At 38.8% G+C, this 144,179-nt stretch overlaps 4 protein-coding genes across 4 annotated transcripts in view; 2 read left to right on the top strand and 2 right to left on the bottom strand.

The window, feature by feature from the left end:
* Positions 1-30,409: 30,409 nt before the first annotated feature.
* LOC100616959 (antigen WC1.1-like) lies at positions 30,410-42,914 on the bottom strand. The gene is made up of 8 exons (XM_056814705.1): positions 42,851-42,914; positions 41,577-41,888; positions 38,973-39,014; positions 38,565-38,879; positions 37,141-37,296; positions 35,788-35,883; positions 32,096-32,248; positions 30,410-30,589 (listed from the first exon to the last, which is right to left on the bottom strand). The coding sequence occupies exons 1-8, from the start codon at positions 42,912-42,914 to the stop codon at positions 30,465-30,467; spliced, it is 1,263 nt and encodes a 420-aa protein (XP_056670683.1). The 3' UTR covers positions 30,410-30,464.
* A 2,774-nt stretch (positions 42,915-45,688) lies between these two features.
* LOC100025932 (deleted in malignant brain tumors 1 protein-like) lies at positions 45,689-121,398 on the bottom strand. The gene is made up of 5 exons (XM_007483638.2): positions 119,621-121,398; positions 118,130-118,411; positions 117,519-117,608; positions 58,028-58,345; positions 45,689-46,008 (listed from the first exon to the last, which is right to left on the bottom strand). The coding sequence occupies exons 1-5, from the start codon at positions 119,886-119,888 to the stop codon at positions 45,689-45,691; spliced, it is 1,278 nt and encodes a 425-aa protein (XP_007483700.2). The 5' UTR covers positions 119,889-121,398.
* A 3,399-nt stretch (positions 121,399-124,797) lies between these two features.
* LOC100025909 (DLA class II histocompatibility antigen, DR-1 beta chain-like) lies at positions 124,798-131,681 on the top strand. The gene is made up of 3 exons (XM_007483639.2): positions 124,798-124,888; positions 127,998-128,264; positions 131,389-131,681. Exons 1-3 carry the CDS (start codon positions 124,798-124,800, stop codon positions 131,679-131,681), a joined length of 651 nt encoding a protein of 216 aa, XP_007483701.2.
* Positions 131,682-137,460: 5,779 nt separating this feature from the next.
* LOC103104482 (butyrophilin subfamily 1 member A1-like) overlaps positions 137,461-144,179 on the top strand; it is a 25,546-nt gene continuing 18,827 nt past the window's right edge. Inside the window, exon 1 of the mRNA XM_016430976.2 lies at positions 137,461-137,692. The gene's annotated coding sequence lies outside the window, so the exon portion shown is untranslated. The remainder of the gene's footprint in view (positions 137,693-144,179) is intronic.

The raw sequence follows: 144,179 nt of genomic DNA, 5'->3' as shown, positions 1-144,179 counted from the left end.
TCATAGCTGCTCTCTTTGTGGTGGCCAAAAATTGGAAAACGAGGGGATGCCCTTCAATTGGGGAATGGCTGAACAAACTGTGGTATATGTTGGTGATGGAATACTATTGTGCTAAAAGGAATAATAAAGTGGAGGAATTCCATGGAGACTGGAACGACCTCCAGGAAGTGATGCAGTGCGAGAGGAGCAGAACCAGGAGAACATTTTACACAGAGACTAATACACTGTCGTATAATCGAACGTAATGGGGTTCTCCATTAGTAGCGGTGTAATGTCCCTGAACAATCTGCAGGGATCTAGGAGAAAAAACACTATTCATAAGCAGAGGACAGACTGTGAGAGTAGAAACACTGAGGAAAAGCAACTGCCCAACTACAGCGGTTGAGGGGAAATGACAGAGGAGAGACTCTAAATGAACACTCTAATGCAAATACTAACAACATGACAATGGGTTCGAATCAAGAACACATGTGATACCCAGTGGAATCACGCTTCAGCTATGGTGGGGTGGGGGGAAGGAAAAGAAAATGATCTTTGTCTTTAATGAATAATGCTTGGAAATGATCAAATAAAATATTATTTTTTTAAAAAAAGAATCTCCTTATTGATGGAGATTGAGGAAGAAAGATCTTGCTAATGTTTGAGATAAAACTAAGCCAATCCTTCCCCAAGAAAGTCAGCTATTTCTACCTTTGAGAGGACAGAAATGGCTGAAGGTGCTTCCTTTTTACTTTTCTTTCTCCAAGAAAGGCATTAGGCTACAATTATATCCACCCACCACACTTAAATATTTCTAGTCTGTGGGTACAATGTTTTGAGATTCTAAGTTAAAAAGACATCACACCTTTTTTCCTCACTTAAGGAGAAAAATAGTGAGTTTAATATTGTTAGCTGGGCTCAGTGCCATCAAAAGCTGTTTACACAGAAGATTGTGAATAGGGAAAAGGGAATAAACACATTTATCTAAGCATAAAAGGAAACAGAAGTTAGAGATAAAATATTGATTAAAATATATCAAAGAATATACAAGAGTAAATGAGCACTTCAACTAAGAGCTAGATAAGATTTCAGCTAAAACAAGAAGAAACTGAACTGTCTCATCCCAAAGGGAGAAAATCTATTCTCAGCAGGCTCTAGGGGTGCAAGTGCTATGAAGCAAAGGAAGCAGAGATTCTGACTCTTCTCCACATGCCTAAAGCTCTACAGAGGTTCCCATGTATTCAGTCTATACTTCCAGTTCTTTTCAATCTCTTCCACTATCTTCTGAAAGAACCTCCTTTGGTAGAGAGATCAACTTATGGCCCAATTTGCATTATAACCAAAGTCTTTTGATTTAAATTTAAAATACATTTCCTATGCTGTAGACCTGTATAAATGGGCACAGTTTGTTGGATACTTTAAGAGAGGACCTTGAAGGAGGAGGTTAAAAGAGAAGGTATAGAATACTTAATTGTCTTAAACTGACATCTCAGGAACACCAATCTCAGCTTCATCATACTCAGCTTCTCCAGGGATCATGGGTAGGTCATCCCCAACTCTGGAATCATCTGATCTCCTAAAGAAAATAGGAATCTGACCGAGAATCAATAAAATAGAGCTAAATTTGTAGCTGTGATTCAGGAAAGGAACAGAGTCTTTGGGGATGGTACAGGTGGGTGAAAAGAATAGCTGCCACCATAAAGACCTTTTATCGGTTCATTCCCTGGTCCTCTCATTCTTCTGAGCAGGAAGAATTCTCTTAGCAAGGCAAAGCAAGGAAGCTTTCTATTGTGGGAGAAAGGGAAGGTTGCCTTGAGCTTATTTTTTCACTGGGTAATATTATCGAGCCTCACTATGTCTTTGTGGGTTAAATGTCATTATTTAAGCTGCTCTGAGGGGCAGGAAGTGGAAATATTAACCCAAACACAAATACATTTCTGAACAAATTACTTCCACTACCTTTTCTATCCAGGGAATAGGGTAAAAAGATTTATTTCAAAGCAAAAAAAAAAAAGAGTCTTTCAACAAAATCTTTTATCACTTGTGATCTCTGTTTTTATCTGCTTTCTCCTGGACTCTGCACACACATGTGGAAGATCATGACACAAAACTTCTGGGAGAAATGTTTTATACCAACCACTATTTCTAAAAGCTGATTGAGTCTGGCTAACCAATGGATAACAATTCTGAGTCATTAGGGAAGTTCAAGGGCACTGGAGAAGGCTAGTGAGCTATGTAATAATGTTAGTCAGTCAAATAGCACTTATTGAGTGATTGTTAAGTGACAGGTGACCCCCAGGCCTTCAGAAGCCCCTAAAACTCTGAGAGGACAAGTAACTATCTGCCTCCTAAGACCTTCCAATGTGAATAAGAGCTGAGAGAAGAGCTCCAGATTACGTGCTACACAAGAAAGTGTTTAGATTTGTTTAATATAACTTGCACACAGCCAGAATTCATGGTAAGGTTGAATAGAACATTCTTTATTTAAACAAAACTTTCCAATTGCTTGAGCACATGAAACCATATCAGACTTTAAACATTCAAAAAACTCAACAAAAATTCCTATTCTTATTGAGAGACAACTGAATATGAGTCTACTCACACTCTCAGGAGGCTGAAAGCTTAAAATATTGGTGTAGCTTGATTCCTCAGGGCAAAAAATACTGTGCCAGGAACAATAACAACAAAATTCTGAGAAGAGCTGACTTGAAAGGAGTCTGTGGAGAATAAGGTCTGGAGTCAGGAGAACCTGGGTTCAAATCTGGTCTCCTACACTTTCTAGCTGTGTGATCCTAAGCAAGTCACTTAATCCCAATTGCCTAGCCCTTGCTAATGTTTTGCCATAGAGTCAATATATAGTATCAATTCTAAGGTAGAAGACCAAGGTTTTAAAAAAGAGAAAGAAAGATTTCCGTTGGAGGGATCCAGCAATTTGTTCTTGGGTTTGATTTAATTCATTTTTTCAATAAGTATGATGGATTTTTATCAATGATGAAAGAAACAGAATGTTTGTGAAACATGCAAATGAGAGAAGAGCATTAAAAACAGATGATATATAAAGTGGAAGTGTCTTGAGGGGCTACAATATTGGGCTGAATGTTTTTTTTTTAAGTTAAAACTTTTGATTAATCCATGTAGGAAAACTCTGGAAATGCCATTTATTGTTCAACATAGACAACTCATTTATATCTTATTATATTTTATTTATATATTTTTATTTTATTTTGATATTATTTTATATTATATTATTTTTATTATTATATTATATTTTTTATATATTAACTGGGACACTAAAATATTGTCCACTAGCACATATCCACTATGTGTCAGAGTCAGGACTTGAATATAGTCCACAGCACAACTGGAGTAGAATGTTTACTCTTGGCACCAAATAGTAGAAAGGACTTTGATAAAGTAAAGGTGGACTGCCATAACGATAAAGAATCTTAAATTCATTCCATATGGAGATTCATTAAAGTAACCCTGGAAAAGAGAAGACATAGTAGGGAATATGGTAGCTCACCTCAATCTTTTGGAAATCTGTTGTATGAAGAAGGAATTATTCTAGTTGGTCCAAGAAAAGCAGATGTAGGAACAATGGATAGAAATTGTGACTATCAGGGCTCAGTGGATTGAGAATCAAGCCTAGAGACAGAAAGTCCTGTCTTCAAATCTGGCATCATATTTCCTAGCTGTGTGACCCTGGACAAGTTATTTGAATCTGTCTAGCCCTTACCACTCAAAAAAATACACATTATTGATTCTAAGATGGAAGGTAAGGGTTTAAAAAAAAACAGGAATTGGGGACTTCCGGTCAAGATGGCGGCTTAGAGAAAGCTAAAGTTCAGATCTCCGGAAACCCTTCCCTACCGAACACAAACTATATGCTCCTAAGGCATCTAAATGCAAAACAAACAACAGCATAGACCCCGGGAATCCTCCTCTGGAACTGGACCTGGATCAAAAGGTATGGCCCCCCCAAAAGCCAGAACACTAGATCACTCAGACCTAAAGGGTAGGCAGAAGGAAGGTACCAGGACCCATCCCCCCAACCCAGAGAGCTGAGTCCGAGGCAGCAGAGGGAACCTCAGAACCTCAGGACTGGCTATCCTGAAGGCCACTTCCTGAAAACAACCTGCCCCAGTCGAGGGGGCACCCAGACAGCAGGGAAACAGAGAGAGACGGGGAAGCCTGTAACCCCCTGACCAGATCCTTCCATCTGAGTCTCACCAAAGGTCCCTGCTTCAGGGCATACTCAGTCTGAGGTTAATCCTATCACCAGCCCTCAGAGCTCCAGGAAGCCACACACACACACACACACACACCCTCAGAGAGCAGGGTCATCTGAAACAACAGTAACCCTCAGGGCTGGCAAAAGGGCCTCGGAGCTGAAAGTCGCTTCCTGAAAACAACCTGACCCAGTCGAGGGGGCACCCAGACAGCAGGGAAACAGAAAGAGACAGGGGAACCTGCAGCCCCCTGGCTGGATCCTTCCATCCGAGTCTCAAGGTCCCTGCCTTAAAGCATACTCAGTTCAACCCAGAGAAAGTTAATCTTATCAGGAGCCCTCCGAGCTCCAGGAAGCAGCGGGCCCTCCCCCCTCAAGTGCTGGCTCTTCTGGCCAGCTAAGGCACAGAAACAAACACCCCGAGGAAAGGGCCGAGCCAGGCTCAGTGAGTGGAAGTAAGGCAACAGAGAAGCATCGGGAGGGAACTGAGGAGGGCAGTAACAGGGAAACACCAACAATTCCTGGCTTCCCCAGGAAGACAGAACAACAACTGCATAGAATAGACAATCTGCCTAGGGCTAAAACCTCTGAACACCAGACAGAGATAAGAAAAGCTAGTCCTCCCCACTCAGATAGAGATGGCAAACTCCACAGAAGCACAAAAGCCCCCAAATTCCCAGAAAAAAACAAGAAGAAGGGGGCGACTTTGGACACATTTTATGGAGCAAAAATACAAAATACAGAGGAGATAGGAGAGGAAACACAAGGAAATGCTCCAAAACCTTCCAAAGGAAATGGAAACTCTCCACAAGCCCATGAAGAATTTGAATCGGAAAGGATCAAAAAGATGGAAGCCTTCTGGGAGGAAAAGTGGGAAATAATGCAAAAGAAATTCACGCATCTACAAAACTAGTTTGACCAAACTGAAAAGGAAAAACAGGCTTTAAAGGTCAGAATTAGGCAACTCGAAGGCAACAAGCAGGTAAAAGAGCAAGAATCAATAAAGCAAAGCCAAAAGATCAAGAAATTAGAAGAGAACATAAAATATCTCACTGACAAGGTGACAGACTTTGAAAATAGAGGAAGAAAAGATAATTTAAGAATAATTGGACTTCCAGAAAAGCCAGAAATAAACAGCAACACATCATAATAGAAGATATAATCAAAGAAAATTGCCCAGAGATTCTAGAACAAGGGGGCAAATGTTCACTATTTGGGAAATGACAGGACTCAGTATAAACACAGATGCATAGATGGGAGGATCCTGGTCAACTAGACCTGTTAAGTCTATCTGCATTGATCATGCATCAGGCTCCCATCAATAGAAACCTCGACCAAGGTAAGTGATGAAGTCTCAGGATCCATAGAAGATTTGATGGGTAAAGGATAACGTGGATTGGAGGAACCCTTCATACTAAACATTAAAAACTTATAAAAGCAGGTTGGTCCTGGTCCTTTGGAGATCCAGAAACAGCTATTCCCTGCCTAGAGACTAGGTTTTAGTTCTTAGTCCATTAGGAAGAAAATTACTGCTTAACAGTGATGCCACACAGGGTTCATTCTTGAGTTCATAAGGGCTTATCAGAAGACTTTTCTTGTTCATCAATTTTATCTCCTGTCAGGAAGACCTGCTCATAGGTTTAAAAAAATCAATAGCATAAAGATACGTTGAAAAGGGTGTAACTAAATGACAGTTTATATGAAGAAAATTTGGGACTTTTCAGTGATGGTAATTTGAGTCATGAGTATGATGTGGCAGTCAAATTACTAATCCCAGGCTGGGTTAAGAGCAAAGTTAAATATTATTAATAGAAACTAATGACAGAAAAACTATTACAAAGGAGGAAACAATACCACTGTATGTTGACATGGTAATATTACATTTTGCAATATTACATTCACTCTTAAGTGATTATATTAAGGCATTACATTCACTCTCAAGTGCATAGGAAGGGTAAAGGTATGGACACCAAGCAATCTTGCTAACTAATTCGTTGTGTGTATATGTATGTGTGGAAGGAAGAGGTATTTGCCTCTTATTTTTGTATTTTTAATTAAATATTTTACTTAAATTTAATAAATATTTTAATTAAAAATTTTGCTTTAAATCTATGTACCATTTGATCTGATCTGGATCAGAGATCCACTGGAATAGGATTGCAGAATGAGTGATTTAATTAAATCTGACTCAAAAAGCATAGCAATGGAGAAAACAGTGAGAACCCCTGAGTTGTGTGCCAATGGGACAGGTTTCGTATAGATTGAGTTGTACAATGTTCAAATTTCATTTCATATCTGCTAAAATATTCATATGGTCTCTTTGGCCATAGTGTTCTCAGTGCTGTATCTGCTTTCTCAATCTTTTTTTTTTCCTGATGCTGTTCCTTTTCCTGTTTTCTTAGCTTCTTTCATCTTTGTGGTTACCGCTGTTATTTATTTTAATTAATTTTTTTTTTTTGGTTTTCTCTATGAGATGCTACAGCTCCAGAGCTTTCTCCTTTTCCTTATCTTCCCCTCCAACCTGGCATCACTCCTCTTCTTCACCAATTGGTTCTGTAGCCCTTCCAGAACTTACATACCATTCCTTCATTTCTTTCATCTGTTTCAACCACTGAAGACTCATCCTCTGATTTTACTAGAATGCATTTCCACCTACCATCTACCTCTTAAAATCCCTGCTTTCCTTCAAATTTTAGTTCAAGCTCCACCTCCTACATGAGGGCTCTCCTGAAACCCCCAGCTAGTGTCTCCTCTTCTCCAAAACTGCCTTGCATTTATTTTCTATGCACATTATATATATATACTAATATGTCCATGCTGTGTTCTCTGATAAAATACTCATTAAAAGCAGTTTAAATTATTTAAATTACTCATTTTCAAGAGCTTAATTTTATATTTGATTCTCCATCATCTAGCATAATGCTTAGCACGTATAGATGCTCCATAAAAGCTTGCTGATTGAATTTATTCAAAGACGGACAAGACATATAATATATAGATAGACTGAGACACACCTCAGGTTCTCTCTATATAGAGAACTAATTATTTCTTTAAAGAGAGATACTTGCTTTGTCCTTTATAGGGTTATTTTTTTTTCTGTTAGTAAACACTTTCCCAAATATTTGTGTAGAGCTGAGGCAACCATCAAATGGGACCACAGGAGCTGAAACATTCACCCCTCTTTGTTCTATACCCAGCTATGAAACTGGACTTCATTCAGTCCCGAGATTTTTGGTCTCTGGTGAGAGAAGCTCCCTTTTTTTCACATTCTTCAGTTCATTAATGGCCTCACTAGTTTGACTGAGGTGGGAAGAAGAATAATTTCACCTTTAATAAATGAGAATATGAATTATAAGTCTATGTTCTTCCAAAGGGGGAGGAGGGATAAAAGAAATGTTCAGTGTACTCTGGGACAGGTAATTTATGCCTACACCCAAAGAAAAGATAAACATAAACAATTATATTTTGCAGTACCAGAAATAACAAGATTTAGTAGTTTTACTTATAACTATTGTTATAATGGCTAGGAAACAAATATTTAAGCTTCATTAGAATATAAACAAGTTTTCAGGACCACCAATCAGTCATTTTATATTTTACTTTCATTTAGTACTCTTTGATCAAATACCAAGCCTGCACCAATCTTCTTTTGGGTGGCCATGAATTCTGATGTCGGATTTTTCTTTGCCAGTAACCCACTCCTGCAGGTCTAGATATGCCCATTATTGGACACACACACACACACACACACACACACACACACACACACACACACACTGCTAAGTTCAATAAAGAACAAACCTAAGGGGGAGGCAGACCAGGCTCAGGCAGTATCTCAATAGGTGCCTCTAAAATTCTCCCCTGCCATATTAAAGAAATATGACTGGGAAAGCTGAAACATCCTCCTTGTCCTTCTCCAGATTTTCGGGAGGATTTTTCCTGTGCAATGCAGATTTTGTCATCTCAAGAGATCCAGGTGGGGGAGGGGCGGCCACAGCAGAGCATTGTTCCAACAGCCTGGGTGGTGGGGGAGGGGAGTGGCATTCCTTAACAGTGATGACATGAGTAGGAGAAGAAATTTCTGAGCTTGTAAATTAGTCTTTTGTTTAGTTAAATCCCTGGAGCTGTGGGCCGCTCCTGTCTGTTTCTGCTTTCAGCCTTTGCTGAAGCCCTGGAATAGTGTTTTAAAGTCTGTATCTTTGTAACTGGAGTTTGCCAGGCCTCCTTTTCTCTAGAACCAGAAGTTAGGATAGATAGAACAACCGAACACATACTTATAAACACCCATGAATTAAACATTGTTTTACTGATTCGGTGGCCTTCCTTCTTATGTCTCATCAGGTCCCACTCTTCTTTTGAGACCTTATTTCCACTATTCTCAATTACCGACCTTCATAGTCTGAGATAGCAGGGTTGAGATGACACAATTTGTCCCATCCCTAACCGAAATCTTCCAAAAGGGAAACACTTTCCGGGCTTCAGTCCTTCTTCCTTTATCTTCCCCCAACTCTCCGGAGCGCTCCCTGTAAACGTCTGTGTTAGAAAGGAAGGGTAAGAATCCAAGTTGGGCGTCAGATGTGACAAGAGACTGGCCAGCAGCCCTCACACAAGAGGAAAGAGAGATAGAAGTTTATCTCTGGGGGAGCCAGGATCTGAAGCTGGAGGGATGGCAAGAGAGAACCAGACACCAAATACACAAATCAAGCCCACAGACTTTAGCTCCGGTCTTCCACTTCATAGATACACGAGACAGTGAGAGGACCACAACACAACATCATGGGCCACGGAAATAAGCTTAGAGACAAGCCACAGTCCTTAAACCTGTGCTGTTAGCACAGACTGTTACGGCTTAATGATAGAGATTAGAGAAATAGAGGTGCTGAGCATGACCAGAGGCCAGCTCCAAGAGAGAAAAAGAGATAGTAGCAAGGAAGAGGGATGATTCGTAAAAGCTGGGCAAAGTCTGTGAGCTCGTCTTTTATTGATTTCCACATGCAAAGATACATAGTACATATTAATTAAAGACATAGCAGATTATCATTGGTAGAAAGGTAAATTGTCATAAGATGAGGGCGGACCCTTCTTCAGCCTGGGGAGAACAAAGAAGCCTGATTTCACGCCCAAACTAGTTGGGATCAAAGATCATTGCCTCACTGGCCATACACAGGACAGAGAATGCGCTCTCCTCAGGCCAACTTTATAGCTTAATTATCTCTCTTGAGTAAACACAGCTGTGGGCTGCTACAGATTAATTGTCCCAAATCCTATCTCAACTCTCATTAGCCTGTATATCACTTCAGAGGTTCTAACTGGTTTTGAATCCCAGTTCAGAGATTTTCAATGACCCCATCCTAGGTCAAAGAGTCACATTGAACCCCATCACAGATTGGATAGATTCTCTGATCCCCATCTCAAATCACAGAGCGTCAGTGACACACATTCCATATCAGAGAAACTTACTGACTCCTCTTCCATCTCTGAGACATTTAGTGACTCACATTCCAGACCACAGACTCTCACTGACCTTCATCTTCATCTCATCTCAATTGTCCCCATCTCACTTTGTAGATTACCATTGAACCCCATCTCAAATCAGAAATTCTCAAGGGTCTGTCTCCATACAGAAATTCTCCCTGAGCTCTATCTCAAACCAAAGGTTTATTTCCACCCACATCAGTTCAGATCCTACCTCTGACCCCTGCACCAGAGTAGATGCTCTCTGCCCCCTATCCTAAGCCAGAGACTCTTTATTATCCTCATCTCCCCTCAGAGATTCTAATAACCCCCTCCCAGCAGAGACTCACTGATTATTGCTTTGAGGCAAAGAAGGAGAAAGGTTTTATTCACATCACAAATTTCTACTGTCCTAGAGTATCTCAAGAAATAGTCTAGGCAGGGAGGGACAGAGATCATAGCTGAGTCACAGACACTATTTTATTTTTGTCACTCTCTAGCAGACCAGCTTCCCAAATCTTTCCCTACCACGGCTTCCAGTCTCTCCTGGTCTCTAGGGTACAGATGATGGATCTGAGTGAATAAATCAATGGGCCAACCTATCACCATAGATATAGGTATATGTGAAACAGAGAAGAGAGAGAAGGAGGAAAGAGGCAAAAAGACAGAGGCAGGGACAAAGACAGAGAGAGAGAGAGAGAGAGAGAGAGAGAGAGAGAGAGAGAGAGAGAGAGAGAGAGAGAGAGAATCAGTATCCACGTACCAAGTGACTTTACAACAATCTATCAATTGTGGCTATAGTTGTTTTAGTTGTTGGGAATAATTAAGTACTGCCTGTCAGTGGCATCAGCAGAAGGTATGGAGGAAAACTGTAATCATGCTTCTCTTTAGGCCCCTTAACAGAAGTTCAAAGGAGAGTGAGCCTGCAGGGAGTCACAGAAAAATCTAAAGTGGCAGCTACAAGTATTTCACCCACAGTTATTTATATTGAGAATGTCCATCTGAATTGAATATATAGCTTAGATTTCTTTTAAGTCTCCTCTAAATTGTACAGGTATGCAGCACTACATGAGGATTACTTGTCTTTACTTATTTCTAGAGATTGTAGGAGGCAGTTCAGGGAATTAGAATTACCTCTCTGTAGCCAGTTAAACCACAGAGGAACTTGCAAGGACAGTGACACAACTAGAGAGAAATTGGGATGTGTTATCAAGCTTCTAGAACTCTAAGCAGTGCTCATTCAAATACAGAAAACAATGCTGGGTTGCCTGGAGAAAGGAGGGTGCTGGATTTTGAGTCAGTGTCTAGCACCATGCTGGTGATAGATTTCAGATATGAAAGGAACAGAAGGTATTCCTGATACCTGAGTGAATTTTTAAGTGAGGCCAGAGGTTAGCAGAGCTTGAATGGCATGAGAGAGTTGTCAGAGTCGGGACAAACTTCTCTGGCACTGAATTCCAGCTATAAAACAGAACTGTGCTCCTTTCATGATTGAGATGCCCTGATGGACTTTCCTCTTTCATAGTGTCCCAGAGTCCATGGTAGAAGAAAGGTCTATCAGTGTCACCTGCTGGGAGAAGCAGAGATGTGCAAGTGAAGCCTTAAGGAAGCTTATAGCATACAGAAGTTAGTCAACTAAGAGGAGGAAAAAAACTATAAGCATGAGTGCCTAAAGTTCTTTGGGTCTCTGAGTACAGGCATATCAGTAACATTGGTGATTATTTTCTATCAGTTCTGATTTCAACTTGTATTAGATGGAAAATAAAGCTCTTTTGGTTAAATATGATTTTCCTATGATGTGGTACTTATGGCAGAGTTCATATCCCAGTGCCTGAGGGACAGTCAGTGGTGGTGATGGGGGAAGAAGTTGGAAAGAACCCTCAGATCTCAGGATGTAAGACCAGGGAGCAGCCAAGACACCGAGATACCATGAGAACACTACTTAGAGAGGCTGCTGCAGGGGGAAGGAACAGAATGGCACTGGAATAGAAAGAAACTCATTTGAAATGTAGGAAGTTCTGTGGATCCCATCTCCTTGAATAAAAAATAGCTAGTAACTCCCCCCATGCTTCCCCCCATGGTTGCCCCACAAATGGCTTTCATGTAAAATATCCATGGTTGTTAAATAATCATTCCCCTGGAGATCTGTCCCATGCCCCTATGGAACAGGCAACAAATCCCAGATCTTCTAACTCTTGGGTAGAGAACAGAGAAGTAATAGGTAAGGAACATGGTAGGAGTCATTCCCCTCAACTAAAGACACCCAGGGTCAAAACCCTGATCGCCTTGTCCTAGTTACACCATATAATGAGATTCACAGAAGTTCTGGATAGGGACAAGCCAAATGAAAATTCACTAAATTGTATTTAGATGCTTCATTTTATATGAGAATTTCTGACCTGAGAGAATAGTTTTTTTATCACTTACTTTACAAAAGTCTGTCCTGCATGGAAGAAGAGAAAAGTGACCAAAAATCAGAGCAAAAATAGAGGAAAAAAGATCTGATGTCCAGGATCACTATGACTGGATTTTGTGATTGGAAAACAGATGAGTGGGAAATTTTTTTAAAAGATGGTATCAAGAGTATGCTATTTACCAGCTGTGTGACCCTGGGCAAGTCACTTGACCCCCATTGCCTAGCCCTTACTACTCTTCTGCCTTGGAACCAACACACAGTATTGAATCCAAGACAGGAGGTAAGGGTTATTTTTTTTAAAAGAGTATGCTATTTAACAATCACCTTTCTGAGAACCCAGAACATATTTTTAAGTTTAATCTACATTATTTAGAGTTTCTCCATAATTTTCTTAGGTCTAGACAATAAAGACAAAAATTAATCAAATCCTAATTTAGAATGTTTGCCAATGTCCAAGCTACAAATGTTCAAAAAGAAAATTTAACAGTCAGATCTAAAACAATCAGATTAAAAAAGCAGATGATCTGAGCCAATTCTAACTATCGGATAGGGTGGATTAGGATGCAAGGATTTGTCAATTGTCAATAAGATAGGTAAAGCAGAGAGGCAGAAACCCAGAAAAAAGTTGGGAAACTTTGTCATGAGGTATGCTAGAATTCATACTGCACTAACTATGGCTAAGATCAATGAATCAATCAATAAGAATTTAAGTATCTACTCTGTGCCAAGCACTGTGTTGGGTTCTGGGGATACATAGATGAAGAAGGAAAAAAAACCCTCTTCTTCCAGGAGCATCCAGAATAAAGGAAAATAACAAATACAAACAAATATGCAGTGGTTAAATTGAAGGGATTTAGGGAGGGAGGGCACTAGTAGAGGTGGGACAGAGAATTACCAAAGGCTTCAGATAGAAAGTGGTACTTAAGTAGAGACTTGAAGAAAGAAGAGGATTTTACAAGGCAGAGGAGAAGAGGGAATGCATCTCAGGCATAAAAGAAAGCCAATGCAAAGGTGTGGAAAAAGGAGATGGAATATAATAGGAAAGACAAAGAAAAGGCCAGTGTGTTTAGCTCACAGTGTAGGAGAGGGGGAATCATGTATAAAGAAGATGGGAAGATAAATTGATGCCAGACTGCTGTGTTCAGCTCCTACCAAGGAACGTATAACCCCTAAGTGGCTATGGCAGGTGAGAATTTTGTTCACAAAGTAAAATGGAAAAGTCTACACACACACACACACACACACACACACACACAAACACACAAACTCTTTTTAGGATTATGATGGGGATTGAAGTCTGGGGTTCAAATCTCCATTTTTACAAGTAGAGACAATTTAAGAATCATTGATCTACCAGAAGACCATAACAAAAGAAAAAGCCTGGACATCATACTACGGGAAATCATTCAAGAAAACTGCCCCGATATTCTAGAAAAAGAGGGAAAAGTGGAGATTGAAAGAATCCACAGATCACCTCCTGTACTCAATCCCCAACTGACAACACCCAGGAATGTTATAGCCAAATTCAAGAACTATCAGACCAAAGAAAAGATATCATAAGCTGCCAAGAAGAAGTCATTCAGATACCATGGAACCCCAGTGAGGATAACACAGGATCTGGCTGCATCCACACTGAAGGATCGAAAGGCATGGAATATGATATTCCAGAAAGCAAGGGAACTAGGTCTACAACCAAGAATTAACTACCCAGCAAAATTGACTATATTCTTACAGGGAAAAGTGTGGTCATTCAACAAAATAGAAGACTTCGAAGAATTTTAAAGAAAAGACCAGACCTGAACAGAAAATTTGATTCCCAAACACAGAACTCAAGAAAATCATCAAAAGGTAATTAAAAAAGAGGGGAAAAACAAAACAAAACAAAACAACAACCAACACCCCCCCTTTTTAAAGAGACTCAATAAGTTAAAGTGTTATATTTCCCTATAAGAAAAGAGATCATTGTTAACTCTTAAAAATTGTTATTATCTTCACCATGATCAAGTAGGATTTATACCAGAGAGGCAGAGCTGGTTCAATACTAGGAAAACCATCCACATAATTGACCACATCAACAAGCAAACCAACAAAAATCACATGATTATTTCAATAGACGCAGAAAAAGCCTTTGATAAAATACAACACCCATTCCTATTAAAAACACTAGAAAGCATAGGCATAGAAGGGTGGTTCCTAAAAATAATAAACAGTATATATCTAAAACCATCAACTAATATCATCTGCAATGGGGATAAATGAGATTCATTCCCATTAAGATCAGGGGTGAAACAAGAATGCCCATTATCACCCCTATTATTTGACATTGTACTAGAAACACTAGCAGTAGCAATTAGAGAAGAAAAAGAAATTGAAGGCATTAAAACTGGCAATGAGGAGACCAAGTTATCACTCTTTTCAGATGACATGATGGTCAACAACTTTAGTAAAGTTGGAGAATACAAAATAAACCCACATAAGTCATCAGCATTTCTATAAATCTCCAACACAGCTCAGCAGCAAGAACTAGAAAGAGAAATCCCATTTAAATTACCTTAGACAAAATAAAATACTTAGGAATCTATCTCCCGAGACAAACACAGGAACTTTATGAACAGAACTACAAAACACTCTCCACACAGCTAAAACTAGACTTGAACAATTGGAAAAACATTAACTGCTCATGGGTAGGATGAGCCAATATAATAAAAATGACCATCTTACCCAAACTCATCTCTCTATTTAGTGCCATACCCATGGAACTTCCAAAAAATTTTTTTTACTGATCTAGAAAAAAACATAACAAAGTTCATTTGGAAGAACAAAGTATCAAGGATATCCAGGGAAATAATGAAAAAAAAATACAAAGGAAGGGGGCCTGGCAGTCCCAGATATCAAACTATATTACAAAGCAGCAGTCATCAAAACAATTTGGTACTGGCTAAGAGATAGAAAGGAGGATCAGTGGAATAGACTGGGGGTAAGTGACCTCAGCAAGACAGTATATGACAAACCCAAAGATCCCAGCTTTTGGGACAAAAATCCACTATTTCATAAAAACTGCTGGGAAATTGGAGGACAGTGTGGGAAAGATTAGGTTTAGATCAACACCTTACACCCTACACCAAGATAAATTCAAAATGGGTGAATGACTTGAACATAAAGAAGGAAACTATAAGAAAATCAGGCTAACACAGAATAGTATATATGTCAGACCTTTGAGAAGGGAGAGGCTTTAAAACCAAGCAAGACTTAGAAAGAGTCACAAAATGCAAAATAAATAATCTGGAATACATCAAATTAAAAAGCTTTTGTACAAACAAAACCAATGTAACTAAAATCAGAAGGAAAGCAACAAATTGGGAAGCAATCTTCATAAAAACCTCTGACAAAGGTTTAATTACTCAAATTTACAAAGAGCTACATCAATTGTACAAAAATCAAGCCATTCTTCAATTGATAAATGGGCAAGGGACATGAACAGGCAGTTCTCAGCCAAAGAAATAAAAACTATTAATAAGCACATGAAAAAGTGTTCTATATCTCTTATAATCAGAGAGATGCAAATCAAAACAACTCTGAGGTATCACCTCACACCTAGCAGATTGGCTAAGGACAGCTATGGAAAGTAATGAATGCTGGAGGGGATGTGGCAAAGTAGGGACATTAATTCATTGCTGGTGGAATTGTGAACTGATCCATCCATTCTGGAGGTCAATTTGGAACTATGCCCAAAGAGCAATAGAAGACTGTCTGCCCTTTGATCCAGCTATAGCACTGCTGGGTTTGTACCCCAAAGAGATAATAAGGAAAAAGACTTGTACAAGAATATTCATAGGTGCGCTCTTTGTGGTGGCCAAAAATTGGAAAGCGAGGGGATGCCCTTCAATTGGGGAATGGCTGAACAAATTGTGGTATATGTTGTTGATGGAATACTATTGTGCTCAAAGGAATAATAAAGTAGAGGAATTCCATGGAGACTGGAACAACGTCCAAGAAGTGATGCAGAGCGAAAGGAGCAGAACCAGGAAAACATTATACACAGAGACTGATACACTGTGGTACAATCGAAGGTAATGGACTTCTCCATTAGTGTCAATGCAATGTCCCTGAACAATCTGCAGGGATCTTAAAAAAAAAAAAAACTATCCACAATCAGAGGATAAACTATGGGAGTAAAAACACCGAGGAAAAGCAACTGCTTGACTACAGGGGGAAAGGGGATACAAATGAGGAGAGACTCCAAATGAACACTCTAGTGCAAATACCAACAACATGGAAATGGGTTCGAACCAAGAACACATGTGAAACCCAGTGGAATTTTGTGCCGGCTATGGGAGAAGTGGTGGGAAGGGTCAGGGGGAGGAAAAGATAATGATCATTGTTTCCAATGAATAATGTTTGTAAACAACCAAATAAAATAATGTTTAAAAAGTAAAAATAAAAATAAAAATAAAAAATAAAAACACTAGAAATTATAGTAATAGAAGGGCCTTTCCTAAAAATAATAAGCAGTATATATCTAAAACCATCAGCAAACCTCATCTGCAATGGGGATAAACTAGAAGCCTTCTGAATAAGATCAGGAGTAAAGCAAGGATGCCCATTATCACCTCTATTATTTAACATTGTACTAGAAACACTAGCAGTACCAATTAGAGAAGAAGAAAAAGAAATTGAAGGTATTAAAATTGGCAATGAGGAGACCAAGCTATCACTCTTTGTGGATGATATGATGGTCTACTTAAAGAATCCCAGAGATTGAACCAAAAAGCTAGTTGAAATAATTAACAACTTTAGCAAAGTTGCAGGATACAAAATAAACCAGCATAAGTCATCAGCATTTATATATATATATATATATATATATATATATATATATATATATATATATATATATATATATCCCCCAACCCATTTCAGCAGCAAGAATTAGAAAGAGAAATTCCATTTAAAATCACCCTAGACAATACAAAATTCTTAGGAATCTATCTCCAGAGACAAACACAGGAACTATATGAACACAATTACAAAACACTCTCCACACAATTAAAACTAGATCTAAACAATTGGAAAAACTTTGATTGCTTATGGGTGGGATGAGCTAACATAATAAAAATGACAATCCTACCCAAATTAGTATACTTATTTAGTGCCATGCCCATTGAACTACCAAAAAACTTTTTTACTGATTTAGAAAAAAACATAAATTTCATTTGGAAGAATAAAAGATCAAGGATGTTCAAGGAAATCATGAATAAAATGCAAAGGAAGAAAGACTTGCAGTCCCAGATCTCAAACTATACTATAAAGCAGTAGTCATCAAAACAATTTGATACTGGCTAAGAGACAGAAAGGAGGATCAATAGAATAGACTTGGGATAAATGACCTCAGCAAGACAGTCTATGATAAGCCCAAAGATTCCAATTTTGGGGAACAAAACCCACTATTTGATTAAAAAAAAACTGCTGGAAGAATTGCAAGACAGTATGGGAGAGATTAGGTTTGGATCAACATCTCATACCATACACCAAGATAAACTCAGAATGGGTGAATGACCTGAATATAAAGAAGGAAACTATAAGCAAATTAGGCGAACACAGAATCTTATACTTGTCAGATATATGGGAAAGGAAAGACTTTAAAACCAAGCAAGAGCTAGAAAAAAATCACAAAATATAAAATCAATAATTTTGATTACATCAAATTAAAAAGGTTTTGTACAAACAAAACTAATGCATCCAAAATTAGAAGGGAAACAACAAATTGGGAAATGATCTTTATCACAAAAACCTCTGACAAAGGTCTAATTACTCAAATTTATAAAGAACTAAACCAATTGTACAAAAAATCAAGCCATTCTACAATTGATAAATGGGCTAGGGACATGAATAGGCACTTTTCAGTTAAAGAAATCAAAACTATTAATAAGCACATGAAAAAGTGTTCTAAATCTCTTATAATCAGAGAAATGCAAATCAAAACAACTCTAAGGTATCACCTCACACCTAGCAGACTGGTTAACATGACAGCAAAGGAAATTAATGAATGCTGGAGGGGATGTGGCAAAGTTTGGACATTAATGCATTGCTGGTAAAGTTGTGAACTGATCCAACCATTCTGGAGGGCAATTTGGAACTATGCACAAAGGGCGATAAAAGAATGTTTACCCTTTGATCCAGCCATAGCACTGCTGGGTCTGTACCCCAAAGAGATAATGGACAAAAAGACTTGTACAAAAATATTCATAGCTGTGCTCTTTGTGGTGGCCAAAAATTGGAAAACGAGGGGATGCCCTTCAATTGGGGAATGGCTGAACAAATTGTGGTATATGTTGGTGATGGAATACTATTTTGCTAAAAGGAATAATAAAGTGGAGGAATTCCATGGGGACTGGAACATCCTCCAGGAATTGATGCAGAGTGAGAGGAGCAGAACCAGGAAAACATTGTACACAGAGACTGATACACTGTGGTACAACCAAATGTAATGGACTTCTCCATTAGTGCCAATGCAGTGACCCTGAACAACTTGGAAGAATCTACAAGAAAAACCACTATCCACATTCAGAGGAAACACCGGGAGTAGAAACACCAAAGAAAAACAACTATTTGAATACATGAATCGAAGGGATATGGTTGGGGAAGTAGACTCTAAATGAACATCCTAGTGCAAACATCAACATTATGGAAATAGGTTCTGATCAAGGACATAAGTAATACCCAATGAAATTGAGCATTGACTGCGGGAAGGGTGGGTGGAGGGGAGGGAGAGAAATAATGTGATTATTGTAAGGAAGGGATAATCTTCTAAATTGACTAAATAAACTAATCCGAATGGGAAAAATAAATAAATAAATAAATAAATTGATTAATGAATCAATAAATGAATGAAAAAGGAGATAGAGAAAGAGTGTGAACTTGGTTAAAGATGACAAATCAAAGGCAGACAATAGTGATGTGAGGATCTATGTGTCCTGTATGAAAAATGTCAAGAATCAACTGATGAAAGTCACTGATGTCCTAGTATATTATTTCCTCTAAAAATAAATAAACCAAGGTCAAAATAAAATAAAATGAGGAAGACTCATGAAATGTGAAGAATTAGGATTCCAGCTGCATCTACTACATTAACAAAAATCACTTGGGCAAATCACTTTCTTTTCTGGACCTCAGTTTCTCTATCTGTAAAATGAAGGAGTTGTAGTAGATTATTTTGTGATTAGTAATCTGAAAAAGAACTGGGAGCCTTAGAGGACTAAAAACCTAATATGAGTCACCAATATGATATAGTATCCCCTTATGGTAACATGAACTTGGAATGACTTAAGAAAAGTTTAATGACCAGGACTATGTATATGATTATGATATTGCTTTCTGCCCTGGCTAGCTGATAGCTGGTGATATTTGATGATGGCTAGTATGGTGTTTAGTATTGCATTCACAGATCTGGGTCCTCTCATCTGTAAGGAAAAACTTCTTAATCATTGAAGCTATGCAAATGTATAATAATAAACTTTGGGAGTTAATGAGCACCCTTCCACTATCTCAGGCAAAGGTTGAATAACCACTTTGGGGTATGTTGTAATGGAGATTCTTACAAAGTTACAGGTTGGAACTGATAGCCTCTGTGGTCCCTTCTAGCTCTCTGATTCTGCCATCTTGTAGTCTCCAAGATTCTGTTCAGCTCTTATATTTGTAGAAGGGATCAGTACTAACCTGGAGAATATACAGGTAATTTTTTTTCTGGCATCATCTCTGCATCTTCTGACTCCACTGCTACTTTCAAATCTGGACTTCACTGAACAATCTTTTCTCTTCCCCTGAGTCAAAGGAAACCAGACTATTGCTTCAAGTCCCACTAAGTCTCCTGGCAGAGTTTAGTCCAGAATATTGACTGAATTCTCTGCCTTGACCCAGTCCCAGCACAAGAAAACTTTGGACCAAATGTAGCAAAATACAGTCATCAGCACTTTTCTTGCTTTACTTTTTCCTGCAGAATTCATTTACTTTTGAAAGTAGGATTTATGTACTTGGTACAAAATAACTCTTCGGGTCCACACTGGGTCTTCAATGTTACACTCTTACAGAGAGAGAGTTGCCTTCTGTGTGTCCAATTTTCTCCCCTGCACTTGTCTCTCATGGTATACTTCAGAGAGGGGAAGGGAGGAAACACATTTGTAGATTTGGGGATTTGGGGTGGGTTTTTTGGTTGTGTTTTTGAAGGAAATTAAAAGCAATTGTTTTTCTCTCGCTTCAGTGTTCTCACTTCCCTTGTTTATCCCATCATTGATTTGATTTTGGGTCTGGTTCTTACAAAAGTCACTTCTGGGGAAATTCAAGAAGATACCTTGCAAAAAAGTTGGAAACTCTCCATATCATGGCAGTGGAAAGGCAGTGTGGAGCAACAAAGTAAGTATCACTGGACATGGAGTCAGGAGGTTGGAGCCTTGGCTTCAACATTTTACTAGCCATATTCCTTTGGTGACTATGACTCACCCAAGGCTCTGAGACTCATTTTCTTCATCTATAAAAATGGAATAATAGCACCTGCCCTTGTCACCTCTCAAAAGGTTATTGTGAAGGATCAATGTCAACAAAATTAATTAAATATTAAATACCTATCGGGTTCTTAATGGGGATCTAGGTCATGAATTAGAGCACTGAGCTTGGAATCAGGAAAACTCATTCAAGAGTTCAAATTTGGACTCAGATACTTACTAGCTGTGAGATTCTGGTCTTTGCTTAACTCTGTTTGCCTCAAATTCACCAGTAAACCAAGCTGGAGAAAGAAATAGTAAACCACTCTAGTGCCTTTGCCAAGAAAACCCTAAAATGGGGTCCTAAAGAGTTGGACATGACTGAAATGACTGTACAACAATTACAACAAAATGTACTTAATAGCGAACTCAGCTAAAATAAAAGTATTATGGCCATCTTGTACCTTAGAATCTAGTAGAGAATGTGGCTTATCTACTGAGTCTATCCCTACTGCTACTCAAAGAATCTTGGCTTTGAGATCAAAATTATGCAGCCAATGAGCTTGTAGTTCCCTTAAATTTTCTCCCTCCCAGCCCAATAGTTATTGAAACAGTTGACGTCACACAGTATTCAAAAACAACACTTGAACATTTCAATAGAGATGATCTCATGGATGACACAGATCACAACCTGTCCATTCTTGCCAATACTGTGTAATTCTTATATATATATATATATATATATATATATATATATATATATATATATATATATATATATCCTTGGCAGGAAATAGCCAGGAAAGGATTCTGCCTCCTGGAGTTAAGGGTGTCATTTTTTCTTAACAGATTCCAGTAGAGCAACCAGACTGCCTTTGTCCCTAGCTCTTACTACTTAACAAATGCATCTTCCTTTTCACTCATATTTCTTCAATTGCATCCTTTATAATAGGTGTCAAACATAGGACCACAGGGTCCTGAATACTTCAGATTCCAGGGATTCAGATCAAAATATAATTGGGAAATATTTAATGAAATAAATTGCGATACAATTTCAATAATGTTGATTTGTAGATTTTTTAGGTCAATATGCAGCATACACAGATGCTTATGGATAGAGTAATGGCCTCCTTTGCATTTGAGATTGATAATACTATTTTACAACATTTACCAATTACTCTTTGTACAGTTTGGGTGGAATATAGTCTGTGGGGATCTCCCATAGGAAAAATGAGCAAACAACAAAAAACAGCATCTAACTAAAGAATTTTTTATGGAAACAAAGAACAAGGTATAGACACAGAAGGGACAGTGAAAGCAAAGGAAACACACACAAAGTTCAAAAGAAAAATATGAATTGGGCACAAATTCTGAAAGAATACAGTTTGTTATGGGAGAGTAATGTAAAATAAAGTTGAAGACTTGTTTTGGATTGTAATTGATAAAAGACGTAATGTCTGGTTGAGGAATTTTGTCATTTTTTCTGGGGACAATGGGAAGCTATAGAAGTTTTGTGAGGATGTAAGTGACATTGTGAGACCTATAGCTTTGGAAGAGAATTTGGCATATATGTAACAATGAATTCGAGAGAGGAAACATTAGAATTTGATTGATCTCTATAATCCAGGGGAAAGATAAATTCTCTCAGTGGAACGAGGTCAGTCTTTGAACAGACCCTATCAGGCCCAGTAGCTTGTTGCTTGAAACAGTAACACACATTTCCCCAAGATTAGTCCACACACATCAGCTAGGCTGTGGATAGAGTGCTAGATCTAGAATCAGAAAGACTCATCTTCCTGAATTCAAATCTGGTCTCAGACATTTACAAGCTATATGGTTGTTATTATTACAATTCAACCATTTCAATTATTTCTGATTCTTTATGACCCCATTTGGGGTTCTTTTGACAAAGATACTAGAGTGGCTTGTCTTTTCCTTCTTCAGCTCATTTTACATATGAAGAAACTATGTCACCCTGAGCAAGTAATATAACCCTGTTTGCCTTAGTTTCCTCATCTGTAAAATGAGCTAGAGAGGGAAGTGACAAACTACTCTAGTATCTTCCTCAAGAAAAACCCAAATGAGTCATGAAGAATCAGACACAACTGAAATAATTGAACAACAATAATGCTTGAATATAGCATTGATGTCTTTGAGCCTGGATATAGTTATATGTCATTTACCTCAAATATTTACTTTGTTGTTCTAGAAAGGAAGTCTTACCCAGTGTTCCCAGCAGTCTCCATTCCACACTAAAAGGGCTTTTAACTCTCTTCTTTAGAGCCCAGGAGTGGGATCTTCTCCTTAGTGTGGAACATCTAGGAATAAGCAGCTGGGAAGTTACTGAGGACATCCTTGTTACCAGGACATCCTGGAAGACTCAACACCATTGATGTCATATCAAAACATCTGTAGAGAAGTTAGCAGAGAGCTAAAAACCCTACTTCAGAAATGAGGAAGAATCAGAGGAGTGAAAGAACAGCAAGATGCATGTCCCTAACCCAATCAAAAGGACCTAACATCCTATTTGTTAGATTTAAAGTACCAGGCTGGCATTTCTAGGTCTGTTGTGATGGAACACTGACTGAGAGAGGAACCAATAAGCTTTAGAGATAAGCTATGTAATCTGTCTCCAGGCAGCAACTTCTTGTGGAAATCCTTTTAGGACATTTCTTTACAGAAGAAACAAACTTATTAGAGCCAATTACCATCTCCTAAATAACAAACGAGCATTTGTCCTTTCTTTGTCTAATATATCCAGTCTTTCTCTCTCTTCTGCCATCAAAAAGTTATTTTTGTAGAATGTGAGATCACTGAGGGCAGAGAGTATTTTACTTTCCTACCTATATTCCCAGAGCTTTTGAACATTGTAAGCACTTAGTTAGGGGCTGCTAGGTGGCATGGTGGAGAGAGTACCAGGCCTGGAGTCAGGAAGACTAATTTTCTCTCATTCAAATCTGACCTTAGACACTATCAGTAGGACCCTGGACAAGTTACCTAACCCTGTTTGCCACAGTTTCCTCCTTTACAAAATGACCTGGAGAAAGAAATGGCAAATCAAGCCAGTATTTCTGCCAAGAAAACCCCAAATGGAGTCATGAAGAGCCAGGCACAACTAAAGAACAACTGAGCAAGCATTTAGTAAATGCTTCATTTGACCATTCAAAAAGAAAACACATCTCATAAGATTAAGATGTATATGTTCTTAGTACTTTCATCTTAAAGGTGTTTTGCATAGTTACTAATTTGATCCTCACAGCACTACTCTGTAGACTAGTGAAATTCAACATTTTCCATATAGGGAAATGAAAGGCTATGAAAAAAAGCTACATTTTCTATATGAAGAAACCAAAAGATTAAGATACTTGTCCAAGGACACAGTTATAGAAATGGCTACCAAAAGAACTTAAACCCAAGTTCTTTTTCTATTAAACCATGTAGCTTCCCTATTCCCATCAATCTATCCCTTGACCTTGCTGATCTATTCTAATTACTTCTAAATCCATACTGAACTTCTCAAGTCAGTGGTGTACATGACTGTTTCCATTTCTTGATCTTATTCCTTCATTAATTGGTGGCAGTCTGCCTCCTAATAATGCCAAACCACTGAAATGCTTCTTCCCAATAGCCTCTTCATTGCATCTGGCCTTTTCTTCACTGATTTTTGCTCCTTATCCTCAGACCTCTTTAGAGAACTTTACTCTTTCAACAATACTACTCTATCAAACGTCTCCTTTATTTTTTACCCTATATTCATATGCTTCCTAATTTAGTTCCTTTCTGTCTCACCAAACTTTTTGTCTGCTTTCCTAATTCCTCTTTCTCCTCAACCTAGGATCAAAGACATTCCATCATCTTGGATTTTAGCTTTTCTCTTTCTACAATCAATCATTTGAAAATTGCTTATTATTTAATCACCTCTTTGTGATGAATTTCCAATACCAGATGTCTATCTTTAATTTCTCACCCAAACCCTCAGTCCACATGTCTGATCATCCGTAAGATATGTGCACTTGGATAGGCTTTGGCACTTTATAATGAACTTGACTGTGATGTCCACCATCATTTAATGAGTTTGGACTTCAAAATGTTTTCTCTATCAAAATTGGTTAGTTTTTCCTAAGAATTGTGCCTGTAGCAACTGTAGGAAGTTCCAAATGAAAAAGTAGCACTTCTCTTCCTCACTGCTCTGTAGTGTTTTCCTTCTGATTTAAACCATGTACAGCAAGGATATATGTAAAGCCCTTGTTATCTACATATGTAAAGTTCCTGTGACTATTTTTGAGCATTTAGGGAAAGGTTGTAAGTATGCTTTATAATAATATATGACAAAGTCGAGGGGATTTTCTTCGCAAAGATACTGGAGTGGTTTGCCATTTCCTTCTCCAGTGTGTCTCCAGTTTACATATGAGGAACTGAAGCAAATTGTTTGTAGTCACTGCCTTTCATCCTCAAAGAGGACCGAAATGACATCTTGTCTTTCAACACAAGCATAAATTTGTTCTAAGAGAGACAGAGTTGCACAAACTCATCAGCCTCACTCACTTTTCCAGAGTCATCAGAGTACAGTGGCAAGACAAAAAGTCAAGATGATGAGAGTTAGCTTGGGTTTCAGTGGGTGGCGTTGGCTTCTCAGATGTCTAACCAAGCTCCAACTGCTTCTCTGCTTCCACGGCTTTCATGACCATTGGAACAAATTGTTCCCATCTGTCCCATCCTTCCAAGGGTAGTCTTTGCATGCCAAAGGTAGACGCACTTCTCACTCACCAGCAGGTTCAAGGCTGTAGGTTACCCTCAACCTAGTTTAGCTCACCTGCCAAGGTGGTTCTTCTTCTTCTGGGAGCCATAGCTGAGAGCTAGATGTCAGGCAGCCAACCAAGGTGAATAAACATCCCTGAAAAGGTCTCAGCAAGTCCTCATGCCAGAGGTGCTAGTCCTCTCTGAATAAGGGTTAAGAGGCTTACCAAGAGTCACATAGCTAAGTTCCATTTCCTGGTGTTGGATTTGAACTCAGACCTTCCTGACTCCAGGCTTGGTACTCTCTCCATTTTACCACCTAGTTGCCTTTAGAAGTTATTTCACTAATAATAGGAGGAGATACATCCAGGAAAATCCTAAGGGATCAGGGCACACATATCCCCAGGGACAACTCACACCTTCCATTCTGCACTGCTGCCAAAGACCTCCCTTACTGTGACTGGGTGCAGCTCTTCCTACAATGATATTATCGGGTGAATTGCTTTCTCCTTCGAGCTGGGGTCTCTTGGTATTATTTCTCTGTGCCACACTGCTCTCTGCTGCCATCTTGCCAAAGTTTGATTGCTATGAAATTTTAGTCATCTACTGCCATCTATTGTTCTGGGTTTTAGGAACAATATAGCTCCTCAATTGCCTGGAAAACATTTAAGCTCTTTCTGCAGCCTCCTAGCACATGCAACAACATGTACCTAACCAGCCAGGAAAAGCTAGAAGTTCTGAAGGCTCCCTTGCTTATCCTTTCAACTCTTTGTCCTCTGATATGTTTACTTAAACTCTTACCTCAGTAAGTCTAAAACTACTTAAAAATCGCATTCCCTGATCTCTGGTCATGATCCCCTTTTAAATCATTCCAGGAAATTCATTTAGACAAACTATCAAGATGTTTAATGGAACTGGGATTTGGATATTGTTGTCAACTCCCCAAGCAATAATTCTGTTGCCATGAATATCACAGCACAAATCTGAAAAGACTTTAGTGGAGTTCTGTTCTAAGGACCGGAGATAAAAATATGAAAAAAAAAATATGGGTGGGCATTGTGGAAAAGTCAAAGAAGTTCAGAATTAGTGCATGGGATGGGAAATGAAGATATTTCCACCCTCTGCCCACCCAAGGCTCTGCCTTCCAATCAAGACAGAAATTACTGATAGGTATGAATACCAAAGCTGTTTGCATCTTACAAGATGATGAAATTTCCCATTAATAAGGCTCCTGGGTAAGTGGGGAAGAAGTCCAAAATGAGGACTGATGGGTGGGAAATTAGGGGGTATCCCTGATCATCTATGGATCTGGATCTGTATATAAAGAGCCAATAGACATCTGGGCAAAGAGTGACTTCACTATTTCCTGGGGTTTATGCTGCCATTCATAGTAAATTATTAGGCTGTTTCTTTCCAATCAGAAACTCACTTGAGCCAAGACTTAGAAGAGGCATTCTGGGTGACCTAAATCAAGTCAAATGCCAGACATGTGACCATGGAAAATGATCTGTAATTGATATTTTCAACAATAAGTCATATCTCAATCCATTGTTTGTTGGTCAGATTTTTTTCAGCACTATAATGTCTTTTCTTTTTTAATCCTTACCTTACCTTAATTAATACTGTATATTGATTCCAAGACAGAAGAGCAGTAACGAACAGGCAATAGGGGTTAAGTGATTGCCCAGGATCACATAGCTAGGAAGTATTGAAAGTCAAATTTGAACCCAGGACCTCCCATCCCAAGACCTGGCTCTCTATCCACTGAACCACCTAGCTGTCCCCTGTATTGTCTTTTGACAATTTGGTTTCTCATATGTTTTGATCTTTCGCTCTTCCCTCAAAAATTAATCTTTCTTTAAAAGGTGATGTAAAAGAGAGGAATGGGGAGGATGGATGACTGATGAAGACCAATAGTTAAGGGCAGCTGTAAATTTACTGTGAGATTTTGAATAGGAGATATCATCACACACATTCTCATATATACATACAAATTCATATATATACATACATGCTTCAAGGAGGATATTGGTTCACAGGAAGTAAGGCTCAGTACTATGATGAGGAAGGGAACATCTTGGCTCAAATTTGAGAAGGTAGAGGTGGCACAATGATTAGAGTACTGACCTGAAGTCAGGAAGACCTGAGTTCAAATGTGACCTCAAACACATGACACTCAGACACACTAGTTGGGTGACCCTGGGCAAATTACTTAACCCTGTTTGCCTCAGTTTCCTCATCTGTAAAATAAGCAGGAGAAGGTGACCAACCTTCCTAGTTGCCAATCTTTGCCAAGAATACCCCCCCTGGTCATACTTTCTTCTCTCAGGATGGCCATCCTCTGCTGGTCCCATGACAGAGATTCTTTATCTACCATCTCCCCAATTCACCCTAACTGTGTGAACTGCCTTCTCTCATGCTACATATGTAATTTGTTGTTCATTTTTGTTTTTTTCCTATCATTTCAAATATATTCATTGACCACACTCATTCTCAAACTTGTTCCTCCACAGGAGGAAACAATGGGAAGTAGACTTTTCCCATTACTACTATGCTTAATTGTGGAAAAGTGAATCTCAGGTTATGAAGAAAAATTTTATTGCTATTTTCTTGTGATGCCATTTAATTAAAATAAGTGAATTATTGCCTACCCATAATCCCCTAATTTCTGCTTTTACAGCTAGCCCTTTAAAAAACATCCTTAGAATAGAGTCAAGAATGGTAGTTTACTCTCATATCTTCCATTCTACATAAGTGTAATTTGGCCAAGTCCGTTCTCCTTTCTTTCTTTAGATTTCTTATCTATATAATGAGGATATTGATCTAGATGATTTTCGTGGTCCATTCCAGCACTACTTTAATACTCTGTGATCTCTAATTGATCACTGAAAGAAGTGAATTGTATCACTTATAAAGTTGGTAAGTTGTAAATTCAGATTTTTCTGTCTGGGTCAGGTTGACAGGCCAAGATGGCGGGCCTCAGACCTGGATCTCTGAATAACACATTCTGACTTACATAGTTATATAACAAAAGGGTTTAATATGATAAATTAAAATAAGGAAAGGGAAAGGGCAGGAGGACCAAAGGAATTCTCTAATGCTCTATTTCTCCACTCTCCAATGCTAACAGACTCACACCACTATGGCTTCTTTTCCCTGATGCTATCTACTGTCTATCCCCCCAAATCCCCAAATCTAGCTTTCCTAACTATGGCCACTCCCAAAACAGTCTTTGGTAAAGTAAGTATAGTTCAGGTTTGCTGGTGACCTAATGGTGGAGCCACCCAAAGGCCCTACAGCCAAGAGACCATAGGTTTCCTTGAACACTGACAGAATGTTGTTTTCTTCAAGTTGGCTCTTCTCACTGGAATCCAGATGTATCTTAAACTGCAGAACAGTAATAAAAGAGGTAGAAGCAGATGGAAGTATAGATCTGGAAGCTGGAAAACTGGTCAGAGGGCCTTAACTGTCAGGTCAAAAAACTATTCTCAGGAAAGTCAGTTATCTCTCACAGGAAGTGCTCCCTCCGAGTTCCAAAGCAAAAGGAACCCAGCTCCTCACTTGAGGCTTCAACTCCTTTCTTTATTTTGTCCTGGCATTCCTTTGAAATCCTTTTTCCTTGAGTTCCATCCATGAGCCACTTGCTTTGCAACTTGAATCTTTTACAACTTACTCTTCTTATTTCTCTATTTTAATATCCCAACATATTCACTCAACTTGGAAAGAAAACGCATATAATTTCTATTTAGGTGATTGAAAGTATGAGGTTCTAATGTTCTCCAGGTTCAGTACTATTATCTAACTTTTCACAAAGGAACATTCTATCCAATCTTTGACTGTGGACAAGAATCATGTCTTTTGTTGAGCATACAATATGTGCTAGTTGAACATATAGCACATATGAATGGAACAAGTAAGGAAGCAGTCATCAAAGAATAGTGAATAAAGCCCAAGAAGGAAATTGGGACAGGGAGAATAAAGGGGGAAGAAAGACTGGCTGCGGGAAATATCAACTTCATGGTTGGATTTAGGTCACAGGTAGCTGGGTCATGACACGACAATGAATCAAAGTCTTAGACTGTGATGTAACCATTTGTGGATTGATCTCTGAATCTTCAAGTGAGGCTCTTGTGGGAGATAGTAGAAGGGATCAAAAAGAATGAGTTTCCAAGTTAATAGCTGTTGTAGTGAAAATTTCACCTTTTAAGATTGTTATAATATTGAACTATGGCCACCAAGGAATTTACTTATGAAATTCCTAAAATGAAACACTCAAGTCAGAATGGAGTTTATGGAGGTTTAATCCCAATGGGAGTAGGGAAAAGGAGAGGGAGAGAAGGAGAGAGGAGAAAAAGGAAAGGGTTTACTCAACCTCTGACCAAGGCAGAGGGAGTTTAGGCTCAAAGGGCCAAGGTGGAAAGGAATCAGTCCTTGACTCACGTAACCGATCTTTAGGGAAGCTGTCTGTGGGCCTCCTCCCTGTCCAAGCTCCTAACAGGAACTGCCCTCTAGCCCTGTCCACAGGAAGTGAGCAAATTCCTGAGGCTGCTCTCTCTGACACTTCCTCTGCCTCACAAGTGCCAATGGTGGCTCAAGCTTGGCTTAGGACAGCCCAGGTGGGCAATTAGTTATTTCTGATTTGTCATTGACTAGCACATGCCCCTGTAGTGTGGGTGTGCACAATTTTTGGTGCTAGACCAAGATGGAGATTTTAAAATTCACATAGCCTGATTCACATAGAGTGATAAATGTTCTATGTGGAGGTGCTTCCTTATAATGATGAGTCGTTTAGAAGAGATTATCTGGATCATCCATTAAATATTCCTGATTAAAGGGATACTAGAACTTTTCTGAGAAATTATGAATAAAATTTAAAGTGTTTACCATTTTATCAATATAAAAAGTAAGGCAAATAAGAGTGACGGGGCGGTAGAAAAGATAGAAAACAAGAGGTTAGCTAATAAGGATAAAGATAAGATGTAAAAGGAATTAGGATAAGACCCAGGACAAGATGAAGTATTTTTGATAGAAAGGAAAAGTCTCAGATGTGTCTACTTTGGTGGGTCAGTGATGATACATGTGAGTTATCAAATGATTTCAAGAATCACAGGAAACGAATTCTACTTCAATTCTACTCAATGTACATTTATTAAGAGATCATTGGTTGTTGTTCTTAAAATGATGTTTCTGGAACACCAATCTCAGCTTCATCATAACCCTGGTCCTCTGGGTCCATTGATAGGTCTCTTTCTTCCATCCTTGAGCTTTCTGATCCTCCAAAGGATTTCAGAGACTGACCTAGAACCAGTAACAAAGAGTCAAATACAAAGTTGTGCCTCCAACTTACACACAAGGAAACTGAGGCCCAGGGAGGGCCTCAGTTCAGAAGCTGTTTATACTCATTCCCCTGGGTAGTAAGTCTAGGTTTGAACCATGTTCAAAACAAGCCATCTGAACAAATATTTATTAAGCATTTACTATATTTCCGATAATATGCAAAAAAGGGCACAGTTATTGCCCTTTAAGAATTCACAATCTAATGAGGGAAGACAAAAATCAAACAACTGTGTATAATATATACACATACAAATGTAAAAAATAGACTCGAATACAGGATTACAATCCCCACAAGCCTTTGCTCCACTTCCCCAAAATGCTTTGTAATCTCACGGGAATTCTGAGGTGGGCTGAGATCTAGGAAGGATTTAAGCTTGTGGCAAAGGTTTTTGGGCTCTTTTTAGGACTTCCATTTTGGAGCAGACGCGTCTCTTCCATCATGTTAGGTTATTTTGTCTAGGTTCTGGCGTAGGCACATGTTTCTTACTTGTATATTCTTTAATCTTAAACCTTTAATAAACCTCTAAAAAATATAATACTCCTTGCAGAGAGAAACAAATTTCTACCTGCCATAGTCTCTCCCCATATCCCTAAATTTATCCCTAAATTTTAATCTTTACACAAACAACTACCTATATTACGTATATATACCCATACACATTCTATATAGTGTGCATGTAACATAAGCTGTATACACATATGTATCTATTTATACTAATGTGAGTATACATGTGTACATATAATATATACTATGCCATATTGTGAATATATATACATATTTAATGTGTGTGGAGATATATATGTGATATATCATATGTAGGTAGATATTTGTATATATAGACATACATACTGTGTGTGTTATGTGTGTATTTGCATTAGAAGTTTTCTCAGAGGGAAGGCACTAGCATTTAGAGGAAAAGGAAAAGTCTCTTGTAGAAAGCGAAATCTGAATGAAACTTGAAGGAAGCCATTAGAGATGAGGAGGAAAAGGATTCCATGCAGGGAGGACAGTTAGAACTCTTTACACTATACCATAAAGGATCCTTTGGTGGTAGCAAAGACAAGCACAGGGGAAAGATGAAGGCAGATAAATTTCCTGAGCCTAGACTCACCTCTCAATCTTGGCATACCATTGACAGGGAAGTGGAACAGAAGAGCAAGGGCTGAGAAAGGGGGAGAAAGAGATATCTCTTTGCATTGCTGGGGGGTTGGATTCAAAGGGAGAGAAGGACTGAAGGAGGCAGTCATGGGGCCATATTCATTTGTTTCCCTAGTCACATTTACTGTCATTGTAACTATTTTAGATATATTCCCCAAAAATGTCAATACAGATAGTTCTCAGAGCTCTTCATCATATAAAAATAAGTGCCACATTTTTCTCTCAAATACGATCTCTCTCAATCTAGAAACTTCATTTGCCTGGTAAACAACCCTCCTGGTAAACAACCCTTCTGAAAAACCACTCACCTGTGTGAGATCTCTTGTCCTCATCCAATTTACTGAGAGGTCCCAGGGAGTCCTTCTCATTCAGTTGGGAGACAGAAGGAATTTCAGGTGCAGGTTCTTCTCCAGCATCATCATAACCATCAGCTAGAGTATCATTTGACCAACTTGGCCCATCTGAGGGAGAGATGATGGTCATGCTCTAAACACATGTAAATATATATGTAAATATAATAGATATATAATATATAAATATGATGTAGGAAGAGTTATCATAAAGAGAGACAAGATGATCCTAACTAGAGAAATGAGGCCCCTGAGGAACCTCACTCGCCTTGCCCTAACAATCAGCAACTGGGTAGGGTGAGAGGGAATGCATTCTCTCTCATACTAGATGGTGGTTTTAATCCTCACAGCTTTTGTAGCCACATAACCCTCCTCTTCTAATTCTTAACTCCTTATTGCTAATCCCTGGTCCCAACATTTCAGTTGGGGGGGGGGGGGGCTGGTATTTAGACTAATGTCACCAACATTATCATATTCTAACTGATATTCCTCTGATAATGATGACTGACAAATCTAAGCACCACCTTTCCCCTTCCCCCGCACCTAATGAGTCCCAGTAACACTTGGCAGGACACCAAGACCCTGTTCCTTGGTCTAAATAAAGTGCATGACTGAGCATAAGCCTGGGAACCAGCCCCACCACCCAGGGACTGGGATTCCCTACCCCCTCAGGAACATGAAATGAACTTAACCCAAGTAGCTCACCTTGACCAATAGAGGCAACCCAGATTACCTCATCCCTGACCAACCCACTATACCTCCAAGACTATAAAATTCCACACCCAGCCCCACTCAGGTGGGGATTCAGAAGTCATCTCCACTGGTTTTGGATCCCCCCCCCCACCCCTGGGGAATTTGGCAGCCATCTTATTGGTTTTGGACACCCACTGCTCCCCTTGCCTCTCCCCACCTCACTCCAGAGACACCTCTACTGGCATCAGCCTCCCTCCCCCTTACCCCTCCTTTGCTTCAATAAAGCTTTGCTATACCACCTTTGCTCTCATCTCATTTGACTCAGGTTGAATCCTCCATCAGTCTGACTGATAAATGGTGCACTGGCCAGGAACAAGTCAGATGTGACTCAGTCAGGCTAGGCTGCCCCCACAGTTCCTTGGACCCAGTTTGACCCCAAAACTCTGGGAGGCTCTCTCTCACTTTCTCTCTTTCTCCTCTCCCTCCATTCTGTCAGACTCTCCAGGACTCTCTTTCTCTTTCTCATACTCAATGACTCTGTCCCCTGACTCTCCAAAAAAGTTCCTGGTCCCTGCCCTAGGATCTGAGTCACCTTTAATCTCTCCTCTCCTTCTCACCTATCAGATTTCCTGACACTTTCTCTCTCTGTCTCTCTATCTGTCTGTCTGTCTGTCTCTTTCTCTCTCCCTCTCCCTTTCTCTCCCTCTCTCTTTCATCCTCTCTCTTCCACCACGTCCCCCCCTCAGTGTCTCTTTGTCTCTGTCTCAGGCTCTCCCTCCCTCCCTTCTGACTTGGTCGGTAGAGCATAGAACTTTCTCTCCCCCTCTCTCAGCCTCCTTAGCTCCAACCATTGGCAATCAACACTCTGTGGGTGAGTTCAACTCTGACCTTTCTCATCTCAGTGACTGTCCTGATTTCCAACTGAAGTCTACTGCCCTCGGCCCCCAGAAGTCTGAACCTTCAGCCAGAGTCACTCTCATCCCTGACTACCCCTCCCCCAGGGACGCCTGGGGAAAGGGAAAGTCACTCTCACCTTCAGGCTAACCCTCTCCCACCCCAAGAGGAAGATGCTTCTTTTGGTGCCAGGAGGGGACCAGGGGGATGAATATTGAACTCGCCACTCCCCTCTCATTTGTCTCATAACCCTCTCAATATCCAGACTGATCTCCTATTTTCTCTCAGACCAGAGCCCTTTTGTCCAAGCCTTTTGGACACTGCCAAGTTCTCTCTATCAGCGACTCTGCCCCCTCCCTTCCGCTCCCCTGCTCCCTCCCCCTTCCTCTCCCTTTGTTCAGAACAGAAACCCCTTTTCCAATTCTTCCCTCCCTGAACCCTTTGACACTGGGGAAGTTCCCATTCCTCCGGACTCAGATTCCCTAAGCTCACACCAGTCCCAGGAATCTGGCTACTGCTTCCAGTGGCTCTGTGCCTGTCTCATCTGCCTTACCTGTCTCTTCTGCTCCCTCTGATCCCCCTCCCTATGCCCTCGCAGAAACCCCCTTTCCCATGATGGATTTGGCTATCTCAAAATTAGAGAGCGTGTATGTGTTGTTTTGGAAGAAACTCTCAATTCTTAACTGAGCTGAACTTAGCTGTGTGGATCTTCTTGCTCTCAAGCTCATGTTACAAGTTCTGGGACTAGTCAGTCGTGGAAAGTTTGTTCAGCAGCCAAAGCTATCATTCATCAAGAAGTCCATCTGAAATTCAACTCCCTGCACAAATGAGCCCTTTCCTGAGGAGCGGCCACTAGCTCTACACTGTTTGTAATACAGCAGTGATTACGAACAATTCCTTTTTAGACCAGGATGAGTCCCACCAAGTCTCTTCATTGGATGTGTGAATCCGGGAAATGAAAAAGCCACAAAGTACTCAGATGAACACAGATGGAGGTTCTAAAAGCTGAGAGGACAGTTTCAGCAAAGCTACAAGGGGATTCCCTCTAACTGATGTGAACTCACCTGATTATTCCTCAGTCTGGATGCGGAGTGCAATTGTACTGCAGGACTGATTAATAACTGACTCTTACCTGAAGTCCAACAGCATTATATCCTTTCCCTGTTTTTTCCTTTCATACCAAATTTCTATAGTCAGAGCAAGTGCCAGAATCCAAACAATCAAGTAAATGGGTCATTAAAGACGCTGACATTTGATTGGGCATAGCAAACATCTTCCTCTCTAATATTAAACTGTATTCACTCTTTTCTTCTCCCCTGATCTCTTTCACCCTGAGAAAGTGCTCCTCCTGCTCTCTCCCAATTTACCTCTCTTTAACACCCAATACCTTTCAGCCTCCCCTTATGGAAACAAGGCGACTTCTCCTTCACATCCCTGCTCAATAAAAACCTCCTTTCTAATACCCCTGCTCCTCCTCCATAATGTTCTCCTATTGAGTCATTTCAGACATCAACACCAATCGAGACCAAGGAATGGAGATGAGACCAAGAGACCCAATGGCACATGACAGCCCCTTTTCGGCCCCTACTTGGCAGCCATCTCTACAGGTGTTGGATTCTCCCTCTGCCACTTCTCCCCCCCCCTTGGGGATTAAGCAGCCATCTTTACTGGTATGGGACTCCCCGGCCTCCCTCTTGCCTCTCCTTCCCTCCCCCCCTACTCCACAGCCACCTCTACTGGCAGCAGCCTCCTCCCTTCTTGCCTCCCCTTTTCTCCAATAACGCTTTACTATACCATCTTCACTGTCATCTCATTTGTTTCGGGTCGAACCCCCTTCAGTCAGAGCATTGGGCTTTTCCCCTTCAGGAACAAAGGTTCCAAGAAAGGAGCTGCCGGACCTACCTGCCATGAAGAGGGTGGTTGCCATGAGCTAAGACCAGAATGGCAGGCAAGGAGGGGGAGAGAATTCTGAAGGTGCCAACTGTAATAGGTTTTGAGATGGGCCATACTTTAGTGCTCATATGCTGGGAGTGCCAGGGAGGGAGAACAGAGGATACACTTACCTGGGTTGCTCAAAAGGTCCTCCTCATTCTCTGTCAGGTCATAATTGATCTCTTCGTACATGCTTTCGTAAAGAGACTCCCCATATCCAGACACAGCTGAGATGAATGGACAGAGATCAGAAATACTGGTTCTAAGACTTTTCCCCAATATACATTATGCTCAAGGGTATGGTCACCCTAAATCTGCTCTCATTTAATATCCTGGCCACGACCCTCCTTAGTTCTTCACATAGCAAAGCCTTGGATTCACCTCAACAGAGGTTTTATATACATAGCTGAATTGCCAGACGTGGGAAGTTAGAAAAATTGAGGGTTTGAAGGTGAAAATAAAAAAATATGAGTCATCTTTGAAATGTCCTTAGAGAATGGAAGGACAATTCATTCACAGATTAATGGAAGTATTTTTCAGGAATCCTCAAGTCTTTTTTCTATAATATTTTGCTCCTCAGGAAAATTCCTGATCTATAACTTAGTCTCATGAGTTGAATTCCGAGTCCAAAAGGATTGGCTGCCTGTATATATCCAATGTCCAACCAGAAAAATCTATTATTGTGCATTAATAAAACACATTTTTGTTTAGTAAATCAGTGTATTTTTTTTTAGTATGGAGAATGTGAATTGATTCTCCTCAGTCAACCTCTTAGTGAAATGAAGAAAAAACTTTGAGTCACCAAGCTTATTTTTAAACCCTTCCTTCCATCTTAGAATCAATACTAAGAATTGGTTCCAAGGCAGAAGAGCAGTAAAGGCTAAGCAATGTGATGTTAAGTGACTTTCTTTGGGTAACACAGCTAGAAAGTGTCTGAGGCCACATTTGAACCCAGAACCTCCCATATCCACTGAGCAACCTAGTTGCCCCAGTCATTGAACTTTAACGTAAGGGGGAAACAACCCGATATTAGTGTGATTCTGGAACAGAACAGTAGTCACTAAGATCCAGATTGAAAAGGGAATCTTTCTCTTTGTATGTACCATCTAAATCCAAAAAATTTGGAGCCTTAGGCTTTCCCCCTCCAGGAACAAAATTCAAAATTCACAGAAACTCCAAGAAAGGAGCTGCTGAACCTCTGTCCATGCAGAGAGTGGTTGATGGAAGCTTAGATGTTAGAGGCATGAGAAATAGAGATGGGAAGAAATTTCTAAAGATGCCAATTTTATTGATTTTGAGCCACAGCTCATGGCTCACATCCAGAGGGTGTCAGAGAAGGAGAACAGAGTACACTTACTTGGGATGCTCAAAAGACTTTCCTTATTCTCTATTAGGTAATCATGAAACAGCATATCCAGAGCCAACAGCTCCATCCCTGCCCTTGCCACCCTTCACCCATATACAGCCTTTCCCATTTTGCCCACCTTGTTGCTGAACCTTCTTTTTGTGTAGCTGGATCCCCAGGAGAAAGAGGAGCAAGAATATAAGGACACCCAAAATGAGAGAGAGGATCCAGGGTAAGGAGAACAAACCAGGATTCAAAGGAGGAGGAACTGTTTTGTCCTGTGGAGTGATTTGTCCTTTGGAGAAGAAGAAACATGAGTCTTTGAGATGTGGGAGAAATTGCTTAGGCCCCCCCAGCCCCCCAGGATGGAGTTCGCTGAGGTCAGTGTGGGGAGGGAAAGGGAAATCTGGGGCCAGAGTAGGATCACCATCAAGCTGGGAGTCTCCCCCCACTCACAAGAGAGAGTATATGTATAGGACTAGATCCCCAAGAAAGGGCAGAAGAGGAAACAGCCTCTTTTAGGGGGGCAAAGTTCCAGAACCCCAGAATAGAGATATTCTGAAAGACTGTTCTCTGGACCCCCTCTCCTAACTTCTAGCCTGCAAGATTTTCAGAAGCTTCAAAATTCTGATGTAACTATTTCTTTGAGATATGAATAATTTCTACAAGGGAATGCTATTACCTGGGAAGGTTTTCACTGTTAAATTGGGAGATTAGGCAATGAAGGTTGGAAAACATTGTACTTTTTTCAATCAATAATACTCTTGTTCCTTCAAATGGAAGAAACAAAAGAAGTTGAAGCATGACTAGAGGCCAGGCGGAGAATATTGCCCTGGGTCTTCTCTCAGACCTCTATCACTAGAACATGAACCCAGGATGCTCTATCCAAATAGCTCAGGAAGGATTCCAGATCCTCTAGATTCTCTACACCCACCACAAGCTTAGGAGAACCCTTCAGGATACTAGGGAGAATGAATGAGTCCAGTCTATAATTAAGACATCGGCACCTAGGTAGTAGAGTGAATAAAGGTCTGGGCTTGGAGTCAGGAAGTTCTGAATTCAAATCTAGCTTCAGACTATCTGTTTCCTTGGGCAAATCTCTTAATTTCTATTTGCTTCAGTTTCCTCATCAGTAAAATGGGAATAATAATAGCATTGTTTTATAGGATTGTTGTGAAAAATCATTTGAGAACAAATGTAAAGCACTTAGCACAAGTTATATGAATGTCAGCTACTATTGTTCAAAATCACACTGTGCTACATAAAAGCTGTAAGAATTTGTAAAAAACAAATTTAACCTTTATAGGCCTTTGTTGCTTCCTCTATGAAATAACAGAGTTGAAACAATAACATTTTGGGTCACTTTTCTATTCTAAATCCTATTACCTTTGATACTAAGATCATGATGCAGTTTCTCCTGGGACTAGAAAACAAAGCAGCAGTACAGATGACAAGAGCTCCCTTTCAAAAACAGATTCCACTGGGTTTTTTTTTCCCATGTCCCTCATCTGATCAATGGCTCCCTTTTCAAGGTTCTCGGCCCATTATGGTTCTCACACTCACCAGAGCACACCACACCAGCATCCTCATCGTGTTTACAGTCGTTCTGCCCCCAGGGTTCTGCAGGACAATCCCATAGAGAAGTCTCTTTCCCTCTGCACTGTACCTCATCCAGCCAGATGGTCCCATTTCCTGAGCCAAATGCAGCCCCTTCTAGGGAAGCCAGAGCAGAACCACAGCCCAGTTGCTGACAAACCACATTAGCCTCTGCTAGATCCCAGGAGTCATCACATACTGTCCCCCAGGAGCCATCATGCCAGATCTCCACTCGTCCAGAGCATGGGGTCTCCCCTCCCCTGAGCTGGAGTTTGTCTTTATCTGGAAAGGAAGCAGCATCCCTTGTTACACTTTCAGCTTGGAAATGAAGACCCTCTGAGAGCCCCAAGTATAAAAAGAGAAGAGCTGAAATACCTGTGCATTGCCTGGAGGTTGGACAGTCACTGTCCTTCCTTCCTGTAGAGAGAAACATCGGGAAAGGGCTTGGAACAATGATAATTCTAGGAGATCGTTGGAGCACTAACTTCTGCTGCTTCAGGACAAGCTTCCCAAATATCCCTGACCTCACTCCAAAAAAAAAATGAGGGCTCTGCTCTTTATCAACATCTTGGAGAATTTATGGCATTCTTATGAATAACTATGCAGAACACAAAAAAAGATGGGGAGACAAGGTGCCTGCCCTTCAGAAAGGAACTCACCACATAGGCAGAGAGAGAGGATAAAAAGACATGAGCACAAAGCGATATGTAGCTGAGCATCCTTGAGAGACTCAGCAGATGGGAAATAGCTAATAGAAATGGAGATACTGAGGATGCAAAAGAAAAGGTGACAATGACAGCTGCAGCAAGGTAGAGGAAGACCAAAGGGGTTGCAGAATTCAGGGTGCCTACAGGCAGAGTGATTAGCCTGAAGGATTAAATAGAAATCTTTTACTCTGAAAAAAGAAGAAAGGAGGAAAGTGAATTATGTTGCTGATCACTTGTAAGTAGAGGAAGGAAGTTTAAGTAGCTTCTGTCATCACCTCAAATTTCCCAGAGAGGTTGGTTGCATGGTAGTCTGCTATAAATGTGTAGTTAGAGCTTGAAGAGAGCAGAAATACTATGGAAGAGTCACTAGCAGAAATGAACTAGGGCATCAAAGGATTAAGGATTTCTGAGAGCCCAGATGAGATTATACCCTATATTATGAGTTGGTACAATCGGCTTGTATTTCATGGCTTTTTCTAGGGATTCTCAGTAACTCTGAAGCAGGAAGGTGAAGGATGATGTGAATCATATGATAAAGAAATCATGGCCAGATCAGAAAAATCAGAAGTTCTAGGACTAGGAGGAAGTAGTATGTGAGAAAAGATTCTAAGGAACAGAAGGATGAATGGTTAGCCATCATCAAAATGACATACAATGAGGTGAACATTATGTGTACAGAGAAGTGAAGACAGTTTGTCCAGTCTTTACTTGGCAATGCCACTAGCAGGAAGCTAACTAGTCCATGAAGTCTATTAATTGAGTATTGGATGGTTAAATGTCATAGTGTATGACCTTAGAATTGGAAAGCCAGTCAAATACTCAGCAGTTATGTTTCTCTGGGCAAGTCACTTAACCTGCCTACCTCATTATCTGTGAACTGGGAATGTACTAATGATACCTAGCTCTTGGGATTGCCATGAGGATTAAATGATATATTTGTAAGGTGCTTTGCTAACATTAAGACACTATGTAGATGCTAGTTGTTTTTGTTAGAAAGTTCAGTTTTGTATTGAGTTATCATCTTTTGTTGTTGTTTAGTTGTTTCCATAGTATTCAACTTTTAATGGCCCCATTTGGGGTTTTCTAGGCAAAAATACTGAAGTGGTTTGTCATTTTCTTCTCCAAATCATTTTACAGATAAGAAAACTGAGGCAAGCAGGGTAAAGTGACTTTCCCAGGGTCACACAGCTAGTGTCTGAGGCTGGATTTGAACTCAGGTCTTCCTGACTCCAGGGCCAGCATTCTATCCTCTCCACCATCTAGCTGTCTAAGTTAGAATGTGCCAACATGTTATTTCCATCCATTTGTTCTACTTCTATTCTCTGGAATAATACAGGAAAAGCCTATACCCTGACATTTCTTGCCCCACTCCCATGGAAGCCACTTGAAAATGATCCTTAAGATGTCTCTGAGCTTCTCTTTTCCAGGCTCAACAGATTGTTTCTTCAAATAATCCTCATATAAATGGGTTACATACATGAGATCACGGCAGATGTGCTCTGAGTGGCAGAGTGTAGAGGAAGTCTATTATATCTTGACAATCTACTATTAATAGTCAAATATTATGTTAATTTTAGCAGTTTACTTGCACTGTTAGTTCACCACAAGTTTTTAGTGTACTAAAATTTAAAACCTATCTTTTTTTCATCAAATTCATCAACCTAGATCTCTGCTATCCTGTTCTTGCATGCATAAAATAACCAGTTGTTATTTAGATAGCTCTTAAAGGTCTGCAATTGCTTTGCCAATATTATATCATTTTATTCTCACAACTTAGAGAAGTCGGTGCTATTATTTTCCTTATTTTATGAGTGAGGAAAATGAGACTGAGAAGTTGAATGACTTGCCCAGGGTCACACAACTATTATCTGTCTGTGACTAGAGTTGAATTCAAGTCTTCCTGCCTCCACATCCAGGTCTCTATCCATTGTGCCACCTAAATGCCCTAGAATGAAACTTAACTAGGCTTTGGAGCTTGCTTAAAGATTTAGCTCACTGGAACTAAAATATATTTATATCATCAAGAAATCAAATAAAGTGGACAAATATAGATTGAAAATCACCTGTAGGGGCAGCTAGGTGGTACGGTGGATAGAGAGCACTGAAACTGGAGTTGGGAGGACCTGGGTTTGGGTGGCTTCAGAGTCTTCCTAACTGGTGCCCCTGGGCAAGTCACTTGGCTCTTGCACCTAACCCTTGCCACTCTTCTGTCTAAGAAGCGATACTAAGACAGAAATAAGAGTTTAAAAGAAAAGAGAGAAATGAAAATCACCTTCACATGTGATATAGGCTTCTTGATCCTCAAAGCAAGAAGCCTGATTCCAAGGCTGAGAAGGACAATGCCAAAGGGAGGGCTCCTGGCCTTGGCAGTTGATTTTATCTAACCACTTGATAGGCAAATTTCTGTGGTTAGAATGGAAATCAAGATACCCCTTGTTTCCACAACTCAGGTGTCTGCAGATGACTGAGACGGTGTTGATGTTCATGAGATTGGAGCACACACTGCCCCACGTCCCATTGTGGAAAACCTCCAACCATCCAGCACAGTCATAGTCATCACTCACTAGCCTGAGATCCAGGGACTCTGAAAATGGAGAAGAAGGGAGAGTATGGTCAGATGGGGCATTAGATCACACATTCTATGGTCTCTCTCCTCTAGAAATTCTCTTGTACTGCTAGGGAGGCTCCTCTCAGCTGTATAGTCCACAGCTTCCCAATTTGTCCCAAGTTTCTAAGATGGAAAGTAAAGGTACATATACTTTTACTTTATATACATATATTAATATACATATATAAATATAAATGTATATATACATATATATATATACACCTTTACTTTCCATCTTAAAATCAATATTGTGTATTGGTTCAATGACAGGAAAGCAGTAAGGGTGAGGAAATAGGGGTTAAGTGACTTGCCTACAATCGATCATATACCTAGGAAGTATCTGAGGTCAGATTTGAACCCAGGACCTCCTGTCTCTAGGCTCTCAATCCACTGAGCCACCTAGCAGCCCCCAAGAGATATATATTAACATTTATTATTTGGACGTACTGGGGACGCAAAGAAAAACAATGAAACATGCCCAGGTCAAAAGAATATTCTATTGTATGTAAACAAAATGTGACCCCTAATTTCAGCATGTCAACAACACTGGAAACAGCTGTCATCAAACATATATGCCTCCATACTTATATACCTACATACTTTGCATATGTGTATGGGCACAGATGAGAGAGAGGAGGAGAGGAAGGAACAAATGAAGAGGGGAAAAGAGGAGATAGGAGGAGGAGAGGGTTTGGAGAGAAAAGGGAATGGGGCTAAAGGAGGAGAGAAGGAAATGAATATATATGGAGAAGAGAAAAGAGGGGAGGAAGAGGGAAGAAATATTATTTGAAGGAGAGGGAAAAGTGAAGACATTGGGAGAACCATCTGGAAGGATGCCTAGCTCCAAAGCTATGTGGATTGAGTAATATCATAATTCATAATTCAAATCATAGATGGTGTTATTTTTCATTGATTTGAATTCTAGTGAGAGCCCTGACTTGGACTGGAAGCCCTCCTCTTAGCCTGAGTTGGCTCCTTTTCCCTCAGGTCTCTAAATCCCATGTCCTCAAAGCTTCCACAAACCCCTGGGATGTCAGTGGGCTGTGTATGGCACAGACCTGAGCAGATGACTCCTGCATCCTCCTTATGGCTGCAATCATGCTGACCCCAGTGGAGAGAAGGGCACTCCCCCAGGTTGGACTCATTTCCAAAGCAGCTAAGCTCATCCAGCCAGATGGACCCTGATCCTTTTCCAAAGTGAGAAGAGTCCATGACTTCGAGGGCCACTCCACAACCCAGCTGCCTGCACACCACATGAGCATCACTCATGTCCCAAGAATCATCACAGATGGTCCCCCAGGTGTCATTGTAATAGATTTCAACTCTGCCAGAGCAAGGATCTCTTCCCCCATTCACAAGCCGGAGCTGTCCATTTTCTGTAAGGAAAATTCATGTAATTTGCTTACATTTCCAGTGATTTAGATAAAATTCCTTGGATTATCCAATTCTCTTTCTTACCTGAAAAAAGGACAGGTACCTTTGCTTGATCAGATTGTGAATCATTGAATGGGCTCACTTGAATTTGGTTTCCTGCAAAAAGCACATCACTCAAATTTTGGAGCTGGAATTGGAAGTTGGGTCATGGAGAGGTATATGTGTGTCCTGAAGAAAGGCTTAGGGGTGGGTAAAGGAGAAGAAGTGAGCAAATTAAAAGTAAGAAGTGATTTTAGCCCTAAATGTGGTTCTTACCAACAATTTCTTCCCTTTACATTCTCTTTGCTGTGGCCACTTGACCCACTAATTACCAAAAAGTTTGTGATCTTTTTTAAGAAAGTAGCTCAGTGAAAAAGACTGTAGCATTCCCAGTTGAATACCTTTCTGGAAGTTTTCTTCACCTTCTGCTAGGTGATGAGGAAACATCCCAAACTTGTCTAGAAGTGGCTTCCCTCCTTCATAGCACTGCCACCAACTTCTAGGGAAGGAGCTATTAACATAGTTTATGAATTTTTTAAAATTATATCTATATTTTAATATCATTCATTTCCCATGTAATCCTACATATTTTATTTCATGTATTAAATAGCCTTATTCTGAGGAGAGGTCCACAAACTTTTTAGTTGTTCATTTGTTTTTTAATTGCACCCAATTCTTTGTGACTTCATTTAGGGTTTTTTGGTAAAGATACTGGAATGATTTGCCATTTCCTTCTCCAACTCATTTAACAAATGAGGAAACTTGGGCAAAGATAGTAAAGTGACTTAATCAGGGTCACAGCTCTAGTCAGTGTCTGAGGGTTGTGGGTGATGCACTGGCTCTGGTATTTATTAGTTATGCAATCATGGTCAAGGTACAAAACCCAAGTCTATCTCCTTACTTGCAAAGTTAGCATATAACAATACTTGCATCTCCTAGTTTTCAGGATTATTGTTTGAGAAAAGCACTCCAGGAACTAGCTAATACTTGCTTAAAACATTTTTTTGTTTTTGTTTTTTTTTTTCAGGATAAAAGTAAAAGAAAATTTCCACTTATGAAATTAAAACAATTACTTCATCCTTTTAAGGCAATATGACCTTAGGTTGGAAAAATTATTCTGGGCAAACATTAGTACTACCTGGAGCTTTTGATCTGAATTTATATTGAATGTTATATTGAACTTTTCTTTACTTGAACGTTATTGACTAGACTTTCAGAGGTCATGGGATCCAACCATTCTTATGCTCTTTGTAGGTTTGTCACCAAGTTGACAAGAGGAAATATATTTGGGAAGAAAAGGGGGCAAAATGAACAGAAAGGAGAGGAAATAAAGAAGGAAGGATATGAAGTGAGGACAAGATTGGGGAAGCAGGTGGATAGCAGGACCTGAATATTTTCGTGGTCTAACATAATCCCCTTAGGTTTCAGGCTCTATAAAATGCTTGTTTAACAAACACATAAAGGAAAGAAGGAAATATGCAAGAAATTTAGAACTAATTCCAGAATTGTCAAATTTTAAAATACCAGAATCTTATTCTAAGATTCCAAAAGCCCTTGATATGGCTTTTAGATATCATAGGAGGAAACAGGTGGAAATAGCGTTCTTACATTCCGCCTGAGTTTGCCTTGTGACCGTAGCATCATAATTTGGGAGATCCCTCGAAATCTCTCTTAACAAAAACTGGTGCACAATTCCTCATTCTTCTTCCTGTCCAAGGCTAGTTCATTTTGTTCACTCCTATACCACTGTCTTGAGTCAGTAAATGTTTCCTCCATGATTACTCCACATTAGTATGATTTCATATCCTTTCCTAGACTTGTTGTTCAGGTGTTTCAATCATGTCTGATTCTTCATGACCCTTAGGAGTTTTCTTGGCAAGGATCCTGGAGTGGTTTGCCATTTCCTTCTCCAGATAATTTTACAAGTGGGAAAACTGAGGCAAAGAAGATTAAGTGATTTGTCAGGGTCAAACAGCTAGTAAGTGTCTGAGGCCAGATTTGAACTCAGGAAGATGAATCTTTCTGACTTCAGATCTGTCACAATTTTTACCTCAACACTTAGCTTCCCCTTCCCTAGTGTAGTTGATGGGCCACATCGTATTTCTCTTTCCTAGGAAATATTTACCGAAAACTCCCTAGACAATATACAATGCCACACAGAAGGTAAATTTTTACAATTCCCACCACTACTTCTTCACAGCTGCTGCCAAGGAGAAGCCAGTGCTTAACTGTGGGTTCCTAATTGAATTATCTGATTATCAAAATGGCAATACACTCTTCTACCTTGCCCTTCCCTGTAGGTATCCTCTACTGGTCCATCATTTAAGAAGGGATCCTAGGACCAGACATTAGATTTCCTCTCACTAACCTGAGCAGATCACAGAAGCAACTTTCCTCCTAGAACATGAAGAAGCCCCCAGGACAGTCACAGGACAGTCCCATAAATGGGATTCAGTCCCTGAGCAGTAAAAGGTGTCTGCCAAAATCTGGACACTTCCTTCTCCAAAATAGACTTCTTCTGGGGGTTTCATGGCAAGACCACAATTGAGACGACGGCAAAGAACATTGGCATCTGACAAATTCCAATGGGAGTCACAAAGAGTTCCCCAGACCCCAGAGACTTGGATCTCCACTCTTCCCTCACATCGAGAACTTCCATTCACAAGCCGAAAATCTGTATACCCTGGAGAGGAGAGGGGAAAAAAAACTGACTTTCTAATTCCTTTATCTAGTAGACAAGTGAGAAAAAGTTCATGCCATTTTTTGGATCTTACTTGAACAAATTACTCCAACATCCATGTTGTGGCTGCAGACCCCCTGCGGAATTGGCACTATGGGGCAGAATTGGAGATGGGATTCATCCTCTTTACATTGGAATTCTTTAGCCCATATTTGTCCATTTCCTCTTCCAAAATGAGTTCCATTCAGGACAGAGACAGCTACCCCACACCCAAGCTCAGCACAAATAACATTGGCAGTAGAATGAGTAAATTTCCAGTTACAGACTGTGGCCCATTCTCCTCCAGAATTTACTTCAACCCTTCCAGAACAAGGACCATCCCCTCCAACAAGCTGGACAAATCCTGGGGAGAAATAAAAGAAAGAAATGTTATAGAATGATTTTGAATATAAGATATCCCTGAGGGAGAGTCTCAGCAAAAGAAGGGAAACTCTGTGACATCCCAAAGGAAGAACAGAAATATTCCTTTACTCAATACATGACAATCGATACTTTTTTAATTAAGCATGTTTTTATTTTAAGAAATTTAACATTTATTCATTTTAAATATTATTTTTAAATTTTGAGTTCCAAAGTCTCTTCTTCTCTCCTAACCCTTCCCCACCCACTAAGAAGACATGCAAAAATAATATCAATTATATATGTGAAATCATGGAAAAACACATTTCCATATTAGCTATGACAAAAATATATATGTGTATATATATATATATATATTTATATATATATATACCATAACCTAAATCATCCACTACTTTAACATGGAAGCTGCTAAATCTTGTATGATCCTAACTATGACCTGTGTTTTCAAATTTTTCTTGCATTACTTTCATTTCTTTTCCCAACTTTTCCTCCATCATTCTTATCCTGTTCTTTAGAATTCTTCTTGGGTTTAGATGCAATTTGCATTTTTCCTTTCAGGTTTTTCTTATAGCCATTCTCACATTGTTGTCTTCATCTGAATTTATGTTTTGCTTTTCTCTCCCACCATAGAAAGATTTTTATGGTCACATACTATTTGTTGTTGTTTACTCATTTCCCACAGACTATTCTTTAACTTTGAATTTTATGTTAAAGTCAGGTTCTTCCCACCTGGGGAATGGCAAAGTGGGGAGTGAGTACTATCTCAAGGTTTTCAATATTGTTTTTTTCAAAGCTAGTTCTGAGGATCTGCACATTTTTAGTGGTTCTCTGATAGTGTTATTCGAGGAAAGGTGTGGTCACTGCTCTCTTGATCTGTACTCTAGTCTCTTCACAGTAAGAGTTCCTACTCCCCTGCAACCACAATTGCTAGTATTCCTCTTGGCCCTGTAATTATGACCATGTCTCCTGCTCTCTTGCAACTATAAGCACTAGTGCTTCTCTTCTGCTAGTAACCATGACCAGAGTGGCTACTCCCTTGTCATCAATCAAAAGCCCTTCTCTCCACCCTCTAACTACAACCCAGAAATACTTATGGGTACTAAAGTTGTCAATTAGTGCCAGCTAACCTAGTGTCAGAAAAGGGTCCCCTGAAAGCTCTTTCTGACTAGTTGTTTGATCCTTTTACCACCTGTAGACTGAGAACTTCTGAACTGCTTCTACCATTGTTGTGGCTGCCTCTAAAGCCTACCACTGGTGTTTTCTCCACATGTACTCTGGGCTTTCTCCAACCCCACATCACAAACGTTCACTACCAATCTCTTAAGTTATCTTTGCATGGAAGAATGTTTTCTTTTGACTTTTTGTTGGCTTGCTACTCCAAAATTTGACTTACCTGTCTCCTTTAAAATCTCCTTCTATTCTCTTCTATGTAGTAAAACTAAAAATCAATTATTTTGTTTCTTTTTTCTGTTTTTGTTTTTGTCTGTTTGTTTGTTTGTTTACAATACCACTAGGCTGACACTCTGGATAACCTTTCCTCTCTTTTAAAAAAAAAACCTTTATCACTTGCAACAGATAAGTATGGTCAAGAAAAAGAAATCCATATACAGACTGAGTTATTCTGCACCTCTGGACTATTACCGGTCTATTAGGAAGTGGTGGCATTGTTTATTAGTCTAGAGTTGTGATTGACAAAAATTCTCAAGTCCTTCAAAATTGTTTTAGTTCACTATGTTGACACCATTATATACATTGTCCTCCTGGTTCTACCCATTTTATTCCATATTAGCTTATATAAGATGCCTCAAGTTTCTCTGAATATATCTTTTTCATAATCTTATGGTGAAAATAACATTCCTTTATATTCATAAATCATAATTTTATTCAGTCATTCTCCAACTGATTGATACATTCACTCAGATTCCAGCTCTTTGCAATAACAAAAAGTGCTACCATTCATGTTTTGGGAGATATTTGAATTCTTTTCCAGGGGTGTTTTGGAGCCACTTTTAACTGACTTTCAGAAGTCAATTGTTACATTTTCAATGTGAACATTTGTAGTTCAAAAATAGCAATAAGGGCTTAATTTATTATTTTATTGATTGTATAGACTTAAGAAAGTATAAATAATGCAGATTAAATGTAAGAATATGTGTGAATACATTTCTATTTAAGGGCCTCATTATTAAACATTTAGCTGAATAGCCCTGTACTTTTCTATAAAACTTGCTTGAGTTTAGCAGGAGTTCAGTAAAAGATTTAAGGGATAAAATCATCACTTAATGGAAAGCCTGGAGAATGGAGGGTAAGAACCATAACAACTGATATTTATTTAATGCTTCAAAGTTTGCAGAATGCTTCACAGTTATCATCTCCTTTGAACCTCCTGACATCTGACATCCCTGGTCCTTTCTCTCTCTCTCTCTCTCTCTCTCTCTCTCTCTCTCTCTCTCTCTCTCTCTCTCTCTCTCTCTCTCTCTCTCTCTCTCTCTCTCTCTCTCTCTCTCTCTCTCTCTCTCTCTCTCTCTCTCTCTCTCTCTCTCTCTCTCTCTCTCTCTCTCTTTCTCTTTCTGTCAGACTTCTTTAAGATATATATGTAGGCATATAGTATCACTGAGTCAAAGATGAACAGTTTAGTAGCTTGCTTTCCAAAATGATTATACTGATGTACAATCCTATCCATAGTGCATTAGTATGTCTACTTCACCTATTGTCTACAATTGCTAGTTTCCTTTTCTGTGATAGAGAGAGAGAGAGAGAGAGAGAGAGAGAGAGAGAGAGAGAGAGAGAGAGAGAGAGAGAGAGAGAATTTTGGGCACTATTCTAAGTGCACAAGAGAAAATAAGAGTTTCTATTCTTTAAAAACTTACATTATAATGAGGGAGTCAAAAATGAAGGACAGCTGAAAAGCAGGATGAGGGAAGGGAAGGTAAATTTATGTGAAGTTACATTTATCAATTTTATAAGTGACGTGGAATTTTAGAGTTCTTTTAATTTGAATTTTCTTATTAATGATTTGGAGTACTTTCTCATATGGTTTTTGATAATTGGGTTTATTTCCTAGTTCATTGTACTTTTGACTATCTATAAGGAGACTGACTTTTTCTTAAATATTTGAATATTCTTCATAATTTAGAAATCAGACTTTTACTAGAAGACTTTCCCATGAAGATTTATTTTCTTCTAATTTTAACTATTGATTTTATTTAAAAGCTTTTCATTTTATAGAATCAAAACTGTCTATTTTCTCTCCTGGTTAATTAATGTTTATCTCATCTTTTTAAGTATAATATATAACTTAGAATATAGTTAAATAAATATAAAATAAGCACTTAAAAAGCCCCTGAAGTTCAAATCTTCCCTACAATTACTTATCTCTGACATTTTTTAGAAGTTGAATAATTGCTCTTTTGTCTTGGAACCAATACTTGGTTAACTCTTACCTGGGTTTAAAAAAAAAAAAGTTGAATAACTATCCCATACTGAAACATGGTCTAAGTCAGGAGCTTTTTCTCTTTTCTCTTTTCTCCTCACTTCTTTGACTGATACCTTTATTCTAATCAGAAAACTGACTTGATTTAATTACCTTTGAACCAAAAAATAACTAAATATATTTAAGGCTACTTACATTTTAAATGCATCTCGATGTAAATTTTCCTAATTTCTTATTTGTGACTCCTTCTATGTTCCATTTCATTATCTTTGTTGATTCATTGCTATATTTGTGTTTACTTTCCTCTTTATATTGTAATGTTTTATATATATATTTTTTAAACATTATTTTATTTGGTCCTTTTCATACATTGTTCATTGGAAACAAAGATCGTTTTCTTTTCCTCCCCCTCCCCCCCGCCTTTCCCTCTCCCATAGCCAACGAATGATTCCACTGGTTATCACATGTGTTCTTGACTTGAACCCATTTCCCTCTTGTTGGAATTTGCATTATAGTGTTCATTTAGAGTCTCTCCTCAGTCTTATCTCCTCCAACCCTGTAGTCAAGCAGTTGTTTTTCATCGGTGTTTTTACTCCCACAGTTTATCCTCTGCTTGTGGGTAGTATTTTTTTTTTAGATCCCTGCAGATTGTTCAGGGAAATTGCATTGATACTGATGGAGAAGTCTATCACCTTCGATTGTACCACAATGTATCAGTCTCTGTGTATAATGTTTTCCTGGTTCTGCTCCTTTCGCTCTGCATCACTTCATGGAGGTTGTTCCAGTCTCCATGGAATTTCTCCACTTTATTATTCCTTTGAGCACAATAGTATTCCATCACCAACATATACCACAATTTGTTCAGCCATTCCCCAATTGATGGGCATCCCCTCATTTTCCAATTTTTGGCCACCACAAAGAGCGCAGCTATGAATATTTTTGTACAAGTCTTTTTGTCCATTATCTCTTTGGGGTACAAGCCCAGCAGTGCTATGGCTGGGTCAAAGGGCAAACAATCTTTTATCGCCCTTTGGACATAGTTCCAAATTGCCCTCCAGAATGGTTGGATCAATTCACAACTCCACCAGCAATGAATTAATGTCCCTACTTTGCCACATCCCCTCCAGCATTCATTACTTTGCATAGCTGTCATGTTAGCCAATCTGCTAGGTGTGAGGTGATACCTCAGAGTTGTTTTGATTTGCATCTCTCTGATTATAAGAGATGTGGAGCACTTCTTCATGTGCTTATTAATAGTTTTGATTTCTTTGGCTGAGAACTGCCTGTTCATGTCCCTTGCCCATTTGTCAATTGGAGAATGGCTTGATTTTTTGTACAATTGATTAAGTTCTTTATAAATTTGAGTAATTAAACCTTTGTCAGAGGTTTTTATGAAGATTGTTTCCCAATTTGTTGCTACCCTTCTAATTTTGGTTACATTGGTTTTGTTTGTACAAAAACTTTTCAATTTGATATAATCCAGATTATTTATTTTGCATTTTGTAACTCTTTCTAATTCTTGCTTGGTTTTGAAGTATTTCCCTTCCCAAAGGTCTGACATGTATACTATTCTGTGTTCGCCTAATTTTGTTATAGTTTCCTTCTTTATGTTCAAGTCATTCACCCATTTTGAATTTATCTTGGTGTAGGGTGTGAGGTGTTGATCTAAGCCTAATCTTTCCCACACTGTCCTCCAATTTTCCCAGCAGTTTTTATGAAATAGTGGATTTTTGTCCCAAAAGCTGGGATCTTTGGGTTTGTCATATACTGTCTTGCTGAGGTTGCTTGCCCCCAGTCTATTCCACTGATCCTCCTTTCTGTCTCTTAGCCAGTACCAAATTGTTTTGATGACTGCTGCTTTGTAATATAGTCTGAGATCTGGGACTGCAAGACCCCCTTCCTTTGTATTTTTTTTCATTATTTCCCTGGATATCCTTGATCTTTTGTTCTTCCAAATGAACTTTGTTATGGTTTTTTCTAAATCTGTAAAAAAATTTTTTGGAAGTTCCATGGGTATGGCACTAAATAGATAGATGAGTTTGGGTAGGATGGTCATTTTTATTATATTGGCTCGTCCTACCCATGACCAGTTAATGTTCTTCCAATTGTTCAAGTCTAGTTTTAGTTGTGTGGAAAGTGTTTTGTAGTTGTGTTCATATAGATCCTGTGTTTGTCTCGGGAGATAGATTCCTAAGTATTTTATTTTGTCTAGGGTGATTTTGAATGGGATTTCTCTTTCTAGTTCTTGCTGCTGAGCTGTATTGGAATTATATAGAAAGGCTGATGACTTATGTGGGTTTATTTTGTATCCTGCAACTTTACTAAAGTTGTTGATTATTTCGATTAGCTTTTTGGTTGAATCTCTAGGATTCTTTAAGTAGACCATCCTGTCATCTGCAAAGAGCGATAATTTGGTCTCCTCCTTGCCTATTTTGATGCCTTCAATTTCTTTTTCTTCTCTAATTGCTACTGCTAGTGTTTCTAATACAATGTCAAATAATAGAGGTGATAATGGGCATCCTTGTTTCACTCCTGATCTTAATGGGAATGGATTTAGTTTATCCCCATTGCAGATGATATTAGCTGATGGTTTTAGATATATACTGTTTATTATTTTTAGGAATGACCCTTCTATTCCTATGCTTTCTAGTGTTTTTAGTAAGAATGGGTGTTGTATTTTATCAAAGGCTTTTTCTGCATCTATTGAAATAATCATGTGGTTCTTGTTGGTTTGCTTGTTGATGTGGTCAATTATGTGGATAGTTTTCCTAATGTTGAACCAGCCCTGCATCCCTGGTATAAATCCTACTTGATCATGGTGGATGACCCTTCTAATCACTTGCTGGAGTCTTTTTGCTAGTATCCTATTTAAGATTTTTGCATCTATATTCATTAGGGAGATTGGTCTATAATTTTCTTTCTCTGTTTTTGGCCTGCCTGGTTTTGGAATCAGTACCATGCTTGTGTCATAAAAGGAGTTTGGTAGAACTCCCTCTTTGCTTATTATGTCAAATAGTTTGTATAGTATTGGGATTAACTGTTCTCTGAATGTTTGATAGAATTCACTGGTGAATCCATCAGGCCCTGGGGATTTTTTCTTAGGAAGTTCTTTGATGGCCTGTTGGATTTCTTTTTCTGATATGGGATTATTTAAGAAAACTATTTCTTCTTCTGTTAGTCTAGGCAATTTATATTTTTGTAAATATTCATCCATATCACCTAGGTTGGTATATTTATTGCCATATAGTTGGGCAAAGTAGTTTTTAATGATTGCCTTAATTTCCTCTTCATTGGAGGTGAGATCCCCCTTCTCATCCTTGATGCTGTTAATTTGCCTTTCTTCTTTCCTTTTTTTAATTAAATTAACCAGTACTTTGTCTATTTTGTCTGTTTTTTCAAAGTACCAACTTCTAGTCTTGTTTATTAGCTCAATAGTTCTGTCACTTTCTATTTTATTAATTTCTCCCTTAATTTTTAGGATCTCTAGTATGGTTTTCTTCTGGGGGTTTTTAATTTGTTCATTCTCAAGTTTTTTGATTGGCATTTCCAATTCCTTGGTCTCTGTCCTCCCTAATTTGTTAATATATGCACTCAGGGATATGAATTTTCCTCTAAGTACTGCCTTGGCTGCATCCCATAAGGTTTGAAAGGATGTTTCGCCGTTGTCATTTTCTTCAACAAAATTGTTAATTGTTTCTATGATTTCTTCTCTAACTATCCGATTTTGGAGTATCATGTTATTTAATTTCCAATTAATTTTTGATTTGGGTCTCCATGTACCCTTGCCGATCAATATTTTAATTGCCTTGTGGTCTGAAAAGGCTGCAGTTAATATTTCTGCTTTTCTGCATTTGAGTGCCATGTTTCTATGACCTAGTGTATGATCTATTTTTGTGAATGTGCCATGTGGTGCTGAAAAGAAGGTGTATTCTTTTTTGTCCCTATTTATTTTTCTCCATATGTTTATTAACTCTAATTTTTCTAAGATTTCATTCACCTCTTTTACCTCTTTCTTGTTAATTTTTTGGTTTGATTTATCTAAATTTGATAGTGGTTGGTTCAAGTCTCCCACTAATATGGTTTTACTGTCTTTTTCCTCCTTCAATTCTCCTAGTTTCTCTATTAAAAATTTGGATGCTATACCATTTGGTACATACATGTTGATTAGTGATATTTCCTCATTGTCTATACTTCCTTTTAGCAGAATATATTTACCTTCCCTGTCCCTTTTGATCACGTCTATTTGTACTTTGGCTTTGTCAGATATCATGATTGCAACTCCTGCCTTCTTTCTATCGGTTGAGGCCCAAAAGGTCTTACTCCAACCTTTAATTCTGACCTTGTGAGTGTCAACCCGTCTCATATGTGTTTCTTGAAGACAACATATGGTAGGGTTTTGGGTTCTAATCCAATCTGCTATTTGTCTACGTTTTATGGGTGAGTTCATCCCATTCACGTTCAAAGTTATGATTGTTATTTGTGGATTCGCTGGCATTTTGATATCTTCCCCTAGTTCTGACCTTTCTTCTTTAGCTTTCTCCTTTTGAACCAGTGATTTACTTTAGGTCAGTCCCCCTAGTCCCCTCCCTTGAGATGCTTCCCTTTCTATCCCCTCCCTTTTTATGCTCCCTTCCCCGCCCCCCTCTCCTTCCCTCCCTTTTTGTGCTCCCTCCCCCCTCCCCCTCCTTAATTTTCCTTTCTTTCTTGCCCTAATGGATATGATAGAATTCAGGATCCCACTGGATCTAGATGTTCTTCCCTCTCAGATTTGATTTCACTGAGAGTAAGGTTTAAGTAATTCCACTTCACGCTCTCTTCCTCTCCTTCTCATATGAGAGTTCTTCCCCTCCCCTTCCCATGTGTATCTTTATATGGGAAAGTTTATTCTATTGATTCCCCCCCTACTTCTTGAAGTTAATCTTAGTATTATCGCGGTTCCCCCCTCCCTTTTCCTTTCTTTGCCCCAACTTTCCCCAAATCTTCTTAATGCCCCAATCTTTCCCTATGCATGTTTCTTCTAACTACTCTTATGATGATACAATTTATGAGAGTTACACAAAACATTTTCCCCACATATTAATATATATAATTTGATGTAAATGTAGTCCTTATAGAAGAGAGTTTGACTTAAAGAAAAAGATAAGATTTATCTCCTTTTCCCTTTATTTCATATTTACCTTTTCATGTTTCTCTTGCTTTCTGTGCTTGGATATCGAACTTTCCACAGAGCTCTGGTCTTTTCTTAGCAAATGCTTGGAAATCTTCTATTTTGTTGAATGCCCATACTTTCCCCTGGAAGTATATAGTCAGTTTTGCTGGGTAGTTGATTCTTGGTTGGAGACCCAGCTCTCTTGCCTTTCTAAATATCATGTTCCATGCTTTGCGGTCTCTTAGTGTGTTAGCCGCTAAGTCGTGTGTGATCCTTATGGGAGCCCCCTTATATCTGAAGCTCTTCTTCTTGGCTTCTTGTAGGATTTTCTCCTTTACTTGGAAGCTCTTGAATTTGGCAATTACATTCCTAGGCGTTGTCTTTTGGGGATTTAGTATAGAAAGTGTTCTATGAATCCTTTCTATTTCTATTTTGCCCCCTTGCTCCAGAACGTGAGGGCAATTTTCTTTTATAATCTCCTGTAGAATAATATCCAATTTGTTGTTTACCTCTGGTTTTTCTGGGAGACCGATAATTCGGAGATTTTCTCGTCTCCCCCTGTTTTCCAGGTCTGTGATCTTCTCAGTGAGATATTTTATGTTTTCTTCTAATTCATTAATTTTTTGGGTTTGCTTTATTGATTCTTGCTGTTTTATCATCTCACTTTCTTCGAGGTGCTTAATTCTGGTCATTAGGGACTGGTTTTGCTTTTCAGCCTTGTCTGCCCTTCTATTGGATGCTTCGAGTTCTTTTTCCAATTGAGCATTCTTATCTGTCAGACAGCTGATCTCTTTCTCCCATTTTTCTTTCCAGGTTTCCATCTTTTGGATAAGTTCCAGTTTGAGATCCTCCAGAGCTTGTTGATAGTTTCCATTTTGGGAGGCGTGTTCTGAATTTTTTTGGATTTCTTCCTAATTCTCCTCTTTTCCTTGGGTACTTCCTCCATAAAAGTTTTCAATAGTCACTTTTTCCCTTTCTTCCTGGAGGCTTGATTTTGGGCCATGTGAGCCATCCCTTTGGTGGTTTTATTCCCCTTTCCTTTTTGGTCTGGGATCTGGGTTATATGTGTGGTTTTTCTGTGAATTTAGGTTACTTCAGACTAGTTCTTCCCAGCCTCCAAGGTTTGTTAGAGAGCTGGGTCCCTGATCACAGCCACACTGCCCAGGTGTTCAGTTCCACCCAGATAATCAGCTCGTGATTGGCGCCTGGTGCTCAGCCCCGCCGGGATGTTCAGCGCAGCCCGCCCCAAGTACAGTTCCGCTGGATTCTCCAGTGAAAGTGCCCTGAGACATTTTTTCCTGGCAGTCCCCAGATCCCAAGGACCCTGGAGTGCCCCCCCCCCAGACAGAGACGCTCCCCACTCACTCGCTGTACCGGTGAGCACTCAGGTAGCTCACTCTGGTTTAGTGGGGGAGGTGGGGTGGGGGAAGGGCGGCTCAGTTCACTTTTCTGTGCAAGCTTTTCCTTCTTATTTTAGTGTGGAAATGTTTAAGCCCCATGTACCTTTGCCTCTGTGGGGTACTGGGGAGTCCTTCTGTTCCTCCAAAGGTGATTTTATGCTCCTTTGATGTAGTCTATTTCGTTCGGTGCTGGGGAGAGGAAGCATGTGGCGTCTAGATTGCAGCCATGATTACCCGGAAGTCGACTGGAAGATTCTTAATGACCTCAATAGGAATGGAGAAGCATAGTATACATGGAGCTGTCCAACATTCAGCATAGCCCTCTCTGGTCTGTTCCTGTACTTGGTTCTCTCACTGGGTTGTGATTATGAGTAGCCTCAGATTGGAGGGAGGATATGACCCTTGGTCTATGCCCAGAATATTCTATGAACAGCACTCCCCAGCCAGGAACTAGGGCAGAAGGAGAAACAGAAAACTTTCTTCCATCAAAGGGATCAGATCTCTTGAGTTGTTTGTGTCTGGCCTTCTAGCCCTGAGATCTCTGAATGTTGAAGTTCAGGTTTGGAGATGAACTGTAGGATCTTAGTAAATAAATCATACTTAACCTCTGATGGGAGGCAGCAGATGGCTCTTCAGTCAAAGGACTAGCATGTTTTATATATTTTTTAAACCCTTACCTTCTGTCTTAGAATCAGTACTGTGTATTGGTTCTAAAGCAGAAGAGCAGTAACGGCTATGCAATGAGGGTCAAGTGACTTGCCCAGTGTCACACAGCTAGGAAGTGTGTAAGGTCAGATTTGAACCCAGGACCTCTCATATGTAGGCCTAACTCTCAATCCACTGAGCCACCTAGATGTCTCCTATGTTATGTATTCTTGAGGAAAAACATACTAGAGATGAACTTTGTATTTTAAGCACATTTGACATTTGAATCCAAGCATTGCTTAGTCAAATTCACATAGTCCTACATTACTTTGGAGGCATTTCTCTCAATCAAGACAATTTAAGATAATACTTAAAGGAATTTTGAATAAAGAAAAAGTTATAAATGTTAAAATATAATTTAGGCACTATCTACATCCAGAGAAAGAACTGTGTGAGTAGAAACACAGAAGAAAAACATTTCCTTGACCACATGGTTCTATGGGGATATGATTAGGGATGTAGACTATAAATTGCAAACATTGAGAATATGGAAATGGATCTTGAGCAATGATACATGTAAAACCCAGAGGAACTGCTTATTGGCTACAAGAGAGGGAAAGAAGTAGAGGAGGAAAAGAACATGAATCATGTAACCATGGGAAAATATTCTAAAGTGATTAATTAAATTAATAAATTTAAAAATATAGATAGTTTAAGTTAACATTCTGAATAGTCACTTAATCTTCAACTAGAAGAATTCATTATCTACCTAACTTTGACTTGTATTTCCAGCACTTAGCACAGAGTTTTGCACATCATACAAACTTAATAAATGTCCTTTCCATTCATTCATTCATATTCACAGATATGAAGAGACCCAAAATACCACAGCCCAGGCCTGATTGCTGTGCCACCTCCAGAACTAAAGATGTTATAAACTCAAATGTAGAAAGAACTACATTGGATCCTTACCTAAACAAGTCACCCCAGCATCCCAAAGATGTTGACAGCTGTGTTGTCCCCATCCTCTATGTCCACAGTCCCAGAAGGTTGATTCCTGGCCACTGCAGACAACATCACTGAGCCAGATAGGTCCTGACCCTTCTCCAAAGTAGGCGTACCGATGGGCCTTCACAACAGATCCACATCCCAACTGCTTACACACCACAGCAGCATCCTTCTCATCCCAGCCAAAACTACACACTGTCCCCCACTTTCCCTGATACAGCACTTCTACTCTCCCTTCACACTTGTTTCCATTCACCAGCCTCAACTCCAGATCTGCTCCACCTAAAGCAGAAAAAGAGAGGAAGGAAATGAGCATTTATATAGCACCTACTGTGTGCCATGCACTGTGCTCAGTGCTTTTTATAAATATTATCTTATAAAACATGTATAACCCAGTGGAATGGGTTGTCAACTCCAGGAGTGGAGAGGGAAGAATGGAGGAAGACAACATGGAATCCTGTAACCATGGGGGGGAAATAACAATATTATCTTATTTGATCCTCACAACAGCCCTAGGAGCTGGGTGTTATTATCACCTCCATATTACATATAAGGAAACAGAGATAGACAAAGATTAAGCCATTTGTCCAGTGTTACACAGCTAGGAAGTGTCTGAGGCCAGATTTGACCTGAAGTCTTCCTACTTCCAGGTCCAGCACCATATCCACTACACGACCTTCTTGCCTCTAGATTAGATAGACCTACATTAGAGGAAAGTAACAGTGTTTGAAGTAGTAGGTGCTTCTAAGAAGCTTACTTTACTTTTGATGATTTTCTAAGTAAATCATGTCATAAATAAATAGGGATAGCTTTATATCTTCTTTGTCCATTTTTATTGATTTAATTTATTTCTCTTGTCCAATTTATTTTATTAGTTTAGTAGAGGTTGACTTGATCTATAGAAATCCTTGTGGGCAGTATGTACCAAGAGGTCCCCTGAAAAATCCCAAAAGCCCCTTAGACAAAGTGATTCAGGTCTTGGATTGGGGGGGGGTGACAAACTTCATAACTCTTTCCAGACACATGGTAGCTCAATCCTGAAAAGGCTTGTCATTTCACACACACACACACATACATACACAACTCTAGTCCTTTGGTCTTCTCTAATTCCAGAATATTATTGGAGGGGGGAGTACTGAGTCTATTAAAACAAAAGACAAATTAATAAAAATAAAATAAAAGGAAAGACAGTTCCCATTTGGCTCCCAATACCTTCACTCTTCTGGAAACATCTGGATCTCCAAGATTTTGGGGAAGTGGAAGGTAGAATTATCCTTTCCTCATCAAGGCATCATGGCAACCACCCTCACATGGCAGTTAGACTAGGGGGCTTTGACAGGGCAAATTTGCTCCCCTTGATAACTTGTGTACTTTTTTTTCCCCTTCCTGAGTACATGACCAAGCATCCACCTCAACACAGAACTGTGCCTAGCCTTGAAAGTGAACTGGTGGTTTGGAGCGGTAGGGAGATTCATCACTTCCAGCTAAGTGCAGGCAAAGACAGTTTCTTCATTAGAAAAGATGATTATCAGCAAGAGGATGCCTGAAAGCTGTTTGAATTATGCAGCGCTTAGGTGAAACTTGGGTACATGCATTCAGTGGTCTCACAAACTACTCTGTGTTCCAATGACTTAATTATCAGCCTCCAAGAAGAGATGGTAACTGTCACTATAAATTAAATCAATGATTCCAGGCTCAAGTTTGCATCTGCCAATACATATTTTAGGGGAAACAAATAAAATATGTACCCAATATCTGAGTCATCTTGTATATCCAACATTTCTCCTCCCTCCTTTGGGGAGGCACTCACCACCACATGGGATCCAAAACCTAAGCTTAAAATAATTTATTCCTTAAACACTAGGGAAGAATTCTTATACATTTATCAAATGTAACTTCTTAAAGGATAGTTCTGATGATTATCAAACCCTACTCAAAAAAAACTCCATGATTCCTTATTGCTTCTAGGATAAAATAGAAAATCCTATTTTGCATTTAAAGACCTTGTGAGTCTGGGTCAAATCTAGTTTTGCAGATTGACTTCTCATTACTCACACCCATACACTGTATGTTGCAACTAAACCAATCTACTTTCTGTTTCCCATGAATTAAATTCTTTTACCCATCTTTTATGCATGTTGTCTACCATGCCTAGCATGCTCTCCCTCTTTGTCTCTGCCTCTGGAAATCCCTATTTCCATTCAAGGCACACTTTAACTGTTACTCCCTACATAAAACCCTTCTTAATTCTTTCTCAGCACATAGTATAGTGTCTGACCCGTAAGACTCAATAAAAGCTTGTTGAAGGGAATAAAATAGAATCAAAATATTCATCCTTGGTTTCAGGAACATGCCTAATGTCTCCTTGGTTCATCTCAGGGCAAACAAAACAAAACAAATCCTTTCCAGGATATGAGAGTGGACCGTAAAGTAAAAGCACTAAGCCCATAAAAGTTTTAGTTTTCACAGCAGGAAGAGCATTTAGAGAAAAATCTGATATAATCTGCTTATTTTTTAACGAGGGAGTTAAAGCAAATTATTCCATACTACTTAGCTAATTAGTGGCAGTTGAGGTCTCCTATCTCCAAATCCATAATTTTTTTCACAATACCTAAAACAGTTGCCTGTCTTTTTTTGAAGGAATGCAATCAGAAAAGTCATTCAGTTATTCCTAGGTTTTCAAGTGTTTTAAACAGGAATGGATGTATTTTTTCAAAAGACTTCTTTCTACATCAATTGATATAATAATGTGTTTTCCTTATTATTATGGTCATTTATGTTTACAGTTTTCTTAATTTTGACATAAACCTGAATTCCTGATAAAAATCCAACACAATCTCAGTGTATACTCTTTTCAATATGGTATTTTAACTTGCCAGTATTTTATTTAAGATGTTTGCATCAATGTTCTTTAGGAATATTGGTTTATAGTTTTCTTTAACTCCTTTGATTTTCCTTGGTTTAGTATAAAGACTATATTTGTAAATGGAAAAGAAAAAAATGTAAAGAATTTGGTAAGATCATTTGGGGGTTTATTCATCATTTATTCATTTTTCTAATATTGGGCTATATAAATTCTTTATTTTCATTTTCATTCTGTTAATCTGGTCATTTTATATTACAAATACACATCATTTCATTTAGTCCATTTTATTGGGCAAAAAAATTTCTAGTGATTTCTTTTCTTTCTGCTTCATTAGTTGTAAATTTCCCTTTTTATTTTATTACTAAAATTATTTTCCTCTACTTTCTCATCAAATTGGAAATGACATATATTTATTAGATTTTTTAAAAATCAATTCTAGTTAAATTTATTATTTCATTGGAGTTTTGACTTTAAATATATCAGTTTCTTTGAATTTCAGAATTTCTATTTTGTTATTCAATTGAGATTTTTAATTTGTTTGTTTTTCTATTTTTTCTAGTTGCATGCCTAATTCATTGATATGCTCTTTTCCTTGTTGATTTATGAAAATGATGCAGAGAGTTTTTGTCCTAAGATTTGCTTTGGCTAGATCCCCAAATATCTAGTACATTGCCCTATTCTTCTCATTTTATTTGATGAAGTTATCCATTATTTCTTTGATTTGTTCTTTGACCCACCAGTTCTTGTGAATTGTTACTTAGTCCTCAATTAACTTTTAATCCTTTTTTCAATGGTTCCTTGCTTAGCTTAATTTTTATGGCATTCTGGTCAATAAAAGATATTTGTAGTTTTACTGTAGTTGCATTTGTTTATGTGGTTTTTTTACTGTAATACATAACCAATTTTAGTAAGGTGCTAAGCATAGCTTTAAAATAGTCCTTTCTATTTTTGTTGAATAATTGCCAAAAAGTTATATCTAACTTTTCCAAAATTCTACTGTGTCACATATTCCTTCTCAAAGAGAATAGGAGTGAATCAAGGATGACCATTTTCACCAGTACTACTTAATATAGTACAAGAAATGCCAGTGGAAAGAAATTGAAGGAATTAGAATAGAAAATAAGGAAACAAAACTATCACTTTTGTAGATGATATGATGGTATACACAGAGAACCCCAGAGAATCAATGAAAAACTAATAGAAACTTAACAACTTTAGCAAAGTTGCAGGATATAAAATAAACCTATGTAAATTGTCAGCATTTCTATATATCAGCAATAAAGTTAAAGAGCAAGAAATAGAAAAGGAAATTCAACTTAAAATAACTGTAAGTAATATAACAATGTCAAATATTATAACAATGTGAAAAAGGATAGACTCAGAAATGGTCATAGGATTTAGCAATAATGAGATTGTTAGCCATATGATTTCAATTAAGTAGTGGAGATACAAGCAAGAGAAAAGTAAGTGACAGCAAAGGATATAGACACCTTTTTTCTCCCAGGGATTAAATAATGAAGAGAAAGAGATATAGAAGAGTACACCTTGAGGGAATGGAAAAAATCAAGTAAAAGATTTGGAGGGTTTATCTGTTTTAAGGCAAAGGGATGATTGATGGGACAATTCATACCTTGTTAAAGGTATGAGGAAAAAGAAGGTACAGGTAGAAGGGCTTGGTGCTGGAAAGGAAAAAGGTCACCTCTTCCGACAAGACAGAAGCAAAAAAAGGACACTCTTTTTGGCTTCTTTTCCTACCTTCTCATCTAAGACTTGATACATATTTTGCTAGGGGGAAAAAAACCTGACATCTTCCCACAGGTGTTCCCTCTGGTCCCCTTCTCATTTCATATCATTCAGATGCTTTACACCACTTTCTTTTTCTTCATTCCTGTCTCACAGGAAGAGGAAACCCTTCTCCTTGTCAAGGAAATCCCCTTTACAGGCTCAAGTGATCCCCTCCATCCCATCTTCTCCAGTAAATTGCCCTTTCTATCATACTTTCTCGTTTATCAGAAGAAGCCAGAGTTTTCTCTCTCTCTCATTCCTTAATATCTTCCTTCTATTGTAAATATTATAAATAAACTACCACAAATTCCATTTACTTTAGTAACTCATTTTGGGATTTAGAAATTAAATCCCTGGCGACCACCTAATTAATATATTCAAAGTCCAACCACAATTTAATTTTGATAAAGGTCATTAGAGAAGATTTTGTACAACCCTATCATTTTACAAGAGAGGAAACTGAGCATGAGGAATTTTAAGTAATTTTTTAAGATCATAAAACTATGTGCCTCAGTGTATAAAGAGCCAGATGGGAGGTCCTGGGTTCTAATCTAACCTCAAAGACTTTCTGCCTGTGACCATGGGCAAGGCACTTAACCTAAATTGTCCATCTTTTGCTCCTCTTCTGCCTTGGGGCCAATACTAAAGATCAATTCTATGACAAAAGGTATGGGTTTAAAAAAAAGATCACACAACTAGTTAGTGAAAGAGCCAAGATTTCCTAGATTTCTAGACCAGAATTCTTTTGAGTATAACTGTAAGAACAAAGACAGGAAATTGCTCAATTTCCTCACCTAGGAGCTGAAGGGGTAGCAAAAAATAACCAATGAATAAATATTTACTGAGTATACTAAAAAAAAGTTACTGAGTCACTAAATCCTGTTGGCCTCAGTTTCTTCATCTGTAAAATGAGCTGGAGAAGGAAACAGTAAAACACTCCAGTGTCTTTGCCAAGAAATCCCCAAAGGGGGTCACAGAGAGTCAGACATGGTTGAAAAGTAACACAAAGGTAATAGGGAGCTTTGAGTAACTTTGAATAAGTAGTGGAATATCATAGACTCATAAGAAAATGTATACACCAGGAAACGCACATTGAAACATAGAAACAAGTGTTAGAGGATTTAAGAAGGAAAATATGTGTCCTGATTTTTTTTTTTTTAAAACCTTCACTTTTCACCTTAGAATCAATACTATATATTGGTTCTAAGGCAGAAGACTATTAAGGGCTAGGCAATGGGGGTTAAATGACTTGCCCAGGGTTACACAGTGAGGAAGTGTGTGAGGCCAAATTTGAACCTAGGACTTTCCATCTCTAGGCCTGGCTCTCAAGCCACCGAGCCATCCATCCAGCACCACCTCCACACCCTCCATTTTTTTTTAAGAAAGCAAATTTAGCAATTTATACATTCGTGAATATGACTTCTATTCCTATTTAAATTATAACATATTATTAAAGCTATGGCTTGTGAACTAAAAGAAACACTAAACATTAAAGGAAAGTATGACTTCATCATGACGGGATTAGGCAGAATTAATCTCATTTAATTATTTTTACAAGAGTATCAAGCCAAAATTAAGAGAATACCATAGGCATGATATACTTGGATTTCAACAACACATTTTGTAAATTATTTCTTATCATGATTATAGATTTTATCTTATAATGTGTGTGTTAGCAGGCTTTGGATTGCATTGAATATCTAGGTCTAAAGGTTAGTAATGGAGGACTTGATTTCAGCTTGGAGGAGGGTCTTTTGTAGGATGTCTGAAGAAAACTCTTGTTAGTTTTGTGATGGTCAGTATTTTCTCCAGCTTACTATATGAGATGGATGCAAGCCTGGGATGAAGGGAAGGAACAAAAGTTCTCTTTTGTTGGTCCAACCTTTCTAAAGAGATAAATTCTTGATCATTCTACTGCAAATATGGAAATGAGTTTTGAACAATCTCATCAGCTCTGGGAGGAGAGAGGGAAGAAGAGGGTGAAAAATCATTAATCATGTAACTATGCAAAAATATTCTAAATTTAAAAAGAATTTAAACAGAGAGGAATTCTTTTGATTTTAGAGGACCTAGGAACTCTTTTCCTGTGATGAGAGACTGACACAAGACTTATTATAATATCTAGCATTTCTATAGTGTTTATAGATGTGCAAAGCACTTTACAACTATTCATTATATTTAACATTGAGACAGAAGTGTTTATCTAGATCATAGAAAATGCCTCTTTAGGTAATGAAAAATGACACTGTCAGCAGAGTGAGGAAATGGAGAATACAGTGTACAGTTTATACCAGGGACCAGAAATCAATTTAATCACCACCTGTTCACTTGGTTCTGGGCTTCCTACTCTCATAGAAGTACAAGACTGGGATTGTACTCAGGAGCTGGAAATACTGAGATTTAACAGAGAAGCAGTCAATATACAGACCAGGAAAGGCACGCTTTCTAAAAATCAAGAGAATTATAAATCTTCCCCAATCCTGGAATTCAAATCCCATGCCTATTCAGGTTCCAGAATGCTTCCAGTCTTCAAACAATTTAATCCATGGATCATCTAAACTACCAAATCAACAAAGTCAGGGCCATTTCTTGGTGCCTGCCACAAGGTATCATCTGAACTGGCAATGGATTGGCTGAGAGGAGGGACCCAGGAGACTGATTCTCATTCTTCATATCAAGGAATCTGAAGATATCAGGTCACATTATATATTCTCAAATTTATTGCCTGTAAAATGTAGATGGGAGTGATCTGTCCCTTGGGTGGGGGCGGGGTGTAATTCAGAGTGAGGGAGACAGAACTTCCTTCCTTTGGAGCTAGATACCATGAAAAAAAATTCAGTTAAGCAAGAGGTGTGGTCCTTGCCCATGGGCAGAGTGGCACAGGCTGAATCTGCACAAGCCCTAGACTGGGGAGCAGGAAGAGGCAACAGATAGGATCTGGTCACAGTTGAAATCTCTCCCCTCCCAATGACAGAAGCTACAAAATCTTTCCTTTTTTCTTTACTCACTAAAAATAACCACCACCCAAGGGCAGCTAGGTGGCTCCCAGACTGGGAGATGGGAGGTTGTAGGTTCAAATTTGCCTTCAGATATTTCCTAACTGTGTGTCCCTGGGTAAGTCATTTAACCCCCACTTTCTTTTTTTAAAAACCCTTACCTTCTGTCTTAGAATCAGTACTATGTATTGATTCCAAAGCAGAAGAGTGCTAAAGGCTAGTCAATGGGGGTTAAGTGACTTTCTTTCTTTCTTTCTTTCTTCCTTCCTTCCTTTCTTTCTTCCTTCCTTCCTTCCTTCCTTCCTTCCTTCCTTCCTTCCTTCCTTCCTTCCTTCCTTCCTTTCTTTCTTTCTTTCTTTCTTTCTTTCTTTCTTTCTTTCTTTCTTTCTTTCTTTCTTTCTTTCTCTCTCTCTCTTTCTTTCTTTCTTTCTTTCTTTCTTTCTTTCTTTCTTTCTTTCTTTCTTCCTTCCTTCCTTCCTTCCTTCCTTCCTTCCTTCCTTCCTTCCTTTCTTTCTTTCTTTCTTTCTTTCTTTCTTTCTTTCTTTCTTTCTTTCTTTCTTTCTTTCTTTCTTTCTTTCTTTCTTTCTTTCTTTCTTTCTTTCTTTCTTCCTTTTATTTAAACCCTTACTTTCTGCCTTTACATCAATATTATGTATTGTAATATGTAATTATGTAAGCCTGGCTCTGCCACCCAGTTGCAACCTTAACCCCTCTTTCTAGTCCTTACCACTCTTCTGCCTTAGATACCCCTGGATTCAAAAACAGAAGGCAGGGTTGTTGTTGTTGTTGTTGTTGTTGTTGTTGTTGTTGTTGTTGTTGTTGTTGTTGTTGTTGTTTTTTAGTAAACCACCCAACCATTCAGCCCAAGCCAGGACATCACAGACAATAAATGCTATTGTTTAACAGATTGAATAACTAGCTCAGCTGCTGAAGGGCAGTTTCCCATTTGCCACTTAGACAACATTCTCCTCTTCTCACACTCATATGATAAGTCCTTGTGAATCTTCAAAATTCTCAGACTTGTGAATGTTAAAAATTTCCCCATTGGGGAATTCTCCATTGGAACAACTCTCTACTGGGAACATTTCCCATTTGGACAGTGAGAACTCTACTTAGATCAGAAATGGGAAGACCTCTACACAATACACCACAATTTGCTCAGCCATTCCCCAATTGATGGGCATTCCCTCGTTTTCCAGTTTTTGGCCACCACAAAGAGCACAGTTATGAATATTTTTGTACAAGTCTTTTTGTCCATTATCTCTTTGGGGTACAGACCCAGCAGTGCTATGGATGGACAAAGGGTAGACATTCTTTTGTCGCCCTTTGGGCATAGTTCCAAATTGCCCTCCAGAATGGTTGGATCAGTTCACAACTCCACCAGCAATGAATTAATGTCCCTACTTTGCCACATCCCCTCCATTACTTTCCTTTGCTATCATGCTAGCCAGTCTGCTTTGTGTGAGGTGATACCTCAGAGTTGTTTTGATTTGCATCTCTCTGATTATAAGAGATTTAGAACACTTCTTCATGTGCTTATTAATAGTTTTGATTTCTTTATCGGAGAACTGCCTATCCATGTCCCTTGCCCATTTATCAATTGGAGAATGGCTTGATTTTTTGTACAATTGATTTAGCTCTTTATAAATTTGAGTAATTAAACCTTTGTCAGAGGTTTCTATGAAGATTTTTTCCCAATTTGTTGTTTCCCTTCTGATTTTAGTTACATTGGTTTTGTTTGTACAAAAGCTTTTTAATTTGATGTAGCCAAAATTATTTATTTTACATTTTGTGATTCTTTCTCTGTCTTGCTTGGTTTTAAAGTCTTTCCCCTCCCAAAGGTCTGACATGTATACTATTCTGTGTTTACCCAATTTACTTATGGTTTCCTTCTTTATGTTTAAGTCATTCACTCATTTTGAATTTATCTTGGTGTAGGGTGTGAGGTGTTGATCTATTCCTAATCTCTCCCATACTGTCTTCCAATTTTCCCAGCAGTTTTTATGGAATAGTGGATTTTTGTCCCAAAAGCTGGGATCTTTGGGTTTATCGTATACTGTCTTGCTGAGGTTGCTTTCCCCCAATCTATTCCACTGATCTTCCTTTCTGTTTCTTAGCCAGTACCAAATTGTTTTGATGACTGCTGCTTTGTAATATAGTTTAAGGTCTGGGACTGCAAGGCCCCATTCATATGTGTTTTTTTCATTATTTCCTTGGATATTCTTGATCTTTTGTTATTTCAAATGAATTTTGTTATGGTTTATTCTAAATCAGTAAAGAAATTTTTTGGTAGTTCAATGGGTATGACACTAAATAGATAATTAAGTTTGGGTAGGATGGTCATTTTTATTATATTGGCTCGGCCTATCCATGAGCAGTTAATGTTTTTCCAATTGTTCAAGTCTAGTTTTAGTTGTGTGGAGAGTGTTTTGTAGTTGTGTTCATATAGTTCCTGTGTTTGTCTCGGGAGATAGATTCCTAAGTATTTTATTTTGTAATAAGGTGATTTTGAATGGGATTTCTCTTTCTAGTTCTTGCTGCTGAGCTGTGTTGGAGATATGTAGAAAAGCTGATGACTCATGTGGGTTTATTTTGTATCCTGCAACTTTGCTAAGGTTGTTGATTATTTCAATTAGCTTTTTGGTTGAATCTCTAGGATTCTTTAAGTAGACCATCATGTCATCTGCAAAGAGTGATAACTTGGTCTCCTCCTTGCCTATTTTGATGCCTTCAATTTCTTTTTCTTCTCTAATTGCTACTGCTAGTGTTTCTAGTACAATATCAAATTATAGAGGTGATATTGGGCATCCTTGTTTCACTCCTGATCTTATTGGGAATGCATCTAGTTTATCCCCATTGCAGATGATATTAGCTGATGGTTTTAGATATATACTGTTTATTATTTTTAATGAACGACCCTTCTATTCCTATGCTTTCTAGTGTTTTTAATAGGAATGGGTGTTGTATTTTATCAAAGGCTTTTTCTGCTTCTATTGAGATAATCATATGATTCTTGTTGGTTTGTTTGCTGACGTGGTCAATTATGTGGATGGTTTTCCTAATATTGAACCAGCCCTGCATCCCTGGTATAAATCCTACTTGATTATGGTGGATGACCCTTCTGATCATTTGCTGGGGTCTTTTTGCTAGTATCCTATTTAAGATTTTTGCATCTATATTCATTAGGGAGATTGGTCTATAGTTTTCTTTCTCTGTTTTTGACCTGCCTGGTTTTGGAATCAGTACCATGTTTGTGTCATAAAAGGAGTTTGGTAGAACTCCCTCTTTGCTTATTATGTCAAATAGTTTGTATAGTATTGGGATTAACTGTTCTCTGAATGTTTGATAGAATTCACTGGTGAATCCATCAGACCCTGGGGATTTTTTCTTAGGAAGTTCTTTGATGGCTTGTTGGATTTCATTTTCTGATATGGGATTATTTAAGAATTCTATTTCCTCTTCTGTTAGTCTAGGCAGTTTGTATTTTTGTATATATTCATCCATATCCCCTAAATTGGTGTATTTATTGCCATATAATTGGGCAAAGTAATTTCTAATGATTGCCTTAATTTCCTCATCATCAGAGGTGCTGTCCACCTTTTCTTCTTTGATGCTATTAATTTGCTTTTCTCCCTTCCTTTTTTAAATTAGATTGACCAGTACTTTGTCTATTTTGTTTGCTTTTTCAAAGTACTAGCTTCTTGTCTTATTTATTAAATCAATAGTTCTATCACATTCGATTTTATTAATTTCTCCCTTAATTTTTAGGATTTCTAGTTTGGTTTTCTGCTGGGGGTATTGAATTTGATTGCTTTCGAGTTTTTTTATTTGCATTTCCAATTGATTGATCTCTGCTCTCCCTAGTTTGTTGATATATGCACTCAGGGATATGAATTTACCTCTGATTACCACTTTGGCTGCATCCCAAAAGGTTTGAAAGGATGTCTCGCCATTGTCATTTTCCTCGATAAAATTATTAATTGTTTCTATGATTTCTTCTCTAACTAAACGATTTTGGAGTATCATATTGTTTAATTTCTAATTAGTTTTTTATTTGGTTTTCCATGTACCTTTACTGATCATTATTTTTATTGCCTTGTGATCTGAGAAGGCTGAATTTATTATTTCTGCTTTTCTGCATTTGTGTGCTATGTTTCTGTGACCTAATGTATGGTCAATTTTTGTGAATGTGCCATGTGGTGCTGAGAAGAAGGTGTATTCCTTTTTATCCCTATTTATTTTTCTCCATATGTCTATTAATTCTAATTTTTCTAAGATTTTATTCACTTCTTTCACCTCTTTCTTATCTATTTTTTGGTTTGATTTATCTAAATTTGATAATGGTTGGTTTAAGTCTCCCACTAATATGGTTTTATTGTCTATTTCTTCCTTCAATTCTCCTAGTTTCTCCATTAGAAATTTGGGTGCTATATTATTTGGTGCATACATGTTGATTAGTGATATTTCCTCATTATCTAAAGTCCCTTTTAACAAAATATAATTACCTTCCCTATCCCTTTTGATGAGGTCTATTTTTGCTTTGGCTTTATCAGATATCATGATTACCACTCCTGCCTTCTTTCTATCAGTTCACGCCCAGAAGGTCTTACTCCATCCTTTAATTCTGACCTTGTGGGTGTCAACCCGCCTCATCTGTGTTTCTTGAAGACAAAATATGGTAGGATTTTGGATTCTAATCCATTCTGCTATTTGTCTACATTTTATGGGTGAGTTCATTCCATTCACGTTCAAAATTATGACTGTCATTTGTGGACTCCTTGGCATTTTGATATCCTTCCCTAATTCTAACCTTTTTTTCTTCGGCTCTACTTTTTAGTCCAGTGATTTACTTTAAATCAGTTCCCCTTGTCCCCTCCCTTGATAGGTTTCCCTTTTTAGTCCCTCCCTTTTTGTTCCCTCCCCTTCCCCCATCTCTTTCCCTCCCCTTTTGTTTTCCCTCTCCCCCTCCCCCCTTGGTTTTCTCTTCACCCTACCCTTGTTGGGTAAGATAGAATTTAATATCCCAATGGATCTGGATGTTTTTCCCTCTCAGAGTTGATTTCCCTGAGAGTACGGTTTAAGTAAAAATTCTCTTCCTCTCCTTCTTATAGGGGTTTTCTTCCCCTCCCCTTCCCATGTGAATCTTTGTGTGAGAACGATTATTCTATTTGGTTTTTCTTTTCTCCCTATTTACACATTACATTTTCCCCACATTTTAGTATACATAGATTGATATAAATGTAGTCCTTATAGAAGAGAGTTTGAGTAAAAGAAGAAGATAACATTTTTCTCCTTTTCCCTTTCCTTCATATTTAACTTTTCAGGTATTCCATGCTCTTTGATTTTCGATATCAAACTTTTCACAGAGCTCTGGTCTTTTCATTGCAAAAAGTTGGAAATCTTCTATTTTGTTGAATGCCCATACTTTCCCTTGGAAGTATATAGTCAGTTTTGCTGGGTAGCTGATTCTTGGTTGAAGACCCAGCTCTCTTGCCTTTCTGAAGATCATGTTCCATGCGTTACGATCATTTAGAGTAGAACTTGCAAGGTCTTGTGTGACCCTGATTGGCAATCCTTTATATCTAAATTGTCTTTTTCTGGCTTCTTGTAGGATTTTTTCTTTTGTTTGAGAGTTTTGGAATTTGGCAATTACATTCCTGGGAGTTGTCTTTTGGGGGTTTAGTGTAGAAGGTGTTCTGTGAGCTCTGTCAGTGGCTGTATTGCCCCCTTGTTCTAGAATTTCTGGACAATTTTCTTTGATTATCTCTTGTATTACGATGTCGAGTTTGCTGTTCATTTCTGGCTTTTCTGGAAGTCCAATTATTCTTAAATTATCTCTTCTCCCTCTATTTTCCAAATCTGTCACTTTGTCAGTGAGATATTTTATGTTCTCTTCTAATTTCTTGGTCTTTTGGCTTTGCTTTATTAGTTCTTGCTTTAAAGCCTGGTTTTCTTTTACCGTTTGGTCAAACTGGTTTTGTAGATGCATGAATTTCTTTTGCATTATTTCCCACTTTTCCTCCCAGAAGGCTTCCATCTTTTTGATCATTTCAGATTCAAATTCTTCATGGTTTTGTGGAGAGTTTCCCTTTCCTTTGGAAGGTTTCAGAGCATTTTCTTGTGTTTCCTCTTCTATCTCTTCTGTGTTTTGTATTTTTGCTCCATAAAATGTGTCCAAAGTCACCCCCTTTTTCTTGTTTTTTTTTTTAATTTTGGGACTTTTGTGGGTCTGTGTAGTTTATGTCATCTCTATCTGAGTGGGGGGTACTAGCATTTCTTATCTCTGTCTGGCGTTCAGAGGTTTTAGCGCTAGGCAGATTGTCTGTTCTATGCAGTTGTTGTTCTGTCTTCCCGGGAATCCAGGAATTTCTGGTGTGTCCCTGTTACTGCCCTCCTCTCCTCAGCACCCTCCTGATGCTTCTCTGTTGCCTTACTTCCAAGCTCTAAGCCTGGCTTGGCCCTTGTTCCTGTGCCTTAGCCGGCCAGCGGCAGCATTCTGAGGGGGGAGGGGCCGTGGCTTCCTGGAGCTCCGAGGGCTCCTAATGAGATTAGCTTTCCCTGAGTTGAATTTAGTATGCCTTGAGGTGGGGACTTTTTTTCATGAGACTCTGATGGAAGGATGTATCCAGGGGATTACAAGCTCCCCCCTCTCTCTCTGTTTCCCTGCTGTCTGGGTGCCCCCTCAACTGGGTTAGGTTGTTTTCAGCATGTGGCCTTCAGAATAGCCGGCTCCAGAGGCCCTTTTGCCAGTCCTGAGGGTTGCTGTTGTTCCAGAAGACCCTGCTCTCTGAGGGGGAGGGGCTGTGGCTTCCCGGAGCTCCGAGGGCTCCTCCCAGGGCGTTACAAGCTCCCCCATCTCTCTCTGTTTCCCTGCTGTCTGAATGCCCCCTCAACTGGATCAGGTTGTTTTCAGGAAGAGGCCTTCAGAATATCAGGCCGTGGGGCTCTGAGGTTGCCTCTACTGCCTCAGACTCGAACTTGGCTCTCTGAGCTGGGGGGATGGGTCCTAGGACCTTCCTTCTGCCTACCTCTTAGGTCCAAGTGGTCTCGGGTTCTGGCTTTTGGGGGGGGACATACCTTTTGATCCAGGTCCAGGTCCAGGAGGAGGACTCCCGGGGTATATGCTGTTGATCGTTTTTAATTTCGGTGCCCTAGGAGCATTCGGTTTGAGATCAGTAAGGAAGGGTTTCAGGAGATCTGGACTTTAGCTTTCTCTAAGCCACCATCTTGACTGGAAGTCCATATTGCAAAGTTTTGAAAACCCCTGAAGTCACTTTCAGGGAAAAGACACAGCACTGAGATTAGCCCCAGAGCACAGTAAGAAAGTGGGACTAGATTGGTATCATAGGGTGGCTTCATACCTTGACCATTTGCCATATTAGAAGCCACATAAAGGTTAAAATTCTTCTTGGGAAAACTGAGGCCATTGAAAGCTGATTCTAGGGGGCAGCTGGGTAGCTCAGTGGATTGAGAGCCAGGCCTAGAGATGGGAGGCCCTGGGTTCAAATTTGGCCTCAGACACTTCCCAGCTGTGTGACTCTGGGCAAGTCACTTAACCCCCACTGTCTAGCCCTTACCACTCTTCTGCCTTGGAACCAATATATAGTATTGATTTTAAGACAGAAGGTAAGGGTTTTTTTTTTCAAAAGATTAAAAAAAAGAAGAAAAGAAATAAAAAAGGAGTAAGTTTTTTGCTTGAAATGCAATTGCCACTGCAATCAAATTCAATGTACATATATATGATGACATGGGCACTGTACCCCCAGAAACCCAGGGGAACTATTATCAGGGAAACTCCCTTGTTTTGCATCCTCCTGACTCTTAACATAGAAACACCCAATGACCCCACCTAGGATCCTGAGATGTTTACCCTCTTTTGTCCTCTAGACTTAAGATGAACAAAGGTGAATCTTTATGCCTCCAGGCAGACACCAGCCAGATGACTACCTCATCCCACCAATTGCCTGAGGGACTAGTACTCTATAGGTCAAGTCCACACCATGACATAGCATCAATTGTAAAATGGATAAAAGCCCCAGAACTGATGTCAGCCCCATGGGGGAATAGCCTTTCCTTTCATGCTGTCCTCCCAAGGAACTGCTCCCCATCTTGCTGTCCCACCTTGCTATCCTCCTGGCCATTCTCAACATTACTTTCTAAATTAATAAACCTCTTTTTTTGTTTTTAAGCTAAGTTTTGGAGTCTTGCATGCTTGCAAAAGGTATCCTTCCCGAACCCCAAGGTTATCCTTCCCGCCCATAACATTTTGACTCCCAACGTTTTTGGCTCTCCTGAAAGCTACTCCTGTACTCTGGATTGTCCACAAGGACACAGCTTCTCAGGTAGGAAGGAGCCTTTTCTTTAACTCCTGGAACCCCCATCTTTTCGGTGATATCTTTGTGGGAACTCTGTCCTGCTCTCTCTCCCATCAGCCCCAGATAAGTCTGGCTGCTGGAGTTTGGGGTCTATCTGTTAGCTTCCCCTTCTGATACTAGAAGGAGTTCTGGTTTGTGGGGAGTCTCTCCTCAGTCTTACACTGAGTGCTCTTGGTCAGGCAACCTCTGTGGATGCACAGTTGTTGACCCTCCGTTGTGGAATTAGCGATTCCGCATCTAAATGGGACAGAGACAGAGAGTACCCTGAATTTCCCCTTTGGGTTGTATACTTGAAAATTGGAAAAAATTGGCACTAAAGAAAAAGCAACCAATTTCTTTTTGTAATGTTGACTGGCCATTTTACATCCTAGGTAAGCAAGAGGCATGGCCTTTCCATGGCACCCTAAAATTGAAATTTTTATTTTCTTCAGCCTGAGGTCAAGCCAAATAGGGACTAGCCCACCCAATTAAGACAAAGGGAGAAGCATGCTTGCAGGCCTCTCCTGTTGGGAAGAGATCAAGTCTAAGCAGCCTGAGAGAAAATTTAATTGGATTTTTCGTTTGTTTTCTCTCATGTTAAATAGCTGAGCAACATAAAAAAAATGATGAGGAAACTGATTTCTTGTTACCCTGAATTCTAACACCAGGTGGCAATTGGACATACTGTATGGACAGAAGCTCCTTACCTTTCAGCTTTATTCTCTCACTAGGATCCCAGTTCTCCAAACTCTGCAAGTCACTTGGATTTTAAGGCAAGGGCCTGCCAAGAAATCCAGGCAGAGACTGGAGTTATCAGTTCACTGATCAGATCTACCTTCTCCTCTACTGCAGAGAGGAAGGGGGTTGATTCTGAACAGAGAGACAACTGGTGAGAAAGCCCTATTTGGGGAATTTTTAAATGTCTTATACTTTTAAAACTAAGGTTTTTTTCAACTTGGAGAACATCCTATTAGTTATCTTCTGTTTTGAGGTAAACAGGGAGAGATAAGAAGACCTCATAAATCTCCTTTTCCTGTCTGCTAGCCAGAAGGAAGTAATGTTTAAATCGATTAGAGGTATTTATTGGTATTTTATTTCAAAATCGTGATCTTGTATTTATATGGGTTTAGAAAATAACATCCTAATTTTAATTTTGTCAGACAGTGAAATTTCAGTTTGTATAGAAAGGCACAGATCCGTTTTGTAAAATAGGTTTTAGCAGTGTTTAAACTTACCAAAAATGGGTTTTTGTTTAAAATTATCAAATGGTTTTCATTTCAATGGTTTTCATCCCAGTGTATTAAAGTTGGACTAACTTTATTATTACATTTAACTTCTTGGTCTTGAAAATAGATTATCAGCGTGCTTGTCAAAAGGCTTGCTTTAAGGTTTACAGTCCTTAAAAGGTTTCAAATCTCTAAATTTAAAATAGATCCTGTAATACTAAATGCTTTATGAAATTTTTTTGAAATGTTATGTAAGTTGCTGCTGAAACATGTATGTTAAATATTGTTTGGATGTGAACAAGCTCATTGTAAACCTGACTCTACCATAGATTTTGTTCAATATTCAGTGGTTACCTCAGTTTACCAATTTGTTCTATGAATTGAAATTTATAATGGATGAGCCTTATGCTAAAGATGGTTCAATGATGTAATCCTTTAAATCAGAATTCTTTTGGGTTACCGATTAGCAATTGAAGTGAGACCAATAGAATGTTTGTTTGACTTATGATGGTAAAGGCATGTCAGAGAAGGTGAAGAGGTATGTTGGTTTTGAATTCCGAAGAAAGAGGGACTTTGTTCTAAAGTCCATAAAGCTTCAGTATGCAGGTTTGTGAAGGAAGAATGGAAGTTGTGTTCTGCTTTTTGAGCAGAGGGTTTTGAAGGAAAAGAGAGAGAGAAAAGGTGAAAGAGAACAGATAGATGTTTTGTTCTCATAATTGGATCTTTAACTTAGGGATCATTTCTAGAATTGATGTATGTAGTTTTGGAAAATCACAAATAATTCTGGAATTTCTCTGAAAATTCCTTAGAGAGATTCCTGACTGGCCTTGTCTTAGTTCCTTCAGATGGCCTAAGCTGATCTAGCCCTGATATGTATTTACTGTAGAGCTAATGAATTCAACATTCCTATTCAGGTTTTATGACTAAATTGTGACAATTTAAATATTCCTAAAACATGTAAGAATAATTGCTATAATGTTGACTCATAGGCTTTAAGGAATCCTTAGAGAAGACAAATGGTCACAAAAGCTTGTCTGAGGGTATGGAAATGTGCTTCTTGTCTGCTGATAAGCAGAATTTCTCTGAGCTGTAATGGGTGAGACTTGTCCTTTAAGGAAAAAGAAGGCTTCTGGGATCCAGTGGCAAGTGCTCAAAGGAGAAAGTCCTGGGATGTTATAGAGAAGGCAGGCCAAAGCTCACTTTGTACTGAATTTTCCTAACCATCTAGGCTGCTAATCCTTGAGTGAAACAATAATGGCAACGACAGCCTTGCTTGGTACATGAAGCCTCTCACTGTGTCCTTTGTGACATGAGAAGATATTTTCCCTTCTGGGCCTTCTTCCTTTGTGACAAATTCCCATAATCAGCACATAATACAAATTGGAAAATTAAAGTTTCCATTTCCCCAAACAACCTATTAGGTGAATAATTGGACATTCTCAAACTGTTAGGGAACATACTTTGAGAAGTAGGTGAAGTTTATTAATTGATGGCTTGTATTTGCAGCCTTAATTGAAGTTTGGATTGGGAACTTGGAATAGCTCAGAGCTCTCCTGAATTTTCCCCAGAATATGGAGTAAAGAAATTCATCTGTAAAATATTGTTACTCAAGTGTTTATAGATGTTATAGTTAATGTGTACATTGCAAAAGGATATTCTTTAACAGAAACATCACATACCAACTCTGCAAACAACTCAGGAATCCAATTTCCCAAAGGGATCTATTCCTTTCAGAAGATGATTTCTGAAGAAGTCTGTTAGCTAAGATACCCAAATGCAGATGTGTAATGCCAATTGCTATTGTACTGTATTGTTTTCTTCTTTCTTTCTATCTGCTGTTCTAGTGTTTGCCCTAGTCCTGGTTTCTGCACTTCTATCTTAGGGGCTGACTCTCCCCTTGTGACCTGTCTGCCCATCAGGGGAAGCAGTCGCTGGACATCCTTCACATCTCCAAGCAGATTCCCAGCTACCTAGGACCCAGGCATTCACTGAGGACATGTCCCTAAGTCCCTGTGCCCACACCCTTTCCTTCCCTGTTATCTTCAACCCCTTTTACTTTAGCTCTTAACTACCTGACCATAACTATTTCTTTCCTTAAATTTTGGGTCTTCTCTTATGTTTTAAATCATGCATACCCAGCCAGCTAGACATATAATTCTCTGATTCATCTCTCTAGTTGCTTCTAGGGTAAAAGCACTCATGGGAGTCACCCAGATGCCAGATGCCACCATAACCATCACAGCCTGATGCTCTGGACACAGCCTACAGTCAATACCTCTCTCTCCTAGCAGATAGGCAGGCACATCTCTACGCCCATTCTCAGCTGTGAAAAAGTTACAGAATACAGAGACCACCATCCCTTTTCCCTTACATATTAGGAAAGGGGGAGATGACATGAGCACTGTACCTCCAGAAACCCAGGGGAACAATTATCAGGGAATCTCCCTTGCCTTTGCATCCTCCTGACTCTTAACCTAGAAACACCCAATGACTCCACCTAGGGTCCTGAGATGTTTACCCTCTTTTGTCCTCTAGATTTAAGATGGACAAAGAGATGAATCTTTATGCCTCCAGGCAGACCCCAGTCAAATGACCACCTCACACCACCAAATACCTGAGGGACTAGCACTCTATGGGTCATGTCCACAAAATGACATAGCATCAGTTGTAAAGAGGATAAAAGCCCCAGAACTGATGTCATCTGGGGGACAGCCTTTCCACTCATGTTGTTCCCATGGGGGAACAGCCTTTCCTTTCATGCTGTCCTCCAAAGGAACTGCTCCCCATCTTGCTGTCCCCCCTTGCTATCCTCCTGGCTATTCTCGACATTACTTTCTAAATTAATAAATCTCTTTTTTGTTTTTAAGCTATGTTTTGGAGTCTTGCATGCTTGTAAAAGGTATCCTTCCTGAACCCCAAGGGTATCCTTCCCACCCATAACATTTGACATGGGCACTGTACCCCAGAAACTCAGGCAGACTATTATCAGGGAAACTCCCTCACTCCCTTCCATCCTCCTGAGTCTGAACCCAATGACACCCCCCCCAACTATCTACCCTTGAACATCCTCCAGACTGACAAGGAGATCAATCTTTATGCCTCCAGGCAGACCCCAGTCAAGTGAACACCTCACCCCACCAAATGCCTGAGGGACTAGCACTCTAAGTCATGTCCCCACCAGGGCATAGAATCTGTTGTAAAAAGGTATAAAAACCTCAGAACTGATGTCATTTGGGGGACAGCCTTTCCATACATGCTGTCCCCATGAAGGAACAGCCTTTCCATTCATGCTGTCCTCCCAGGAACTGCTCCCCATCTTGCTGTCCCACCTTGCTATCCTCCTGTCCATTCTCAACATTACTTTCTAAATTAATAAATTTCTGTTTTTATTTTTAAGATAAGTTTTGGAGTCTTGCATGCTTGTAAAAGGTATCCTTCCCGAACCCCAAAAGGTATCCTTCCCGCCCATAACAGATAGATTTGTGAATTGTAAGTCCAGGCCAGTATTCTAGCAGAAACACATTTTTAAACAAACAAGCAAACAAACAAAAAACCCTGATTCTAGATTGAGAGCCAGGCAGGCACAGAGACAGGAGGACCTGGGTCCAAATATGGCTTCAGACACTTCCTAACTGTGTCACCCTGAGAAAGTCACCTAACACCATTGCCTAACCCTTACCTCTCTTCTGCCTTGGAATCGATACATAGGATTGATTCTAAGACAGAATGTAAGATTTTTTTTTAAAGAAAGAAAGCGGGTTCTGGGACCAAAAACCAGCTTTGAAAAATCTGCTCTGAATCTTTTTGGGGAGGCCCCCCAAAAAAGATTAGCTCAGACAGTGAGCTTCTCTTCCTCTTAAAAAATAAAAAAAAAGATTACTGAAATGACATTTTGGCTTCATGGTTCTCATCACACCTTTCCCTGAGTCCAGCCAACTCTCCCCAACTTCTCTCTTAGTCCAGGTCCTTTAAAGGAAGAAAAGTGAAATCTTACCTGGTGTTGTCCCTAGGAAACCAAACAAAAGGACTATTAACCTGTGAGCAGTAGGAGGTCTCTTTGGGGCCATCCTGACCATCAACAGTCTTGCTGCAGTCTTGAAAGCACCAACCCCTGCTACAGTCACCCCAGAGAACTGAATGAGGGAGATCTAGCAAGGGAGGAGAATATGTTAGATTCAGCCTCTGATTGCACCACCCAGGCTGAGAGCCAATAGAAACTTCTTTTATCCTTTCATGTAGGATCAGAGATTTGATCTGTCATAGTCTGAAACGCAAACTCCAATTAAATTCTTGCCCTTGAACTTATAGGAGAGACTTTTGTGACCAGGGTTCTGTCTCGAGGTTTGGAAGAAAAAACAGCCATTGAAATATATGTGTTGGGGGCAGCTGGGTAGCTCAGTGGATGGAGAGCCAGACCCAGAAACCTGGGTTCAAATCTGGCCTCATACACTTCCTAGTTGTATGACCCTGGGCAAGTCACTTAACCCCCATTGCCTAGCCCTTACTACTCTTCTGCCTTGGAACCAATTGGAACCATTGATTCCAAGATGGAAGATAAGGGTTTTGAAGAAGAAGAAAAAAATACTATTACTGTTGCTATCACTCTCACTGGAGGGATGTGTCTCAGGTTATCAACATGTCAACATTCATTTTATATCAAACACAAATATTTGGATCAGTTCCTGTTCATTGTATGGGTCAAACTTTGGGGCATTTTTGGTGAAATCAGGCTGATGGGCCACATCTACGGATACTGTATATACTCACATTTGGTTAGAGAGAGGCAAGGCAGTATTTAGGAGAATAAAGAGGGCAAGCTTAGTGCAGCTAACAACCAACAGAAAGACATAAAGTTGGGGTTTTGGGACAATGAATAAACCCAGCTTGGACTGAGAAATGAGAGGTGAAAGTGTAGACTTGTGAAGGATGCAGCCAAAAGGAACCCTTGGCCAAATGGCCCCTGGATTCAAGGACTCATGGACGGGATCTCAGTGAAACAGTGATGAAAGTCAGCAATTAGCCTCTAGAAGGCACGGCGCCAGGCTGGCTCCTTAGTTGAACACAATTGGGTCTGAGATCCGGCCCTGAAAAATTCTATGTATGTGATTCTTATAGAAGCCTTTCAAATGGTGGTATAGACGTTTATGAGTGTTCTTGGGAAGTCTAGCCAAGGAATATTGTGATCATGATGACTTGCAGTGAGCCTTAGTTTTTCCTCTGTAATGTGGGTATAATAAGGGTAACTACCTTTGAGGGGAGTGATGAGGATTCAGACAGAAAGTAGTGCGCATAAAGAGAAGGTTTGGGAAAAGTGCTATGTCTTGTGAGTCTACCACCACCAGCCATCGCTGCCGCCATCATCTCATCACTGCTATGACTGACACTAATGCTACCAGGGGCAGCCAGGTAGCTCTGAAGTTAGAGTGCTGGGGCTGGAGCTGGGAGGCCCTGGATTCAAATCTGGCCTCAGGTACATCCTGGCTGCATGATCCTGAGCAAGGCACTTAATCTCAATGAATAAAACCGAATCCAAAACACTTTTCTGCCTTAGAACTGATATATCATTTCTAAGAAAATAAAAGCTTAAAAAAGAGATTAATGCTATTACTAGTACCACCTCCACCACCACTACTATGGCAAAACTATTACTATTACTACTACCATCTCCATCACTCCTACTCCTTTAATTTTTTTAATAACCCTCACCTTCTGTCTTATAATCAATACTGTGTATTGGCTCCAAGGCAGAAGAGTGGTAAGGGCTAGGCAATGGGGGTCAAGTGACTTGCCCAGGGTCACACAGCTGAGAAGTGTCTGAGGCCAGATTTGAACCCAGGACCTCCCATCTCTGGGCCTGACTCTCAATCCACTGAGCCACCCAACTGCCTCCCCCTACTCCTATTATTAACACTACTTACAACCACCAACACTATTCCTTCTAATCCTATGCTATCACCACCACTATCACTACTACTACCATGGCCAGCAAAGTAGATTTTTTGAGGAGGGGCAGGATAAAAAGAGAGGAAAAAAGAAACAGAAAAAATAGGATCAAGGGAAATGTGCCTGTATTCAAAACTGTGAATGTAAGTTGAAATTAACTCACCCACAAAATGGAATTAAATAGCAGAATGAATTGGAAATCAGAATCTAACAATATATGTTGTTTTTAAGAGGCATACTTGAAACAGAAAGACTTGCCCAGAGAGTTAAAATTAGAGGCTGGAGCATAATATTGTAAAATTAAGTAAAAAATAAGGGGGTTACAATCATGATCTCTGACAAAGCAATAGCAAAAATAGCACTAGTTAAAAGAGATAATCAGGAAAACTACATTTTGCTAAAAAGCACCATAGATGATGAACTAAAATTTAAAATATTTTCAGCGAGTTTCTCTGATAAAGTCATTATTTCTCAAATAGAGAGGCCAATTGGGTCAGACTTATAAAAATAAAAAACATTCCTCAATTGATAGTTGTTTAAAGGATATTTCATTATTAATTGAATAAATGCATATTAAAAGAGCTCTGAGGTGTCGCTTCATATTTGTCAGATTGACTAAAGGAAAAGGACAAATTCTGGAGGAGATGGAGTGGATGAGATGTGCACTAATGCTCTCTTGTTGGAGCTGTGAACTAGTCCCATCATTTGAGAACAATTTGGGAGTATACCCAAAGAGCTATGACACTGCTCATATCCCTTGACCTAACAACATCACTACTAGATCTACGTGCCAAAGAGATGGAAGAATATGGAAAAGGACGTATAGGTACAAAATTATGTATAGGAGCTCTCTTTGTGGTGTCAAAGAAGTAGAAATTGAGAGGATGTCTATCAGTAGAGGAATACCTAAACAAGATGTTGTATATGATTGTGATGAAAAACGATGATGCTATAAGAAATGATGGGAGGGAGGTGGACAGCTGGGGGGCTCAGTGAATTGAGAGCCAGGCCTAGAGATGGGAGGCCCTGGGTTCAAATCTGGCCTCAGACACTTCCCAGCTGTGTGACCCTGGGCAAGTCACTTGACCCCCATTGCCTAGCCCTTAACACTCTTCTGCTTTAGAACCAATACACAGTATTGATTCTAAGACAGAATGTAAAGGTTTAAAAAAATGATGAGAACAATGGTTTCAGAAAAACATAGGAAGACCTATATGAACTGATACAGTTTTAAAGTATGTAGAACCAGGAGATCATTGCATATGATAAAAGCAATATTGTGATTACATATAGATCACTTAGTTTTTTGGCCCTAATTTCCTAATATAGAGTGTGGCTACACTACAAGGTTGTTAGGTTGAGCTGAGCAAAATTATATAAGCAAAGAGAACTGCTGGAGTTACTAAAACATTCAATTCTTTGATGATGGTCAATTCCCTGCTTGGGGAATGTTAATTTAGAGGATGATTTGCAACATCTTGGAACATCTGAGATGGAATCAATGATCCAGTAAGAGTTTGGAGTTGATCACTTGTCAGGTATGTTCCAAAGCTAATACTCTACAGTTCTATGAAAAATTACTATAAATGTTTTTTTTTTTTTAATCCAAGAAGGCAAGTCCAACTTATAAAAGAAAAGTTTCAGTCTTGCTTTTCCTTCCTTGACTTAGATAAATTTTATTTTATTCCCTATTCCCTATTTTATTCCCTGTTCCCTATTCATGATCTTCTATGTAAACAGCATCTGATGGCACTGAGCCAAACTAACAATATTAAACTCACTATTTTCCTCCTTGTGAGAGAAAAAAAGGTGTGGTGTCTTTTAAACTTAGAATCTCAAAACAACTGAGAAAACAAGAATGAAGATAGATTTGGAAAATTTTGAATGAATGAATTGTTGGAATAAAATCATGATTATGTGGAAAAACAAAGGTATTAAAGACTAAAAATAAAGCAGGGTCATTTGGAATCCAATGCCAAACAAATCCAGTGTCAAAAAAATATGAAAACTATTCTCTGTATTTTAGACATGTTTGTCAGAAATCATTTTCATTAATTTAAAATTAATGTAACATTCAACCTATTTTTAGCTTAGAGAGTTGTCCAAACTGAAATAGTTCCCCCATGCTCTAGAATATATCTCAAAAATGACAGTCACAAGGGTCTAAACATGACAAGAGATAAATTTGGTCTCCACGTTCGATACATTTCCTAGTGCCTTAGCCCTTGTTGTTTCCTGAGAGGGAAAAGGTTGGAAAAGATTTTAGCTAAAGAAAATATTATTTCTTAATATTTTAACTGAACTAAAAATCCAAAGTTTTAATAAGCTTCCTCATTCATAATTTAAAAAATGAAGTTGTTTTTACTTTGTGTTGTTTCAACAAATGATAAGAACTGTTGCATTTCTAATTGAAACTGGTAAGATTTGTGGAAAAGGAAAACATACATCCTGTGTTTAGAATTTGGTATTTGGGAACCATCCCAACTCTGGACCTGTGACTCACAGCCCTTAGTTCATAACCCACAACTTTCAGACCACTCTTACAAAAATGTGAACGTTAAGGGAAGTATGGGAAAGGGTGGGTGGGGAAATGAGATTGACATTTTACTTTTTTCTTTCTTTATTTCAGTATTAAAGGACTCTTCGTTTTCCTCTTTTAATTTTTGATCTTTTGCTTCACTGGTGTCTTTTTTACTGTTTCCAAAGTATTCATAGAGAGTAATAAACTTGACAGGAATTTTACATCTATGTTACTAGAAGTCTCATATCATTTGATTGACAAGGGAAATTTCCCCCATATAGCTCCCCCTCTTTTTTTCCCTATTAGAAGCTTCTTGTCATCATTCTGGATTTCATAATTAAGTACTTCAAGTCTCAGATTTCTCAGGGTAAAAGATAGATAGATGTGTCATCTAATGTAACCCATAACTTGAAATGTATTTGCTTAAGAATCTCCTTATTGATGGAGATTGAGGAAGAAAGATCTTGTAATGTTTGAGATAAAACTTAGCTCATCCTTCCCCAAGAAAGTCAGCTATTTCTACCTTTGAGAGGACAGAAATGGCTGAAAGTGCTTCCTTTTTACTTATCTTTCTCCAAGAAAGGCATTAGGCTACAATTATATCCACCCACCACACTTAAATATTTCTAGTCTGGGGGTACGATGTTTTCAGATTCCAAGTTAAAAAGACATCACACCTTTTTTTTTTCTCACTTAAGGAGAAAAATAGTGAGTTTAATATTGTTAGCTTGGCTCAGTGCCATCAAATGCTGTTTACACAGAAGATTGTGAATAGGGAAAAGGGAATAAACACATTTATCTAAGCATAAAAGGAAACAGAAGTTAGAGATAAAATATAGATTAAAATATATCAAAGAATATACAAGAGTAAATGAGCACTTCAACTGAGAAGATTTCAGCTTAAACAAGAAGAAACTGAACTGTCTCATCCCAAAGGGAGAAAATCTATTCTCAGCAGTCTCTAGGGGTGCAAGTGCTATGAAGCAAAGGAAGCAGAGATTCTGACTCTTCTCCACATGCCTAAAGCTCTACAGAGGTTTCCATGTATTCAGTCTATACTTCCAATTCTTTTCAATCTCTTCCACTATCTTCTGAAAGAACCTCCTTTGGTAGAGAGATCAACTTATGGCCCAATTTGCATTATAACCAAAGTCTTGTGACTTAAGTTTAAAATACTTTTCCTATGCTGTAGACCTGTATAAATGGGCACAGTTTGTTGGATACTTTAAGAGAGGACCTTGAAGGAGGAGGTTAAAAGAGAAAGTATAGAATACTTAATTGTCTTAAACTGACATCTCAGGAACACCAGTCTCAGCTTCATCATACTCAGCTTCTCCAGGGATCATGGGTAGGTCATCCCCAACTCTGGAATCATCTGATCCCCCAAAGAACATAGGCCGAGAATCAATAAAATAGAGCTAAATTTGTAGCTGTGATTCAAGAAAAGAATGGAGTCGTTGGGGATGGTACAGGTGGGTGAAAAGAATAGCTGCCACCATAAAGACCTTTTATCGGTTCATTCCCTGGTCCTCTCATTCTTCTGAGCAGGAAGAATTCTCTTAGCAAGGCAAAGCAAGGAAGCTTTCTATTGTGGGAGAAAGGGAAGGTTGCCTTGAGCTTATTTTTTCACTGGGTAATATTATCGAGCCTCACTATGTCTTTGTGGGTTAAATGTCATTATTTAAGCTGCTCTGAGGGGCAGGAAGTGGAAATATTAACCCAAACACAAATACATTTCTGAACAAATTACTTCCACTACCTTTTCTATCCAGGGAATAGGGTAAAAAGATTTATTTCAAAGGAAAAAAAAGAGTCTTTCAACAAAATCTTTTATCACTTGTGATCTCTCTGTTTTTATCCACTTTCTCCTGGACTCTGCACATACATGTGGAAGATCATGACACAAAACTTTTGGGGGAAATGTTTTATACCAACCACTATTTCTAAAAGCTGATTAAGTCTGGCTAACCAATGGATAACAATTCTGAGTCATTAGGGAAGTTCAAGGGCACTGGAGAAGGCTAGTGAGCTATGTAATAATATTAGTCAGTCAAATAGCATTTATTGAGTGATTATTAAGTGACAGGTGACCCCCAGGCCTTCAGAAGCCCCTAAAACTCTGAGAGGACAAGTAACTATCTGCCTCCTAAGACCTTCCAATGTGAATAAGAGCTGAGAGAAGAGCTCCAGATTACGTGCTACACAAGAAAGTGTTTAGATTTGTTTAATATAATTTGCACACAGCCAGAATTCATGGTAAGGTTAAATAGAACATTCTTTATTTAAACAAAACTTTCCAATTGCCTGAGCACATGAAGCCATATCAGACTTTAAACATTCAAAAAACTCAACAAAAATTCCTATTCTTATTGAGAGACAACTGAATATGAGTCTACTCACACTCTCAGGAGGCTGAAAGCTTAAAATATTGGTGTAGCTTGATTCCTCAGGGCAAAAATACTGTGCCAGGAACAATAACAACAAAATTCTGAGAAGAGCTGACTTGAAAGGATGTCTGTGGAGAATAAGGTCTGGAGTCAGGAGAACCTGTGTTCAAATCTGGTCTTCTGCACTTTCTAGCTGTGTGATCCTAAGCAAGTCACTTAATCCCAATTGCCTAGCCCTTGCTAATGTTTTGCCATAGAGTCAATATATAGTATCAATTCTAAGGTAGAAGACCAGGGTTTTAAAAAAGAGAAAGAAAGATTTCCGTTGGAGGGATCCAGCAATTTGTTCTTGGGTTTGATTTAATTCATTTTTTCAATAAGTATGATGGATTTTTATCAATGATGAAAGAAACAGAATGTTTGTGAAACATGCAAATGAGAGAAGAGCATAAAAAACAGATGATATATAAAGTGGAAGTGTCTTGAGGGGCTACAATATTGGGCTGAATGTTTCTTTTTTAAGTTAAAACTTTTGATTAATCCATGTAGGAAAACTCTTTCATGGAAATCCCATTTATTGTTGAACATAGAAAACTCATTTATATCTTACTATATTTTATTTATATATTTTTATTTTATTTTGATATTATTTTATATTATATTATTTTTATTATTATATTATATTTTTTATATATTAACTGGGACACTAAAATATTGTCCACTAGCACATATCCACTATGTGTCAGAGTCAGGACTTGAATATAGTCCACAGCACAACTGGAATAGAATGTTTACTCTTGGCACCAAATAGTGGAAAGGACTTTGATAAAGTAAAGGTGGACTGCCATGACGATAAAGAATCTTAAATTCATTCCATATGGAGATTCATTAAAGGAACCCTGGAAAAGAGAAGACATAGTAGGGAATATGGTAGCTCACCTCAATCTTTTGGAAATCTGTTGTATGAAGAAGGAATTATTCTAGTTGGTCCAAGAAAAGCAGCTGTAGGAACAATGGATAGAAATTGTGACTATCAGGGCTCAGTGGATTGAGAATCAAGCCTAGAGACAGAAAGTCCTGGCTTCAAATCTGGCATCATATTTCCTAGCTGTGTGACCCTGGACAAGTTATTTGAATCTGTCTAGCCCTTACCACTCAAAAAAATACACATTATTGATTCTAAGATGGAAGGTAAGGGTTTAAAATAAAACAGGAATTGTGAAGATCGAATAATATTACTGTCTCTAACAACTGGAGTAATCTAAAGTAGAATGGGCTTAATCTACAGAAAGTAGATTATTAGAGGTACATAAGCAAAGGCTCATCAACTTGTTGATGTATTAGAGTGGGATTCAATTAGGTAGAAGGAAAAGGAAAGTATACATTGGACTAAACAGCTGCTGAGATCTCTTTCAATGGAAATTCTGTATTTGTTTCTCACATTGATTACCAGATGATCTCTGTTCCTCTGAAAATAATTCATCTTCATATATTTTACACATTCAAGAATTGCCAGTTTTCATTAAGCATATTTGAAATTAAATTGAAATTCATACAAGGCATGGATGTTTGATAATTCCAAGCTTCATCTGTCTTGTTTCCCCTGCTCTGTGAATGGCTTTTCCACAGAAACTCCTGGGTTCCAGAATTCTTGAAAGCAGGGTTACACAGCAACCACTAGATGGCAAAATTGGCAATGATTTGACAACAGTGTTCTGGAAAATTATAGTGGATTTGCTTGAGGTATAAACAAGTTTTCTATTTTTCATTTCATTTAAAATTAATTTGGGCAGTCAATTTGTCTGCGATTCCAAATGTTCACTATTTGGAAAATGACAGGACTCAGTATAAACACAGATGCATAGATGGGAGGATCCTGGTCAACTAGACCTGTTAAGTCTATCTGCATTGATCATGCATCAGGCTCCCATCAATAGAAACCTCGTCCAAGGTAAGTGATGAAGTCTCAGGATCCATAGAAGATTTGATGGGTAAAGGATAACGTGGACTGGAGGAACCCTTCGTACTGAACTTTAAAAACTTATAAAAGCAGGTTGGTCCTGGTCCTTTGGAGATCCAGAAACAGCTATTCCCTGCCTAAGAGACTAGGTTTTAGTTCTTAGTCCATTAGGAAGAAAATTACTGCTTAACAGTGATGCCACACAGGGTTCATTCTTGAGTTCATAAGGGCTTATCAGAAGACTTTTCTTGTTCATCAATTTTATCTCCTGTCAGGAAGACCTGCTCATAGGTTTAAAAAAATCAATAGCATAAAGATACGTTGAAAAGGGTGTAACTAAATGACAGTTTATATGAAGAAAATTTGGGACTAATTACTAATCCCAGGCTGGGTTAAGAGCAAAGTTAAATATTATTAATAGAAACTAATGACAGAAAAACTATTACAAAGGAGGAAACAATACCACTGTATGTTGACATGGTAATATTACATTTTGCAATATTACATTCACTCTTAAGTGATTATATTAAGGCATTACATTCACTCTCAAGTGCATAGGAAGGGTAAAGGTATGGACACCAAGCAATCTTGCTAACTAATTCGTTGTGTGTATATGTATGTGTGGAAGGAAGAGGTATTTGCCTCTTATTTTTGTATTTTTAATTAAATATTTTATTTAAATTTAATAAATATTTTAATTAAAATTTTTGCTTTAAATCTATGTACCATTTGATCTGATCTGGATCAGAGATCCACTGGAATAGGATTGCAGAATGAGTGATTTAATTAAATCTGACTCAAAAAGCATAGCAATGGAGAAAACAGTGAGAACCCCTGAGTTGTATGCCAATGGGACAGGTTTCGTATAGAGTTGTACAATGTTCAAATTTCATTTCATATCTGCTAAAATATTCATATGATCTCTTTGGTCATAGTGTTCTCAGTGCTGTATCTGCTTTCTCAATCGTTTGTTTTTTTTTCTAATGCTGTTCCTTTTCCTGTTTTCTTAGCTTCTTTCATCTTTGTGGTTACCACTGTTATTTATTTTAATTTTTTTTTTTTTTTGGTTTTCTCTATGAGATGCTACAGCCCCAGCGCTTTCTCCTTTTCCTTATCTTCCCCTCCAACCTGGCATCACTCCTCTTCTTCACCAATTGGTTCTGTAGCCCTTCCAGAACTTACATACCATTCCTTCATTTCTTTCATCTGTTTCAACCACTGAAGACTCATTCTCTGATTTTACTAGAATGCATTTCCACCTACCATCTACCTCTTAAAATCCCTGCTTTCCTTCAAATTTTAGTTCAAGCTCCACCTCCTACATGAGGGCTCTCCTGAAACCCCCAGCTAGTGTCTCCTCTTCCCCAAAACTGCCTTGCATTTATTTTCTATGCACATTATATATATATATACTAATATGTCCATGCTGTGTTCTCTGATAAAATACTCATTAAAAGCAGTTTAAATTATTTAAATTACTCATTTTCAAGAGCTTAATTTTATATTTGATTCTCCATCATCTAGCATAGTGCTTAGCATGTATAGATGCTCCATAAAAGCTTGCTGATTGAATTTATTCGAAGACGGACAAGACATATAATATATAGATAGACTAAGTCACACCTCAGGTTCTCTCTATATAGAGAACTAATTATTTCTTTAAAGAGAGATACTTGCTTTGTCCTTTATAGGGTTATTTTTTTTTTCTGTTAGTAAACACTTTCCCAGATACTTGTGTAGAGCTGAGGCAACCATCAAATGGGACCACAGGAGCTGAAACATTCACCCCTCTTTGTTCTATACCAAGATATGAGATTGGACTTCATTCAGTCCTGAGATTTTTGGTCTCTGATGAGAGAAGCTCTCTTTTTTCACATTCTTCAGTTCATTAATAGCCTCACTAGTTTGACTGATGTGATATGGAAATCACTTTAAAAGACTGATATATATTAATTTAAGGTCGCCAAGGAATTCAGCTATGTAATTCCTAAATGAAACATTCAAGTCCACAGTCAACCTTTTATGGTGTTTTAATTACAAACAGGAGGAAGAAAAGTATTAGAGGGAAAGCGAGAGAGGGAGGAAAGGGAGAGAAGGAAATAGGGCTTAAATACCCACTCTGCTTAAGCTGATCCAAAGGCCCAAGGCCCTGGATAGCCGAGGCAAAGAAAAGAGATCAGTCCCTATCACTCACGTGACCAAAATGGAGAAATAGTCTCAGGGCTCCTCCACGCCAAGCACCAGGCTCCAACCACCACCTCCTCCTGTCCCCTTTGCACATGTCTGTTGAAGGCCATATTCTCAAATAATTAAATCTTGAGCTTTGCCGCAGCCCTTCCTAAATCCTGTTACCCTGAGTAGGGTGGAGATTATATTTTCCAAGGCCTGATTCTGTCATTCCAAGTATCTCTATTGTTATTGATCAGGAAATAGCCAAATCCCATCCTCTAAAGAATGGTTTGAACAGGGTTGAGTAGTTTTGAAATTCACACTGAGGTGGGAAGAAGAATAATTTCGCCTTTAATAAATGAGAATATGAATTATAAGTCTGTGTTCTCCCAAAGGGGGAGGAGGATTAAAAGAAATGTTCAGTGTACTCTGGGACAGGTAATTTATGCCTACACCCAAAGAAAAGATAAACATAAACAATTATTTTTTTCAGTACCAGAAATAACAAGATTTAGTAGTTTTATTTATAACTATTGTTATAATGGCTAGGAAACAAATATTTAAGCTTCGTTAGAATATAAACAAGTTTTCAGGACCACCAATCAGTCATTTTATATTTTACTTTCATTTAGTACTATTTGATCAAATACCAAGCCTGCACCAATCTTCTTTTGGGTGGCCATGAATTCTGATGTCGGATTTTTCTTTGCCAGTAACCCACTCCTGCAGGTCTAGATATGCCCATTATTGCACACACACACATACACACACACACACACACACACACACACACACACACACACACACACACACACACTGCTAAGTTCAATAAAGAACAAACCTAAGGGGGAGGCAGACCAGGCTCAGGCTTGCCTCATGCTCATAGACACATAGAAAATGGGATGGGAGATAGAACCATTCACTACTTTCCTCCATCTGTCTATTAAGTGGCCTCTTGACACAATTTACACATCTAACAGCCAGCAAAGGTGAGAAGTTCGTTTCTTTTGTTCCTTTACTGACTGATCAGCTCCTCCAACTCAGTAGCAAATTATAGAATTCTTTATAATCTCCCATTGCAAGGCTCTTAGCCATGAATCCTTCATGGCCAGAAGTAGCCTCTCCCTGTCCTTCCAGCTTCCCCATGCTTGCCTAGAACCAGGAAAACTTGTGGGAGGAAAAAAGGAAGCCTAAAGCCTCCAACAAGTAAAGATAAAATTCTTTCTCTAAAAAGGATCATAGGATCAGAGATTTAAAGTAGGAAGAGACTTTAGAAGCCATCCAGTCCAACCCCTTAATTTCACAAATGAGAAAACTGAGGCTAAGAAATGTTAAGTAGTTTGCCCAGGGTAGTATAATAGCTACTGTCTGCAACAACAACTTCCTGACTTGGAGTCCAATATTCTACCTCTTCTATCTGTTTCTGAAGCTTGGAGAATGCTCTTCTCGGGAAAGAAGAAACTTCAGAGTCTAGATGCTAATGGATGAAAGCAAGATCATGCATTTGGAGCTAAAAGGAACCCTAAAAGTCTAGACTGACTCCCTCAATTTATTGATGAGGCAAATGATTAAGTGATTTAAGTGAGGTATGGTTAAGTGATTTGCCCAGGTTCATATAAGTAGAAAAGAGTAGAACCAGTATCTGAATCTAGGTCCTCTGGTGAAGAGGAACATTGGTTCCAAGTGGCATAGTATTAAGGGCATAGGGTTATTTGGGAAACAGCAGCATCCTCAGGGGCCCTCAAATCCATAGATCCCTTCATAAATGGGGTTCCTGCAGCTGTGGTTTATGGAATGAAGAAAGCCATACCAGGTAACTGTGATCTCAGACCACCTTAGATGTAGAGTGTAGGCTCTTCATGTTTTGAAAACAGATGCTTTATTAGGAAGAGCAATAGTATACTAGAGATGGCCTTGTCTTCACAGTTGGGGCTCATGGCAAGTAAACTGGAGATTTATCTGAATTTAGCTTGAACAAGTTCTTGTAATAAATAGAATACTTTGAGGGTTTCATATCAGCTACAAGATCTTGAAATACATGACACAAAACTAGAAAGAGTATAAGAGAAATTATAACTCTAGTCAGAAGACAAGAGAGACCCAGAGCAATTTGGTCAACTGATGGCTATACTTATTAGATTCTTGGTTAAACAGGAAAGATAAAAGAAGTATTTCCAATATGTAAAAAGGAACTGATTAAAACTTATAGATGAGCCATAACCCAACTCATAAATGGACAGTTTTCATAGTGAATTTTCTTTTAGTGTTATTATTTTTTTTCTTTTGCTTCTCTTCTCCTTGGTACTTTATCACGAACATACAAATCCAGCTACAAAATTCTCCAAAGACATGAGAGCAGCAAGATCACAAAAATTAGCAAGATGTGCTTTTATTTTTTTGCCATCCCCTTTTCACCAAACCAATTAGTAATTCAATAAACATTTCTTTAATGTTTACTATGTGCTGAATTTTGTGCTTAGTGTAGAAGATCCCAAGAAAGGCAAAAAAAAAAAAAGTTCCCACCCTGAAGGAGTTTGAAGTCTAATGGCAAATAAGGCATGTAAATAAATAGCTATATACAAGAAATATACAACATAGCTGAAAGGCAGCCTTAGAAGTGAATACTAAAGCATAGTAGGAAGTGAAAACGGGGAAAGACCTCTTGCAGATGATGGTATCTGAACAATATTATAAAATTAACTATATGCAAAGAGAAAGATACAACATAACAAAATAAATAAATATAAATACCCAATTACAGATTAACTCATCTCTTCTACTACATTGCTTCAATGAGTAATTATTTCAGAGGATACCTTGCAATATTTTCTATTTTTATGCAGTATTTTCATGAGGAACTACATAGATTTCTTTATTCAATCCAATTTCCAATTCTATATTTCCACTTTGATTTTCCTTTTTTGATTTTGATTTTTGATTTTCAAAGTGAACAAGAGAAATCATGTGTTATATCTTCTCCCTGAGCCTGTTAAATCTCATGATGGTTACCTTTTACTGTGTAGTTTGTGGCAATTTTGTCACTGATGGTAAATCAATAAAAAAGGAAAAAAATGTATGTGTTAGCAAGGGTGGACAGCTATTAGGGCTCCAAATTAACATGGACAGCTTTAATCTAATAATATTCTCTTGAATGACTCTTTGAATCTTCTCTGAGAGTTTCAAATTTCTCATCTACAAAACTAAGAAACTAGAGGACATAATCACTAAGGTCTCTTCCAGCTCTACCAGCATCTGATTTAAGATAAAAGTCTTGCCAAATATTGTAGAGTAAATTTGATTTTTATCATACCAAGATGGCTTTATCTTCCCAATCAGGGAAGCAAACTGGACAGTTATCTGCATTCAGCTGAGTTCTTGATGCATCCGCAGATAACCATGGCTCACTGTAAATTACTGGCAGGTGGAAACCCACAAGGCGTTGAAGTTCAGCTATAATTAACTCTGATAAAATGAGCAGGATGTAAATGTGTGTAGAGTTCAGTATGAGAGACTAAAACCACACATATAAATAATGTATTACTGGCAGTTGAGTAACCTCTGAAAATATCTTGGAATGGAACTGGAAGGGAATTCAGTGATCATCTAGTCCAGAGGTTCTTAAACTGAAGCCCACAATCTATGGAAAGATTCAAGGTATCTATACTTGCCCAGGGAGAAATTACATCTTTATTTTTACTAAGCTTAAGTTTCCTATGAAATTTTATGCATTTTGTTTTATTTTTTTCAACCTTTACCTTATGTCTTAGAATCAATACAAGTATTGGTTCCAAGGCAGAAGAGAGGTAAGGGCCAGACAACTGGGGTTAAATGATTTGCCTAGGGACTCACAGTCAGGAAGTATCTGAGGCCATATTTGAACCCAGATCCTTCTAACTCCAGGCCTGTGCTACCTAGCTGCCCTTGTTTTATACTTTTTAAAGGCATTATTCTGAAAAGGGAAGCAATGGCTTGACTAGACTGCCTAAGGAATCCATTACACACACACCATTTAAAACCCCTAATATGACCAACTCCAATATTTAAAAGTGAGGAAATTGTATCCCAAAGAACTGAAATGGGTTGTCATGGAGCAGAATTACAATTCCTATCTTCTGAAGATGTTAGAGATAACACAGAGCTCTGACACTCATTCACCCTCTGCTCCATGATAGGGAAAGGTTCTCTAGGTTTTGTGACCCTGCTCTCTCCCAGTACTCTTCCTACTTGTCTAATTGCTTCTTCTCAGTCTGCTTTACTGGATCCCCAGTGATGTCACACCCATTAAGCACAGCTGCACCACAAGTTTATCTCCTGGCTCCTTTTTTCTTCTCTGTCTTCTATACTATTTTGTTTGGTGATCTCCTTAGTTCCCATAAATCTATCCTGTCTATGCAAATAGTTCTGTTTTATTTATCCAGTCCTAACTTCTCTTCTGGCCTCTACTCTCCCATTTTCAACTGCCTATTGGATACTTCAAATTGGTTGTCTCATAAGGAACTTCAATTCAACAAAGTCAAAACTAAACTCATTATCTTTCCCCAAAACTCTCTATAGAGGGTACCATCACCTTTCCTGTCATCCAGGCTCACAACCTAGTTCATTATCTTTTAATCCTCATTCTCTCACCCTACCCCTGTTCTAATAAGTTGCCAAACCTTATAATTTCTGCCTTTGTAACATCTCTTACATATCCTCCATCTTTCCTCTGGCACTACCAAAATCCTGGTTCAGGCCTTCATAACCTCATACCTGAACTATTGCCAATGACCTGAGTTGGTCATTTGGTTTTGGTCTCCCTGTCTCAAGTCTCTCCCCACTCCAATCCAGTCTCCATTTACCTATCAAATTGATTTTCCTGAAAGTACAAATCTGGCCATGTCAGTCCCAATATCTCTCAACTCTGCTGATTTTCACTTGCTGTTTTCCAAGTCTGGAAACTTCTCTCTCTTCATCTGTACTTTCTGGCTTCCTTCAAGTCTCATCTAAAGTCCAGACTTTAGCTAGAAATCTTTTCCAGTTCTCCTTAATCTCATTGCCTCCCCTCAGAAATCATCTCTAATTTTCCCCTGACAATATCTTATTTTTACATAGTTTGCATGTTGTGTCTTCCATTCGCAGCTACTTGAGAATAGGGTCCATCTTTTGCCTTTCTCTGTAGCACCAGTTTTTATCAGTCTGGCAGATGTGCTTAATGATTGCTAGTTGGCTGAGTATCTTGGGATCATTAATGTTCCAAATTCCTCCCTCTTCCTCATCTGTTGTCTCCAGTCTCTACCCTTTGACTTCCAAGTCTTACTTCTATCTACAGTTTCTGACCTCCAGCATCCACTTCCACCTTCCAGTCTCCACCCTCTACTCTTTACCTCTAGCTTCCATCTTTGGCCTCCTTCTCCTTCCTCTGATGTAATGTGTTGGTAAATGTATGTATGACTGGAAATATCTATCTTCATGGGATAGTTGGTATTATCTGTTATTTGATACCTCATTTCCTCTATTGCTTTTCAAATATTAAAATACTTCATCCATTTCATGGTTTCCCAAGTGTTTGCCTTTCCAACAACCATTGGAGGCCGCCAAGGAAAAAATTTTCCGTAGGGATTAATTGTCCCGAATCCTACCTCAACTCTCATTAGCCTGCATCTCACTTCAGAGGTTCTAACTGGTTTTGAATCCCAGTTCAGAGATTTTCAATGACCCCATCCTAGGTCAGAGAGTCACATTGAACCCCATCACAGATTGGATAGATTCTCTGATCCCCATCTCAAATCACAGAGCGTCAGTGACACACATTCCATATCAGAGAAACTTACTGACTCCTCTTCCATCTCTGAGACATACAGTGACTCACATTCCAGACCACAGACTCTCACTGACCTTCATCTTCATCTCATCTCAATTGTCCCCATCACTTTGTAGATTACCATTGAACCCCATCTCAAATCAGAAATTCTCAAGGGTCTGTCTCCATTCAGAAATTCTCCCTGAGCTCTATCTCAAATGAAAGACTTATTTACACCCATATCAGTTCAGATCCTACCTCTGACCCCTGCACCAGAGTAGATGCTCTCTGCCCCCTATCCTAAGCCAGAGACTCTTTATTATCCTCATCTCCCCTCAGAGATTCTAATAACCCCCTCCCAGCAGAGACTCACTGATTATTGCTTTGAGGCAAAGAAAGAGAAAGGTTTTATTCAACATCACAAATTTATATTGTCTTGGAATATGTCAAGAAATAGTCTAGGTAGGGAGGGACAGAGATCATAGCTGAGTCACAGACACTATTTTATTTTTGTCACTCTTTAGTAGACCAACTTCCCAAATCTTTCCCTACCACGGCTTCCAGTTTCTCCTGGTCTCTAGGGTACAGATGATGGATCTGAGTGCATAAATCAATGGGCCAACCTATCACCATAGATATAGGTATATGTGAGACAGAGAAGAGAGAGAAGGAGAAGAGAGACAGAGACAGAGGCAAAAAGACAGAGACAGGGACAGAAGCAGAGAGATAGAAAGAGAGAGACAAAGAGACAGAGAGATAGAGACAGAGACAGAGAGACAGAGACAGACAGACAGACAGACAGAGAGAGAGAGAGAGAGAGAGAGAGAGAATCAGTATCCATGTACCAAGTGACTTTACAACAATCTATCAATTGTGGCTATAGTTGTTTTAGTTGTTGGGAATAATTAAGTACTGCCTGTCAGTGGCATCAGCAGAAGGTATGGAGGAAAACTGTAATCATGCGTCTCTTTAGGCCCCTTAACAGAAGTTCAAAGGACAGTGAGCCTGCAGGGAGTCACAGAAAAATCTAAAGTGGCAGCTACAAGTATTTCACCCACAGTTACTTATATTGAGAATGTCCATCTGAATTGAACATATAGCTTAGATTTCTTTTAAGTCTCCTCTAAATTGTGCAGGTATGCAGCACTACATGAGGATTACTTGTCTTTACTTATTTCTAGAGATTGTAGGAGGCAGTTCAGGGAATTAGAATTACCTCTCTGTAGCCAGTTAAACCACAGAGGAACTTTCAAGGACAGTGACACAACTAAAGAGAAATTGGGATGTGTTATCAAGCTTCTAGAACTCTAAGCAGTGCTCATTCAAATACAGAAAACAATGCTGGGTTGCCTGGAGAAAGGAGGGTGCTGGATTTTGAGTCAGTGTCTAGCACCATGCTGGTGATAGATTTCAGATATGAAAGGAACAGAAGGTATTCCTGATACCTGAGTGAATTTTTAAATGAGGCCAGAGGTTAGCAGAGCTTGAATGGCATGAGAGAGTTGTCAGAGTCAGGACAAACTTCTCTGGCACTGAATTCCAGCTATAAAACAGAACTGTGCTCCTTTCATGATTGGGATGCCCTGATGGACTTTCCTCTTTCATAGCGTCCCGGAGTCCATGGTAGAAGAAAGGTCTATCAGTGTCACCTGCTGGGAGAAGCAGAGATGTGCAAGTGGAGCCTTAAGGAGGCTTATAGCATACAGAAGTTAGTCAACTAAGAGGAGGAAAAAAAAAACTATAACAGAGAATAAGCATGAGTGCCTAAAGTTCTTTGGGTCTCTGAGTACAGGCATATCACTAACATTGGTGATTATTTTCTATCAGTTCTGATTTCAACTTGTATTAGATGGAAAATAAAGCTCTTTTGGTTAAATGTGATTATCCTATGATGTGGTACTTATGGCAGAGTTCATATCCCAGTGCCTGAGGGACAGTCAGTGGTGGTGATGGGGGAAGAAGTTGGAAAGAACCCTCAGATCTCAGGATGCAAGACCAGGGAGCAGCCAAGACACCGAGATACCATGAGAACACTACTTAGAGAGGCTGCTGCAGGGGGAAGGAACAGAGTGGCACTGGAATAGAAAGAAACTCATTTGAAATGTAGGAAGTTCTGCGGATCCCATCTCCTTGAATAAAAAATAGCTAGTAAGTCCCCCCATGTTTCCCCCCATGGTTGCCCCACAAATGGCTTTCATGTAAAATATCCATGGATGTTAAATAATCATTCCCCTGGAGATCTGTCCCATGCCCCTATGGAACAGGCAACAAATCCTAGATCTTCTAACTCTTGGGTAGAGAACAGAGAAGTAATAGGTAAGGAACACCGTAGGAGTCATTCCCCTCAACTAAAGACACCCAGGGTCAAAACCCTGATCGCCTTGTCCTAGTTACACCATATGAGATTCACAGATGTTCTGGATGGGGCCAAGCCAAATGGAAATTCACTAAATTGTATTTAGATGCTTCATTTTATATGAGAATTTCTGACCTGAGAGAATAGTTTCTTTATCACTTACTTTACAAAAGTCTGTCCTACATGAAAGAAGAGAAAAGTGACCAAAAATGAGGTACTTTAGAGCAAAAAAGATCTGCTGTCCAGGATCACTATCCCTGGACTTTGTGACTGGAAACCAGATGAATGGGGAAAATTTTAAAAAGATGGTATCAAGAGTATGTTATTTACCAGCTGTGTGACCCTGGGCAAGTCACTTGACCCCCATTGCCTAGCCCTTACCACTCTTCTGCCTTGGAACCAATACACAGTATTGAATCCAAGACAACAGGTAAGGGTTTAAAAAAAAGAACATGTTATTTAAAAATCACCTTTCTGAGAACCCAGAACACATTTTTAAGTTTAATCTGCATTATTTATAGTTTCTCCATAATTTTCTTAGGTCTTGACAATAAAGACAAAAATCAATCAAACCCTAATTTGGAATGTTTGCCAATGTCCAAGCTGCAGATGCTCAAAAAGAAAATTAGAGAGGCAGAAACCCAGAAAAAAGTTGGGAAACTTTGTCATGAGGTATGCTAGACTTCATTCTGCACTAACTATGGCTAAGATCAATGAATCAATCAATAAGAATTTAAGTATCTACTCTGTGCTAAGCACTGTGTTGGGTTCTGGGGATACATAGATGAAGAAGGAAAAAGTCCCTCTTCTTCCAGGAGTATCCAGAATAAAGGTAAATAACAAATACAAACAAATATGCAGTGGTTAAATTGAAGGGATTTAGGGAGGGAGGGCACTAGTAGAGGTGGGACAGAGAATTACCAAAGGCTTCAGATAAAAAGTGGTACTTAAGTAGAGACTTGAAGAAAGAAGAGGATTTTACAAGGCAGAGGAGAAGAAGGAATGCATCTCAGGCATAAAAGAAAGCCAATGCAAAGTTGTGGAAAAAAGAGATGAAATCTAATAGGAAAGACAAAGAAAAGGCCAGTTTGTTTAGCTCACAGTGTAGGAGAAGGGGAATCATGTATAAAGAAGATGGAAAGATGAATTGATGCCAGACTGCTGTGTTCAGCTCCTACCAAGGAACGTATAACCCCTAAGTGGCTATGGCAGGTGAGAATTTTGTTCACAAAGTAAAATGGAAAAGTCTCCACACACACACACAAAACTCTTTTTAGGTTTATGATGGAATAGTCCTGCTCTATAGGAAATAATAAGCAGTTTAATTTTAGAAAAACATGGAGAGCTCTACATGAAATTATTAAAAGTGAATGAGAAGAACCAAGAGAACTTTATATACAACTACAGAGATAGTTTTTGAAGAGTAATTTTGAATGTCCACCTCCAGAGACAGAACTGATAAACAGAAACAAGCAAGACTTTGTTTTATATATAAACATATCTTTTTGCCAAATGATGCTTTCTCTAGTGCAGAGAGTAGAAGGAGGATGGGAGATGCCCAGAAATTTTAATGTAACAAACAAATTAATTAATATAGAAAAGGTAAAGGACACAGCCAGGTGTCAGTCACTCTGAGGATATCAAATGACATGTTCTTTAGGCAAGAGGAAGAATAAGGTGCGGAGATGGTCCTCTGAGGAGATTTCCCAGACTTGGTATGCCCAGTTGACACTATCCTCTTATCATTTCTCTTAAGTCCAAGCAGGGTCACTTAGTCTTTACCTTTTCTATAGCAGAGTAGTTCAAATGATGCAGGCAAGAATTGTGGATATTATAGAGATTGCAGGGGGGCACCCTGAATTCCATCCTTGTTTTAGTTTTCAAGGGCAGAACTAGCCAGCAGTCAATAAAGGTCAATTACTGCCTTTTGGTTTTATAAATTGGGGGACAGGTTCTACTGAAATCGTACAAATAGATTGGGATAATGCATTTCTTCAAATGTTATTTTCACAAATTGTGTGACCCCAGATAAATCATTTAACTTCTTTCTGCCTTGGTTTCCTCATCTGTAAATTGGGGGGGGGGTATAGCACCTAACTTGTGGGCATCTACCATACATGTCAAGGCTTTGGAAATCTTTTCAATAGGCTTTTTCTTGTTTGTTCAGGTTTTTGAAGTGTTTGTTTGTAGTAGGTGTTCAATAAATGCCTATCAATTGATTGTTTGATTTGTTTTAACATTCACCTTTTACCTCAACTAGTGTTAGATAACAAAATGCTTTTTTCATCTGAAAAGACTTGGCAGTGACTTTGAGTAGTACTTCTCTACGTTTCTGTCTCCTTATTCACCTGGACAAGCACATACAAATTTCAAGAAGCACAAATTCACTGGAATAACTCCAAAATGAGGGAACTGGAGGTAGGTAGGTGACTCAGTGGATGAAGTGCTGGGACTATAGATGGGAGATACTGGGTTCAAATGTGACCCAGGACAATTCCTACCAATGTCATCTTGAGCAAGTCATTCAACCCCCATTGCCTAGCCCTTACTGCTCTTCTGTCTTGGAACTAATACTTAGTATTGATTCTAAGGGAGAAGGTAAGGATTTTAATTTTTTTATTCAAAATGAGGAAGAGGAGATGGAGTCAAGATGGAGGCCTAGAAGCAGCAGAAGTTCAGACCTCTGAATACCCTTCCTTACTGATCACAAACTGAATGACTGAATGCTCTTAGGGTATTGAAAATCAAACCTAACAACAAGGCAGAGCCAAGGAACCTCTTGCTGGACTCAATTCCAAAGGTATGCCCTCACCAAAAGGCTTCCAGGTTTAAGGGGAAGGCAGAAGGAAGGTACAGGACCCCCCCCCCTGCCAAGAGCTCCTCCAACAGCAGCAGCGGGAACCTTTGGGCAAACAAAGGCGCTGGTCTTGAGGGCACAGCTGTGTGAGGCTCAGAGCGTCGAACACAGGTGGCAGGAAAGGAACTGTAGAGGGACCATAGAGCTGGCAACCTGGTCAGAGTGGCAGAAACCCTCCATATTGCTCCAGTCTTCTAGGAAGTCTTGGCCTCAGAGCACACCCAGCCCAACCCAGCCGAACTTAATCCTATCAAAAGTCTTCAGAGCTCAGGAAAGTCCAAGCTCCAAAATCCCTCCCCCACAGACTGCACTGAGAGATCCTCTGTCAAAGCTCCAAGAGGGGAGACTGACAGAAAACCCTAAAAACCAAAAAAAGAGAGGAGCAAGAGCACAGACAAATACAGTGAGCAAAGAAGGGGTAAATATGAGCAAACAGCAGGAAAAGAAGAAAGAAATTACAATCAACAGCTTCTGTTCAGGCAATGAACTAAGAAGAAATGAAACAGAGCAGGAGGCAAGCAATAAAACAGAAATCCCAGCAAATTGGATGAAGGCTTTGAAATAACTCAAAATGCAACTCAAAGCACAATTAAAAGAGGCTGAAGACAATTGGGAAAATAGTTTAAAAACTAAGATAAGTCATCTGGAAACAGAAAATAGTGTCTTGAAAGCCAAAATCAACCAGCTTCAAAATGAGGCAAAGGAGATGAAATATGAGGCAAAAAAGATGAAAGATGAGGCAAAGGAGATGAGAGATGAGGTAAAGAGAATTAAAGATAACCTCCAAAGAAAATCAGACCAGAAGGAGGATGACCAAAAAGCCAGGGATGAAATCCAGTCATTAAGAACCAGAATACAACTAGAATTAAGTGACCTCACAAGGCAGCAGGATACTATAAAACAAAACCAAAAGAATAAAAAATTGAGGAAAATATGAAGCAACTCATTCACAAAACAGAGGATTTAGAAAATCATTCAAGGAGAGACAACTTAAGAATCATTGGTCTACTAGAAGACGATGACAAAAGAAAAAGCCTGGACATCATACTACAGGAAAGAAAACTGCCCCAATATTCTAGAACAAGAGGGAAAAGTGGAGATTGAAAGAATCCACAGATCACCTCCTGTACTCAGTCCCCAACTGACAACATCCAAGAATGTTATAGCCAAATTCAAGAACTATCAGACCAAAGAAAAGGTATTATAAGCTGCCAAGAAGAAGTCATTTGGATACCATGGAACCACAGTGAGGATAACACAGGATCTGGCTTCATCCACACTGAAGGACCGAAAGGCATGGCATATGATATTCTGGAAAGCAAGGGAACTAGGTCTACAAGCATGAATCAACTACCCAGCAAAACTGCCTATATTCTACAGGGGAAAGTATGGTCATTCAACAAAATAGAAGACTTCTAAGAATTTGTAAAGAAAAGACCAGACCTGAACAGAAAATATGATGCCCAAACACAGAACTCAAGAGAATCATCAAAAGGTCATTTAAAAAGAGGGGAAAAGGAAAAACAAAACAAAATAACAACCAACCCCCCCCTTTTTTAAGAAACTCAATAAGTTAAAGTGTTATGAATCCCTATAAGAAAAGAGATCATTGGTAACTCTTAAAATCTGTTATTATCACCTGGGCAGATAGAAGAATTACACTTAGAGGGAACAGTGACAAACTGTATAGGATGAAATGACAAGACATAAATAGGTATATAGATATATGTGTGAATAAATGCATATACATGTGTATATATATATATATATATCTATTAATGGATACAACTAGAGATAAAAAAGAGGTTAATACTAAAAGAAATGGGAAAAGAAACAAATGGGGGTAAATTTATATGTCACAAAGAAGCTCATGGTGGGAGGGGGGAGAACATCAATACACTAGAAGGGTAAAGAGGTTGGAGATAGGAAATACTCAACTCTTACGTGCTTTGAAATTGACCCAAAGAGGGAAGAACAATCTAATCCATTGGGGCAGAGAATAGATTTGCACCCTGTAGGAGAGTAGAAGGGGAACAAATGGACTGGTGGGGAGGGAAGCACTACAAGGGATGGAGGGGGAAGGGGGGGTAATTTTAGAAAGACTACAGTGAAAATAAGGGGGGTAATATGAAGGGATGGGGTAGAAAGGGAAGTAAAATAAGGGTGGGAACTAGGGGGACTAATTAAAAACAAACATTCGTGTAGAAGGAAATAGTGACAGAAGAAAAGGCAGGACCAAGAGTAGAAATCAAAATGCAGGGAAATATACAGCTAGTAATAATAACTCTGAATATGAATGGAATGAACTCACCCATAAAACACAAGCAAATAGCAGAGTGGATTAGAATCCAAAACCCTACCATAAGCTGTCTACAAGAAACACACATGAGGAAGGTAGATATGCACAGGGTGAAAGTAAGAGGGTAGAGCCAAATCTATTGGGCATCAACTGACAAAAAGAAAGCCCGAGTCACAATCATGATATCTGACAAAGCCAAAGTAAAACTAAATCTAGTTAAAAGAGATAGGGAAGGTAATTACATTCTGATAAAAGGCAGTATATAAAATGAGGAAATATCCGTACTCAACATGTATGCACCAAATGGCATAGCATCCAAATTTCTAAAGGATAAACTAAAAGAACTCAAGGATAAAATAGATAGAAAAACTATACTAGTGGGAGACCTGAACCTTCCTCTATCTGAACTAGATAAATCAAACCAAAAGATAAATAAGAAGGAAGTAAGAGAAGAGAATAAAATCTTAGAAAAATTAAAGTTAGTAGATATGTGGAGAAAAATAAATAGGGACAAAAAGGAATACACCTTCTTTTCAGCAGCACATGGTACATTCACAAAAATTGACCATGTGTTAGGGCATAAAAACATTGCAAACATGTGCAAATGCACATGCAATGCAATGAAAATAATATTGCAATGCAATGCAATGCAACTGCAAACATGTGCAAATGCACATGCAATGCAATGAAAATAATAATTAGTAAGGGTACATGGAGAGGTAAATCAAAAATTAATTGGAAATTAAACAATACAATTCTCCAAAACTGGTTAATTAAAGAGCAAATCATAAATCCAACTAATAACTTCATTGAAGAAAATGACAATGATGAGACATTCTTTCAAAACCTATGGGATGCATCCAAAGCAGTACTCAGGGGGAAATTTATATCCTTGAGTTCATATATTAACAAATTAAGGAGGGCAGAGGTCAATGAATTGGGTATGCAAATTTAAAAAACTAGAAAATGAACAAATTAAAAATCCTCAGATGAAAACTAAATTAGAGATCCTAAAAATCAAAGGAGAAATTAATAAAATTGAAAGTCAAAGAACTATTGATTTAATAAATGATACTAGAAGCTGGTACTTTGAAAAAAACAAATAAAATAGACAAAGTACTAGTCAGACTAATTTAAAAAAGGAAAGAAGAAAACCAAATTGACAGTATCCAAGATGAAAAGGGAGACCTCACCTCTAATGAAGAGGAAATTAAGGCAATCATTAAAAACTATTATGCCCAATTATATTGCACCAAATATAGCAATCTAGGTGATATGGATGAATACTTACAAAAATATAAATTGCCCAGACTAACAGAGGAAGAAATAGATTACATGAACAACTCCATATCAGAAAAAGAAATTGAACAAGCCATCAAAGAATTCCCTAAGAAAAAATCCCCAGGACCAGATGGATTCACAAGTGAATTCTATCAAACATTCAAAGAACAACTAATCCCAATATTATACAAACTATTTGACAGAATAAGCAAAGAAGGAGTTCTACCAAATTCATTTTACAACACAAATATGGTACTTATCCCAAAGCCAGGCATATTAAAAACAGAGAAAGAAAACTATAGACCAATCTCCTTAATGAATATAGATGCAAAAATCTTAAATGGGATACTAGCAAAAAGACTCCAGCATGTCATCACAAGGGTTATTCACTATGACCAGGTAGGATTCATAGCAGGAATGCAAGGATGGTTCAGTATTAGAAAAAACACCCACATAATTGACCATATTAACAAAATCACATGATTATCTTAATAGATGCAGAAAAAGCCTTTGATAAAATACAATACCCATTCCTACTAAAAACACTAGAAATTATAGGAACAGAAGGGCATTTCCTAAAAGTAATACACAGTATACATCTAAAATGATCAGCAAACCTCATCTGCAATGGAGATAAACTAGAAGCCTTCCCAATAAGATCAGGAGTGAAACAAGGATGCCTATTATCAGCTCTATTATTTAACATTGTACTAGAAACACTGGCAGTAGCAATTAGAGAAGAAAAAGAAATTGAAGGTATTAAAATTGGCAATGAGGAGACCAAGCTATCACTCTTTGCAGATGATATGATGGTCTACTTAAAGAATCCTAGAGAATCAAGCAAAAAGCTAGTCAAAATAATCAACAACTTTAGCAAAGTTGCAGGATACAAAATAAACCAGCATACGTCATCAGCATTTCTATATATACCCAACCCATTTCAGCAGCAAGAATTAGAAAGAGAACTTTCATTTAAAATCACCCTAGACAATACAAAATCCTTAGGAATCTATCTCCTGAGACAAACACAGGAACTATATGAACACAATTACAAAAAACTCTCCACACAATTAAAACTAGATATAAACAATTGGAAAAACTTTGATTGCTCATGGGTGGGATGAATTAACATAATAAAAATGGCAATCCTACCCAAATTAATATACTTACCCATTGAACCATACCCATTGAACTACCAAAAAACTTTTTTACTTAATTAGAAAAAAACAAATTTCATTTGGAAGAATAAAAGATCAAAGATATCCAGGGAAATCATGAAAAAAAATGCAAAGGTAGAAAGACTTGCAGTCCCACATCTCAAACTATACTATAAAGCAATGGTCATCAAAACAATTTGATACAGGCTAAGAGACAGAAAGGAGGATCAGTAGAATAGACTTGGGGTAAATGACTTCAGCAAGACAGTCTATGATAAGCCCAAATATCCCAATTTTTGGGACCAAAACCCACTATTTGATAAAAAAAAAAAAACTGCTGGGAGAATTGCAAGTCAGTATGGGAGAGATTAGGTTTGGATCAACATCTCACACCATACACCAAGATAAACTCAGAATGGGTAAATAACCTGAATATAAAGAAGGAAACTATAAGCAAATTAGGTAAACACAGAATAGTATACTTGTCAGATCTATGGGAAAGGAAAGACTTTAAAGCCAAGCAAGAGCTAGAAAAAAATCACAAAATATAAAATCAATAATTTTGATTACATCAAATTAAAAAGTTTTTGTACAAACAAAACTAATGCATCCAAAATTAGAAGGGAAGCAACAAATTGGGAAATTATCTTCATCACAAAAACCTCTGAGAAAGGTCTAATAACTCAAATTTACAAAGAACTAAACCAATTGTACAAAAAATCAAGCCATTCTCCAATTGATAAATGGACAAGGGACATGAATAGGCAATTTTCAGTTAAAGAAATCAAAACTATTAATAAGCACATGAAAAAGTGTTCTAAATCTCTTATAATCAGAGAAATGCAAATCAAAACAACTCTAAGGTATCACCTCACACCTAGCAGATTGGCTAACATGACAGCAAAGGAAAGTAATGAATGCTGGAGGGGATGTGGCAAAGTAGGGACATTAATTCATTGCTGGTGGAGTTGTGAATTGATCCAACCATTCTGGAGGGTAATTTGGAACTATGCCCAAAGGGCGATAAAAGACTGTCTATCCTTTGATCCAGCCATAACACTGCTGGGTTTGTACCCCAAAGAGATAATAAGGGAAAAGACATGTACAAAAATATTCATGGTGGCAATCTTTGTGGTGGCAAAAAATTGGAAAATGAGGGGATGCCCTTCAATTGGGGAATGGCTGAACAAATTGTGGTATATGTTGGTGATGGAATACTATTGTGCTCAAAGGAATAATACAGTGACCCTGAACAACTTGGAAGAATCTACAAGAAAAACCACTATCCACATTCAGAGGAAACACTGTGGGAGTAGAAACACCGAAGAAAAACAACTGCTTGAATACATGAATCAAAGGGATATGGTTTGGGATGTAGACTCTAAAGGAACATCCTAGTGCAAACATCAACAACATGGAAATAGGTTCTGATCAAGGACACAAGTAATACCCAATGAAATTGAGCATTGACTGCAGGAAGGGTGGGTGGAGGGTAGGGAGAGAAATAATGTGATTACCGTAACCAAGGAATAATGTTCTAAATTGACTAAATAAACTAATTCAAATGGAAAAAAATAAGTAAATAGATAAATGAAAAAGGAGATAGAGTGTGAACTTGGTTAAAGATGACAACTCAAAGGCAGACAATAATAATGTGAGGATTTATGTGTCCTGTGTGAAAAATGTCAAGAATCAACTGATGAAAGTCACTGATGTCCTGGTATATTATTTCCTCTAAAAATAAATAAATAAAGGTCAAAATAAAATAAAATAAAATGAAGTAGACTCGTGGAATGGGAAGAATTGGGATTCCAGCTGCATCTACTACATTAACAAAAATCACTTGGGCAAATAATTTTCTTTTCTGGTCCTCAGTTTCTCTATCTGTAAAATGAAGGAGTTGTAGTACATTGTTTTGTGGTTAGTAATCTGAAAAAGATCTGGGAGCCTTAGAGGACTAAAATCCTAATGAGTCACCAATATGATATAGTATCCCCTTACGGTAACATGAACTTGGAAAGACTTAAGAAAAGCTTAATGACCAGGACTATGTATATGATTATGATATTGCTTTCTGCCCTGGCTAGCTGATAGCTGGTGATATTTGATGATGGCTAGTATTGTGTTTAGTATTACCTTCACAGGTCTGGGTCCTCTCATCTGTAAGGAAAAACTTCTTAATCATTGAAGCTATGCAAATGTATAATAATAAACTTTGGGAGTTAATGAGTGCCCTTCCACTATCTCAGGCAAAGGTTAAAAACCACTTTGGGGTATGTTGTAATGGAGATTCTTACAAAGTTACAGGTTGGAACTGATAGCCTCTGTGGTCCCTTCTAGCTCTCTGATTCTGCCATCTTGTAGTCTCCAAGATCCTGTCCAGCTCTTATATTTGTAGAAGGGGTCAGTATTAACCTGGAGAATATACAGGTAATTTTTTTTTCTGGCACCATCTCTGCATCTTCTGACTCCACTGCTACTTTCAAATCTGGACTTCACTGAACAATCTTTTCTCTTCCCCTGAGTCAAAGGAAACCAGACTATTGCTTCAAGTCCCAGTAAGTCTCCTGGCAGAGTTTAGTCCAGAATATTGACTGAATTCTCTGCCTTGACCCAGTCCCAGCACAAGAAAACTTTGGACCAAATGTAGCAAAATACAGTCATCAGCACTTTTCTTGCTTTACTTTTTCCTGTAGAATTCATTTACTTTTGAAAGTAGGATTTATGTACTTGGTACAAAATAACTCTTCGGGTCCACACTGGGTCTTCAATGTTACACTCCTACAAAGAGAGAGTTGCCTTCTGTGTGTCCAATCTTCCACCCAGCACTTGTCTCTCATGGTATACTTCAGAGAGGGGAAGGGAGGAAACACATTTGTAGGTTTGGGGATTTTGGGTGGGTTTTTTGGTTGTGTTTTTGAAGGAAATAAAAAGCAATTGTTTTTCTCTCGCTTCAGTGTTCTCACTTCCCTTGTTTATCCCCTCATTGATTTGATTTTGGGTCTGGTTCTTACAAAAGTCACTTCTGGGGAAGTTCAAGAAGATACCTTGCAAAAAAGTTGGAAAGTCTCTATATCACGGCAGTGGAAAGGCAGTGTAGAGCAACAAAGTAAGTATCACTGGGCATGGAGTCAGGAGGTTGGAGCCTTGGCTTCAACATTTTACTAGCCATATTCCTTTGATGACTATGACTCACCCAAGGCTCTGAGACTCATTTTCTTCATCTATAAAAATGGAATAATAGCACCTGCCCTTGTCACCTCTCAAAAGGTTATTGTGAAGAATCGATGTCAACAAAAATAATTAAATATTAAATACCTATCAGGCACTTAATGGGAATCTAGGTCATGAATTAGGTAGAGCACTGAGCTTGGAATCAGGAAAACTCATTCAGGAATTCAAATTTGGCCTCTGATATTTACTAGCTATGAGATTCTGGTCTTCGCTTAACTCTGTTTGCCTCAAATTCACTAGTAAACCAAGCTGGAGAAAGAAATAGTAAACCACTCTAGTGCCTTTGCCAAGAAAACCCTAAAATGGGGTCCTAAAGAGTTGGACACAACTGAAACTACTGAAACACAACAAAATGTACTTAATAGCAAACTCAGCTAAAATAAAATTATTATGGCCATCTTGTAACTTAAAATCTAGTAGAGAATGTGGCTTATCTACTGAGTCTATCCCTACTGCTACTCTAAGAATCTTGGCTTTGAGATCAAAATTATGCAGCCAATGAGCTTGTAGTTCCCTTAAATTTTCTCCCTCCCAGCCCAATAGTTATTGAAACAGTTGACTTCACACAGTGCTCAAAAACAACACTTGAACATTTAAATAGAGATGATCTCATGGATGACACAGATCAGAACCTGTCCATTCTTGCCAATACTGTGTAATTCTTATATATATATATATACCCTTGGCAGGAAATAGCCAGGAAAGGATTCTGCCTCCTGGAGGTAGGGGTGTCATTTTTTTCCTAACAGGTAGAGGAGTCCAGTGGAGCAACCAGCCTGCCTTTGTCCCTAGCTCTTACTACTTAACAAATGCATCTTCCTTTTCATTCATATTTCTTTAATTGCATCCTTTATAACAGGTGTCAAACATAGGACCACAGGGTCCTGAATACTTCAGATTCCAGGGATTCAGATCAAAATATAATTGGGAAATATTTAATGAAATAAATTACAATACAATATCAATAATGTTGATTGGTAGTTTTTTTAGGTCAATATACAGCATACAGAGATTCTTATGGATAGTTTAATGGCCTCCTTTGTATTTGAGATTGACAACACTATTTTACAACATTTACCAATTACTCTTTGTTTATAATGTGTACAGCCTTGTTAAAACCACACACATGTGCCTCCTTCTCTTTGTCCTTTGAGTAATTCTCAATCTTGGTTGTTTTAAAATTCCAGTATTTCCCCAATTGATGAATGGTCAAAGGATATGAACAAACAATTTTCAGATGAAGAAATCAAAGCCCTTAATAATCATATGAGAAAAATGTTCTAAGTCACTCCTGATTAGAGAAATGCAAATTAAGACAACTCTGAGGTATGTACTAGAGAGGGGAATTGGAGAGATTTAATTGGGGAAATCAAAAGATGTCACACCAGGAAGTAGTTGAAAGAAAGAAACTGAATCCTGAGCCGCCACCCCCCTCTCTACTATCACAGGTACCACCTCACACCTATCAGATTGGCCAATACAGAAGTAAAGGAAAATTGGAGGAGCTGGGGCAAAATTGGGACACTAATGCATTGTTGGTGGAGTTGTGAACTGATCCAACCATTCTGGAGAGCAGTTTGGAACTATGCACAAAGGATTATAAAGTTGTGGATACCCTTTGATCTGGTAATACCACTACTGGGTCTGTATCTCAAAGAGATAATTTTAAAAAAGGGAAAGGACCTTGATGAAGGCCATCATACCACCGATCGGTTGACAAGGTCATGGTCCAAGGAAGGGAGGTCTGCAAAGCAGACTCCAGAATGAGGACCCCAGCTGATCCCCCCTGTGACTTCTCTCCCCAAATTTTCCCCATTAATGGACTTGTTATGATTATTATTCTCTCCCCAATATAGGAGAAATAATATGAAAGCAAATACTTATAGGATCAATAAATATATAACCTACTTTAAGCCCCCTAGGTTATTACCCCCAAAATATTGCAATTATAGTATTAAAGCCCAAAGATTACTGCCTATGACCCCTCCTTTCTCAAGCACAAGACATGCTCCAAAGCCCTACAATAAATACCTGACAAAAGCTTGAGTACTATAATAAATCATTTCCTACACCTACCACACTCCAATGAATTTCTTGGAACAGAAGCCAAGCAGCATTGCTAGGCACTTTAAAGTAACACAAGAAAAGCAGAACTTGTAAATTGAGGAAAACCCCAAAACTGGTCTGCTTTAAACCCTCACACCTAGATACAAAGAGTTTTTGTTGTTCATCTCCCAAGCAATTATGATGGACAGTGAAAGCTGACCAAAAGCACAATGATCCTCTCAGCATTTCAAGGTGTACTAACCTACAAATGGCTTTATCCACATTAATCATATCTATCACAGAGTGTTGTAGAAACCTAGTAAATGATCACAGAGTTCTTTGTTGTAGTAACATCACAAGAGTATTGTTTAGGTGATTTGATAATATCCAATCAAATTGTAGAATGTCACATACACAGAAGATTGATTGTGTGTAAAAGAAGCATGTGCCAAAAAACCTATATAATAAATGAACCACGATATTATGACAGAGCACTGTGTGTGATGCCTGCATACAGTGCGTCTCATCTCTTTATTCCTTGTTCCTTATTTATTTCTTATATATTCCTCCTTATTCCAACCATGACACCACATCTGGGCAGAGAGATCTTTGATCCTCAGAGGGGCTGCTGAATGGACCCCTATAGGACCTACTTATACAAAAATATTTATAGTTCTTTTTGTAGTGGCAAAGAATTTGAAATTCAAAGGATGTCCATCAATTGGGGACTGGCTGAAAAAACCATGGTACCTGTTGGTGATGGAATACTATTGTACTATACGAAATGATAAGCAAGAATATTTCAGAAAAAAAAAACTGGAAAGATCTGCAAGAAGTGATGAAGAATGAAATAAACAGAACTGGGAGAACATTGTACATAGTAACAGCATAGTAACCAACAGCAATATTGTATGATGGTTATCTGTGAAAACTTGGCTACTCTCAGCAATGTAATGGTCTAGGACAATCCTGAAGGACTTGTGATGGGGAATGCTATCTTCCTACAGAGAAAGAACTGTTGGAGTCATCTTTCACATCGGTATATTTATGGTTTTATTTTGGGGTTTTGATTATGTATGAGTTTGCTCTTACAACACTGACCAATTTGGAAGTGTGTTTTGCATGATAATAAAAATAAAATTTAAAAAATTCTAGTGTTTCATGACTCATCATCATATAATTTGCACTGGATGCCATCCAATTCCTAAAAAAAAAAAAGAACCTTTTTTTTTTAAATAGCAAGATTATGATCGCAAGAAAGCATTAAAGACAAACAGTACAAAATACAACACCCCTAATTACCATCTCAGGGCAGCTAGGTGGTGCATTGGATAGAGTGTCAGTCCTGATGTCAGAAAGACCTAAGTTCAAACGTGACCTCAGATACTTCCTAGCTGTGTGACTCTGGAAAAATCACTTAACCTTCTGTGCCTCTGTTTCCTCAGCTGGAGAAGAAAATATCAAACCACTCTAATAACTTTGCCAAGAAAGTTCCAAATGGGGTTCCAAAGAGTCAAACATGATTGCGATGACTGAACAACAATTACCATCCCAAACCATCATTCTTTTCTGTTCCTAATTCCCTTGTAGCTATAGCACCATTAGCTAGACATTAGTTATCCTTGCAAGCAAAGCAAAATACAGGGACAGCATTTAAGAATTGCCACTTAGGTGGTCATAATAGATTTAGATCTGAAAGGTGATCTTAGAGGTCATGAAATCCAACCCTTTATGAAGAGGAAAGCTATATTAGTTAAGATTCTGAGACATAGACCACAGTTCACAGAGCAAAAGAGACCTGCAGGGTTTATCCTTAGGATATTTGAGTTTAGGGATTTAGGGTTTGGGTTTTGGTTTCCCTCCTTAATCCAAGAACTGGATGTGTTGGGGCTTCTGCTACTAAAACAGATGTATCAAACTCATGGCCCTCAGGCTGCCTACAGCCAGAACCAAACTAGAAATATAATTAGGAAATGTTTAATAAAGAAAATAAAAATACTGAATAGATAATATTACTTTGTGGGGTTTTTTTAAGTCAATATGTGGCCCAAAAATGCCTATTTCTACTTGTATTTGATTCCACTCTCCTGGGGCTTTAAATGCAAAACCTCCTATGAAGAGTTCATATCTTCTGCTGGGCATTGCAGGTTTCAGGAAGACCAAGCAATGAAGAAAATATAGCAGTCCGTTCCAGGACTCCCCCTAAAGCCACAAGCCAGAAGCTGAGAGGAGATCTCACTCCACCACTTCTATCCAAGCCAGAAACCATGTCCTGGAGGAACTTAGATCCTGGGACCTCACTCAGTGGTGACTGTCCTTCCAAAAATACAACCTCAATTCTGCCTTTGTGCATATGGGGTTCCCCAAACCCCTCTTCTCTGTTGCTCTCTAGCTCTGGCACCAGGAACCAAATGATAACTCCACCCATCCTGACCTCCCGGTATCTTGAGGTTTTACATTTTCTAGGCATCTTCTCTGACCCTCAAAATCTGTCTCTTTCATTTTAGTTCTTACCACTTAGCTCTCCATCTTATCTCCTATCTTCCATATTCCACAATATCATATGAAATTAACTCACTTTTCACAAAAAACGCATGGGATGTTCCCACCTCATCATCCCTGGAAGTTTCCAGACCAGAGTTCTGACCTGGCCACTACTCCCCTTTGTTTTCTCCCCTATTATAATGTAAGTTCTGTGAGGATAGACCTTATCTTTGATTTCTGTATTTTTATCTCCTAGCACTTAGCAAATAGTAAGTGCTTGACAAATACATTATTCTTTATTCAGTGACATATTCAACAGAGTTGTACCTTGAGGCAACCAGAAGCAACTACAATACTGGGTCACACAATACAACCAGCAATATGGGCCACAACCACCAATGCCCAACAGAAATTATGTAGCCAGCAGAGATTACCCAGCAGACAGAAAAAGACCATAAGAGGAGAGAGGAGGTTCAGTGGGAACAACACAGTAACACATCCACAGAGACATTAGCAACCACTTAGCAGTGGAGAGAAGTTGCCTCAGTTTCCTCATCTGTAAAATGAGCTGGAGAACACAGGAGATACTCCAGTATCTTTGCCAAGAAAACCCCAAATGGAGTCATGAAGAGTTGGACATGATTGAAATGACTGAACAACACCCAAATAATAACTCCAGACATCTGGATTTTTAATAAAAAGTGAATTAATTTCATGATATTGTGGACTATGGAAAATGGGAGCTAAGATGGAGAGCAAAGTGGTAAGAACAGAATAGAACCAAGACAAAAGATACAGATTTGGAGGGTTGGAGAACATTGAACATCCATAGGGATTGCCAATCAATTAACATTCATTGAGTTCCTATGAGTTCACAGGTATTCTGATAATACAACTGAATGTTCCTACTTGCAAAAGGTGATCTTCATGGAACAGAACATATGAAAAATTGTGAACAGCCAATCACTAGTCTCAGCTTACTTGCAAATCATTAATCTGACTGGAAGCTCTTCCCATTGTTCCCACTGTTGTTCCAGTCACTTAAAGCTCAATGTTATATAATAAATACAATATATTCCACATTTGTATTATATATAATATAAAATAAATATTTAAAATAAAATAAAGCTAAATATTACATGAATCAGAAAAAATGTGTGGCAATATCAAACTCATCCATGAAAGTTAAAGTTAATTTTCTAAATAGATATCTGTTTCACATTAGCCATAAACTTTTATTTCTAAATCAAAAACTCTCCTTCCATTGAAGTCCTAGCCTAACTCTGTCTTTGGTATTGTTCAGTCATTTCAGGTATGTCTGACTCTTCATGACCCAAATAGGGATTTTCTTGGCAAAGATGCTGAAGTTTCCTTCTCTAGCTCATTTGACAGATGAAGAATCTTGCGCAGAGTTAAGTAACATGCCCAGGGTCACACAGTTAGTAAGTGTCTGAGACTGAATTTGAACTCATATCTTCCAGATTTCCAGCATAGTGCTCTTTCCACTGTTCAAGTAGGTCCAACATACCCCTTTGCCTTAGACTTGGGCTTGGGTAGGTAGGTTGGTTAGGGTATAATAGAGGAAAGGTAGATGATCCCAGAAAGTAGAAGGAGGGTGAGATGGATTCCCTCCTTCAGTCTTCTTCAAATATGTCTCTCCACTAGCACTGCCTTTACTCCCCTCTAATAACTGATTAATGGGTGAACCTTTTCCCTAGGGGAAAGAGAGAGAAATCAGCTCTCCCCCCCCCCCTTCCATATGACAAGGAAGTCAATTTAAGATAACTGACACTTTATTCTAACAAGTGTTGATTAGGGGTAAGAAGCAAGATGTCTGCAGGCTGGAGTTTATAGGAAAGAGGGTAAGGAAAGTCCCTGTCTGTCTCAAATCTCCCTTTCCCTCCCCCCAAAGTTGAGAGACCCAGGCTTGTCAGCCTGGTCTCTAAGAGGCTCAGGGTTTGGTGAGCCTGGTCTTAGCACAGTAGAGCCAATGTCCAGACTCAGGGTGTCACAGTTGCTGTGTGAGATCTTCTGATGCTGTCCTTCTTCTCCTCAGGTTCTGCCACAACTCTTGGTGTCTTGGGGGGGGTGATTAGGATCAGTGAGGGATTTGTATGGTTCAGGAGAGAAATCTCTGATGAGCCTGTCACCGTTGGCTTTCTCAGGCAAGAGAGATCAACTGTCTCCCCCTGGAATCTCCTCTTCCCTCAAGATTCCAAACCTCCTCCACCATCCCCCACTGTGGATGCAAACTTCAGCATGTCCTCCAGGCTCTGTCCCTCAAAGTCTCGGGATCATTCCTCTATCACAGGCTTCATTGAACTGAACTGAGTTGTTGAGAAATTTGATCCAGGAAGATTTTTGTCTTTGGCTCCTGGTTTTAACCTGTTGTTGTCTTGACTATCCCAGATCACAGAACCCTGGCCTCTGGCACTGAGGCCACCATCTTCCTTGGTTTCTGAGCTCTAGATTCCCCATCCCAGCATTTGTCCACAGCTGGTTTTCCAGCAGCTACCTTTCCCTAATAATCCTTTTCTCTAGATACTCTATGCCACACAAGTGGATTTTCATAAATTTTATTTTCCAAGGGAAAAGCAAATATATAAATTCAGAAGACTATCCAAACAAACCTAATCTTCATCTAAAATTTCCCAGGCTAGCATGGCTCAAGATGTTTTTTTTTAAACCTTTACTTTCCATCTTAGAATCAATATTGTGTACTGATTCTAAGATAGAAGAATGGGGAGGGCTAGGGTTGAGTGACTGGCCCAGGGCCACACAGCTAGGAAATATCTGAGGCTACATTGGAACCCCAGACCTCCTGTCTCCAGGTTTGGCCACTGTCCCCAAGATGATTTTTTTTCTGGTCTGCTGCACTTAGCTCTGTATGAGCTTTAGATGAGAATAGATGAGAATGTCTCAGGATATAATACACTTCGAAATTGATCTGAGGAGGTGCCTAATCCTGAGGAAGTAAGTGGCAATATGCAGAGTGCTAGGACTGGAGTCAGGAAAACTCATCTTCCCAAGTTCAAATCTGGCCTCAGACACCTATTGGCTTGGACTCTGGGCAAGTCACTTCACCCTGTTTGCCTCAATTTCCTCATATGTCAAATAAGCTAAAGAAGGAAAGGGCAAATCACTCCAGTGTCTCTGCCAGGAAAACCTCAAATGGGGTCAAGAAAAGTTGGACCAAAATGACTTAATAACAATAACTAATGCAGAGAATTGAGCTCATTCACCTGCTACATAATTCTTGGCTTCGTGTTATATGTGTGTGTGTGTGTGTGTGTGTGTGTGTGTGTGTGTGTGTGTTTTCTGCCCAGCTTACTTAGAAATGATTTAATTAACAAATTTAACTAACTTACTAATACCTCTTCCAATCTACTATCAGGATGAAAGTGAAATGAAAATAAGGGAGTAAGGATGGGAATAGCATTTATATAAAATTTACTATATTCCAGGAACTGCATTAAACATTTTTTATAGATAGTATCTCATTCTAGCCTCACAATATCCCTTCCAAATGGGTGCTATTATTATCTCCATTTTAGTTAGGCAATGGGGGTTAAGTGGCCACACAGCTAGGAAGTGTCTGAGGCCAGATTTGAATCCAGCACTACCCATCTCCAGTCCTGGCTCTCGAACCCCTGCCACCTAGCTGCCCCTGGGAAAGATTTCTTGCAGAAGGTGAGATGTACAGGATGTATGGTCAGGATCGCCTGAGCGCAAGCCTCTGATAATGAGGGGGATACCCCCAATGATGCCCACCAGGCCCATGACCAGTCCTAGAACACAGACAATTGTCTCCATTATCTCAGATGGTGGTGTTAGCATCTCAGGCTCTATGGGAATGGAGGAAAAATAAAGTCAGAGCACAGTTTTAGTTTTAGCACCTCAGATCAAAAAGTCATTTTGGGGGAGCATTAGGAGACTTGGGTTTTAGGAAGAGTTTGGTGCTTGGGGAGGGTAGAAGAAAATAGACAGGAGAGGAGAGGAGAGGAGAGGAGAGAAGAGGAGAGGAGAGGAGAGGAGAGGAGAGGAGAGGAGAGGAGAGGAGAGGAGAGGAGAGGAGAGGAGAGGAGAGGAGAGGAGAGGAGAGGAGAGGAGAGGAGAGGAGAGGAGAGGAGAGGAGAGGAGAGGAGAGGAGAGGAGAGGAGAGGAGAGGAGAGGAGGAGAGGACAGGAGAGGAGAGGAGAGGACAGGAGAGGAGAGGAGAGGACAGGAGAGGAGAGGAGAGGAGAGGAGAGGAGAGGAGAGGAGAGGAGAGGAGAGGAGAGGAGAGGAGAGGAGAGGAGAGGAGAGGAGAGGAGAGGAGAGGAGAGGAGAGGAGAGGAGAGGAGAGGAGAGGGCCAAGGATTCATACCCCAGTGCTTGAAAAGTGGCTTTTCCAGGCCCCAATGTTCAACCACGCAGTCATAGACATCATCATTCGAGGGGAAGAAAGTAAGGTAATGGAACTTGTGGAAAGAGTAGTCATCTCGAGGCAGGAAGACAGTCTCATCTATCCCTGTGGTGACTGATTGTCCATTGCGCAGCCATGTGACATTGATCACTGGGGGCGAGAACTTATCAATGTGGCAGATGAGCAAATTGGGCTCTTCTGCTTCCACGGGTTCCTTGGGAAATATTGTCACCTCTGGAGCCACTGAAAGAGAACATAACCCTTACTACTGAGTATAGCCCCACTTGAAATGGAGGGTTTGGGGAAATACACCTTTATTAAGCATCAAAATATTTCCCCTTAAATTCCTAAATCAAATCTATGAAGCTTCATTCTATAGTAATTCATTTTTTTTAAATCTCTTACCTTCCGTCTTGGAATCAATACTGCATATTGGTTCCAAGGCAGAAGAATGGTAAAGGCTAGGCAATGGGAGTCAAGTGACTTGCCCAGGGTCACACAACTGGTCAGTGTCTGAGGCCAAATTTGAACCTAGGACCTCCCATGTCTAGGCCTGGCTCTCAATCCACTGAGCTACCCAGCTGCCCCCTTTACAGTAATTCTTAAATATGACCACCTTTAAATTTTTTCTAAGTTCCATTAAATTATAGCAATTATATCATAATTGCTAATTAATGATCATTAATTAACATATTTACATTTAAATTTAATTAATAATTATTTTAAATTTAATTTATAATTAATTAACTTCTATTAACTTATAGCAATTATAATAATAACACTAGTTAGCATTAATATGGCAATTGGTATATGTCAGGGAGAGGGCTAAGCATTTTACAACTATTATCTGATTTTATAATCCCCCAGGGAGATGGGAATTATTATTATCCTTATTTTACAGAGGAAGAAACTTAGGCAAACAAGTTAAATGACTTGTTCAGGGTCACACAGCTAGTATCTGAAGCCAGATTTGAACATAGATTTTCCTAATGCTAGGATTAGTGCTCTATCCACTGTGGCACCTAGCTACTAGCTTAGATCCAAAGTCTTCATTTCCCCTTTCCTCTAAGCCCTTTGGATTTTGAATGAGAGCTGACAAGCCCCACTCTCTTCCAGGAATGATCTGGGCAGATACCCTCGTGGCAGGACCAAGTTTCCTAAGTAGAAAGAAGTCATTGAAGAAAGAGTTATGCCTCTGATGACCTAAGTTAACTGAACCAGAGGTCGGAGGAATTTGTAGGAGAAACTGAATATTTTTATCCTCTCTGACCCCAACCAAGGACCTTAAGGAAAAGGCACTTGACTTCTAGAAACAGAACCTTCTTCTGAGAAGATCCAGAATTCTCATGAGTTGGAGAAAGTCTGAGTACATTACAGAGCAAGAACCCCTAGCATCCTCCTCCCCACAAATGTCACACTGGCTACCCCCAGAGAAGAAAGAAGAGTGTTTACCAACTGTGGCCGGGGTGTAGTTTGTTTGCCTGATAAGGTGATTCAGGTTAGCCATATCCACAGCAATGTTGCCTAACCCAATCTGTGCACTGAAGCTGAAGATGTGGCCAAACTCAGGAAGCCGCCAAACTATTTCCTTCCTGTCAAGGTCCACGTGCAATTGCTCATCCCCATCAAATTCATGCAGGAACTGTCCAGATGGTTTGTGGGTCTGAACAAATGTCACAGAGTTGATTACGTGATCTGTAGCAGGAGAGTGAAAGATCATAGCTACGTTGGTTAAAGGTAAGGAGGAGGAAAGAGGATGTTTCAGAATAATGAGGAATCAGATGAGGAGACAGATATGAATGGGTTGGTTAGGGAAGATGAGAAGACAGACAATATGAGGAAGGCAAGAAAAGAGGAAAGAATGGACCTGGGAAGAGAGAGAAGTTGAAGAGCAGAGAAGAAGAAAAATCAGTTCTTCTTGGCAGAAAAGGAAGGTAGAAGAGAATGCATTGAACCAAGAAATTTTCCCTAAACAAAGTTGATAAGAACAGGAGAAGAGAGAAGTGACTGAATGCTCTGGGGTTTCCACCATGGTTCTTAGGAGAGTCAGATAATGAGTTGGTGTATCTGGGATTTTTAGATAGTACTTTGTAGAGGTAGGATGTGAAGTTTGGGGTGAAGGAGAAAGGAATGAGTGCAGAGGTGACACTGGAAAGTCTGTCCTGATGCCTGGATCTCCTTGGCTTGAGCCCTCGTTTTGCAGGATAGGGGTTTTCACAGGTACCTGTATGAGTCTTCTAGAACCCCCATACAGCATAATTTCCAAATGAAGGAGTGAGTGATGATGGGAGCTGTGCTCAGATCCTAGCCTGGAATAGCATTCTTCAACTGAACCAATGGAATTTATTGCTGAGCCCTTGTTCCCAGGGACTTATGTGATGGAATCTGGCTTCAGGAACATATAATACCAAGACCCTAGGGTTACATGCTTTCTACATTTTGGATCTCCTGAAATGGTCTTAATTTCAAATATTAAAGCCTATTCACAAATGTGTATTGGAATCTTTTGGCAGAGTATACATCTTTTTTTTTTTAATACTTAACTCCCACCTTCAAATCAATACATGTATTGGTTTCCAGGCAGAAGAGTGGTAAGGGCTAGGCAATGGGTATTTAGTGACTTGCCCAAGGTCATGCATGAAACCTAGGACCTCCTGTCTCCAGGCCTGGCTCTCAATCTACTGAGTCACCTAGCTGCCCCCAGAGTATATATCTTGATTGTGGAGTAGGAGTGGGAGAGGAATTTGATGATTGTACTTGGGGAAATTTGTTCATAATTCTAGGGAGTACATATGCCAGAAAGCTTCACTGTAACCTAAGGAGTGACCAGAAAGGGAGGGCCCAGAAGTACAGTCTTGTGAAATCTGCAAAGGGGATGGAGGGCCCAAATTCAAGGAGTCTGAGGTCTGCAGGGGCTCCCAGGCTTCCTATGAACCATTCTTGAAACCTCTTGTGGCCCAAATCCCCTGAGTGCTTCTAACATAGAACCAGTGAGTGGTCACCCAAACTCTTAATCCTTTAGATGGGACACCAGGTTAGCAGGCAGAGAATGAGTCCACTTTAGCAGCAACCTCTGGTCATTCCCAGGAGTCCCAATCCCTGAAATAAAAAGTCAGAGAATTCTGCATGCCATCGCTATAAGCTCCAATGTGCCATAGAGCATAAGGACTATAGATTTAAAGCCAAAAGAGATTTCCTAAGGAACCAGTCCAAACTCTTCATTTAATAGGTAAGAGAACTGAGTTCCACTGAGGTTAAGTGGCTAATTCACAGTCACCCAAGAAGTGAGTATTAGAGGTGGCATCTGAACCTAGGACTCTTGACTCTAAACTGTGTTTTATTTATTTCTATGTTATTAATTCCTATGAAAGCTTAGTCCTAGGAGTCAAACAGCAACTATTTGAATATTTACCAATAAAATGTTTGTAATGATATTGATAGCTTCTCCATTCATTCCCTCCACAAGACATGGACCATGATATTAAGAACTAAATTTCCCAATTCCACCCTGACACTCCTGAGGAGGAAAGTTAGCCCCTCATTAGGGACTGTAAAATCTGTACCTGACAACAGAAAGACTCACCATTCGTAGCCCAGGCTCTCCATTTGATCAGCAGGGCAGCCAGGCTGAGGATCCCCAAGATTGAGACGAGGCTAGAGGTCATTCTCCTTTCAGAGACAAAAAAGATGGAATCTTCACAGACACCTGAGACACCAGGGCACAGTTCCAGACTGGTTCAGGTTAACAGCCCAGAAGGAAGGAATCTTTACTAAGTAAGATGTGTCCAATCAAGAGACAGCCTTTGAGTTGATGCCCCTGTTACCTGGTAAAGAGTCTAAGAGAAGAGAGGAGAAAACAATACCAAAGTGAAATAAAATATTGGAATCTCAAATTTATTTGTAACTGAAATTAAATCATATCTAAGTTTGGCTAAAGTTGACCTCTACATTTAAAAGCAACTAATTGGAAGCTTTCAAAAGCTTGTAAAACTTTAAAAGCTTTACAAAGCAAAATAATCTGTTCTAGCACACACTAGTATCTACTATATGATTTCAGAAGACATTTTTAACCAGATAGAATTTAGTTTATCCTCACAAAACTATTATTTTTATTTTAAAATCCTTGTATATATGGATATAAATATCCATATATATATATATAAGTCCTTATGATTTATATATATAAAGATGCATGAGTCCATTATGATTTAATAGCATAAATTGTATCATTAGTCATCTGTTCTTAAACTGTAAATTTCTAGAACTTAAATAATATTTTAACTAGAATTAGACATGCATTTTAATAATACGTGCAGATGTTAATAAGAACACATAACATTTCATCTCCTTCTGAGAAACTGGGACAATTGGTTGATAAAGAGGAATGTGCACTTGGTTAATTACCCTTCAAATAGCTGTCTGAATATGTGTACCATGTTCGATTGCCATTTCTGGTGAAGCCTGGAAGGGAGGATGCCAGAAGGATACCTACAACACAATAGATCTGATCATTAAATATAACTCTGAAGGACTCACATGATTTGCTTCTACAGTAAGAAGCATAGAAGAGAGCATCAAAATTGGAGGTAGGAGACATATTTGTAATTCTTGGCTTTGCTGTGAACTACATGACATGGGGTATGACATTAAGAATTAAGTTTCTTGTATTGCCAAGTGAAGGGCTTACTCTAGGTGACCCCTAAAATCTTTGCTGCTTTATGAAGGTAGTTCAAACTCTTAAGACTCTAACTCAGTGAAAAAACTCATGTTTGCAAGAACAAGATGAAAGCTTAATAAAGCAGCTTCTTAGAAGCACAGTACAGAAGAGCAAGAATCATTACAGCTCTGTGCAATACATGAGAAAGTTATAGCCCTCCTCTGCATCTCCCCTTCCATTAAATACTCTCAATATAGCCTAGAAGTTTTTCAGCATGACCCAGGCCTCTTTTTCTATCTCCTTATCTCCTCCAGCACTACCTCCAGTATAATGTCAGTGACAGACACTCAATCCCATCCTCCATCCTCAAAAAATCGTGATGACCTGAGTACACTCTAGTTCCTTGGGATTTGCAACAACTTTAGCACTGAGACATGGGGAAAAGAATCTTTTCAATTTTGTTTCTAATGGAATTATGGTGGGGTATGTTTTTTTTTAATTGTGAGTAAATGGCTATGCTATACACACAGGAACTATGTAGTATAAGCAAAGTGAACAATTTGTTGTTGTTGTTGTTGTTGTTCAGTCATATCCAACTTTATGTGATCTCATTTGTCCATTGGATTTCTTGGCAAAAATACTGGAGTGGCTTCCCATTTCCTTCTCCAGTGATTCTTTATTTTATAAATGAGGAACTAAAGCAAATAGGGATTAAGGGATTGCCTAGGATCACGCAGCTAATAAGGATCTGGAGTCAGATTTGGGTTTAGATCTTCCTGACTCTAAATCCAGTGCTCTATCCACTATAGTGCTTAGGAGAGTTTAGTGAATGGCTTAGGAAGAGGTGGGCTTACCTTACTCCTTCCTGAAAACAAACACCCTGGTCTGAGGGATCCACTCATGGTAGAGGCTAAAGCCATAGATAGTTTTATCAGGATTGGGTACCAAGTAAGAATCCTGTATGGGGAGGCTAAGTAATTGGAGGGGGGAGAAGTTATCCAGAAAGAATCATAGCCCAGAACAGGGCAGGGACTGGACCAGTAGAGTGCTTGTGGCATCCAGAGAGCTATTAAGGGTAATTAATAATAATAAAAAATAATAAAATTTAAAAATAAATAAAGGTAGTTATGACCATAGGGGCTTGTGACTAATATAATTTAAAGCTTGTCAATTCTTACCTTAAGAGATGGGGAGGGGGAGAAAAGCAGCTTCTCTAACCTAAGGACATATGAACCTCTCATCCTAGGAGTACTAGGAACACAACTGTCCTATACCATCAACCAAATCTATTGCCCCACTTGAAAAACTCTATCTTCATTACCTAACAACTTTTACACTAAGCTGTTTCCATGGGAATGCCTACAGGACCTTGATTAGTGGGAGAAGGTTCAGAGGACTGGGACCAGGGGAAAAGCAGAACCAAGGTGGAGCCAACAAGTCAACTGCCTCCACATCTAACCCACAGGGGCATGTTAAAAGGGACACAATATGATATATTACTTTTTAGAACTGCATTTACTTTTTATAGTAGAAAATCCTGCTCTCCATATTTATTTGGTGATGTCAATTCACATGTTACAGGGGAGACTCATTGCTTCCAGTATACGGTGACACCAAGAGAGTACAATTTCCAAAGCATGCTTAGAGCACACACATTTTGACCTCATTTTAGTCCTTTGTTACCTGTGCATAGCTAAAAGAAGGAATGCAGGGTCATGTCACTGCATGCTCGGACACTCATGTGAAAAAGAACCAAATTTGGCCCAGGGACACAAAGTGTTGATTAAGAATCCGCACACTGACGTTCTGCCTAGTGACTGATGCTGCTAAGTGTGTCTGATGCTAATTGGTTTCCTGATTAGAAATTGCCCAATTCAGAAGGATTCAGAGGCACTGCATTCTTTAATGGAGATCAAGCCCCATTGGAAACTTGCTGCAACCTTTAATTACCAATTCCATCCTTGTCCCTAGCATGGTGTTTTTGGAGTTGCTGGGAGGTCCCTCTGTGACAGTCCTGTTGATGGTGCTGGATACACTCACAGTCTGGAGCAGGGACATTCCAGGTAAGTAAAGAGCATCTACTTTAGAGGGAAAGCTTCCATAGGAAGCTCTCTCTAGAAGAGAAAGCTGGGCTAAATGTCTCTTACTTCCCAGACTATTTTAAATGGAAAGTGGTCTCTTGACCTCAGGATAGAGTTACAGTTGACAGACTCTTAGGGAGGAAGGAAAGAGATGAGTCTGATGGATCTGGTGTCATTAACTATAGGGCACAAAACTTGGGCTAGGAAAAGTTTCCCCAGAAAAAAGGATGAATCTTGAGAATTGCAATATACCCAAGATGCCAAGAGGAGAAAGAAACATTGTAGAAATCACTGAGGAGTATAGATGGAGTTTATAGCAGTTACTAACTAATCTTGGGTTTCCATTCATCAAAAATCTGCAATCAGAGCCAACAGGACACCCAAAAGAGAGTGTGTCAGTGTATTTGTCCCTTGTTTCTCATTCCATTCAGGTTCAACACTGCCCTCTAGACCTTAAACTAGCAATAGGGTTTACTGAACAAAAGAAAACTTACATGTTTATGCTTATCTAGACAAGAAGGTTCCAAGGAAATATTCCCATCCATGTTGCCATTCGAAGTTCCCAACTTAGACTGATTCTTTGAAGTAATTCTGATTGTGTTCATAACTGGAACTGGAACAATTGGCTAGGCAAAGCTTGGACCACCAACTGATGCTGGATGGTGTATAAATGGTTGTGGCTGGAAGATTTTATACTAAGGCAGGCAAAGGAACAACACATAAATCAACTGATTACATTTAAGCTGGATGCTTTATTTGGAAACCACTATTAAATACTATAACAATGAAAAGGTAAGATGTACTGAAACCAAAGAGGTTAGAAATCTTTTGGAGTCAAAGTCTGCATTCATGGGCATTCATAAATCACTGTAGTTTTCTCTTTCCTCAAGTTTCCCCCCTGCCCCTTCAAACACACACACACACACACACACACACACACACACACACACACACACACACACACACACACACCCTCTAGGTTAAGTCCACATTAGCCAATAGCAGCCACTGTTCATCTATCTGATGTCTCTTTAGTTCAAAATCCACAGATTTGGACAGTTTGAGAGAGGAAGTTGATTCCATTAAAGAGTTTTTAGCTCTCTTTCAGGACAGAAAAAGAAAGGTTTCACAGGAATAAAAGGACCCTAGAAGCCTAAGCCAATGTATCCTTTCTCCTTTCTCAATCTTCCAATTCCCCTTTTTTCTGCTGGACATATGGATGTAATTTTCATACAGATGTAATTGGATAAATTCTAGGGAAGGGAACACAACCATCCTGTCCTATTTGATGAAATAGCATGATACACTAGAAAGAAAACTATTATTTGAAGTCAAGAACCTGGCTCCTGACTGTGACTCACTATTTATGTATCTATCAGGATGTAATATAACCTCATCAGACCTCAATTTCCTTAAAAAGGCAGGACTAGATAACCTGCAAGAGCCTTTCCAGCTCTAAATTTGTGATCATATATGTGTATATGTGTACATATGGATTTATATTTGTGTTTGTATATGTATATGTGCTCATGTGTATGGGTGTGTTCACCTAAACACAATAGATTTCACTTCAGCTCCTTCATTTAACTGTATAAATCTTTCTATTTGAAGTATATTTTTCAGAAATAACATATTGTTGGATGATGCTTTCTAATTCATTTTGCTAATGTGTTTCATATTATACTTGAGTTGATCTCATTCACATTCACAATTATGATTGCTCATTGCTTATTTTCCTCCATTCTGTCCTTTTATATGTTTTCCCCTCCTCCTCCCTGATCATCTCTTAATTAGGAAGAAAAGAGTTGTGAGAAAGGAATATGTTCAGTGTTAGTCATTTATATTCGATATATTATGTTTCCATTTCTCTGCTCCTCATCCAGTCCATGGTCACAAACTCTTATCCTTTCTTTTTTTCTCTCTCATTCCTTTTCACAATTTACTCTCCAAAATTAAAGTTTGTTTTGCTCATAACTAAATTTCCCCCAAATCTACCTTTCTTCTTTCTCAAAAAATAAGTTTTTATTGATGTCTTCTTTTCTTTTTTATCATCATAATTTTCCCCAGTACTTCTCCTTGCCCTCCCAGAGAGACATCCCATCCCATATAACAGATAATGTTTTTAAAGACAATGGGAAGAGAAAAAAACCAAAATAATTTAAATACATATATAAAAATAAAAACATCAAAATAATCTGAAAATCTATTCATGTACTATACTCATGGACCTCCCACCTCTTCTGGGGGAAAGGGAAAAATGTCTTCTCATATCTTTTTTTTTCAGGGTTTTGTTTACTAATTGTAATATTGTGACATTAGTTTTTGGTTTTGGTTTTTTATGGTATGGTTGTTCTAACCATCTACATTGTGCATATGATTTTCTTGGCTACATTCATAGCACTATACTAGGCAATATGGGGGATGCACAAAAAGGAGATATGGTTCCTGCCCTGAGAGTACTTATAATCTCATTGAGGAAACCAAATCCATCTATGAAGCAATTAGAAAATAATAGGAGGGGGCATTTAGGTAACTTTGAGGATTGAGAGTCAGATTTAAAGACAGGAGGTCCTGCGTTCAAATTTGACCCCAAAACACTTCCTAGCTTTGTGACCCTGGGCAAGTCCCTTAACCCTTATTGCCTAGCCCTTACCGTTCTTCTGCCTTGGAATTAATACTTAGTATTGATTCTGAGGTGGAAGGTAAGAATTTTAAAAAAGAAGAAGACAGTATGAGACAGTCTTTAAGCTCTAAAATATGTGGCAGAACAAGTGTTATGGAAGGAAAGAAAGAAACAAGCATCTATGAAGCACATTTGATGTAACAGGCACTGTGCTAAGCACTTCTGATACAAATACAACCAAAAAGAGATAGCCCATGACCTCAAGAAACTTAACTTTCCAATGTGAAAGACAATATACAAAAGGGAACTAAAAAGCAAGGGAGAGCAGAAGGATGTGATATTTGAATATTTTCAACTGAGATTCAGTAATGATAAGAGCATCTCCCACCCAAGGATGAGGGACTTGGAATCTTGTTTTAGATTGGTGGGAGGAATCCTCTGTGACAATAACCTGGTATCCCTCCCTAGAGAATTACCTACATCAAGTGAGGTCTGAGTGTCATATGACCAATGGAACCCAGCGGGTACACTTCGTGGGAAGACTCATCTATGACCGGGAAGAGTTTGTGCGCTTTGACAGTGATGTGGGTCTATTTGAGGCAAGAACGGAACTGTGGAAATCCCAGGTCCAGAAATGGAACAGTCAAAAGGAAATAGTTGAACGAGCACGGTCCATAGTGAATGTGTGCAGACACAACTACCAATTCTATAATAAAACTATAGTGCAGAGAAAAGGTGAGTAGGGGACTCAGAAGAAGAACTCTTGCTGATGTGGGTGGCAGAGGCAATAGAAAGATAACTAAGACAGAAGTCACAATCATTGTGTACAATAGTTCTAACTTACTAGCCAAGGAATTTGAGGCATCACCTCATTTTTTATAGACTAATTTTCCTCACTGCTCAAATTAAGATAAATGATTCTTGTCCTGCCTATCTCACAAGGTTGCTGTGAGACAAGTATAAGATAACCTTTATGAAAGTACTTTGAAATCAGTAGAATTCTATTTCAGGAAATAGATTTAATTAGTTTAAAGAAACTCCATTCCCCCCAGATTTCTCAAAAAACCCACCTTAATTTCTCAGGCATGAACAGAACCAGAATTAGGACAAAGGAAGTCTGAGAGATAAAAGAAAAATTATCATGTGGTTTCTCCACTGGATGGGAGGGCCTTGATATTCAAAGGGAAAACCCAGAGAACTGAAAAAGAGAAAAGGAAACAATGGTTATTTTCCCTGGACAAGTTGGATCTGTTTAGGTGATTACCAAAAAGGCCTCTGGACACCTCTTTCTGTTAACATAATACCAAGAACACAATCGACATTCAGAGGAAGAACTGTGGGAACAGAAACACAGAAGAAAAACAGCTGCTTGATCACATGTGTCAATGAGGTTATAATTGGAGTTATAAAACCTAAATGATCACCCTAGTGCAAATATATTAATAATATGGAAATAGATCTTGACCCAAGACACATGTAAAACCCAGTGGAATTGTGCTTTGGATATGGGAGGGGGTTGGGGGAAGAGAGGGAAAGAACATGATTTTTGTAATCCTGGAAGAGTGCCCTAAATTAATCAATTAAATACAATTTAAAAATAAAAATAAAGTAAAAAATTCTGTCTAGATAAGGCATTGAAAGGGATGAGAGAGAAATTAGTCTGATTGGAGACTTAGGTTGGATACAGATTCTCAAATCAATGAGAAGAATTGATTCAAGTGTAAGACTTCGGGTGGGGGGGGGGGCAGCTGGGTAGCTCAGTGTACTAAGTGCCAGGCCTAGAGTCCTAGGTTCAAATCTGGCCTCAGACACTTCCCAGTTATGTGACCCTGGGCAAGTCACTTGACCCCCATTGCCTTGCCTAGCCCTTACCACTCTTCTGCCTTGGAACCAATACACAGTATTGATTCCAAGATGAAAGGTAAGGGTTTGAAAAAAAAAAAGACTTCAGGACTTGAGAAGGAGACTTCTGTAGCTCTCTGGGTGGGTCAGTGTCTACAGTCCTTCCCATGGCTGTTAGGGTTCCTCCAGTCAGTAGTGCATGAACTAACTAAAAAGGTTTGGGGAAGGAGCAAGAATTGAGTTTTCCCCTATCTCTTTCCTTGCCATATTCAGGTATCTCTGAGAGCGCCTCCTAAAAGCAGAGATCAATTCACAGGAAGGAAAGGGGAAGTCTGTGATGACACAACAATTCAGAATCAACTTAGGTTATAAGGGGAGACACTTCTGACTTGTAGCTGAAACCTCCTATTTGGTTTGGATGACTTAATATTTGTAAAGCACTTAGCACAGTGCCTGGCACATAGTAAATGTTTGTTCCTTTCTCTTCCTCCTTGACTCTCTCATTAAAATGTGAGCACTTTGAGAGCAGACACTGACTTACTTTTCTATTTATATCGAGGGCTTGGCACAATGTTTTTGCCCATTGTAAGCATGTACAATAAATGCATGTATTAATAAAGGCTTTTTTTATTCACTCATTCACCTAAATTTGAGATGCCCAGTTTAATGGTTTCACCCACATTATGGAAAATTGCTTCTCAGAGATATAAAGTAAATGTGATCTCTCTGTGTCAAATTATTGTATGGTTTGGTGAAATAATTCCACTCCCATTAAACTAATTAGAATATCGGCCCTCACTTTTAAAGGGCAGCAGGGAGCAGATGACTTGTCTTCCTTGACCAAAAAGAGGGCAAAATCCAGCCTCATGTTTTTGCTACAGTTCACACAAGGTCATTTTTTTTTGCAGGAAAAGAACTTTTGATTGAATGACTTTCTTATTAAAAATGCCACATTGAAGAAATTTAAAACAAATGTTAGCATGTCTATTTAAACTGTTGTACCTACCTGGAGAGAATCTTAAGTCCTAAAATTAAATGAATAGTACAGTACTCTAGATCAATCACTGGAAAGGGCCCACTGACCCTTCTTCAGTCTCATTACCTCATTGTTTACTACTACTACTACTAATAATAATAAATATATAATGTCTTATAAGGGTTATAAAGCTCTTTATCTCATATGAGATTTACCATAACTCTCATGCATGGTTGGTAGTACAGGTATTTTTGTCTCTTTAAGAGTCAAGTGTTGAAACCGAGACTGAACTAGTTTAAAAGGTAGCATTTGAACTTGGATCTTCCTCATTTCAGACCCAACAATCTATCTGCATTGACACGTTATTCTGTGCCAGTGCAGGTTATAAATTCCTTATTATTTCATTCTGTAACACCTCGGTCATTCAACAAAAGATTTTAAAGCATTTTTTAAAAAAGTAAGGCAACTAGCTGGTTCAGTGGTTTGAGAGTCAAGACCTAGAGATGGGAGGTCCTGGGTTCAAATATGGCCCCAGACACTTCCTAGCTGTGTGACTCTGTGCAAGTCACTTAACCCCCATTGCCTAGCCTTTATCATTCTTCTGGTTTGGAAGCTATACACAGTATTGTTCAAATTCAAATAATTTAATTATTTTTAATTAAGTACCTATTATTTGCAAAGCTTCCTGTGAAATACTAAAGATATACCCTTAATATAATCCAGCTCTTAATGGAATTATGATCAAATAAAGGGGCTTCAATAAGAATTTTTGCACAAATAAGCATGATACAGATGAGCACTCTAAAGTACTTCAGGAATTTTTCAGGAAGGAGACTTCCTTTTTATCTGAAACATCAGAGAAGTTTTCATGAAGGAAAGAGCACCAGAGTTAAGCCTCATAGGAAAGGATCAAAACAAAAGCCAGGAGGTATTATTTTAAAAATCATAGGAGAAGACTAAAAGGGAAAAGACCTATGAATATGGGAAGGGTCAGAAGGTCCAAGAAGTTTACCTCCCTAACAAGTCTTATCTCTCATCCAGTCAAGCCCCGAGTGAAAGTTTTCCCAGCAAAAACACAACCACTCGAGCACCACAACTTGCTCCTCTGTTCTGTGACCAGTTTCTATCCTGGTGAGATAAAGGTCAGCTGGTTCAGAAATGCAAAAGAAGAGAAATCTGGAGTCCTGTCTACAGGCCAAATCCGGAATGGTAACTGGACCTTCCAGACCCTTGTAATGCTGGAAATGACCCCCCAAAGGGGAGATGTCTTTACTTGCCGTGTGGACCATGTCAGCTTGCAGAGCCCTGTCTTCGTGGATTGGAGTAAGCGTTGATTTCATAAATCCCTGGTCCCACCACTCCAGAGATAGGGAAGATTTCAAGAACCTTCAGAATGAATGTACTTTCCCTATTCCCTAAAACTTTGCACATTCAATCTCCTCCCTCCAATATAAACCCTAAGTTTCTGGGAGATCTCCATTGTACAGCAGAACACCTGGGAAATCCTGGTCCTCTCTTTTTCTAAGATATGTGAAATGTAGTTATTTTTCTGAATAGCTTTCAGGCTCAGCAGTTGATGATCCCTTTTCAGGAGCTCTGATTTCAGCCTTTAGAGGTCCCAGAGCAGAGAAGCTGGTGTCTGAAATTAGCAGGTTGAAAGGCCCCCTTAATTCTTGACTCCAAAAAGGGTACTTTTTTATAATATCTCTCTTCCCTCCCAGAGGCTCTCTCAAATCCTTTCTAAACTCCAAATTACAGGATAGGCTTTCAGGACCTCTAGCAGATATCCTAAGGTAGAAAATGCAATAACCTTGGGATATGTTTTTCCCCAGGAGCACAGTCAGAATCTGCCCAGACTAAGATGCTAATTGGAGTTGGGAGCCTGGTGTTTGGAATGATTTTACTTGGAGTGGGACTTGTCATCAGCCTCAGAAGCTCAAAAGGTAAGGGAAGGGTCCTGGAGCTCACCATTTGAGAGAAGTGGTTTTGAGATGAGCCTCTGGACACAAGGTATGATTGTAGTTTCCTTCTATGTTGATCCCAGGGAATGAGCTGAACCTAAGAGGCTAAACTTCAGGACTCAGGGAGCTAGTAAAATCCAGTCTTACAGAACTGAGTTAGCCCTGGAGGAACCAAAATACTCCAGATTAGTCATCTGAGACAGAAAGAAGGAAAGACTTTTCCCAACTATCTCTCCACAAGCTGCTTGCAACCATCAATGACCTCCTTCCAGAGAATTCTGTGGATCCACAGGATCCAGGCACTGCATGAAGCTCTCTGTCTGATATCCAGCACATATTAGTGTTTGGGAAGATTTTGGAGGATGCCAGGATGTAATGAACACACTCCTTCCCCCATTTCCTTTATAGGGAATATTGAAGTTATTCCAGTCTTATACTGAGCATTCTGATAGCCTTATGGATCATGTCTCTATGTCTGTATCTCTCCCTCTCTGCCAATGTCAGTCTTTCTCTGTCTTTGTCTTTCTTTTGTTCTGCCTCTGTTTCTGCCTATCTCTCCATCACTGTCTCTGTCTTTATCTCTGTCTGTCTCTGTTTCTTTCTGACTTTTTTCTCTCTGTGTGTCTCTGTGTATCTATCTTTGTCCCTGTCTCTGTCTCTCTTTCTGCCTCTGTGTCTCTCTGTCTCTTCTCTGTGTTTCTGTCTTTCTATCTCTGACTCTCTGCCTCTGTCTCTGCCACTGACTCTATCTCTGTCTGTCTGTCTCTGTTTGAATCTGTCTGTCTGTGTCTCTCTCCACAAATACTCTAGTTAAGACTCTGCTCCCTTTGCCTGGGACCAGTATGGTTCTCCTAGTCACAAACCTTGAAAGGTTGGATGGTATACAATAATAACGATTCTAGGAGATTGTGACTTTTTCAGCCTGGATTTTTTTGTTTTTCTCCCACAGATTCCTATTCTGGAACCAAAGAAGACTCGTGCTTAGAAGGAATTGTAAACAGTGACCCACAGCAACAAAATTTTCCTAGAGCTGTTTTCCAATCCTAAACTCTGACTCTGCCTTCAGTCACTCTCAAGAAGGTTGAAACTACAGCAGGAAATAGGAGATAGTACTTTGGGGGCCAAGGACTTGGATAATTCATTTCTCAAACCCTCAAAGAGCTTCTGACATGATCTTGAAAGCTACATGTTCTCCAGAGTAAATTTCTCTTTCATTCCACTCAGAACCACATACCTCCTGCTTCCTAAGGAGGCATCTCTATTGTTTCCATTCTTCAAGGAGGCTTGAGCTATACTACCTAATTACATTCTCCTGACTTCCTCAGCCATTTCTCAGACTCAACTACTTGTTGCAACATCTATGATGATTCTGTGTCTGCCCTTCATATACTATTTCAGACCAAAAACTCCCCTAAATAAGTCTCCCCTTTCCTTACACAGTCCCCCACATCCTCTTTCCATCTGAAAAATAAGCAAATCTAATATAATTAACCATGAAGCAGTGTTTTATTAATCAAATATTGCTCTCAATAAACAAGAAAGGAAATTTATGGCCCATGCCAGAAACTGAAGAAAATGGGTAAGAAGGGAGCCCTTAATTAGGGATTAATTCAATTTTGGATCACATTCCCCTAAAATGGGGCATCTCTAAGATTTGTTTTCCCTAACATTTTTCACTGGAATCAAACTAGTGATATATTGGTAAATATTTAACAACTAATGCTTGAAAAATGCAAAAAGGGCATACTTTTAAATATAATCTTCATTATCAACATTTTTCATCACTTTATTAAAGTTTAGACAATGAATAAAAAACCATAATGCAAGCCCTCATTTGAGTTTGCCAGTTTCAGAGGTATGAATACTCATACTGAAAACTTAACCATTGGTTCTCATGAACTAATAAAAACTGACCCCAGTACATCCTTCATCTGAGTCCAGAATTAAAATAGTGTGATTCCTGGGTACCTTGTTGTACAAGATATGACCAGATGGAACCTGAGTGGATAAGATGACCTGATGTGGAGACAGGTTCCCTATTCAATTTTCCCTCCCTCTCAGAGGAGATTTTTCTAGAGATATCATGGAGAGGAGGTTCCTGGGTACCTTAGCCTAACTTCAGACTTTCCTCTATCCCTTAGCCTGGAGAAGCTAGGCAGAGTGAAATATATACATCAGAGTCATCCTTCAATGATCCAGAATAATATCAGAATTCAAGAGACATAATCCTTGGATGGGGAGGGATTTCCATAATTTGGACCTTTTTATAGGCAGCTATAGAGGACCCTTTTTGACCTCAATATCCCATTAGCAGAGGAATTCTCCATTCCTGGTTTTGGGACTTACACATAAGCAAACTAAAATTTGAGAGAGTTTAAGAGAGTTGTTCACAGTCATATGCACACACAGTAAAGACTATAGGCAAGATTCAAGCCTATATCTCTCCTAATGCAAAATCCAGTCCTTCCCTCACTATATCTATATTTACATCTCTGGCAATGAAACCATTTTCACTGAGAAGTTTTCCTTGAGCCATGACTCAATGTCTCTTCACTCTTCCCCCTCATATCCATATTTTTTGCTCTTTTCCTCTCCTTTCTAGAATTTTAATAGTCCTCCACAGTAATTATGAAAATGAAATGATGATGATAATACCTTGGTTTCTCTATCATGATTCATATTTGACAGGGTAAGTTTGTTGCCAGCCAGATGTACACAAAGACAAGAATTTGAAATAAAAGTCTAAGGTAGAGGACAAGGACTTAAAGCATCTTCACTTGGCTTTTGTGATTATTGTTCTTGCTTTCCCCAAAATTGTTTTGTGTGGGAGACCCAAGGGACTTTGAGTTAGCTGAGGGAAAATTCCAACGTTTGAGACCCAGACAGTTTATTGGATTTCTTTGGCAATGCCCCTAAAAAGGGTCTGGGGCAATGGGATAATTATAAGGAGTTCAAATAGAAGTTAAAAGGTTTTTTAACCCTATATGAGGTAAATGCATGAGACTAGGATTCAGATCCTGTTAGCAGAAGGAAGCAGATTCAAAGAGAGAGAAAATGATTTAGGTTATAATTAGATAACTTGACTGTTTTATGTTCCCAAATATCTTGAAACTGAATCTGGGAACTGAAAGACGTCTCTCCTGGAGAGAAAAGTCACTGAGATTTGTTTGGTTTTCCCCTGTTCCTCTTATGCTATTATTACTGTGGGAAAGAGGTAGCTTGGGACTCTAGCTGGTGCCAGGACATAGAAACAATGATAGATGCACAAAGAAAAAGAAGAAAGGATCAGCAGAAATGAGATAGGATATAACTCTCATCAAGAAGGGTTAGCAAAAGTAGCGTGAAGATATCACTGAAAGATGTGATCTTATTGCAGAAGAGACCTGAGTCACTGCTCTTTTCTATGAGCACCCTTCATTCATTATGCCTGGTCACATCTATGTTCTATATGTGTGTGCCCCTCCACATTTGTCTTCAGAGCATATCCAATGTTTCTACTAATATTATATTTATTTATGAAAGTATGTACCCCAGATTTCTGGTACAAATATTCTATTGTTCCTTTTCTCGCTATACCATCATATTAAATGTCTTAGATTGAGACTAATTATATGCTTTGTCTCATTAGTAGAAGTAAAAACATTGGTGGGAACTTGTGGTCTATGGGAATTTAGATGCACAGAGTATCTTGGACCTGGGTAGACTTTCCAGAGTGTCTATCTATATGAACAAGGTCCCTCCTTTCCAGGTGATATACAAGGTTTCAAATATATATATATATATATATATATATATGTATAAAACATGTATTTTAATTCATTTGAACTCTACAAAAGTACTGACAGGTGGGTAAGATCAATAGTATTTTTTCCACTTCTCAAGTGAGGAAACTAAAGCTCAAAGAAATAAATGTTGTATCTGTAGAAATTTATATTAGAACCAAGACTACACTCCAGTTCTTCTATCTTTCTACCTGATATAAATGTGAGGAAATTCTTGGAGTTAAAAGGGTGGATATGTCAGGGATAGGTAAGACAGGAAAAACAAAAGACACAAGTAAATAGGGGGTGTAGAGTTAAAGTCTTGTCCTTTGACAGAAAAAGCATAATATGAAACCTTATGGTTTATAAGTAAAGATGACAAGGATCTAGTCTTTGGGTGTTAACTGGTCAAGATCACCCTTCCCATACCCTTCATGATGGTTCTCTTCCTTTATGCTTCTTGAGTTCTTCCCAGCTCCTGATTCAGTCTGCAATTGAGATAACAAGGGCTTCATTTTCATTTTTCTATTTTGTTACTTAACAGTACATACCCTGGCCCACAAAGGTAGGGATTCAGACCTAGATAGCACTCAATCACAGATAGCAACCAGCTCTGCTATGGCATTCAAATGGATTCTCAAGGCCCACCTTTCTCAGTGACTAAAACTTCAATCATCCTCATTACTCCTGTGGATTGTGGTATTGTCTCCACTGAATTTCTCATCACATCACACCATCACTGGAAGAGGTAAAACTTGCAATCATAAAGCCCATATACTCTAGGTGAAAGCACACTGGAACAGAAATCATCAGTGCTACACTATAATTCTAGACCTGATGTTATCTGGCTGCTTTGCTCAAGATGCTTCACTTTCTTTTCTAGACTCCAGTTTCCTCAGCTGTTAAAAGATGGGGGGGGGGGGGTTGGGGTTACTAGGTGACCTCCAAATTCCTTCCATCTCCAGCATCTGCAGCCTATGATGCCATGGTTCTAAGGAACTAGAACACTAGAGGGGTTGGTCAAGTCTTGATCAAGGCAAATGTCTGGAATATTTCAGGAAAGATCTAAATCGTAGGATTCCACTCCAGCTGCAGGAGGACACTATGTGTTTGGGGTGGTTCCTGGGTAGCTTTCTGTACAAGGTATGAGAAGCCTTAATGGGCAGGAGTCAGGGAGACAGCTTCTAAATGTGAGGAAAGGTTGTTGAAATTCATCTATTGACTCAGCTGAAACTTGCTCCAGGGCTCTACATTATGTCTTATGACCTACAATGGAAATGTTACTCAATTCAATCCAAACTCTCTATTGCTCAGGATCAGTTTTCATTTCTGATTGAACTATGGTCACAGTCAATGGAAATTCATACTGTTTGTGTTGAAATCCAGAAGAGAGCTCCAAGTCAGCTTCATTCTGTCCTTACTTCTATTGCCCTCCCTAGTGAACCTTGGTTTTTACACCCTTCCTGAGTACAGGACTCTGGGAAGAAAACCTTTGGTTCCTCTCCTCCACTCCCTTTGGTTGCTCCACCCTCTGTGTACCCCACAGAAGATTTCCTGTGGATGGTTGCCCAGGGATCTCTGACAGATTGAAGAGAAGGTCCAGGACAGAACTAGTTATGCCCTGTGAGTAGTTTGTTTCTTTAAATTGTAAGTGGGAGATATTGACCTGTGAATTTAGTGTGGGGCTATGGAGGGGGCCTAGGCTGGAGAGCTGGAAATATAGTCAACTTTTGGCAGAATAGCCTGGCATACTCAGATCTTGTGGCAATAATAATTTATTCATCATTTTAACCTGGTGACACCTCCTGTAGTTTAAGGTGCACCGGACTTGGAGTCAGTCTTGCCACTCAATCTCATTGAACCACAGTTTCCTCATCTGTAAAATGAGGAAAATTATGCAATAAAGAAGCTTTCTGGTATAATGAAAAGAGTCCTGAACTTGAAGCATATCCAATACATAGTCAATTGTTCTCATTTTTACCACCACAAGATCTCTAGCATTTATTCTTTTTTCTCTACTCACATAGACACTACCCTAGTTCAGTCTCTGATAATTTTTAATTTCTACTATTACAATAGTATTGGAATGGGGGGTAGCTGGGTAGCTCAGTGTATTAAGTGCCAGGCCTAGAGTCAGGAGGTCCTAGGTTCAAATCTGGCCTCAGACACATCCCAGCTGTGTCTGGGCAAGTCACTTAACCCCCATTGTCTAGCCCTTACCACTCTTCTGCCTTGGAACCAATACACAGTATTGATTCCAAGATGGAAGGTAAGGGTTTAAAAAAATATTATTGTAATGAGTTCCATGTATGGAATACACTCATCCAAAGTCATGGAGGCAGAAGATGAAATGCCACATATAGAATACAGCAAGCACTCCTCTTCTCCTTTGGCTAAAATATAGAGCACCCTCAAGTAGAAATAAGAGGCTGCAAAGAATTTTAGAACACCACAAAGAGGATTCTGAATTTTATCTCAGAAGTAGTTGAGAGTCACTGCAGACCCTTGATCAGATGAATGATGTGTGCTTTCGAAATTCCAATTTGACAGTTGTTTAAAGGAGTATAGATTATACCTAAAGCAGTTACACACTTGAGGAGTTAACAAAAGCCAGTAGAAGGTCCCAAACTAAGATTAAATCTGATCTTTTGGATGATGTTTTGTTCAGTGTTCATTCAAAATCTGTCGTCCCAGACAACTAACTGATCTAAAGTTAGGAAATTTCTTATAACTATGATTTAACCCCTGATTGTTTCATGTGTCTCTGAAACAAATTCTGAGGGCTCTGGTGCTCCTAAACCCATATGTGATGATGAAACCTGCTTCAGTTCCAAGATTTTCTTTAATTGACATGTAAATAAAATTAGATTTTTTTTAAATCAGGCAAAACAAATAGACTTCACTCCTTTTATTAGTTCCCTTTGCATCCACCCAGCCCAGAAGTGCTGCCTCTACCTATTTTTTTTTATAAAACACTCACTTTCCATCTTGGAGTCAATACTGTGTATTGGCTCCAAGGCAGAAGAGTGGTAAGGGCTAGGCAATGGGGGTCAAGTGACTTGTCCGGGAAGTGTCTGAGGCCAGTTTTGAACCTAGGACCTCCAATCTCTAGGTCTGGCTCTCAATCCACTGAGCTACCCAGCTGCCCCCCTCTACCTATTTTTTAAACCCTTACCTCCATCTTAGAATCAATACTAAGTATTCATTCCAAGACAGAAGAGCAGGAAGGGCTAGGCAATGAAATTAATTGACTTGCCCAGGGTCATATAACTAGGAAGTATCTGAGGTTAGATTTGAACCCAGGACTTCCTGTCCCCAAGCCTGGATCTCTATCCACTGAGACAATTAGCTTCCCTAGCCTCTACCTATTTTCCAAAGTATTTTCACATATATGGTCTCTGTGAAGTCCTGTGAATTGGAGTGAACAAGAGTTAATATCTCCCTTTGACAAATGAGAAAACTAAAGTACAGCAAATGAAATTATTTGCTGAAGGTCACATACTGAATTGACGGAGACAGAACTATGAACCAAGGTTCCTAATTCCCAGTTCAAGTTCTTCTGCTGAGTTATGGAAAGTGGAGTTAAGACAACTCCTGGAAGTTTGTGAAAGAAAAGATGATGAAATGCTCTTTATACCTGTTCTATACTAATTGACACTAAATGGAGCCAATTTTTTCCAATTTACAAGTATGTATTAAGTTCCACGTGTGAGCAAGATGAAAAGTACGTGATGGAGACCTGGGAAGCGGAGGGAGGGAAGATCCAATTTCAACTTTTACTTCTGATATATACTCATTGTGTCACCCTCTCACTGCCCCCAGATGACACTTGAGGGCTATAAAGTACAAAAGACTTGTCTGTCTGCATTAATAGAGGGAGTTTTTATTCTGAGATCTTTCTATATAGATGAAATCAAGGGTCCAAGCTCCACACAATCCAAACCCTCCCAAAAGTGTGCAAGATGTGGTTACGAGACACTGGAGATATAAAAGACAAGACAAGATAAGAAATTTCTATCTGAGGAATTCTTACATTCTACAGGCAGAGGTGAGGGGCAGTAGAAGATTTAAACAGATTAATAAATGAAATATGATTTGAGGAAAGAGAGAATACTAATGATAGATAAACTTGTTCTCTAATTGAGATATATAGAAACTAATAGCAGTAAAGGATGATTAGGGAACAAGCATTTATTAAGTGTATCATATGTTGTGACAAGTATTTTAGGCATATTATCTCATTTGATCTTTACAACTGAGTGGTAGGTCATATTGTTATTCTTTGTAGCTGAGGAAACAAAGGAAGAAAAAAGCATGGAGACAGAGAGATGCCAAGTTAGGTAACAGCAAGTAAACTAGTCTGTCTAGAAAAGATAATATGTCGAAAGGAGAAATGTGAAATAAGTTTGGAAGGTAAACTGAAAAAAGATTATAAAATGTATTAAACACTTAGTTTAGGAATTTGTATTTTGTTTTAGAGACAGTGGAGAATTCCTGAAAATTCATGAGCTGGAGAGTGATGTTGGAAGCAAGTGCTTTAAGAATATCATTTCAGCATTTGTGAGGAGGAGAGATTGGAGAGAAAAACAAATGGAAGAAGAGAAACCGATTAGGAGGCTGTTACAATAGTACAGGTCAGTAGTGATGAGGATCTGAGCTGGTATGATTAACATATGAGTGGAAAACAGGAAATAGACCCAAGAGGTCTATTTTGGATGTAGAGTTGACAAAATAAGGCAACTTATTAGATATGGAGTAGAGATAAGAAAGAGAAAGAACTGAGGTTGAGTTTCAAAATAGTAACTAGAAGAAAATGGGAAATTTTAGAGGAAGTACAGGTTTTGGAAAAGTGATTTAATCCTATTTTAGACATATTGAGTTTGAACTATTTATGTTATATCACAGTAGAAATAGATATCCAGGAAACAGTTATATGAAACAAGAACAGAGGAGAGAGATGAGGACTAGATGTATAGATTTAGGGTTCATCTGCTTAAAAGTAATAATTAAATCTCTTAAGAGATGACCAGGAAAGAAGAGGCCTGAACAGAAGAAGAGAGGGTCTAGTGTATAGCTTTATAATGTATCTATAATTAGATAATGGGTCATAGATAATGATCTAGGAAAAGAAAATGAGAAGGATCAGTCAAACAGGTGGGAGATGAACTTAGAAAGAACAATTACACGAAAACCCAGGTAGGAGAGAATATCTAGGAGGAAAGGGAAGTCAACAATGCCAAAATCTTTAGAGAGGTTAAGAAGGAAGAGGGCTGAGGTGGGGAAAGACATTAGATTTGTCCATTAAAATATTCTTGGTAATCTTGGATACAACAGTTTTGTTTGAGTGGTGGGACCCATTTGAAAAAGAGTGTGAGACACAGTTTGGTAGCACAGTGGATGGAGCATTAGGTCTAAAAAGTCAGAGGACTTGAATCTAACCTCCTAGATGTGTGGCCCTGAGCAAACCACTTAACCCCAACTGCCTAGCCCTCACTGCACTTCTGTCTTAGAAATGATACTAAGTTAGAAGGTAAGGATTTTTTTTTAAGAATGAGTGAGGGGTGAGGAAAGAGACATCAATATAGACAGCACTTTGTAGAAGTTTGACTATGAAATGGAAGAAATACATGAGACAATAACTTGGGGAATGGAATAGTCATAAAAGAGTGTTGTTTTTTTTTAAAGAAGAGGGAGGTAGGAGTATATTCATAGGCAGCAGGGGAGGAACAACAAATTAGGAGAAATAGAAGATGAGAAAGGGATGGCAATGATTCTGAGGGCTCTTTTTCTTTTTTTCAGTTACATGTATAAATAATTTTTGACAATTGTCTTTTGACATTTTAAAATTTACAGTTTTTCCCTTCCTATCCTCCCCCTATTCCCCAAGGCAGTGTAAAATAGTGTAAAATAGATTATATCCATACTTTTTTATAATACATATTTCCATGTTGCTCATGTCTTGATGGAAGTCACATATCACACATGCAACAGAAATTTCATGAAGAAAATATAGTGGAAGATAGCATGCTTTGATCTGCACACAGACTCCAATAGTGCCTTCTTTGGCTGTGAATAGCATTTTCATGATGAGTTCCTTGTGGTTATCTTTGAGACTTCCTCTGCTGATAATGGTTTAGTCCTTCACCGTTCACAGTTGAGTACTGTAGAGGTAAAGCTCTTGAAAGGAAGTGAGGAAAGGGTGAAATCAGAGGCAAAAATAAATAAGGTGATCTTGTTAAGAAGAAAAGCTATTTTATTATGAAAGTCTCAAACAAAAGAAAAAATAAGACAGGATGGAGAAGGGGTTTGCTTTGGAAAATAAAGAAGAATAGGGAACTCATAATGATGGTATCTATAAACTTGGTCATTTTTAGGTGAAATCCTTCTACAAAGAAAGGAAGACAGAGAAAGGTATTTGAGAGTTAAGGAGAGAAGAGAAGGTTTGAAACAGCAGATCTAAGAAGCGAGATAAAAAATAAATTGGGGGGGGGAAGAGAAAGAAAGTCTTGTGGTACTGAGGACACCACAGTTGAAGTTAGAGAACAAGTATATACTTGTACTTGACCCAGTCTGTACATTTGTGTTTTCTTCAGTGGCATTCAGTTACCATGGAGAGGTAGGAGGGAAGGGATTTGTCTGGGCAAGATATGATCAGAGAAGAAGCACAAGTTTGAAGAGTAATTGGCAGCACATAGTTGAATTAGTTAACTATGGAATTAGGAAAGTGGAGGAAAGGACAAGCAAGGGTGAAGGACAGAGCAAGGACAGAGCAAGGGTGAAGTTTGCATTCCTGTTAACTCATTCAAACAACAGCACTTCTCAATTCAAGCAGAAAACCTCTGGGTTAAAATAATGTCAAACTGCAGAGATTGGTAGGAAAGGCAAATAAAGAGGGTGTCTATACCCCCAACTCAGTTGCTCTAGAAATTAGCTGAAACTCCCACCCAAAAAGTTTCTATGTGGCTTGGGCCATAAAATCAAAAAGGAAAAACACCTGAAAGTTTCAGTCTTTGGACTGTTGGAGTACTCACATCAGCAGAAACTGCATACACTCAACAAGGATGCCATTATTATGATGGAAAGGGATAGAAAATTACCAATAGTGGAAAGATCTCAGGAGTTGGAAACAGAAGACCTGAGAATAAATGTAATAATAGCCTAAAAAATAATAGCCTAAGAGCTGGTGGAATAGCCTGGGTGCTAATCAGGTAGCCTTAGGACTGATGGATAAGCTCAGGGGCAGTAGAGTAGCCTCTTTGGAGCTGATAGTATGGAGTATCAGCTCTGCTGTAGACTGGCAGCTTCCATACTCTGTGGATCAGGGCTGGCATATTTATTGGGGTCTGGTTACCTTAGCATCTTCCTTTCCCAACTCAAGTGGTAGTATGCTTTGGGGTTTGTTGCCATAGGGAATAAGGAGCATGCACAAGATTGGAGTGCCAGAGTTTCCAGTGTTCAGGTTCCATGTTCCTCTGTCCACCTTGTCATCATTTGTCAATGTGGGAGAGGTCTTGCTGCCCTTCTAAAGTGGGAACATGGGTTGGGGGGGTGGAGAATGAAGTACCACTATAGGTAATTAATTATTTCTAGGAACAATATAAGCAATTAATAAAACAGAGTAGGTACAAAGCTGTTGCCTAGTACAGAATATTAAAGATCTAGTACATAGAGTGGATAATTGAAAAGTCTACAATTCATGCTCAAGTAATGCTGAACTACAAGTTTTGCAGTTGATATTTAACTAGTGCTAACTAGTGAGAAATGCAAGATTTCAGAGGATGAGAATCCCGTTTCTATAGATCCTTACCACCCACTGTCAGTCCACTTAGATATAATTAGACATAAAGAGTTTTTCTCTGCCACCTTCTAGATACATAAACTTGGGGAAAACATTTCTTTTTCTCAAACTCCATTTCCTTATTTGTCTGAGTTGTTGTGAGATCATACAACATAATATGTTTGAAATTACTTTAGAAACCATATATCATAATATAAAGGTGAATTTGGACCTCATAGTTATAATATTATATATTATGTATAATAACCATGTATTATGTATAATAATTATATAATCTTAGTCTCTGTAATGTCAAAGTTATTGTTATTCTTA

This window comes from Monodelphis domestica, chromosome 2 (assembly GCF_027887165.1).
Source record: "Monodelphis domestica isolate mMonDom1 chromosome 2, mMonDom1.pri, whole genome shotgun sequence".
In the NCBI taxonomy this organism is placed as follows: domain Eukaryota; kingdom Metazoa; phylum Chordata; class Mammalia; order Didelphimorphia; family Didelphidae; genus Monodelphis; species Monodelphis domestica.
The sequence above is the reverse complement of the archived record's forward strand: the minus strand, read 5'-3'. Positions and strand labels throughout refer to the sequence as shown.

Bases quoted from the DNA above. Each gene is read 5' to 3' on its own strand.
- LOC100025909 (XM_007483639.2), top strand. From the start codon at position 124,798: ATGGTGTTTTTGGAGTTGCTGGGAGGTCCCTCTGTGACAGTCCTGTTG. The intron at 124,889-127,997 runs GTAAGTAAAGAG...ATCCCTCCCTAG, and splicing joins CTGGAGCAGGGACATTCCAG to AGAATTACCTACATCAAGTG. The intron at 128,265-131,388 runs GTGAGTAGGGGA...TCTCTCATCCAG, and splicing joins AACTATAGTGCAGAGAAAAG to TCAAGCCCCGAGTGAAAGTT.
- LOC100025932 (XM_007483638.2), bottom strand. From the start codon at position 119,888: ATGATCTTTCACTCTCCTGCTACAGATCACGTAATCAACTCTGTGACA. The intron at 117,609-118,129 runs GTATGAATCCTT...CCATTCCCATAG, and splicing joins GCCACTTTTCAAGCACTGGG to AGCCTGAGATGCTAACACCA. The intron at 46,009-58,027 runs GTAAGGATCCAA...TCTCCTCTCCAG, and splicing joins TGCTGGGGTGACTTGTTTAG to GGTATACAGATTTTCGGCTT.
- LOC100616959 (XM_056814705.1), bottom strand. From the start codon at position 42,914: ATGGGATTTAGAGACCTGAGGGAAAAGGAGCCAACTCAGGCTAAGAGG. The intron at 39,015-41,576 runs GTGATTTTCATT...TTCTCTCTACAG, and splicing joins AGCCTATATCACATGTGAAG to GAAGGAAGGACAGTGACTGT. The intron at 32,249-35,787 runs GTAAGTGTATCC...TCTCTCCCTCAG, and splicing joins GGACCTTTTGAGCAACCCAG to ATGGGCCAAGTTGGTCAAAT.